Here is a 144,179-nt window from a genome sequence, read left to right on the forward strand (position 1 = left end):
GGGTGGTGGCTGGGGACACAGGGGCTTACGGGGGTGCCCAGCCTACAGATATCGCCCTGGCCTAGGGGGACCCACAGCCCTCCTCCCCCACCCAGACACCTCCACTGCGCGACAACAGAGTAGATAATGCTTGTACTCACCCCCTTGTGTCTGCTGTGCTGCCCTCACGCGCCCATCCAAATCAGGGTAGGCCACCGCCAGGATCCGGAACATCAGGGGGGTCAGTTGACGGCAGGCACCCCGCCTACGTTGGGAGGCCATCCCCAGCAGAGACTCGGCGGTCTTCTTGGTCCCGCGGCGGATGTCCTCCCACCTCTTGCGGCAGTGGGTGCCCCGTCGATGGTGGACCCCCAGGGTCCGGACTTCCTTGGCGATGGCACGCCAAATCCCGATCTTCTCATGGGCGCGGACCTATGTGACACGTACAGGGAGGGAGAAATACCACGTTCAAGTTTGTCTGCATTTTCGTTGCCAGTGGCGCAACGCCCCCCATCCCCGCCAGGCCCCTCTCCAGGCCCCCAGCCAGGCCCAACATGCCCCCCATCCCCGCCAGGCCCCCCGCCAGGCCCAACATGCCCCCCATCCCCGCCAGGCTCCCTGCCAGGCCCCCCTCCAGGCCCCCCGCCATGCCCAACATGCCCCCCATCCCCGCCAGGCCCCCCTCCAGGCCCCCCGCCAGGCCCAACATGCCCCCCATCCCCGCCAGGCCCCCCTCCAGGCCCCCCGCCATGCCCAACATGCCCCCCATCCCCGCCAGGCCCCCCTCCAGGACCCCCGCCAGGCCCAACATGCCCCCCATCCCCGCCAGGCCCCCGCCAGGCCCAACATGCCCCCCATCCCCACCAGGCCCCCCTCCAGGCCCCCCGCCATGCCCAACATGCCCCCCATCCCCGCCAGGCCCCCTCCAGGCCCCCCGCCAGGCCCAACATAACCCCCATCCCCGCCAGGCCCCCCTCCAGGCCCCCCGCCAGGCCCAACATGCCCCCCATCCCCGCCAGGCCCCCCGCCAGGCCCAACATGCCCCCCATCCCCGCCAGGCCCCCCTCCAGGCCCCCCGCCAGGCCCAACATGCCCCCCATCCCCGCCAGGCCCCCCGCCAGGCCCCCAAGCCAGCCAGTGGCCCCAAATCCATATTGAATTAAACTCACTTGTTGGTCTGGAGGACCGTAGAGTAGCGCATACTGGGGGAGGACCCCATCCACAAGTTTCTCCAACTCTACTCCAGTGAAGGCAGGGGCCCTTTCCCCAGGCGCAGCAGCCATTGTCCCTTCCAGACCGAGGTCACAGCAACACTTGCAGTATAGGTCCTCTCCTGTGAAAGTTCAAGTCGCAAGTGAATAAGTAGATAGAAAATGGCGGTCACGTCCGCGGCGGTGCGTACCGCGGCGGTGCGTACCGCCACCGCCGGCGCCCTTCACCATTGGCTCCTGAAACCCATAGGCTTCAATGTTAACCAATGCGGCTTCGCGCCGCGGTCTTCGACCGCCGACCGCCGCGGTGTGCCACGCCAGCGCATTGACCTCACATCCCATTGTCACACTTCACAGGTCAGGCAGCCGCCATTTCGAGGGTCCACATGGCTCAATTTCAACTGCGTCACACAGGCCTAGGCCTTGCATAGCCACTCAGACACGCCATTCACTGCATAGAGAATCGTTTACGGTGCAAGCTGTGAGTACGTACCTGTGGGTTGCTTGACTGTGTGCTCCATGTTGTCCTTCCTAGGCACCGTCCGCTGGGTTTGGCGAGGAGACGGATGAATCCTCCCGTGTACAGGCCGCTGGTGGACCTGTCGACAATGGAAGCACGCCACATTATCCTGACCTACCGGCTTGACCGTGCCACTATACAAGAACTGTGTGCCCAGCTGGAGCCCGACCTGATGTCCCCCATCCGCCAACCCACAGGGATTCCCCCTCTGGTGCAGGTCCTGTCAGTACTCCATTTCTTGGCAAGTGGGTCATTTCAGACAACAGTGGGAATTGCTTCTGGGATGTCTCAGCCCATGTTTTCGAAGGTGTTATCCAGAGTGTTGTCTGCCCTGATGAAATACGTGAGGAGCTACATCATTTTCCCTGAGGTGGGCGAATTGGCTACAGTGAAGGGTGATTTCTACGCCCTTGGACATATTCCCAACGTCATTGGTGCCATTGATGGGACCCATGTGGCTTTGGTTCCCCCAAGAGACAGGGAGCAGGTGTACAGGAACAGAAAAAGTTACCATTCCATGAACATCCAGGTGGTGTGTTTGGCTGACCAGTACATCTCGCATGTAAATGCCAAATTCCCTGGGTCAGTGCATGACGCCTACATCCTAAGGAATAGCAGCATCCCTTACGTGATGGAACAGCTAGAGAGACACCGTGTATGGCTATTGGGGGACTCTGGGTACCCCAACCTGTCGTGGCTACTGACCCCAGTAAGGAATCCCCGGACCAGGGCAGAGGAACGGTACAATGAGGCCCATGGGCGTACTAGGAGGGTGATCGAACGCACCTTCGGCCTCCTAAAGGCCAGGTTTCGGTGCCTGCATATGACAGGTGGATCCCTAATGTACTCACCTAAGAAGGTGTGTCACATCATCGTGGCCTGCTGCATGCTTCACAACCTGGCTTTGCGCCGCCAGGTGCCTTTCCTGCAGGAGGATGGTCGAGACGGTGGTGTTGTGGCAGCTGTGGAACCTGTGGAGAGTGACGAGGAGGAAGACGACGGGCTGAAACAGACAACAGGGACAGAATCATTGAACAGTACTTCCAATAGGACACAGGTAACAATTCAAACATAATTTAGTAAATGTGAACTACTCTCCTGCATCTCTGCTGCCTGTCTATTTGCCCCAGTGTATGATGACCGAGTTGTGGCTTTTCCCTCCCTATTTCAGATCTGGGGTCCCCACTACGAGTCCTGTGCTTCGTTTCCCCATGGACTACAGCTTTGTGGCAGCTGTTTGTTGACTTCACTATGTACAAGGACATATGTGCACTGTCATGTCAATTACAATATTTTGAAATCACAGCCAGACTCCAGATAGTTTTGTGCAAAATAGGTGTTTATTTCAGTGCTCAAAATGGGATGGGTTGTTTCAAGTGGGTGGGGGCTATGGTGAAGGAATGTCCATGGCAGAGTCCAGAGTAACAGTCACACAGGTGCATTGTCCATAGGCCTGTGGAGAGATGGAGCATGGGCAGTTCAAGGATGGACAGGGTGACAATGTGGGACAGTGGGATGACATCAGGTGGTATCCTTTGCTGGCGGGGGTCTTGACATCCTACTCTGTCTTCTTGCGAGATCTCAGGGCCCTCTTGCAGGGTGGTTCTTCTCCTGCAGGAGGTGGGGGTCTGGTGGGCTGCTGTTGTGCGGGGGCCTCCTGTCCACTAGCGCCGGCGGAGGTGGTTGGCTGTTCTTGGTCCAGGCTAGTGGCAGGGGCCCTTTGTTGTTGTTGAGTGTCCGTCCTGGTGTTGATGAGGTCCTGCAGCAGCCCTACCATGGTAACCAGGGTGGAGGTGAGGGCTCTGATGTCCTCCCTGTACCCCCGATAGTGTTCCTCCTGCAGTACCTGGATCTCCTGGAACCGGGCCAGTACCGTCGCCATCGTCTCCTGGGAGCGGTTGTATGCTCCCATGATGGTGGTGAGGGCCTCGTGGAGAGTGGGTTCCCTGGGCCCGTCCCCCACCTGTCGCACAGCTGCCCTCCGAGTTGCCCTGTTTCCCTGGGCCTCTGCCCCCTGGCCGGTGTGCCCACTACCACTGGCCCCAGGTCCCTGTTGTTGTTGGGGTGGTGGGTTATCCTGGCTGCCCTGTAGTGGTAGACACACCGCAGATTGACGCGCCATGGAGACAGAGGCATGGGCCCGCTGGGTGGGAGCTGTGCTGGTGTTCCCAGAGGGGTTTGGGTCTGTAGTGGCCTGTGCCTCTGTGAGGGGAACCGACTGTCCAGAGGTCCCCGATGGTCCGGGCTGGTCATCAGTGTCCAGGTCGACAGAGCTGCTGTCATCGCTGACGGCCTCTTGGGTGGGGGGGGGTGGAGAATTCTGGGCCCTCCGTGGCGGGGTGTTGGCGGTCGGGTCCTGCAGGGGTATAGAGGTATGGTTATAGTTTCAATGTGTGGCATATGGGTGTATCTGTGGGTTCCCGTGTCCCCAAGTGCTGGCATTCGTGTGTGGGGGCTTCGGTGAGGGTGGCTTGAGGGGGGTATGTGTATATGCATTGGGCATGCTTTGGTGATGGGTGTCCATGCTTAGTGGACGCATGCAGGCCTAGGTTTTGGGATGTGTGGGTTGTGATGGTGAGACATTGGCAGGGAATAGGTGTGCTGGGGGTGGGGGTGAGGATGGTGGTGGGGGTGAGGGTGGGGGTGAGGGTTGGGGTATGATTTGGCATGCAGGTGGGGGGGAAGCAGTATTGAAGCTTCAACTTACCAGTATCCATTCCTCCGCCGACTCCTGCGAGGCCGTCAGGATGCAGGATGTTCAAGACTTCCTCCTCCCATGTTGTAAATTGTGGGGGTTGAGGTGGGGTTCCTCCGCCAGTCTTCTGCACGGCGATGTTGTGCCTGGATACCATGGAACACACCTTCCCCCGTAGGTCGTTCCATCGCTTCCTGATGTCTTCCCGATTTCTGGGGTGCTGTCCCACAGCGTTGACCCTGTCGACAATCCTCTGCCATAGCTCCGTCCTCCGGGCAATGCTGGTGTATTGGACCGGTGTGCCGAAGAGCTGGGGCTCTACCCGAACGATTTCCTCCACCATGACCCTGAGTTCTTCGTCTGAGAAGCGGGGGTGTCTTTGGGGTGCCATGGAGTGGTGTGTATGATGTGTGGGGTGGAGTATGTGGAGTTAAGTGTGTTGAGTGTGGTGGTGTGTGTTGTTTTGTGTGTGGATATTGTGTGGGTGATGGTGTAGTGTGCGTCTGTGTGATGGTATTCTGTGATCGCTGATGTGTCTCTCGGTGCTTCTTTTCGGATTTTGGTCGAAGGGGTTTGTGGGTGATGTGGGTGTGTGTTTTATATTGTATTGTGTGTGTGGGAGTGGTGTGTGTATGTGTATCAGGTGTGTGGAATTCAAATCGTCCAATGTGGCTGAGTTTTGTTCGTTTGTGTGTATTCTGACCGCGGCGGTGTGTACCGCCAATGGAAAACCGCGTTTGAAAGACCGCCGCGTGGATTCGTGGGTCGTAATGGCATGGGCGTATTTCTGTTGGCGTGACGGTGGAGGTTTGGTCACCTCCACTTTTCCGCCGACCGCTGGTCTGGCGGTCTGTTGTGGCTGTCGGATTTTCGGAGGTTTGGCTGCTGCGGGTCAGAATGACCGTGGCGGGTTACCGCGACCGCGGCGGAATTATGGAGGATTTCTGACCGGCGGTAGGCGCCTTTTACCGCCGAGGTCAGAATGACCCCCTACGTATCTACACAGTGACCCTTAGATGTGTCTACAGGGTGTTCACTTGGTCCATTATCAGCTAAGTGGTTCAGTAACGGTATCCTGTTTGCAAGCTTCTCAAGTATTCAACGCTACCATCAGGTCGTCAATACACTGGATCAAGACTGAATTACAAGGCATAACCAAAGATTTTGGATTTTTCTTTAGAATCTGATTAATATGATCGATGGTGGCTCAGTATACCCCTGTGGGATACAGCACCATGTTAAAACCCTGTTTCCAAGCTGGAATATAAAAAGTAATTGACTGTCCTCAGTTTTGTTTTTTGTCCTCATTCACCCAAGGCTCCAGGTCTTTCCTCACTCTTTGTGAACAACCTGCTGCCTAAACCAGGAGGGCCTTCCTCTCTCTCATCATACCCCACATGGAGGGTTGATATACCGAACTGGATTAGACAGCTTTGAGAGACACAGGTGGAGAGTAATCATAGGACAAGATATTATATTGTCACCATGTGTTTTCTCATCCAAGCTTTAAATGGTAACCAAAATCTGTGGGATACAGCACCATGTTAAAACCCTGCTTCCAAGCTGGAATGGAAAAAGGAACTGACTGCCCTAGTTTTTTTTTTTGTCCTCATTCACCCTAGGCTCCAGGTCATTCCTCACTCTTTGTGAACAACCTCTGCCTAAACCAGGATGGCCTTCCTCTCTCTCATCACACCCCACTGGGAGGGTTAATATACCCAACTGGATTAGACAGCTTCGAGAGACACAGAAGGAGAGTAATCATAGGACAAGATTTTATATCGTCACCAAGTGTTTTCCCATCCAAGCTTTAAATGGTAACCAAAATCTCTTCTTCTTAGTGCTCCCCATTGTCGTGTCCATTCTAAATGCAAGTGCCAGTTGGTCCAGCCACTCTATATAAGAAGGGGGTTCCTTGCATACCCATTTCATACAAATTTCTCGCCTAGCTAACAATATGGCATAAAACAACAATTTCTATGAGTCGCTTTTAACCCCTACGGTGCCTTGGACGAGGTGATCTCGTCCTGCACCTGGGAACTGGGGGGAGCGCTAGCGCTCCCCCATGTGCCCCCCCACCCTTCCACCCCTGACCTCCCACCCCCGTGACGTCAGCGCGCATCGCATGCTGATTGTCGTAGAGGCCTCCTCCTACGCGCTGGAGGCACCGGAGATTTTTTTTGTTGTTGTTGTTTTACAGATGGTGAGCGACCCCTTAGGCAAAGGTCGCTCCCCTGGAGGGGCAAATTGCATTTAGGCCATTTCTGCCGCCTTTGGGGGCAGATCGGCCGATTTTAGGTCAATCTCTAGGCACCGGGGATTTTTTTTGCGCCGATGTCATGCAAGGGGAGCGACCCCGTAGGCAAGGGTCGCTCCCGGGGGGGTTGGGGGAGCAAATTTATTTTAGGCCATTTCTGCCCTCAGGGGGAGCAGAAACCTCTAGGCGCCAGGGCTAAAAATAAATTGTGTTTTTTTTTGTTTGTTAGTTTTTTTTAGAGATGGGGAGCGAAAATTGTATTTAGACCATTTCGGCCAATTTGAGGTCAATCTGCCCCCAAGAGGGGCAGAAACTACTAGGCACCGGGGATTTTTTATTTGCGCCAATGTCACGCAAGGGGAGCTACCCCGTAGGCAAGGGTCGCTCCCCAGGGGGATTGGGGGGCATATTTATTTTAGGCCATTTCTGACCCCCCTGGGGCCGGCTGAGCTAGAGGCCAAAATCCACAGGTAGGCACTTTCTGTTTTCTGTGAAAAAATGTGATGTGTCCACGTTGTGTTTTGGGGCATTTCCTCTCGTGGGCGCTAGGCCTACCCACACAAGTGAGGTATAATTTTTAATCGGGAGACTTGGGGGAACACTGGGTGGAAGCAAATTTGTGGCTCCTCTCAGATTCCAGAACTTTCTGTCACCGAAATGTGAGGCAAATGTGTTTTTAGTCACATTTTGAGGTTTGCAAAGGATTCTGGGTAACAGAACATGGTCAGAGCCCCACAAGTCACCCCATCTTGGATTCCCCTAGGTCTCTTGTTTTAAAAAATGCACAGGTTTGGTAGGTTTCCCTAGGTGCAGCTGAGTTAGAGGCCAAAATCTACAGGTAGGCACTTTGCAAAAAACCCCTCTGTTTTCTGTAGAAAAATGGGATGTGTCCACGTTGTGTTTTGGGGCATTTCCTGTTGCGGGCACTAGGCCTACCCACACAAGTGAGGTATCATTTTTATCGGGAGATTTGGGGGAACATAGAATAGCAAAACAAGTGTTATTGCCCCTTGTCTTTCTCTACATTTTTTCCTTCCAAATATAAGAGAGTGTGTAAAAAAGACGTCTATTTGAGAAATGCCCTGTAATTCACATGCTAGTATGGGCACCCCGTACTTCAGAGATGTGCAAATAACCACTGCTCCTCAACACCTTATCTTGTGCCCATTTTGGAAATACAAAGGTTTTCTTGATAGCTATTTTTCACTCTTTATATTTCAGCAAATGAATTGCTGTATACCCGGTATAGAATGAAAACCCACTGCAGGGTGCAGCTCATTTATTGGCTCTGGGTACCTAGGGTTCTTGATGAACCTACAAGCCTTATATATCCCCGCAACCAGAAGAGTTCAGCAGACGTAACGGTATATTGCTTTAAAACAATCTGGCATAGCAGGAAAAAGTTAGAGTAAAACTTAGAGAAAAATTGCTATTTTTTTCACCTCAATTTCAATATTTTTTTTTCCAGTTGTTATTTTCTGTAGGAAACCCTTGTAGAATCTACACAAATTACCCCTTTTCTGATTCAAGTCTGCCTGTTCCTGAAATCTGGCAAGCTGGTGATTTTAGCACTGCAAACCCTTAGTTGATGCCATTTTCAGGGGGAAAAAAAGCCTTCTTCTGCAGCCCCCTTTTCCCATTTTTTTGAAAAAACGAAATTTTCACTGTATTTTGGCTAATTTCTTGGCCTCTTTCAGGTGAACCCACATAGTCTGGGTACCTCTAGAATCCCTAGGATGTTGGAAAAAAAGGACGCAAATTTGGCTTGGCTAGCTTATGTGGACAAAAAGTTATGAGGGCCCAAGCGCGAACTGCCCCAAATAGCCAAAAAAAGGCCTGACACAGGAGGGGGAAGAGGTGTGGCAGCGAAGGGGTTAAGGTTTCCTGCATGCCCTAATCTACCAAAGATAACTAAAAGAAGGCTAATTTTAATCTCAATTCCCAAAGCATTTAATCATTTAAAAGGTTGTATTTCCGGGCATTCCATGAACATGTGGACATCTGTGTCCTTTTCCATTCCACAAATTCCACATTTTGCCACCCCTCCCTTCCTCATTTGTGACAGTTTACAAGGTGACAAATATGTCCTTTGCATTGAATACAGATGTTTTCTTCTGTAAGAGGCCAGTTTGATCACAGAGTACAAGGTATGCATAGATGCCTGCCACACATCCTGCAACTGTACTCCCGGGAAGAGGTTTATCCACAGATCGTTGGCTAACTTAAATTCACCATCCGCTACATCAATCATCTCCCAATACCAAATGGCCATTTCTTTTGTTTGGTGGGGGGTGCCATTATCTTATCCTCAATCTGATGCTTCAGGCCAAAACACATACATCCCTTCTGTGCCCACTCCTTCAGCTGGGGGTACTTTAGTCTTAAATCCCCACCTGCCTCTACCCATATTTCCTACCATGGGAGTATCCTGCCTTCCTTGACTAAATCACCCCGGTTGTTAAACCCTGCGTTCTTGATTGGGTAGCCAAGATGTCCTTGAGGCACTCTGGCGTGCCTGATGAATCCCAAATAGGTGCCCAATAACTACAGTATTCCACCTTGCACATGCATCTTACACTATACCATAATTTGCTGCATCTTTCAATACTTTTAATTAAAAAAATAAATAATTTAGGATCCCCGAATTTAAACAAGAAATGATTTGAACCCCCTTCACTTCCCATAACTTGGCCTTAAACATGCATCCCACATCTGTGATGTCAGGGGTGGAAAAGAGCATCTTCACATGTTTAAGTTGGAAGGCCCAACCATACAGATGCAAATCTACCTTCTTCTGCGTAACATCTTCCATGAAATTCTTACTCCCTTATATGCCCATATAAATGAGTTCATGTCCTGTTTAATCGTAGCTACCAGCATTTTATCAAATTGCAACGGAAGTGAATTAAATAAAAAAAAAACTGACCCTAGGCAGAATTACCATCTTTACCAAATTCACTCTACCCAGAATTGACAGAGGTAAATACATCCTGCCTTTCATCAAATTGCAACAGTCTGTACGCAGTTTTTTGAGGTTAACAACTGGAATCTGCTCAATGTCTTGTACAATCTTAACACCTAAGAATCTCATTTTGGTTTTTGTTAGCGGGCTCTCCGTCCTCTGATTCAACACAATTATTTCTGTCTTCTCAGCGTTAACCTGATAACCAGACACTTTTCCATACTCCTCAACTATATCAAGAACTGCCAGCAATGCTGTTCATAGAACTGGCGTACACAGAAGTAAATCATCGGCATATAGAGAAATCTTTTTCTCCCATCCACCGTTTAAAAAAGGTAAAATCCTTTGGTCCTGCCTTATTTTTCTGGCTAAAGGTTCAATGTATAAATTAAACCGTATCAGAGAGAGTGGACAACCCTGTCTCGTACCTCTAGTTATTTTAAAAGAGGAAGTCAAACTCCCATTTACCATCACCCTCGCTGAGAGGCTCAAGTAGATTTGGCCCATCATCCGATAGAATTTATCCCCAAATCCGTACTTCTTTAAGATAGTAACTAAATAGACCCAACTCACTCTATCAAAGCTTTCAAGGCATCCAATGTTACAACTGCTAGAGGGAGACTAAACATTGTTGCCAAATCAATAGTCCCTATTAAGCTGGATGTTAACTCATGAAGGTGTCTACCCTTTGTGAAGCCCTTCTGATCCTTATGAAGACCACCTACCACACTATTCAACCTCTCCTCCAACACCTTAGCAAAGATCTTATAATCTGCATTCAACAGTGAAATCGGTCTGTAGGACTCACATCTAGACAGATTTTTGCCTGGCTTCAAAACCAAAGTTATTATTGCATAATTCCAAGATTCAGGAAGTCTCCCCTCCTTTCTCATAGCTCTCTTTAAACAGAGCTGACACAACTGGCATAATCGCTACCCCCAATACTTTATACAATTATATTGGGATACCATCCGGGCGTGCCGCTTTTCCTCCCTCACCTAGACTGAGCGCAGACCTAATCTCTCCCAGAGTAATTTTTTTATTCATAGATTCCTTCTTTATGGCTGTAATTTTGGGAAATATAGCTGCACCTGGCCAACTTCTTACCCCTTCCATCGTTACCACTATATCATCCTTATGTAACTCTGAAAGGAAGAGTTGGAAGGCCTTCCTTATATCATTACTATTTGTCCACCTCACTCCCATTCAGTTGGAAAACTCTCTAATATTGTTTTTGGTCATTTCTGCCTTAGCTGTCCATCGTACCAATTTCCCCGTATTCTCTCCATATTCAAAATGGGCTAATTTGCTGGCATCCTTTTTTTTGGCTCTTTCCACCAGCCTCATCTGTAATAACTCCTCCAATTGCGTTTTCAAATGTCTCCCCCTACCTTCCAACTTGTCCAAAGATTCCACCCCATCCCGTCCGGGCAATTCTGCTTCTAACATATTCATTTCCATCTTATACTTCCTATTCCTGACAATGGTAAGGCACGGTATTTTACCTCTTATAAAAATGCCTTAAATGCATCCAATACCACACTTATTAGGGCGGAACCTATATTAAGTTTTGAAAACCTCTTCCTTCATGAAAATCAATTGTGTCACAACATTGTTCTCCTGCAACAAAGATCGATCTAGTGTCCACCTCCTCATCTCTCTTCTTGTGACAAGTTTAATTGTTAAAACCACAGCCGAATGGTCTGATAAATGCGCAGCCATGTATTCTATGATATCAACCGCCTCCCCTAGTCCTTGATCTAACAAAAAATGGTCTATCCTAGAAGCATGGCAGTATTTCTTGTTCCTAAATGAGAAAACTTGTTGCTCTCCTGCTCTTACTCTCCAGACATCACACAAGCCAAATTCTCTCATTTTTGTCTTGAGGAAACACTGAGATTTTGGCATGGCTATAAACCTCGCTTTCAATGATCTATCCAGACTATTGTCCATCATGACATTAAAATCCCCTGCCATAATAATCGGGTTAGAAAAATCCAAAAGGTGAGAAAACATCTTCCTCATCGGTTCTAAATCATCGGAGTTTGGACCATAAAACACAACCACTGTTAATAACATGTCAATACCTGAAGTTTGGCAATAGACCAATATCCTGTATTATCTGAAACTGCATTCAACACTACTGCATTAATCTGCTGCTTAAGCACTATGGCCACCCCCCCTAATATTAGAGTCATTTTCCGTGCACACCAAATGTTGGACCCACTTTTGAGTTTTATACAATTTTAAACATTCCCTTTCCGTCAAATGGGTCTCCTGCAAAATTATAATATGTGCCGGAGTATCCCTCAAGTCCTGCAGAATTCTGTTTCTTCTTCCTCTATTTCTCAACCAGTTCACATTCCATGTCATGACTCGCAACAGACTACTATCCCCCTCCCTGTTTCATATCATCAATACCCATTTTTCCTCCTTTTTCCAAACAATGTTGCCATTTAGTATGCCTGAGGTGAATGAGGTTTTTTATTTTTCTCCCTGATGCTCCCCACCCTGTGCTCCCCCTCCACTCAGTGACCCCCCCCCCGAACCCCACCCATGGGGAACCCATCCCTGTCTCCTTATGGGCTGGATGATATGCCCTGGTTTTAGAGCGCCTCCGGGATACCTGGCCAGAGGATTGTGAGAAAGTGAACCTAAACTTCTCATCTAGGATTTTCCATTCCTAATAGTCTATAATAGTTCAGCCGCTATATTTTGATCTCTCACGTTATGCATCTTGTTATTATACATCCCACGCAAGAAGGCTGGAAATTTGAGTTGCGTCGTATCACCTAATTTCTTGAAGTCCTCAAAACGTTTCCCTAGTTCTCACAGTGTTCTTTTAGCCAACAAATCCATTTTTTGCCCAATATTTTGCAGGCCTCTCTTATACTGGCTTTGGTTGCTTCAGACACCGAGAACCCCTTTTTAATCTCCTCTGATAACTTTGCAATCACTGCTTCTATAAGAGAGCTCTTTTGAGTGTACGCCACTTCCTCCACCATCGTAGTCTGTGATTGACCAAGTGCATTGTTTTCTTTCTGTGCCTCAACTCTGCTTGAGGGGTTCTCTACAGAGGGGGTCTCCCCGGTCCGCTCATTTTGAACCTCCAAGTTTGCCCCCAGGACTGGGAACTTTCCTTTAGATTTTTCACCCTTATCCACCACCACTGCCGTCTCCACTTCTTGTACCTCAGTCTCCTTCTTATCCAACACTGTTTCAGCAGGAGACTCCATTTCCTCACATCTCCCCACCTCCATAAGACAGCAGGAATCACCTAACATCACTGAATGGAGGATTTTGAAATAGGACGTTAACAAGGGGGTGATCCTTTGCCTCCCAAAAATAGGGGACTTCACTTTCCCTTTCTTCCTCAACTTTACTCCCAATTTATACTTCTTCAGCTTGCACCCTTCCTCCTTTGAGATCCCTAGTTGTGCTCTTTCCACCAGGGTCTCTTCTTCAGACTCTCCAGACACCCCCCTACAGTCCCTACTCTTACCTTTAGCTCTGTTCTCTTCTCCGGTTGCACAAACAACTTTTTTCCCCAGCGGGCTTTTCTCGCCACGCCTCCTCCTACCTCCAGATGAGCACACTACAATCTCCTCCTAATACCCGCGAGGCTTAGTTGGGAAAACCTTCTCATCTCGCCCCAACTACAGTCCATCCATCGACTACACCTTCCTTCCAAGTCAGCAACCTGCTTGTGGTGACTCTGCCGCTGCTTCGACCTCCTCAGAGAGGGAAGCGCACAACAGCTGAACAGCTTTTTAAAAGCTCCAGGACTGTGTGGGCCCAGACCGCAGTAACTCTGTGGCTGGCCGCACTCTCCTCTGTGCCCCAGGTAAGCTGCCACATCCAAGCGCCTCGCTCTCCTTCCCACAACCTCTGGTCAGGCCCCTCCACTTGCATGCTCCCCAACCTGCCACCTCGCCAGCCACCAAGTTCCAAACACCACCCCGCCCCGACTGTCCTGGTGCAGCAGTATCGAAAAGGTGACCCGACACAAATCAGTGACAGTGAACCACTCAGCCTCGCACAGAATATAAAACAGTATTACATCTGGATGTGAGACCACAGGGTAACAAGGAACAAACAAGTTTATTTATCTATGGTCTTGTACAATTCTGTATTTCCCACTTGGTTTCCGGAGACCCATAACGGGAAACTTACAAGGACTTCCCATTATTTATTTCAGAATTCCCTGCTGTATCATGGACTCGATTATTACAGGAGTTAATTCAGCAATTGTTTTACGTGTCAAATTATGTTGTGGCATCCTCAGGAATTCAACATCAGATTTAATCGTGATTCGGACAGGTGCTACACCTCCAATCAGTCTGATCGCTTATTCCCAAAAATTTTACACTTTATGCCTGACAGTCTTTCTCAGATCTGGGGGCAAATCATCCACTGTTAGCAATACCAACATGCTGTGTGATTCAGGTTTCACCCACTTAAAAGCAGCATCTTCATCTCGGGTTTGCATCTCTGTTCCATCTGAAGTACAGAAAATAACAGTTCATTTTAGAGAGCAATTCTCTTCTTAAGAGATTCACTGGACAACGGTCACATACGATGAACTAGTGTTTATCCTCAAAAGATCCTATTTTCACTAACACTGGGGCAGTTTCTTGGGCTGACATTTGTTCATTCTCCACACCAACCAGTTGGATTGTTTGCCCCCGAGAGGGGTAGGTTTGGGACTTCTACTATTCTCAGAGTAGAATGGGTAGTACGAGTATCAACCAGAAATGATTTAGGAAGGCCATCCATTCACTATCTATGAATAAACCACTCTGATTAGAGTAATTTCTCTCAATGTAATCAGACAAGGGATATTGATGAAGCACATTATCTCATTCCTGATTCACATTCATTCTCAAACCCAGATTCATATTTTGACGAAACCCACCAGCATTTTGCTGTGCCATCCGAAGTTGAGGTACTTGCATTACTGGTGCTTGAGGTGCGTTAACATTTTGACTCCTAGGTTTTTGCACATCATGCATCTGGTTGGGGGTTATTATTCTGTGAAGGTACAATTCCTGCATTTTGAACCTGATTAGCTGGATTTAAATGGCATTGCCGCTTCCACTGCCCCATCTCATTGCACAGGTGACAAGGAGTTCATCTTTTCAGGCTATTTACATCCAATTCTGTACCAGAATCTATTCGGGCTCTTCAGCGTCTACCTTGCATTGTATTCTGTGGGCGCTGATTATAGACCCTGCATTATACCTGCATTGTTTGCAGTTATGGGCATCTGGCTTGGTTCTTTTAACTGCTTTCCTCTTAGCAAGCATCAGCTTTTCCTTTAACTTTTTCTGCTTCATCTCTATTTAGTCGTGGCAGTACTTTGCATAATGTAAAAATTCAGTCGATTTATTCTGCCAACAAATCAAAATCTACTAAATCCTCAGGCTAATTACTGGCCTTAATCCTGTCACAAACCTTGACACAAAATGTTGCATATCCTTTGCTTCCAAGATCTCCATACCAACGTACTGTTGGAAAGCATGCAACAATCTCTCATAGCAAACACGTATCAATTATTTTGGTTCTTAAGTCGTTCTACCAATCTTCACCCAATTAACATGCTGAGGAGGCTCTTTCCCCTTCAGGAATGTCATGACCGCCTGATATTTCCTCATAACAAGTGGTGAAGGACCCTTGGTTGTAGCATTTCTAGTCGGTTCCACCTCAGGCCAACAAACAGCTATCTTACATTCCGTTCAGAAGTCACTTGGAATGACAGTGTAAAACGTGCCCAAATCAATCCATAGCACCTGTGAGATTTTCACAACTCGTTCAACCTGTTTGTACCATTCCACTGGCTTTTCTTATAATTTTGGAAAATCATTGGTTAATGATGCATGATCAATCAATTGACTACGTCAGAACCAGAGTTTGCAAGGGCGAGACCGCCGCACTCACACTCCTGGACCTCTCCGCAGCCTTCGACACTGTCTGCCACCAAATCCTCCGAACACGCCTCTTCAACGCAGAAATCCGACACATGGCCCTGGACTGGCTCACCTCCTTCCTCGCCGAAAGAACCCAGAAAGTTCGCCTCCCCCCCTTCCAGTCCCCAGCAACCAAGATCATCTGTGGGGTCCCCCAAGGGTCCTCCCTCTGCTCTACCGTCTTCAACATTTACATGGCCCGCTCGCCAACATCTTCCGCCCCCACGGAATCACCATCATATCCTACACAGACGACACCCAGCTCGTCATCTCCCTCACCAGGAACCCCACCACCGCCAAGACAAATCTCCACGCCGGACTCCTCGCCACCGCCAAATGGATGACAGCAAGCCACCTCAAACTCAACTCCAACAAAACCGAAATCATCATCTTCGGCCCCAACAGGACAGTATGGGATGACTCCTGGTGGCCCACCTCCGTAGGACCATCCCCAACACTCTCCATCCACGCATGCAATCTCGGCATCATCTTACACTCCTCTCTCTCCATGACCCAGCAAATCAACTCTATAACTTCCTCATGTTTCAACACCCTTGGCATGCTGCCTAAGACCTTCAAATGGATTCCCATGGAAACCAGGAAAACCGTCACCCATGCACTCATCAGCAGGCTAGACTATGGAAACGCCCTTTACGCTGGTACCACAGTCAAGCTTCAACAAAAACGCCGGCAGATCCAGAACGCAGCAGCACGTCTCATCCTGAACCTCCCACACCACGAACACATCTCCGCCCACCTCAGACTCCTTCACTGGCTACCCAAACAGCAAAAGGATCTCTTTCAAAATCCTCATCCACGCCCACAAATCCCTCCACAACACCGGACCAGTCTACCTCAACGAAACAGTGAACTTCCACACACCCACTCCTCTCCTCCGATCGGCTGACCTCGCCCTCGCCACAGTCCCACACATCCTTTGCACCACCTCCGGAGGTAGATCCTTCACCTACCTTGCCTCCAAGACCTGGAAATCCCTCCCCACCAGCCTACGCAAGACCCAGGACCTCCTGACCTTCAGAAAACACCTCAAAACACGGCTTTTTGAACAGTAACTCGGCACCCCCCCTTTTTCCCTCCCCCCCCCCACAGCACCTTGAGACCCTACCGGGTGAGTAGTGTGCTTCATAAATTTGTTGATTAATTGATCAATCAGGGATTTATAAAGCACACTGCTCAAGGTGCTGAGGAGGGGGCTGAGGAAGGGGATGGGGAAGGGGATGGGGAAGGGGAGGGGGTGCTGCTACTGCCAGAACAGCCAGATCTTATAAAATTTCCTGAAGGTAAGGAGGTCTTTGGTCTGGCGAAGGTAGGTGGGAAGAGTGTTCCACCTTTTGGCGGTGAGGTGCGAGAATGATCTACCGCCGGTTGTAGTCGGCAGAGTGGAGATGCCGGATCGGGGTGTAGAAGAAGAGTCGTCTGTTGAGGTATTCTGCTCCGGTGTTGTGCAGTGTTTTATGAGCAAGGATGAGGAGTTTGAAGGCGATTCTCTTTTTGACTGGGAGCCAGTGCAGGTTCTTCAGGTGGTCTGTGATGTGGCAGTGGTGGGGGATGTCCAGGATGAGGCATGCGGAGGCGTTCTGGATGCATTGCAGCCTCTTCTGGAGTTTAGCCATGGTTTCTGCATAGAGGGCCTTGCCGTTTGCTGCTTACAAGGGCTGGAGTGACTGTTCTTCTGGTTTTGGTGGGTATCCATTTGTAGATCTTTCAGAGCATGCAGATGGTGTTGAAGCAGGAGGAGGAGATGACGATGACTTGCTGGGTCACAGATAGTGAGGGGTCCAGGATGAATCGTAGGTTGCGTGCGTGGTCGGTGAGAGTCAGAGCCGTTCTGAGAGTGGCAGGCCACCAGGAGTCATCCCACACAGAGGAGGTGGAGCCGAAGATGAGGACTTCCATCTTGTCGGAATTGAGTTTGAGGCATCCATTCGGCCATGGCCTTCATTCCTTCGTAGAGGTAGGTCTTGGCGGAGTCCTTGGTGAGGGAGAGGATCAGCTGGGAGTCGTCGGCATATGAGATGATGTTGAGGTTGTGGGATCGGGCGATGTTAGCGAGCGGGCCCATGTAGACGTTGAAGAGGGTCAGACTAAGGGACGAACCCTGGGGTCGCCGAGGATGATTTCGGTGGCCTCCGAAAGGAATGGGGGAAGGCGGAGTCTCTGGGTTCTGCCGGTGAGAAATTACATAACCCAGTCCTGGGCTCTATCGCGGATTCCAGCACTGCTGAGGTGTGAGCGTAGGGTGTGGTGGCAGACGGTGTCGAACGCAGCCGAGAGGTCTAGGAGAATGAGGGCCGTGGTTTTGCCGGTGTCCAGTATGGTTCCGATGTCATCGGTGGCGGTGATGAGGGCGGTTTCGGTGCTGTGGTTGCTGCGGATTCTAGATTGGGAAGGGTCCAGAGTGAGGTTCTCCTCTAGGAAGCGGGTTAGTTGTCTGTTGACAGCCTTCTCAATGACTTTTGCCTGGAAGGGGAGCAGGGAGATAGGCCGGAAGTTCTTGAGGTCCTTAGGGCCAGCCTTGTTTTTTTTTCAGGAGGGCGTTGATTTCAGCGTGTTTCCAGCTCTCCGGGAAGGTGGCAGACGCGAAGGAGCTGTTGATGATCTTCCGTAGTTGGCGGTGCGATGACGGAGCTTGCTTTGTTGAGGATGTGGTGAGGCAGGGGTCAGATGGACAGCCGGAGTGGATGGTGTTCATGATTTCGATAGTGTCGTTAAGGGGGGGGTCCAGGAGAGCAGGAGGTTGGTCAGAGGTGAATATGTGGTGTTGGTGGTTGCCGGGGGGTCTCGGTGCTGAAGCTGTCATGGATGTCTGCAATCTTGTGGTGGAAGTAGGAGGCTAGGGAGTCGCAGAGGTCTTGGGATGGCGGGATGTCGGCATTGGGGCTGGGGTTGGAGAGCTCCTTCAATATGTTGGAGAGCTCCTTGTATCTGTGTGCGTTGTTGTTGATTCGGTCTTTGAAAGTGGTTCTTTTGGCGGCTCGGATGAGTTGGTGGTGTCTGCGGATGGCATTTTTGAAGGCTGTGTGGTTGTCCAGAGTCTGATCTTGGCACCACTTTCCTTTGAGTCTTCGGCAGCTTTGCTTAGATTCGTGGAGGTCGGCAGTAAACCAGAAGGCCGTTCTGTTGGTGGATCTATTGGAGGGATTCTTGGTTGGGGCGAGAGTATTGGCACATTGCGTGAAGTTGCGAGCAGCTGCATCAGTGTCGGTGGTGCCAATGGGTGGGTTCTGGGAGACGGTCACGATAAGTTGGTCTTGGGTGACCTTGTTCCAACTGTGGTGGGGGATCCGTTGTGGGTGGTGGTGTGTTGTGGGTCTCTTTAAGGAGAAGTGGATGCAGCGGTGGACTGTCCAGTGGAGTTCATGGTGTGGCTGAAAGAGACGTGATTGCTACTGGAGAAAATAGGGTCGAGTGTGTGTCCTGCGGAGTGGGTTGGTGTCGTGACGAACTGTTTGAGGCCGAGTTCGGAGAGGTTGTCGAGCAGGGTGGTGGTGTTGTGGTCGTTGGTGTTCTTGAGGTGGAAGTTTAAGTCTCCGAGGAGTATGTACTCGGTGAATGCGAGAGCGTACGTGCTGATGTTGGTAATGGAGTCGCTGCACTGCTGTCGTGGGCCAGGGGGCCTGTAGACGAGGGTGCCTCGGAGGGTGGTGTTTGGGTCAGTGTGGATTTGGAAGTGCAGGAGTTCACCGGTGCTGAGGGTGTCTTCGGTCTTGGTCGTGATCCTGAGGGTGTTTTTGTGGATGATGGTGATGCCTCCTCCTGGCTTGTTGGAGCGGTCCCTGCGGGTGATCTTGTAACTATCCGGGATGGCTATGGCGATGTCAGGCGCTGAGGAGGGGTTCATCCAGGTCTCAGTCAGAAAGGCGATGTCTGGGGAGGCTAAGTCGAGTAGTTTCCATAGCTATACTGCGTGCTTGTGGATGGAGCGGGTGTTGAGGAGGATACATCTGAGATGGTTGCATCCTGCCTTGGTGGGTGGGTTGATGGCGTAGAGGCTGGTGAAGGTGCAGTTCCGTCAGGAGAAGGGTCCGCGGGTGGTCTGTGGGGAGGCTTGAAGGCAGGCGGGAGAGTGGTCAGTGTTGAGGGCCCGGAGGGTGGCGGCATTGTAGTGAAGACGTGCGTGGAGGCGGTGAGGAGGAATGCAGGCAAGGGTTCTGACGCAGACGGGCTTGCCTTTGGCGCGCCAGCGGCACACCCGCTGCACGGTCATGCAGCAGACGCCATTAAGTAGGGAGGTGAGGGTAGGAGAGCTGGGAGGAGGGAGAGGGATGAAAAACTGAGCCAAAAAGGGGATGGAGACAAAAAAAGGGGGTGGGGGCAGCAACGGCGGGGGAGAGAGAGAGAGAGAGAGGGGGAGAGCGAAAGTGAAAAAGAGAGAGAGACAGAGAGGAGTGAGAGAGAAACGAGGAAAAGGAGCACTAAGGAACACTAGTGGAGCAGAGAGCAAAGCAGAGAAAAAGGAGGAGAGAGGCAGAAGGTAGCCTTGTAGGAGAGCAGAGCTCTCCCACTAGACACCAGGGATGAGGTGCAGGCAGAAGCCTGCGGGTGGACGACAGGGATCAGGAGTTCAGAGGAGCCAGGGAAAGTGAAAGGGGTCTACTTAGAGGGTGGAGCCTGGAGGCAGAGCAATGCACTGACCAGGTCAGTGGTATTGCTCGGCCTACCACACAGTGGCCACCATTAAGTAGGGAGGTGGGGGGGAGGAGGAGAAGACAGTTTGGAGAGGGATGAAAAATGGCGTGAAAAAGGGGGTGGGCCGCAGGGGCAGCAGCAGGGGAGAGAGAGAGAGAGAGAGAGAGAAGGAAAAGGAGCACTAAGGGACACTAGTGGAGCATAGAGCAAAGCAGAGAAAAGGAGGAGAGAGGCAGAAGGTAGCCTAGTAGGAGAGCAGGGCTCTCCCACTAGACACCAGGGATAAGGCGCAGGCAGAAGCCTGCAGGTGGAGGAGGGCCTTGAACTCCTGACAGGAGTACAGAGGAGCTAGGGAAAGGAAAAGGGCTCTACTTAGATGGTGGAGCCATGGGAGGCAGAGCAATGCACTGACCATGATCACTTCTACTCCACGGCACACATTCATAACCTCCACCAAACACTTCTCTCAGGGAGAAGTTTGAAACACCTCACTCTGGTCTACTTGTAGGCGGGTCACCTGAAGATTTCTTTACTTCCTTTATCTTCGCCCATTTAAACTTCTACTTATGTAACTCATTCCATTGCCTAATATTCCGAATTAATTTCTTAATCTAAGTGTTCAATCTTTGTGTCCTCGTGTCAGCAATGTCCTTTTCACTAAATCACACTTGATACCTCCTCTGCAGAGCTTTAATCTTATTTAGATCACCATCATATTTCTGAGTTAATTCAGCCAGTGTAGGAAGTTGGCTCTGTATGTACTGTTTCAAAGTAAGAAATAGCATGCACAGAGTCCAAAGGTTCCCCTTGGAGGTAAGATAGTGGCAAAAAGAGATCATTCTAATGCTCTATTTTGTGGTAGTGTGGTCGAGCAGTAGGCTTATCAGAGGGTAGTGTTAAGCATTTGTTGTACACACACAGGCAGTAAATGAGGAACACACACTCAAAGACAATTCCAGGCCAATAAGGTTTTATATAGAAAAATATATTTTCTTAGTTTAGTTTAAGAACCACGGGTTCAAGATTTACAAACAATACTTTAAATGAAAGGTATTTCACTCAGGTATCCTAGGAACTTTGGGCCATATGTACGAACACTTTTTCCCAAAGACACAGAATGGGTAAAAACCTTTGCTACATCTGGCCCTTGGAATCATCACAATAGCATGTACAGTTTTGGCAAAAATGGCAATAAGCTATTTTAAAATTGGACACTGTGCAAAATTCAACAGTTCCTGGGGAGGTAAGTAAATGTTAAGTTCACAGGTAAGTACAACACTTACAGGCTTCAAAGCTGGGTCCAAGGTAGCCCACCGTTGGGCGGTTCAGGGCAACCCCAAAGTTACCACACCAGCAGCTCAGGGCCGGTCAGGTGCAGAGGTCAAAGTGGTGCCCAAAACGCATAGGCTTCAATGGAGAAGGGGGTGCCCCGGTTCCAGTCTGCCAGCAGGTAAGTACCCGCGACTTCGGAGGGCAGACCAGTGGGGTTTTGTAGGGCTTCTCTGCAGGGCTTCAGGTCAGCAGTCCTTCTTCGTCTTCAGGATGCAGGAATCTATCTTGCTTGGTTCTGGGGGCCCCTAAATACTCAATTTAAGGGGGTGTTTAGGTCTGGGAGGTTAGTAGCCAATGGCTACTAACCCCGAGGATGGCTACACCCTCTTTGTGCCTCCTCCTTGAGGGGAGGAGGGCACATCCCTAATCTTATTGGGGGAATCCTCCATCTGCAAGATGGAGGATTTCTAAAAGTCATAGTCACCTCAGCTCAGGATACCTTAGGGGTTGTCCTGACTGGCCAGTGACTCCTCCTTGTTTTTCTCATCATCTCCTCTGGCCTTGCCGCCAAAAGTGGGGCCGTGGCCGGAGGGGGCGGGCATTTCCACTAGCTGGGATGCCCTGTTGCGCTGTAACAAAGGGGGTGAGTCTTTGAGGCTCACCGCCAGGTGTTACAGTTCCTGCAGGGGGAGGTGAGAAGCACCTCCACTCAGTACAGGCTTTGTTACTAGCCACAGAGTGACAAAGGCACTCTCTCCATGTGGCCAGCAACATGTCTGGTGTTTGGCAGGCTGGCAAAACTAGTCAGCCCACACTGGAAGTCGGGTATGTTTTCAGGGGGCATCTCTAAGATGCTCTCTGGGGTGTATTTCACAATAAAATGTACACTGGCATCAGTGTGCATTCATTGTGCTGAGAAGTTTGATACCAAACTTCCCAGTTTTCAGTGTAGCCATTATGGTGCTGTGGAGTTCGTGTATGACAGACTCTCAGACCATATACTCTTATGGCTACCCTGCACTTACAATGTCTAAGGTTTTGCTTAGACACTGTAGGGGCATAGTGCTCATGCACCTATGCCCTCACCTGTGGTATAGTGCACCCTGCCTTAGGGCTGTAAGGCCTGCTAGAGGGGTGACTTATCTATGCCATAGGCAGTGTGAGGTTGGCATGGCACCCTGAGGGGAGTGCCATGTCGACTTAGTCGTTTTCTCCACACCAGCACACACAATCTGGCAAGCAGTGTGTCTGTGCTGAGTGAGGGGTCCCCAGGGTGGCATAAGACATGCTGCATCCCTTAGAGACCTTCCCTGGCATCAGGGCCCTTGGTACCAGTTGCAAGGGACTTACCTGGATGCCAGGGTGTGCCAATTGTGGAGACAAAGGTACAGTTTTAGGGAAAGAACACAGGTGCTGGGGCCTGGTTAGCAGTCCTCAGTACACTTTCAAATCATATCTTGGCATCAGCAAAGGCAAAAAGTCAGGGGGTAACCATGCCAAGGAGGCATTTCCTTACAGCCAGCCTATCATGAACTTGGCCCACTTGCTTAGTGACATCCCTACCCACAAGTGAGAGCTCATTTTCTTGGTAAGTCTCTGACTTTTCTAGACCAAGGTTTCCAACAATCACTGCATCTAACTCTACTACCAGCCCCACTACATCCAGAGTCCTTTCTTTTGGCGTCGATGGAATCATTCCCTGCCTCACTTTTGTGCTGGTACTTTTTGGATAGAGTGCTTCCATTAAAAAATTGCACCCCCTTCATCTAGTTCCTTCGCTCTAATAGGTCTAGCTCCAACAGGAACCTTAGGCATGAAATTGCTTCCCTGTACACCATTTTCCAAATTTAGGGGTGTTTCCCAAATAGGAGTAGAATAGGTGGGTATTTCTGATAAGTACCTATTGAAGTGCATCCAGACATATTCAGTGTCATATCTGCACTTCCTCTGCATGGAGTACTTGAATGTGTTGGAATTAAAGGAACAAACTCCCTCATATCTGGACTGTTTGGGACTCTGGTCGGTCCTCCAACATTGCTGGGTACAGCCAAATTGTATCCATTTCTCACAGAACCTTCCGATTTATACGTGGGAACTACCGGACAGATAGTTACTGGCACAGTAAAGGCCTCAACAGTACTCACAGTGGGATCAAATGGAACACATCCGTTCAAGCTCATGCTCCTTGGTTCAGAGAACACACTATTGAGACCAGGTCCCACAGAACTGGAAGCCTTTCTTGCCTGTGCAGTAGGAAAAGAAATTACACCACTGCTTCAAGCACCATTGTCCCCACTCTCAATTCTAGCTCCATTGTACGTGGTGGATGTTCAGAGAGTAACACATATAGAAGACTATGCCCAGAATCGAACTGTCCACAGTCAGGCTCTTTTAGTTTCTTCTCTTTCTGTTTCCAAATTGTTTTTTGCTTCCCTTCTCCCCAGTATGTGGTTAGAGCCAGCCAGATACAGCTTAATCCCTTCTATCATGTCTGTTCTTCACCTTTTCAGCTTAGCATCCTATCTAGCATCTGCATAAGTACATATAACTTTCTTTGTTCTACCCTAATATTGCTCTTTATCCCTTGCATGTTCAGCTCATTCCCAAGCATTAAGTGCTTCGTATTGTGCAGGTCTAGGAGGCGGTTTCATTTCATACAGTATCCTCCTCAAATTTTCAATATTTTGAAAATTGAATGCGCCATATTGTGGGAATTTCAAAGCACGTCAAAGACAGTTGTTTCAATAGTGATAATGCAGAAAACCAGAAGAAAAGACTGATCCTTAAATTCTGAAATCAAGTTCTCCTGCCTGACCATTTAATCCAAGTTTAAATATTTTAATACTAAATATTTCTAAGTAGAGAGTCAGCAAACAGAATCTTCAGTAGAAGTTTCTTTTGAGAGAGATGCAGTGGCATGAAGCCAAAGAGAATCTATCTATAAGGATGTATCTCAATAGGGTCCACTCTCTACTAAGGACAAGGGAAAATTACATCTTTCACTGACTAGACCACACATTTAAGTCCCTGTCCTTAAAACTTAGATCATTTCGAAATCATCTTCTCTGAAAATTAGAATGACAAATTATTTTGAATTAGTAGGTTAACTTCAGAAACTCCATTCAACCTTGTGCCCCCTCATGTTCCCAGGAACCTCAGAAGAGTTACGGCCAATGTTCCAATGGACTCGCCTCATGATAATGGCACTTCTTCCAAATCTTATCTCTCGAACACAATGGAGTCTTCATTAGTTTAGCCTCTGATCCTGGCATCTGCTGCTGGAAGAAAAACATACAAAAAAAGTGTCACATTGAGGTTGGGCAAGAAACATATTTGTGGCCTTTACTGCAGCCAATCTAAAGAAACATGGATATACTCTGCAGGGTAAATGAATTATGTTATTTATAGTTGAAATAGAAAATGATTATATTGAATAATACTTCTGAAAAATTATAACATAACATTTCAAATGATTATATGCAGCTTCTTTAAAACGTTATATTCAACTGTGCCCTTTGTTCATGTGCACTGCAATGCACCATTTAAATAAAATAAATCTGTATTATAAAGAAATGTGGTCACCAAAGATGTGACCACCCTTTTGCATTCATGTTTAAGAGGCACAGCCAACTACAGTCTCTTAAAGGCATGGCCAGCTAGGCGGAGGTTAGCAAAGAGCTGCCAGTCCTTACGAACAGAAAAATATCCAATGTATTGATCAGAAATGGGGCTGGGGGTTTAGAAGACTATTTGGAGTAGCTTTCCTTTTGACACACACTCCCAGCTAGGATATAAGTGACAAAAGATGTTAGTGATGGTCCGTGACAGTGACTTACTGCAGCTCATATTTTCCACGTAAAACAAAGAACGGTCATCAGCCAGGATGACCAGAATTTTAAAGCCAAAAACCAGCACATTTCACAAACATGTGAAGGACAATTGTATTTCAAGGAAGAGCACAGAATTACAGAAAAGGCACTAAGAACCTAGATAAAAAGCAACTTTTAAAATCAGTGTGGTTTCTGTTGACACCTGATAAGTATCCCTGCTTTGCAAAAATCGCCCCCCCCCCCCCCCCCCCAAGTTTCAGGCGACTCTCTTTAGAATCGGGACATGAGCTAAATTTCCTCAAATCTGCCGGGACAGCTGGTGAAAATCGGGACTGTCCCGCAAAACCGGGACGCCTGGTCACTCTATCAGCATAATACTTCTTTCGACCAGAGGTTGGAACCCCGAACGTCCCCCACCTATCCCGGTCGCTTAGAATGCAACTGGGGCCCTCCCCCGAGTTTGAAGACCCCTGCTGGCTAAGGGTTTATGTCACAGGAACAGTGCACTTGCCTTATCGGGTGAAATCCCATCAAAGCATAACATTTGCGGGAAATCCCATCAAAGCTCAACATTTGCGGGAAATCCCATCAAAGTTCAACATTTGCGGGAAATCCCATCAAAGTTCAACATTTTCGCGATTTAAGCCTCGCACGCCTACAACACTACACCAGTCTTATGTAACCCAGCCACAGGCGATTCTTTCCTAGAAAGTTTCCGAACACTTGCTCCGACCAATCCTTACACCCCACTCCGTCCCCTGGGGGCGTTTAATTATCAACACCTGGTGGCCGGAAGGTCTAATAATATCAGCTGCTGCAGGCCATCGGCCGAGCTAAAACAACACTTTTGCAGCAAATGTTTACGCTTCTTCTAGTTTGGGCCACTGCGAGATCACTTACTAAGAATAAGGTGTTCTGTTTACAAGGCGAGGTAACATTTTATCGCAAATTTCTCAATTTATTTCACAAATGTGAATTATTGCTGTCTTTAATTTTATACGCTATTAAGCCTCTCGTCACTCTTTTGTTGCCCAGCAGTGATGTGTAGCAGTCTTCGCTGACTCTGCTTTAAATGACCATTCAACCATTTAGTGCTAGGTTAAGGAGATCTGGGGATTCTCGTCTGCTTTTAGTGCATTGCGTACTTGTCATCTTCGTTGTCGTCACAAACGATGATACTGAGGTCCTGGTATATCAATAGCATGCTCCCAGTCCCGCTCTTTTATTCGAGTACCGAATGCATTTGGGGCCCTAAAGTCTCGGATCAGTTCGTTAACAGTGATTCTTTGTTACACGGTTAGCCGTGCTCCGGTTAATTGTCTGATGAATTCGGAGTTGAGTTTGGTTTAACATTGACACCCCGTGGCACTTGTAGCCATATAGACTGATCTCTCGGTTGTCGATTGAACCCATCTCATGTGTAACGCCTTAAACCAATCCTGGCTTTTTAGGCGCTCCGGCATTTGTTATATAATTCATTTATAAAAACACCGGGCTTGAATTCGGATACTCATGGTGCTTCAGAATAAAAAAAAATAAGATTGGCGGGTCTGATCTCACACACGAAAGGCCCCCACCTGGCAGCCACACTTCTTGTAAACATAATTATATCGAATACATTTGTTTTTATTCACAATACCTCTCTGAAGGCTGACAAATTATGTTTGGCCGGTCAATATGAGAAGTTCAGAATGATTATTCTCTTGTATAGTGTTTGCATTCTGGATCTTGTAGTAGTATGTGTTTACCCAATATAAACCCAGAACTACAAGTCCCAGGATTCAAAAGCAGTGCAGAAAAGTAGGGCCACACATTCACACAGCAGGAATGGCCTATTAAGACACACCTCAAAGACACATTAAATATCAAGGATCGACCGGATATTGCTGCAGTAAAGGTAATTCCTTCAGAGGGGATTCTCCTACAAGGAGGAATATAAGAATGCAACTCGCTATATGTACTTTTGAATTCTCTGGAATTGGACCAACAGATGGCTGTGTAGTCCCTGCTCAAATTGAAATATAAAAAGGGGTAAAGAAGCACGAGGGAAGAAGCAGTGATATAGGCTCACCGCCTAAGACCCAATTACAGTTGGTCCAGTATCCCTATGCAGGAAGCCAAGTTAGGACGTGAAAACACTATCTTCACAGCTCCCTCAAGTATTTTTCTTCTGCAAAAAGCAACTGGAATTTCTGGATGGGAAATAGATTGAAAATGCTCAATTGCCAACTTTACAGAGTGACAAAAATATTCCCGATTCCTAGACTAATTCCCTATTTCCCCGTTGTAAATTGAGAAGGTCATACCTCATTCTGAAATTTATAAAACCTGTGATATTTGTAATTTCGGCACCAAATGTGCTGTAACCCCTGGTTTGTTGGTACTGGAGTAATGGAAACTCGCACTACAAAGGTTCTCCATTAATGGCCACTCTCTGTTTGATGCCACTGCAGAGAGGTCGGGTTTTAGTCATCACTGTAAAAGAGAAGGTGCCCTGCGGGATGACTTGCAGAATGCGAGGCTCCCGTAGTGAAGAAATAAGATATGCAATTCCCTGTTTGATGTACCTTTAAAACACAGATCCCAGTTTTAAGAGAATTGTATTTATGTATCGCTTACTGCCCTTGACAAGGCTTTGAAGCCCATTAGGACAAGTAGGCACACTACTCCAAAACCCAAAGTTAGTGTTTAATCTGGTGGTTATTGTGTGCCCTCAAGAAAAATTTGCAAGCATTTACTCCAATTACTTTGTGATATATTGTATTAAATGCCACTTAGGTGTGATCATTAGTGGGGCTATGTTGCTTCATGTTAATGATTGATTGGATAGATAGGCTTGTAGAGATTGGGTGATGTTAGGTTACAGGGTTAGGGTTTTAGGTTGTGATCTATGAAATGAGATGTCAGCCAATTGCAGATTTACAATAAGGGAGATTAAGGTAGACAGGCATGAGACTGAGAGGCAACTATACTCCGAAACAGAAGACTGAAGGTAAGAAGAGGGTTACTCTGGAAAAAAAAGAAAGGATTGGAATTAAATGGAAGTAAAGCAAGGTCAATTTTAACAACATTATACATGGGGCACCATACAGACAGGGTCAACATGCAATTCAAAGTGTACACTGTAAACATTATGAGCCTAGCCTTAGTGTGCCAAGCCTAGAACAGCCCTTTTAAACATATTCTGGTGTATCCCAGCTGTGGCACAGGGTCTGTTCCTGACAAACGGGAGTTTGCACCAAAACACAGAAAAGGACTTATTTAAAGATCTTCTCTCCCAATTCTGTTATCAATGGCTTTTTTCACTCACTCACACAAAAGAGTTTGCACTGTCCAAGAGCATCAAGCCAATGTGCAGTCAGATTTATACCCTGTCACCGAATCCCATCAAACTGTATACTGTGTGTGTTTGTGGCCATTGCAGTATATGCATTATTATATTTATAAGTGAAGCAGAGTTATGGAGGCCTGTGGGTTTCATTTTGAAAGCCCTAGGCCTGTTCCTGTGCACAAGATCGGGTTAATGTTATTTTACCAGACAATGTAAAGTTGCCAGGAGAGATGCAGGAACGAGGAGACCTGGGCAGTGAAGTGGGGACAAAGGAAACTAGGCTCCTATACAAATACGAATAGGTCTTATTGCTAAGAGTGCCTCCTGGCTAGTCTTCCTGTAGCATTGCCACTTAATGGATGGTGGGGCTTAAGGGGGCTGCAGTCTCGGTTTTTCAAAGTGAGAAGTGTCTTTTAGGTAAAAACACCCTTTTGTCTTATTCTTGGTCCCTTTTTTGTGTGGCTGTTCATAGCCAGATGTAGATAGTTCACGCTTTTTGTGCATTTGTTGTGGGTGCTCCAGGCTGGAGAGTTCCCTGCTGTGCGGAGCATCACCCACACAAAAGCTATGTTTGCAGTCCACAGTAGAGGCAATTGAAACAGAAGCCACCACAAACCAGTTCTCCTCCCCCAAGATTTCAGAAAAAAATTGCACATTCAACAACTCTGGTAAATAGGCCACTCGCCTGAGAGCATGCTTTGCTTCCATGTTTTTCGTGTTACTACAATCTGTCTGTCGTTTGAGCTTTTACAGAAATACATCTGAGGTATGACATCAACCCTTCATAATGCAATGTGCAATAAAAAATGAAGGTAATTCCTGCTAACCCTCAACTCCTTCCACTCTCCTCCTTGCCCACTGCGCTCCAACTAACATGCAATTCACATCTATGGACGTTAAATGGTTGTATTGATGGAAGGAATCAGAAAACACTCTGCAGCAGATAAGAGGTCAGTGTGCTCGCACTACCTCTGCAGTCGCACAGTCTGACATGCCATCTCCAGCCATAGAGTACCCCAGCTGTGGTGTAATGAAGTAAAGAGCACAGCCACCTGCCAAACACATTGTCCAGACTAGGCTTATTTAAAGTGTGTTGAGAATCGTGTGTGTCAGGTGGGAGCGCGTATCTGCTAAAATATACGCATGCACTTTGAAGTGTAAAGCTCACAAACACATGCTAAATTATGTTTAGACCAGTGGGCTAACAACTTATTGAGCAGTGACCTAATATGGAAATTAATCTTTATCGTAGGCAATAAGGAAAACAAATATATGTTTGATCTTTTTCCTTTTTACAGTCCATTCTATGTTAGCGTTTAGTGTATTTGTTCATTATGTGTTCATTAGGTGTTGCTGTTGTGTACAAATTGGCATATGCTTTGTAAGTTAAAGTATTTAATTTTATAATCTAAAGAACCTCGATTACAGCAGCGCACCCAGTCGGCTAGTCCATCCGTCTCCTTCTCCCTCGTTCCACAGGCTTGAACCCCATTGCTTATCCCCATATCCCATAAAAAAAATTCTACACTACTTAACTCACAACACATCTCCTTTCTTGATTTACAAAACAAAGAAAATAAACAACATAACAAGTATTCCTACAATGGACTAATATATATTAAGTAACATCAAGCAAAATAACACAATCTACATATTGTATTAAATGTAATCCCATAACCATGGAGGTAGTCTCCTGTTATTCCTCGTAGAGTCCACACCAATAGCATTAATTTTTGCACCAGAACTTGACTTTCTGGAAGATTCCAAAGACAGTTCTGAAGACAAACCACAGATGGGTTTGGATATTCATGTCACCTCTCAAGCTGTATCCAACACCACTGGAGTTGGAGCCAAAGGACGCCTTTCCTGGAGTGAAGTTGAAGGCAAGTCAGGAGTGAAAACAGAAACGGGAGCCCCGGTCTCCTCCTCACAAACTAGAGTCATCAACTGAATCATAAAGATCTGTACCTGATTCCCATTCCCATTCCCATTCCCTTGAGAATAACTCTCATTCTCCTTCTACTCATTCTGTAGTCATCCACACTCCTTTTATCACTCAAAGTTTCCCAAACCTCCCCAGAACGTTTGGCAACTCTATTCAAATTCCATAGCTTTCCATTGCTCAGCATCACCGATTTTGTAACCCACTCGCCACTTCCTCAGAATGATAAAATTCTGATTCGCCTTTACAGTGGTTTCCTAGTTTTTTTAAATGCACACCCAATCACCTACTTTGATATCAAAAGGCTTCACATTATGTTTAGTATGATCCTATTCTTTATTTATGTCTTGTTCTACCAACATTCTATTATGAACATTCTCCAAAGAACATTGTTCAACGTTACTATGAAACAACCTACACGGGGAAGCAAGATGGTGTCCACATAGTTGAAGGACGTTAGGCCCCGCCCACAACAGACGCCGGCAGTCACGGAGCAGCAGCTGGTGTAGACGCGATGGAGAATTAATGCGAGTCAGATGATTTTTTTTTCTTTTTCCCTTTTTGCTGTAGCAGTGAGCCTCTGGATGAGTGCTCCCCCCTTACTGAGGAGTATATCGTCGCTACCGGCCACAGCACGCACAGAAAGCCAAGAAACAATGCAAGCAGACTAGCGCTCTTCTTCTGCCCTGACCTCTCCTCCATGTCAGAGCGAGGCGCGGAAGTCAGCAGGCAGTGGAGAAGCATTGGGGGAGACGCCTGCAGTAATGGAGTCGCAGCATGCAACGTCGAATCAAGATCTGTGGCCCCTTCCCTCCCGCTTTTGTCTGCAGTGCTGTGCCTGATTGCTTAATAGGTCCTGGAGCGTGGCCCTTCCTGTGAGGCACAGTGGATCGAGGTGCCTTACTTGCCAATTTGACACTTTTGAGAGCGGTAAGGTGTTTATCTAATGGATGATGTAAGGTCTTAATGGTGAATACATTGTGAATATATACAGAACTTGATCAAGGACAAGATTAATTGAATATGTATGGCCAGGCTTTTCTGAAGATAGTGAACTCTCATCTTACAAGTACTTTTAGATTGATTGTGTGGAGTACGGAATTTTGGTTAACGAGATTTGGCAAATTTTGCGCTATATTTCCCTGCAATTTTAGAACCATTATGGCACCAAAAAATAGTCAATCTTGGTGAGAAGGGGGAGGGAACCCGAGCTGTGCGGATTAAGAAACCTAACTGGGGATTTATCCCCGGAAGTAGACGTCCTGCTTCAACATCAGGGAAATTGAGTGGGAAATTCTCAGCAGGGGCTATTAAGGATGTCAAGAGCAGTATTCCCCCATCACCTTCCCCTGTGGAGGATAAGACACAACCCACGATTACATGCTATTTGAAGGGGGCCCACAAGAAAATAACCCTGAGCATATTGTGCCCCTTCTAGCAGACGCCCAATTGGGGCTAAAAGGAAATCATGTGGTGGCCAATGGGGAGAAGGTATATTGTGAAGGTGCAAGAGAAATATTCAATGAAAAGGACTCTTCCCCTAACCATGATGCAAGGCCCTGAAGTTCCTGAAGTCAAATTGTTAAACTTCGAGGGCGGCAAGGATCATCCAGAACTGTTAAACAATAAGGGAATCTATACTCCCATTGGTAAAAATATGCAACCAGGCTTTGTTGAGCAAGAATCTTATGACACTTTTCAGGTCAGCCAAGGGGAAGCCACCAGCTTGCCGGTGGGTGATGTGGGGGACCCAAACCATATGGCCCAAGTTTCTGAGGCAGGAGTGGAAGAGATTGGGACAAGGAAGAAAGCGCCTGACTGGTCTAAAGATGGAGGCGATAAATTCTATTCTTTGACTGAGGATTCAGATACCAGCATCAGTGACCATAACTCGAGTGAAACAGGAGCTAGTATATCCTCTGAATCAGGGAGCATATCTTCAACTGTGGAGTCCACTGTGCGAAAGCAACGACGAGAACATAAGGGTTTAAATTTGCGGGCTCCCTTCAGAGACGGAGTGGAACTCTCTGCACAGAGCAGAAAGACACTTAAATGGGACTATTCAGGAACTAGTCTGACGAGTACAGCGGAGGTGTATATCTCTGAGGCTCAGGCCAAGGCTGATGTACGGGTATGCAGCCCGGACCTCTGTATTGGTACCAGGAATACAGATTCAGCAATGCTACAGTCTATATACAACTCAATCAAGGAGCTGCAAACCGAGACAAGGGTGGAGAGCCGTCGGGCTAGGATGGCTACGAAACGCCTGCAAGGAACTGTTCGCAAGGTGGTGAAGTCATGTATAGAAATTGAAGAGAAACTAAGTAAAATGGAGGAGAGAATGAAGGCGGTGGAGGCAGACGTTGAGGCTCTGAGAGCACAAAGCGCAGCACATGATGGACAATTGATTGATATTATGTGGAAACTGGAAGATCCGGAGAATAGGCAGAGGAGGAATAATCTGTTTTTTAGGCATTGGAGAAGGGGCGGAGGGCAATGACATCAGGGCATACATGATTAAAATGCTGCAAGATGCTTTCCCAGAGCTTACCAACTGGGACTTGGAGACTGAGGTCCAAAGGATGCATAGATTTCCAGCAGTACTACTGCCATGTCACTGTAGTGCGAAGATGGAGGCTACGACAGCTGATCAAACCTTTTCAGGACAAAGGTGGAGAGGCGTACTTGCTTGCTTAAAGACAGTGGTTAATGGGAAAGTTAGACTGTTTAATTCAGAGGTTCAGGCAAAAGAATATTTACTGGGGCTCAAAGCGGCATAATGAATAAGAAGTTAGGTCTTTGACATCTGGAGGGAATGCTGATTAACATCTTAGCTGCTGGGCCTTTCCCCCTCGTGCTGAGCCCTTTTTTGGCTATTTGGGGTAGTTCGCGCTTAGGCCTTCATACCTTTTTGTCCACATAAGCTATCCATGCCAAATTTGCGTCCTTTTTTTCCAACATCTTAGGGATTCTAATGGTACCCAGAGTTTGTGGTTTCCCCTGGAGGAGACCAAGAAAAAAATACAGTGAAAATTTTGTTTTTTCCCAAAAAATGGGAAAAAAGGGCTGCCGAAGAAGGCTTGTGGTTTTTTTCCCTGAAAATGCCATCAACAAAGGGTTTCTGGTGCTGAAATCACCATCTTCCCACCTTTCAGGAACGGGCAGACTTGAATCAGAAAACCACATTTTTCAACACAAATTTGGCATTTTACTGGGACATCCCCCATTTTTACTATTTTTGGTGCTTTCAGCCTCCTTCCAGTTAGTGACAGGAATGGGTGTGAAACCAAAGCTGGATCCCGGACAGCTAAACATTTCTGAAAACTAGACAAAATTCTGAATTCAGCAAGGGGTCATTTGTGTAGATCCTACAAGGTTTTCCTACAGAAAATAACAGCTGAAATAAAAAAATATTGAAATAGAGCTGAAAACAGCAATTTTTCTTCATGTTTTACTCTGTAACGTTTTCCTGCGATGTCTGCTTTTTTTAAAGCAATATACCGTTATTTCTGCTGGACTCTTCTGGTTGCGGAGATATAAAGGGCTTGTAGGTTCATCAAGAACCCTAGGTACCCAGAGCCAATAAATGAGCTGCACCCTGCAGTTGGTTTTCATTCTATACTGGGTATACAGCAATTCATTTGCTGAAATATGAAGAATGAAAAATAGGTATCAAGAAAACCTTTGCATTTCCAAAATGGGCTCAAGATAAGGTTTTGAGGAGCAGTGGTTATTTGCACATCTCTGAATTCCGGGGTGCCCATACTAGCATGTGAATTGCAGGGCATTTCTCAAATAGACGTCTTTTTTACACACCCTCTTATATTTGGAAGGAAAAAATGTAGAGAAAGATAAAGGGCAATAACACTTGTTTTTGCGATTCTATGTTCCCCCAAGTCTCCCGATTAAAAATGATACCTCACTTGTGTGGGTAGGCCTAGCTCCCGCGACAGGAAATGCCCCAAAACACAACGTGGACACATACCATTTTTTTGACAGAAAACAGAGCTGTTTTTTGCCACGTGCCTACCTGTAGATTTTGGCCTCTAGCTCAGCCGGCACATAGGAAAACCTACCAAACATGTGCATTTTTTAAACTAGAGACCTAGGGAAATCCAAGATGGGGTGACTTGTGGGGCTCTGACCAGGTTCTGTTACCCAGAATCCTTTGCAAACCTCAAAACGTGGCTAAAAAAACAAGTTTCCCTCACATTTCGGTGCCAGAAAGTTCTGGAATCTGAGAGGAGCCACAAATTTCCTTCCACCCAGCATTCCCCCAAGTCTCCCGATAATAATGATACCTCACTTGTGTGGGTAGGCCTAGCTCCCGCGACAGGAAATGCCCCAAAACACAACATGGACACATCACATTTTTTCATAGAAAACAGTGCCTACCTGTGGATTTTGGCCTCTAGCTCAGCCGGCACCTGGGGAAACCTAGCAAACGAGCACATTTTTGAAAACTAGAAACCCAGGGGAATGCAAGATGAGGTGACTTGTGGGGCTCTGACCAGGTTCTGTTACCCAGAATCCTTTGCAAACCTCAAAATGTGGCTAAAATAACACGTTTTCCTCACATTTCGGTGACAGAAAGTTCTGGAATCTGAGAGGAGCCACAAATTTCCTTCCACCCAGCGTTCCCCCAAGTATCCCGATAAAATTGGTACCTCACTTGTGTGGGCAGGCCTGGTGCCCGCGGCAGGAATAGATCACACAACGGTCAATGTTGGTCCTTAAATGAGGCAGCTGTTGACCCTGGGGTGATCCATTCCTGACGCAGGCACTAGGTGTAGGCACTCAAGTGGGGTAGTGTTTTTATCAGGACAGGTGAGGAATCACTGGGTGGTAGGAATTTTGTGGATCCCAGCATATTCCTGTAGTTTGTGTGACAGAAATGCAAGAAAAATAGTTTTTATTCATCATTTCAACTTTGCAGGGTATTCTGGGTAAGAAAACTTTGGGGAATCCACACAAGTCACACCTCTGTGGACTCCCCCGATTGTCTAGTTTCCATAAATGTTTGGGTTTAGTGTGTTTCTCTATATGGCCGCCGAACCCAGGACCAAAAACACAGGTGCCTGCCTTACAAAACCAGTTTGTTTTGCAATAGATAATTTTGATGTCTCCACAATACGATTTGGGCGGTGGAATTTGGGGCTGAACTAAATTGGGGAGCTCCCAAGAGAGCTCTCCCTCTCTCCCTCCCCTTGCCGCCGCATTCACCTGCTCTCTGGGTTGGGCTAACCCACTATTACCCAGTTGCACAGACTGCTTGCGAAGGGACAGCAGGACTGTCCTCATCACCTCCCTCATAATGTACTGGAAGAGGAGTTATCGAATGGGACTCCTCCAACTGAAAAATCACTCCCAGAGTCTGCGCCATTGCATTGTCCTATCCCTCCGATGCTGTCTCAGTATCTGATGTCTCAGTCTCTGATCCTATGTCAGAGCTGTCCTCTATAACCCGAGTGCCGGCAGCAGTCATCCATCAAGATGCCATCTCTGCTATTGGCTAAACTGTTGCTCTAAAACACTAGCCTACGTAGACAGTCACAAAATCGATGGTGTGTGTGTGAGATACGTGCAACAGAAGAGGCCACCTTACCTGCGCTTCTTCCCTCAATCAGCACGTTCTTTCAAGACACTCAAAAAACACCTTGTCACATACCATTCGTCACAGTCTTTAGCACCTCCTGCGCCCAGTCCAACAATCATTATTGGTGCTCCCACTCCCTCCTCCTTGGATTCCCTCATTACCACCCAGCAAAAGTGCCCTTCATCTCTCCATAGCCGCCCGCACATACATTTCATTTGTATTATAGCGCAGGTAATGGCTGACTTTATTAATGTAGTCAGCTATTGACATAAAATACAGATTTGCTCTTTGCAGTAGGCATATAAACCTTCTGCGCTTCTTTATTGCACTAAAACTGCCACTAGACAAAAGTCTGATCCTTTTGTAGCAGAAACATATTCACAATACTTACTTGACTTTTTTATTGCTGCCTAAAAGCTACAGGTGAAATGCGTCATTTGAAGTATGTGCATTGCTTTGAAGACGCAAGCTGCAACTGCAAGACAACTGGTGACAAATCTATTTATTTATATATATATATCTCTCACTTATATATCACTTTTATATGTGGCTCTGGTTTTCCTGGGGGCCGATCGCAGCCCCCAGGGAAAACCACACACATATTGACAAAAGTTATTTATATCTATATCTATAGATATATCCATGTACATAGATATATCTACATATATAGATCTCTCTCTCTCTCTCTCTCTCTATATATATATATATATATATATATATATTTTTTTTTTTTTTTGTTGTATGGTTTCCTTGGGGGCCAAAATGGCCCGCAGGGAAACCCTACAACAACAAAAAAAAAATTGCCTCCACAGGGGGTACCCACGGGCGACCCCCTGTCCATTTATTTTATTTTTATTTTTTTGGAAAAAAAATAAATTTTGCTCGGGGGTGAGGGGGGATGGGGGGCCTGGGCGTGATTGAGGGGACCGACCCCCCAAGTGAAATCTCTGGCGTCTAGTGGTGTTTCCTGGCCCCCGATCGCAGAAACACTTTCAGAAGGCCTCATAAGAAAGGGGAGACTCTCCCCTTTCTTACGAGGCCTTCCCGAACGTGGGGAAGGCCGTTTCCCCCATCGGAGCAGGAAGCGGCCGCAAGGCTGCTTCCTGCTCCGATGGGTAAATCAACTTTGTTACGTCAGCGTGCCATGAGGCGCGCTGATGTCACAAAGGGGGGGTGGGGGGAGACACGGAAGCTTCCGTGTCTCCCTGGGGCACAAAAATAAATAAAAATAATCCTCGGGTGCGACGCACCCGAGGATTTATTAACCCCCTCCCTGGTGTCGGCCACTGGTCGTGACCCGCACCAGTGAGGTAGTGCGGGCGTCGGCCGATGCCAGCATTGAAGGGGTTAAAAAGTTGGGAGGTTTTTGAAGGAGAAAAGTCGGGCAGTCTGGGGTGGGTCTGCGGTCTGCAACTGGGTGATACCAACATTCAGGCCAACGCTGGTCTGATTGCTTCAAAGGGGGGAAATGGGGGTGGGGGAGGGAGTGCTCAACGAGGAGTGGGGGTGAGAGTGGGAACGAGGGGGGTCAAGATGTGGGATGGATGGGGATGAGGGGGGGTGAGGGTGGGAAGGGGAGGAGGGGGGCTAGGAGGGGGAGGGGGCAAGACTCCATCGGGGGGAGTAAAAGGAAAACTTTGTACCCAAGCAAATGCAACCAAAGATATGATCAGCAGGTACAAACTGGCTTGTTGCTAGGAGCATTTGATATGAAAATGGAAACAAAGGGGTAGAGATGGAGAACTAAGTATCATTGTATAAGTTGCAAGCTGATTATTGATAATGGTGATTTAGACATGCAAATCAATTGGAGTTATTTATATGTCAGTACTCCAGATAGTATCTATAAATATATGTGGATTAAATAATCCCTGCAAGAGGAGGAAAACGACAGGGGATTTGAGGATGTTAAAAGCGGACATTTATTGTCTGCAAGAAACTCACATAGAAAAGACAGATAGAAATCTGTTGGAGACTTTGGGTTTGCGTCTGTTTCGGTGTACTGAGCAAATGTCTAAAACAAAGGGGGTTGCTATCCTAACAAGTAATACCAAGTGTGTTGTCACTCGGAGGAAAACGGATCCGATTGGAAGATGGGTGCTTATTGAGTGTCTATTGGGTAATGTTAGATTCACGTTATGCTCATTATATGGCCCAGTGGACAATGATCCGACCTTATTTGATTTCATATCTGCAGAATTAGCAGTATGGCCCGCCCCATACATCGTATGTGGTGATTTTAATTTCAATGGGCCATGAGATGGAGCGCAGAATCTAAGAGATGTTAGGAAGGAAAGATACCCGGGCGTAAGCCTAGAGTGTTTCAGGCATTCAAGAATATGCAAAGAGAAACCGGATTGATAGACGTATGGCCAATTCTGAAAAGGGCAAACCCGGGATACACCTTTCTCTGCTCCTCATAGGAAGTTTGCATGACTAGATTATTTTCTTGTTTCATCCATATTTTTAGATGAATTGGAGATTAAGTTATACCCCCGTTTTATGGCAGATCATAATCCATTGGTGCTGGAGGTTAAGATAAGACTGGCAGACATTTATGAAGGGTTGGACATTCGAGAGAGCTCTGCTGAATGATCCCTTGTGTATACAGTATATGAGCATGCTGTTGAAGGAATTTCTGGATTTTAACATGGTAACGGCCCCAACAGAGATAGTGTGGGACACATTAAAGGCTGTGATAAGGGGGGAAACTCTTGGGTTTAGCGTAAGGCAACAAAAACAAGCAGCAGCCCAACTTCAGGTACACATGGGAAAATTCCCTGCAGCAGAAGAGCAACCTATCGGGGCGATCAAGAATGATGTAGGGGTCGAGCACGCTTTATACCAGGTGGCAATAGCTAAAATGTTTTTAGATAAATATTAAACGGAAAGGGCAGCTGAAAAATATCTAACAAGGCGAATGGAATGCTATGAATTTAGTGAGAAAGCGGGGCATATTTTAGCAATGCGGACCCTTCAAAGGGCTTCTGTAGGCTCAGTTATGAAAGTACAGAACAAGGCAGGGTTGATAGTTACCGGACCCGATACAATCAGGGAAGCCTTCCAGGAGTATTACGCAGAATTATATAGTGCTGCTAATATTGGTCAGGAGCATACTGATAGTAGCTGGCTGAGTGAGACTTTGGGTGGTCGGATTACCATAGAGGATCAAACAACATTAGGACAGGAGGTTACAATGGAAGAGTTGGCGGACGCGCTTGAAGAGCTTCCGAATGGGAAGGCTGTAGGGCCGGATGGCATTCCTATAGAGTTATACAAACATTTTAAGAATATGCTTTCACCAGTGTTGTTGAAAGTGGTGATTCAAGTACAGCAAGGGGGTAATCCCCCACTGTCTTGGGGCTCTGCTAATATAGTAGTGTTTTTAAAAAAAGGCAAGGATCCGCTTAGTTTAAGTTCGTACCGTCCAATCACCCTTATAAATAGTGATGCGAAAGTTTATTCTAAAATATTCGCGACTCGGCTGTCTGTTTGTATTAGTAAGTTGGTTAGCCATAATCAGCATGGGTTTGTCCCCGGTAGGGACACAACTGATCATATTAGAAGGGTGATAGCGTTGTTTGATGCTACACATATAGCAGAAGAGCCCATGGCTATGATTCTGCTGGATGCTGAGAAAGCATTCGACAGAGTCAATTGGGAATATTTGTGGGATACTTTGCAGGTGTATGGTTTAGGGGGAAGATTTATCACAGCTGTCAAAGCCCTGTATAAACATCCAAGTGCTAGAATACAGGTAGGCGGAGACTATTCGAAGGAGTTCAGGAGTGAGCGGGGTACACGGCAAGGATTTCTGTGTTCACCCCTATTATTCACATTATATTTAGATCCCTTTCTGCGCTTCCTGGAAGTAAATGTTAGTGTTCAGCCAGTTGTCCGCTATGGATGGGGCACAAAAATGTTGGCGTACGCAGATGATGTTGCAGTTATTACCGCCAACCAGGTTTTGGCCCTCAAGGAAATCGAGAGGGCTGCAGAAAGCTTTGGGGCAGTCTCTGGCTATCCTCTTAATAAAGATAATACTCAGATAGTTTTAAAAGAATTTTGTAGCTCGTCGGACGCACGAAGGGTAGACTATGCGGTTTATTTAGGGATTGATATTCGACCTCAGGTAGAGAAGATCGTCCGGGTTAACCTTCAGCCTATTGTGAATAATGCTAGATATAATCTTGGTAGATGGAATAATCTACATATGACAATTGTGGGGTGGTGCAATATGATAAAGATGATGCTTCTCCCTAAGGTGTTATATCTATTCCGGGCTATTCCATTAGAATTAGAGAAATCTTGGTTTAGTATGCTGTATCAACTTATAATGCACTTCGTTTGGTCATTTGGCAAGATTCGTAGAGCCAGCAAATACACAACACTACCAAGGGAAAAGGGCGGGTGGTCTCGTCCTAACTTTAAATTGTACCAGATGGCAGCTGCAATGCATTATATGCAACTTTTGTTTAAAAAGTCGCCTGGTAAGTGATGGGGAGTATGTCCCGAATATTTGAGGAATTAATCGGCCCTGCCGCAAATGGAGCTTTGCTTACATTCTTGGAGCCCAGCTACTTCAAGAAGGTTCGGTTTAAAGTTCTAAATGCTGCATTTAAATGCTGGGGTCCTTGGCAGAAGAGAATCGGGCTCTGTAGATATAATTACTATACTTTGATCATGAATAATACTCTCCTCCCCAAGATTTTTAGAGATAATATCATGGCAAGTTGGAATCAACAGGGGATACAAAGATTAGGTGATTTTATTGAGGGATCTACAATCACTACATTTGAGAACCTTCATGGTAAATTTGGTCTAGCCCAAAGGGGCTTTTTTAAATACCTACAAGTAAGGGATTTTATATGTCGGAAAACTTTTTGGGCAGCAGCCTTTACAAAGAACCTTTTGCTAGAGATGACGATCTCCTGTGATAAGATCATGATAAGGTCAATATCTGCTAGATTGACTGACGATTTACCTGAGGATTTGGCTAAGCATAGTAAAAAAGTGGTGTGACAAGTTGAATGTGGAAGAGATGGATTTTTATGAATCCCTTGGGGTAAGGTGTAGCACCCTGATTTCAGCATCCCTTCAGGCACAACATTACAAAACAATTTTTGACTTTTATATTATGCCAGGGAAATAAGTGAAGTGGGGTCGGGTAGAGGGGGTGCACTGCCCAAGATGTCAGCTACATGGCTCGGATGTAATCCATATGTTTGCCACCTGTACAAAGTTGGCGAATTTGCATGAGAAAGTTGACCAGTTTATTAAAGAGGTTGCTAGACTAGAAATTGAATTAACACCTGGAGTGGTGATACTTGGGGTTTCGGAGTTAATTGAGCCAACCGTCTCTAAATTTATCTTTGTAGTTATGTCAGTGTATCAACTGTGTATTTCCTATGCATGGTTGGATCAACAATCCCCTACATATCAAAGTTGGCTAAACCGCCTGATTGCAATATACCAGCTGGAACATGCACTCTATGACCGAAAAGGGAAGAGAGGGAGACGTAAGGGGCAAGACATGTAGGGAGTATTGGGTGAACGGTTAGCTAATAGGAAATGACTGTATAGCGGCACTGTAGAGTAGTGTGAATGCTTCTTTGCACATTGTGATATATTAAGAATGTCTAATTTGATGAACTGTATTTGTATCTCCTTGGGTACTGAGAATAAAAAAAAAAACAACCAACCCGGGTTATATTTTGATCTAGGATTTCATCCTTTCATGACAACAAAAGCAACATTCCTCTAAAAGAATTCCTAGTAACATTATAAGACCAAACTATTTTTTTGAGTTTTGTTATCTAATCCTTATTACTATTGATTGCAGACTGAATAGACCATTTTATCATACAATTAAATCTTTCTACCGTTGCATTACCACTAGGGTTGTACAGAGGTGATTCTATGACTTATACCCAGTCTTTAAAGGCAAATTCAATAATAGAATGTCCTTGATAAACTTTACCTTTTGCCATGGGGCATGTCCCTGCTGTATGGACATATTCCAGTGTTAAGCCATAACGCTGATTGTACCCCTATTCTGATATCAAGGAAAGAAAAAAAGCAGATTCCGATGTGGTAATAATGCAGTAGCCTCACCCTTCACAGTGGTGTTCCATTAGATCCAAGTTTGATAGCATTACTGTTAAAGCAAGCGTACTAGAAAATTTTCCAGCTTAAGGCTTTTCTTTAGTAACATAGTGCATTCTGTGAGTTGTAGCCTTGGGGCACTTCAACTGAACAATTTGTATTAACACACCTGAAAACAAAGATCTGCAGACGGAAAGTGCAGGACTCTAATCTGGTGCTCTGATGGCATGGAGTCAGATGGAAATTTGAGTGAGGGTAGGCCTCTTTGTCACAGTAGGAGTATCCTCTAGTATAATGATATTCTAATGGGACGACACTTCTAGTGTGTTATTACTGCAACAAGGGCAGGCCAACGTGGTGTAATTACAGCAATGGAACAGTCCTTTTAATCCCCAATGGCTTACTCACAGTATTACTGACGTGACGTTGGCTGTGAATCACTATCTGACGGAGCAGCCAGGTTTTTCCCCTTACATGCCCTGAATTCATCCCCTCCGCCCCCCCCAAACAATCTTCAGCGCCTTGATACCCTAACGGGTGCTTTACAAATGATTGATTGAATGGAGAAATGTAATCAACTCAGCATTGGATGGATAACATTTAGACAGGACCTATGATTATGTCTTAAAAAAAAAACAAAACGATATATATATATATATATATATTTTGGCAGAGGAATTGAAATTGTTGAATTCTTCCAGTGGAACATGGAGAGAAGACACTGTTCTAAGCAGCTGAGAAACATGATAAAATTGGTAGCATTGAACTGAGAGAACGTAGGCCAAGCAGATTTGCCAAGGACCATTCCTAAATGTCGTTACAAAGTCGCTTGAATGAAGAATGTTCACCCCTATGAGGCCTGCTGGTATATAAATTGGGATCCAACTGGTCAAATGGATCACCGCACAACAAAAGTGCGGTTTAATCTGTAGCGGTGAGGGGTTACGCCTAATCTGAAGGCAGGTGAGTTCCTGGTACTGCTCCATGCATTGCTTGATCTATTTGTATTTTCAGTTTCAGGTGAAGCCATGGCCAGTACCCATCACACAGCATTCCTGCTTGCCATTATGATTGGCATACTTCTACTGCTATTTGGGGCCTGTGTGTTTTTCATCTGCTACTGCAGGTAAGGACAGCTTGAAGGTGCAACGAGGTATTTTTGGGGTGGAAAGATGTAGTGATTTGCTAGGTGTATCTCCACGAGTACAGATGTGGTTAAGGGGCTTAGGTTGTTAGATGTGATGAATTGACAAATGGCTATTGAGAGTAAATCATTTTACCCTCCTATGTAAATAACAAATAACTCTTTTATTAGTCTATGTGCATCAATTAGAAGCAGTGCTTAAATTGAGCCGGTGGTTACGGGTACTCTGCACCGGCACTTATGGTAGCACTGTTTATCTAATATAGTGAAGATAACAACTGTGGTTTCTTAATTCATTGTACATTAAACTGACTCGTACCTTCTGCCAAAGCCATTCTTATAGCTTTGGGGGCACGGGATAGTCAGAATTGTCACAATTGTAGGAGTGTGATGGTTAGTAGCTATGTTACTGTAATTGGCAGCTCTGGCAATGGCAATGGGAGGTGCAAGCAAACGTGGCCTTCTGATGAGGGTCCTGACACTTCCATTTTTACAAATTAAGCACTGATTGGAAGTATTTTGAAAGCAATTAAACCAGCATAATAAAAAAAGATTGATTATATATATATATATATATATATATATATATATATATATATATATATATATATATATATATATATATAGAGAGAGAGGTGTAGATAGGTAGGTAGGTAGTGGTTTATTGTAGTGAAATTTACTCTGGCCAGCACAAAATCAGACCTTGTTTTATTTTGAATTGATTGCATTTTTTTAGTGAGTGTAGAGGTACTGGACACAGTGCACTAACTTTCTTCACAAGAGAGGTGCCCAGTAGCTAACGCTCTTGCTTATCACATTGTGTGATTTGTCCCTGTCCTGGAAACCCTTTTTTTGCAGGAAATATTTTAATAGCCCTTGTCATTTTTGTGAATAATACACAACCTTCCCATCTACCATCAGTTTTAAGTCAACAATGAGTTGGTGCTTGCATTGTGTAGGGGAAACTCGTCAAATCCCAACATTTTGGGAGATTTTAAACATTTTGGTTGCTGCATTGTTTGAAGCAACCCGTCTCTGGCCACTCCCTTTAAGGTTCGTAGACACAAGACTGCGCAAGAGCCTAAAGAACTAGCCCCCCCCTCCCCCCTTCCCCACAATGTAATGCATCAGCTCGTGGTCCAATACTTCAGCCTGATGTGTGGTGGAACTGGAGGGACTACATTCTGTTACATAAAGGTTTCCCTGATCTAGAGCATTTGGAGGATTTAATCCTGAGACTTTAGCCTCCTTCCCAAGGGCTAACAATTCTGTAGTGTCCTTTATGTACCACAGAGGTGGCCATCCAGTGTTAATAAAGATAAGCTGAAGGCAGCTTAAATCACACTTAATGTAACCATTGTCAAATAATCCGTTGATTTTTAGATAATTTCCTTAATAATCTGTTCATAACATGCTGATCGAAGATGATTCGCTTGGTGGGAAATAGCAAGCTTTGTATAGACTCGTAATATAGCAGGTGTGAGATACACATTCTGAACACTCCATAAAATGACTGTTTTGATACGATAAGATCCCTTTTTAAAAAAACGTGATCATTTAGGTAAAATCTCATTCATTGCCCTTACTGTCAGGGGAGCATAGGCTGCGGATTGCTCATGTTTCTCACATGGTACACCACCAATTGGAAGTTGAGATGTTAGGGTTGCCACCAATGATAAGAATATGTCTCGTCATTCTGAGGTTTAAGACGCATTTTGGTTCATCCACTTGACTACCTCTAAGAGACGAATTGGCCTGAGCACATGAAAAGTCTTCATCCAAATGCATTTTCTGCATATGACATGAATTCCAAGGAAAGGGCTTGACAAGTTTAGCTAAAGGAGCTACATAAAGATTAAATAGTAGCGGGACAAAGGAGCAGTCCTCCGGTAATAAGGTGTAAGGTAAGTCAAAAAGGTGGGAGAGTCCATGACGAGAGCCATTCTGAGGATTTACTTCTGATACCGGTCTGATGCAATGTAGTGATTAAGACCACCTGTTTTGCAGTATCAAAAACAGACTGTAGATCAAGTACTATTAATCACTGATCCTGAATTATGCGTAGTTGACTTATCACTGCTACTAATGCAACTTAAACTCAGAGAAATTATAAAAAATCTGCCTGAACGTCTTTTTGAAAAGATTCAGTTTGAATAAAATTCTGACAATAGTACCAAATGTGTGGCATTTCCTCTTCCAGATAACTCCTTATTCAGCCTGTCAGACTGATGGTTCCAGCCAGCAAAGAGTGTTAAATGTCTTCTTTATACTGCAGCTCACATCTGCCTTCGGTGAGAAGAGCCTTTGGCCTACATTGTTCATCGAATATAACTGAATTTGAGCTCTACAGCAACATTTTAGGTATAAATCCAGTTACCCAATACTTCTTTAAGGCTTGCCACAATATCTTGGGCTCGCCTTCTCAATTCCTTGGCTCTTGACCAAAGGCTGCTGACCCTTAGCAACCGAGCGAAATCACATGCTCCTTGCTTTTGTCAGCAGAAGAAGTATTAAGAGCCATAGCAACATTTATAGGAAAAACAACCTCCCCGACTACAGGTTTTCCCCAGTATTTCAGGTTAGCAATCATTAGGCCCATCCTTCTGACCCTTACAGTTGTGGAGATATCACCCACAACCTGCTGTTATTGGTATTGGAAGAAGCAAGGCCTCCCAACTAGGGAAAATCAAATGAAGCCCTCCTACTTCAAGGCTGGTAACAATATCTCTGCAATGGGATGGGTCAGTAGGATTAGACCAAATCACCAGGAATACTGGCCAGAGACTTCACCCACAACATGCTTTTATTACCCACCAAATTAGAAATTCCTCATGCCTTATCAAATTTTATAGAAAAAAAAATACAATTTAAAGGCTGGTCGTAGTCTGCTTCCTGATACGCAGCTGAAATGCGCCCCTTTCAGAAGTGGACGCTTTTACTTAAATGAAATACTATATTGTGAAAGTTTTATATAACACTTCATACCCTGTTATAGGGCACTGAAGCATATCTTACAACAGGTAGTATAGTACATCATGTGTAAGTGCTTTGACAGCCAAGTTACATGCGTTGTGATCCTAATTGGAAAGCGTTTTGGGTGTTGTGTGTGTAAGTGACCAGACAGTCACTCTTATGTCTTGCACTGCAGCGCCTTGCAGTGTGATGGGGAAGTGGTGTAAGAGATGCACACAAAATATGATTTCAATTAGCTGGCTACTATTATTGACTCTGCAGTTCTGGTGTTATGGTTCATAGTTTCTAATATGCTAGCGGCAGCCAAAAAGGCAGACTGGTTCATCTAATCGGTTGTGACTTTGTAGAGAAACAAAAACATACAGGTAACTACACAGTCAACCTAACCAGAGGTGCCACAGAGTGCACGAGCACTGAAAAGGGGGTTGATTGGAGAAGGACTCGAAAAACAATAGCCAACAAGCCAAAGTCACAGATGCTATCAAATAACTGATCTACAAATGTATCTCAGAAGTGGGGCAAAAAGTGAAGAAAAAACAAGTTTGGCAACCTAAGCAGAAACTATCCAACCTTTAAAAGTCCCAGATTCCTCTTAATACTGTTAGTCCAAAGAAGGCCAACACTTTGAGCAAGGGTTTCTGCCCTAAGCCGTTCTGATTCACCTGAAAGCTCCCAAAGGATGATGAGCACAAGTTGGGCGATGGGTAGTCTGTTGATGGCTCGGACCCTAAGCAGACTGCCACTCTGCACATGCAAAGGTGAAAAACAAAGCACTGTGGAGGGTGCTGCCCTGAAAGCACAAGAACATGTTACCCAGTCCCTTCTTACCTTTCTGTCCTCCTCCTTTTTATGTGAGCCCAATGCATTTTCTTAGATTTCACTGACCCTTTCTGTTTTGTAGTTTCCTAGAGGAGGCATCCTCCTGTCCTTTGAGAGAATCCTTCCAAAATTTCAGTATCACTATTAGTAGACAAAGAAAATTCAGATGTAAAAAGTGTTCATCTGATGAAACAAGATGTTTCTTGCTTCCATTGTTTCATCTAAGACCAGCAGCATTTTGTTTATTCTTAGACTAGCTCTTCTCTGACCTGCAAGCCTTGTGTAATGTCTCCATTAATAACTTGAATTCTAGTTTCCTCTCCTACTGGTCCCTTCCCATTTTGTACCCTACCACTGCTCTGGTCTCATGTCTGTCAATAGGCCTTAGTTTCAAACACTAGCCAAATATGTGCCCTATCCTAAACAATCCCGAATTCATCCTTTCTGAAGGATGGCACCAGTGTGTTGTATGACGTTGTTGGACACTGCAGCTCACATCTGGACTGGTACAGCCAAACCATAGCCTTTACCATTCTTGTTAATCCAATAATTTTGATTTTGGATTACTCTATGAATTTTATTTAGAAAATAGTCCTACTACTCAGGCAGGTTGTAATGTTGCAGACTAGTCTGCCTTATTCCTGGATACTTGGTACCTTCCAAATTCCCCCTTACCACTGCAGAAAAATCACCTGCACCCTGCCGTCCTGGGATTTGAAGTTGAAGTATGTTGAGCCCAGGAATCTAGTGATTTTACACACCCTTAACTTTGACTAGAAATTTGTACTGCACTTTGCCGTTTGCCTTTAGGAGAGAAGTATTTTGCTCACATACTGTACTGTAGAATTTATATAGGATTCTGTTCCTGATTATGGAGCGTCAAATTGCATTTTTGGTAGGGTAGCGTCCTACAATGTGGAGGGAGTGCATTGTTGGTCAAGGGTCTACTTACTGTGATCAGGCCCCTCCAAACGTAAATCACTTCAGTAAGTTCTACAGATATTTTAAAATAGGTAATTACTTGTGGTAGGGTGATTTAACACATGCATAGTATATGAAAAAGCAACACGGATGCTCACTGTTAAAATAAAAAATATCCTATTGAAATGAAGGCAGCGCACTCCATACAGGTACATAGAAAGAATCATCAAGAAAGACAATGTGCCTCTCCTGTGTGAGAGATATTGGCTTTGCCAGTGTCTTTTAATCATGTTATAGCACTGCATGTCTGTTGTGCAGTATGGCTAAAAGTTAACGAGCTATTGAAGTTAAAAAAAATAATAATAATAAAGTAGTGTGGGGTGCCATATAGAGCCCATCAATAAAATGGGCGCCGCATAGCAAGGCTCTGCTTGCTGACCACATACTAGAGTATTAGTCCGCAGTGTTTGGATGCCTATTGACATGGCGTGAACCTGAGACTGAACCCCGTCACCACAGGATAAGGCTTTGAACACTAGTTTTGAATTTTGTGACCTGCAGTGGTTGAACGTCCCAGTCTCCCTGGCCTCAGCAGCGAGCCAGGAGCAGATCTGCAGCTTGCCACGTCTGGCTGCTGCGGCCTTCTCCAGCATACAGATCTGGAGGGCCTCTGTCCTACGGGGCCACCTGGAGACTGCACTAACACCTGTCAAAGCTCTCCTAGGGCTGCCTCTACTAACTGCATCTTGAACATTGATTTTGCCTACTATATCACTGGGGGAGTCCACCCTTCTGCAATTGCTGGGGCCTGTGGCATCACGCATAATCAAAGGAAGATCACCCCCACCACCACCACTGGGGTCTGGGCCTGCTCATGCCCTCCACTCTTGTTCGGGTAAAGAGGAGCACTAGGGAGAGCTCATTGAGTGACTTAGGGGGACCCCCTGTCAGTGATTGCTGGATCCAGGTATGCTACTCGGCCCCTTGAGACCTGTGGATACACCTATTGAAGCTCACCTGCTGCTATTTTTGCTGTTGACTTCTCACATTGATCATCATCTGCTTGTGCTCCTCACCCCTGGGGAACAAGGGTCGTGGGGCGTGGCAGGACCTAGTAACCCATCCTCCCCTACATCACTGCATCATGGGGAAGCTGGATGCCCAACAGTTCAAGCTGACCTTTGAGGGCAAGGGGCAAATGCGCCATGCAGAGCAGGATCTGAGCTCTGGACCTCCCACCGAACACGCCCTGAGTGCCAGTATGCACAATCTGGGCATAAAAGAAATGCTAGTAGATGTAAAAAAACAGTCTATCTACTATTGATGCCAAAACCGGCCTCCTGGCAAGCCTCATCGACCACAAAAGACGATAGACAAACACAATGGCCGCCAAGATCACGTAGAAAGTCATATTTCGGACATGGAAATAAAGTAGATTGCCACGGGCAAGCACCTTCCACACATGGCTAAATTCTTAGATGTCATCAAGCTTAAAAATAAAGGCTTAGAATTATTATGCTCCAGGCGTGTCGACCTTCTCATAATTGGTGTTCCTGAATCCACTGCTATTGACAAGATGGACTATGTTGAGCGCATTCTGTGTTCACTGTTTGACGCTCTCCGTGGTCTTTAATGTGGAATGAGCCCACCAAGCACTTGGCCCGCAACCTCCTCCTGGCGCTATCATTGCTCGCCTCCTCAATTTTAGGGAACGGAACACTATCCTACTCCTCGACCGAACTTCCCATTATCCAATAACAATCCAACAGTCTCTCATTCTACCGTGACCTCACCCATGTGCTTCAGGCTGCCCGCCCAGCATTCCAGCATGTCAACCACTTGCTATAAACAACCCAGATTACCTATTCCTTATTCTACCCAGCAAAGCTAGGGATTCAGATAGATAGCAAACTGCAATGAAATTCTCTCGAAATTGGTAAGCAACCAAAGGAACTGCATGGGCTGAACCCGTACCGAAATGAAGATGGCAGACTCCGTAACAACAATAAGCTACTTGACTGACGCCACTTGTGCGGGGACACCCATCCCTTTATAGCCGTGGGAGCAATTGCTCTGCTAATGACCTACAGCTACAAAGGAGTCACAAGTCTGCTCTGCCTGACAGGTGGATGTCGGGAACTCACTCAAACTGGTGAATCCACTGCAGATCGTCATGCTGCACCCGCATAGACCCTGTTTAGGGGTTCTTGTCCTGTATATTCGGCCACCTAGTTAGTCCATGACTGGGATGTTTGTCTAGGTCACTGTTGCCCTACTGGATGACTTCAATTGATCATGTTGAGGTACAGGAATGTGATTATTTGTGAGGCATGTATGCTACTGATCCAGCTTTGGACTCTGTTTCTAAATCTGACATCTGATGAATCTTTACTTTCTCTGTTCCAAGGGGTGAGGAGACCTGTTAAGTTTCCCCTTACAAAATACAGTGCAACCTGTGGACATGTAGTAAATCTCAGAAACCAAATAAAGGGCTTTATTTTAGAATCAGTCAACCTTACATATGAGTCTCAAAATTATAATATAGATGTACAGACTAACCAAAGGAAAATTAAAGTATCGCACAGCATTGAATTTAATCCGCATATATGTAATGCCACCAATTCAATAGTGATACTGCAGAAAATAAGAAAACATTTGATGCATCAAGTCCAAATCTCAATTTTGCTGTCTACCCATTAATTATATATTCCTAGCTATTCTAATACTAGAGGGTTTCAAAGAAAAGATCAGCACACCAGAACGTCTGTAGAAGTTTCTGTCAAAAGAGGTGAGGTGGCATGAAGCCACAAAGAAATTAAAGTTTGAGGTCTATACCTTCAAAAGGTCCACTCTTGACAAAGGACAAGGTGAATCTGAATAATACCACAAACTAAACCACACTTCAATCTTGCTTCTTCCAAAGATGACATAAGTATCAAAAACCTCCAACTGAAAAACAAGATCGCAAATCGCAATTTTTAAATTGACACTTTAGCCTTCTGAAGTATTCAGTATTCGACCCTGGTGCACCCTAGCGCCTTGGAATTTCAGAACCGTTACAGCTGCCAGCTCTGGATACTCCTTCTGTTCTTGTTAAAACATTTCTCCAGGCCTTCTTATCTTCCCTCATAATAGGTTCACTATTAATCCCGGACTTGTATCCTGACAACAGCAGTTTTAGGAAAATATGTAATAAACAAGCTTCCGCATCGAAGGTTAAAACACAAAGAACTTGGGGCCTTCACTCTTGCTAAGCTTAAAATGCACATTACTATACTTCAGTTTAAATGATTTTTCATGTGTTTCTCATAAATGCCATAAGTATGAAATGACATTTCTAAAATACTTGCAGTACGATGAATAAATGTAATTACATAGTTATATTCATTGTGCACTTTACTCGTATACATTTCAGTGCTTCACATTATTATGAAAATCACTTCACATGTTTACATAGGGAAAATAACCACTCCTTTTAATACACGTTAGGAAATCATAGTGGCACAACTGAGTTATGCTTTCTCAACCCTCCCTCTGATGACTTTTAAAGTCCATCATAAACACATTTCCTTTACGAATAAGACTTCTCTAAAACCTGGTCGTTTTTAAATAATTTTCGTCTGGACTCATCCAAATGCTTTATATCATTATAATATGTACACTGGGTATCTTCCAACTCAACCTCTGCTCTCTTTCTACATCTCTAAATCCTCCTTTTCTGAAAAACCTTGTATCTGAGCAACAGAACTATTCCCACTACTGAAATGATCAACAATGGTGTTAACACAAAACTTACAATTCCACTTCCCAAACCATCTGCATATACCAGATATTCCATTTCTAATTGCTTCCCATGCACCCGTTGCTTCCAACTCCTTCAAATCTTTAGTCAACCCTGAAATGTTCTGTATATTCTTATGCAAATTATTGCTCTTCTCCAAAATAAAGGCACAACATTGTTGGACCTTCAGCATCCAACAGACTCTACCCTGTTTTGCGAGCAAAAAAATCTAACAGTCTATTTTGTAAAATCATAGATCTGATAGCTATCATCTCAATATTTACTACCAATAAAGCTCTAGCAGTACTAGTGGCTAGTTTATCCAACATGGTAGACAACCTTCTGATCTTTAAATCATCAAAACTCACTGCCACAGATGGAATTAAAGTGCCAAAGATGTCATCCGCCACTTCTTCTAAACTCTCACCTCGCTTGGGTCTAAAACCTCTAGTCCAAACAGAATCATTGAGATATTCAACATGATAAATCTTGGAAAAAAATAATCCCTAAATAACATGCACCAAACCATCCCTTTGACAATTTAAAATAAGCACGCTCTCCACAATTAAAATAAACTCCAGGAATAACATCATCTTCTCCATCCAAACAAACTTGTGATTCCCTCGAACTTCAAAACAATGTTCACATTCACTCTTTCCCACAAATATATTGTCAGAATCGGATCTTTTTAATCCAAATGCACAATTTTTCTTGGTTTCCAATCTAGATCAAAAGCAGCTAGTTTTCCAGCTAGCAGTTGTTCAATTTCTTCTTTAGTCCACTTATTTTGACTGACCATGCTCATCTCATTTTGAACTAGCTTCCAATTCCCTTCTTCTTTCCTCAACCAACTTTAAGAATTCCTTTGCAACTCCTGATAAGATACAGGTTAAATTGTCTATGTGCATAAACTGGCAACAGGTTAAACAAATTGTGCAATTATCTTTCCAAGGGATATGGATGTCTGTTCAAACAATCAATGGTAGAGATTTCTGAAAGAACTAAATCATAATTTGAAAAATAATACCGATAATGTCTTGTCCTGCAAAGCAAACTCAACAAAAGACTACATGAAATCCCATAAGTCACGGAAATATGATGATGGGTAATACTTTCTGAAACAGAAGCAGGCATTTGAGTGCACACAACAATCCCTTGATTTCATGGTATCAACCTATTTGTATAATAAGCGGAAATATACATTTGTAGATCAATCGCCCCTAGATGTACCCAAGTGTAATGTACTGTCATCTTACTTATTGCTTTCCTTAGGGTTAATAGTTTGAGGGGATACACTAGGAGATGTCTCCCTTTTTTTTATTATTTTATTTTATTTATTACAAGGTGTGTAGGGGAAATTGCTGGTATTAGCAGCACTACTAATATTACAAGGGAAATAAGCAATAGAGCACCTAATATAATTCTACATCTATTTTTCTGATTTGGCCCAATTTCATCTTTAAAATCACAGCAATCATCAAATAAGTACAGCTGTAGCAAAATATTTCTTCATTGGTTTCACCAAGGCAAACAGCAAAAGAAAATGTAAAGTTTAATTATCAACAATATGCAAATCTTTGTGAGACTTCCCTTGCCCTACTCGTACATGTTCTTCTAAATGACTATTCTGTTTCTTCTAATAGGGCCTTGGACAACTGAATTATCCATGCCAATCAATGTAAAGGACTCTGATATCTACACAAGCCAAGTTCTTTGACAACAAAAATTCAAGATGCAATTCGAGCACAATATTCAATTCATGAAGGTTAAGCTGAACTTGTATGTCAATTCCAATATTCCCAAAACTCTTTGTCTGTGACTTTGTCATTGCAAATTAGGTCCACTCTGGTGAAGAATACCTACAATTAGGCACTTTTTACATTTTTAGTGCCACACTTTCGTTTTCACTTTTGCTCAAGTTGGAGCTTTCAATCTCTTCAGCGATCATCTGTGGTACACATTCTTTAGGCAGATTTGCTTTCCCTTTTTTTCTTCCTTCTGGGCCAACAGTCTTCAGCTTTCCTTCAGCACTAGTTTCTTCTTCAGAGTCTGTTTCTGAGTCTGTCTCATTCACCACAGGGCAAGGCTCAGTTGTTTCGGTCTTAGATGTGCCTTGCTCAAGACCCCGTTCAGCATGATCAGGTGCTGTTTTAAGCTCAGTTTGGTTACCAACAGCTTGTCTGACCTGCCCCAGTCATCTCTCTCGCACCACTGGTTCCTCTGGAACAGGCCTGTCTTATCAAGGGACACTCAACTCTGCAGGTATGGGAAGTGTGTATCCACTTGGGGAGACCGCCACACTTTACAGCAGTTGTCATAACTAGTATCACCTGGTAAGGACCATGTAAACTGGGTTCTAAACATGTCTTTATTAAATGTTTCTTCACCAAGAACCAATGGCCAGGATTAGGGTTCTGGCATGTTCGGGATGCAGAGGGGCTATGGCTGCTCTGACCTGATGAGACACAGAATGCACCACATCAGCTAGCACTTTGCAATAGTCTAGGACCAAATCATCCGTAATATTAACAAGTGCATTCACAGGAATCACTGGCAGTCTCACCGCCCTCCCTGTTATGATCTCATGGTGAGACAGTCCAGTCTTTCAATTAGATACTCTGCAGACTCATTAACATGAGAGGCAGAGCATCAGGCCATTTGAATGATGTCAAAGCACACAGTTTTGCCAGTTTGGATTTCAGTGTGCCATTCACCTGCTCCACAAGACCCGAAGACTCCGGTCTATAACTGCAATGCAAACAATGTTCCATTTTCAGTGCTGCACACAACAATTTTCAGGACCTCATTGTTGAAATTAGTTCCTTGATCTGATTCCAAAGAGGTTGGAAAACCAAACCTCAATGACAGTTTAGCTACAGCGAGACTATCACTTCCTCAAGGTGGATAACCTTCGAGCCAAACGAGAAGAGATACATACCACAACCAAAGCATATTTCAATCCATTCCACACAGGTATTTCAATGAAATCCATTTATATCCTGGTAAAAGGTCCTCCTGATCTTTCTATGTGACTCATCATCATTTGAGCTTTTTTTCAGCAGCAAGTACCATAAAAGCAATAGAAATACAGACATAAAACCATAATTCACAGCATATAGAAATGGAATACTAAAATCCTTAGAATTAAAACATTTCACATTGCCAAAGGCCAGAGTGTGCAGATCAAACACAAAATTACTCTATTTGAGGATGCATGTGGCTTGATTTTCCTTAAGATTCATAAGCCTATAACATTAAATGGTTAACCAAGCTTGTGTTTTAAATCAAACAACAACACAATCGGTCTTAGTAAATAACTTTAGGTTCCCAAAACTTAGAAATGCTCCTCCCCAAATTGAGAGGAATTCTAGTATAATGGAAATATATATTTGCATTTTTAAAAATAACTATATTAAATCAGTTAAAACAGTCTCTACCCTTAAATAAATATTATATCAGTATAAAAAACTAGCTCTAATGCACCATATAGCTGCTAAAAACATTTCCAATGCACACACCACTGGCCCGTGGGTACTGGTACTACAAATCCTGAGAGCCAGATGGCAATCCCTAATGCCCATGGTGTTACAAATAGGTCTTATCCAACGAGCCCTTTACTTTTTATATGCGGGGCAATGGAATAAAAGATGGCTGATTGTTTCCCTGGTGTTACACCCCATCGGGCAGAGGTCTGGCAGGCTGGCAGTTTGCTTCCATCTTGATGTGAGATCGCGCACTGATAAAGATCCCAATCTAAATCTTAAATAAAGTGCACGTGCCACAGGATGTAAATAATATTTAAAAAGTGCTCAAACTCGTAATGACACTTAAGAGACAAAAACTGTCCGTCATACTACCCAACGGAACAGCTGCTAGGGTTGATGTTTGTACACTTACCCAATACGCATCCTTCAAATTCTGTGAAGCGTTCTTGGGAAGATGCAAAGGGTCCACCCAGTAGGAGCCCATTACAAGTTTAAAAAAACCCTCTTTTTATGTACTGAAACCATGGGATTTTTTCAACCTGGGAATCTCTTAGGAGCGCTCCTAGCCATATCCTATAACGGTCTAACACTGCTGAGGACCAAATCGAATCCAGTATTGCAGCGGTCTCAAGGCAGCAATATCAGCAATAGAGTACAAATTTAAATCCATTCGGATAGGCAAGGTAGGGGAACTTGATGGAACCTTTAGCAGGGCCTTGATAAAATAATTCTCTGATCTTTCCATATCGTGGAGTTTGCCATGACCCCCCCAAACTCAGCGTTGTACAAAGCACCCGCTCTGGCCTGCACTTTGTAAATATCCACTACCGGTGTAATGGGAAAGGCAAACGTTCTGGCAGCGAATCTCAAAATGCCCCCTGTCTTTTGTTTAAGGGACATAATACACTTTGTCAGATGTGATGTCCATTTATGGGAATTTTCTAATCTAGTTCCCAGATAATCGAAACCGCTAACCCGTTCAAGAGCCTCACCATCCAGCACTGTTTTTCTTTGCTCTAAGTTTTGGGTCACCAAATACCATACACTTGGTTTTGGTGCTATTTATTTGTAAGCCGTGATCCCTGCAAAACCCTGAAAATGTCACCAAGAGCCTAGATAATCCTGAGGCAGTTTGGGATAAAAGCAGGGTATCATCGCCAAACAACAAACATGGGTGGTCATTACGACCCTGGCGGATTACTTCCGCCAGGGCCGCGGGACGCGGTGGCACCGCCGACAGGCCGGCGGTGCCCTGCGGGGCATTCTGACCGCGGCGGCTTAGCCGCGGTCAGAGAAGGGAAACCGGCGGTCTCCCGCCGGTTTCCCGCTGCCCCCAAGGAATCCTCCAAGCCGGCGCAGCTTGCTGCGCCGGCTTGGGGATTCCGACTCCCCCCCCCCGCCATCCAGTTCCTGGCGGTTCTCCCGCCGGGAACCGGATGGCGGGAGGGGGAGTCGTGGGGCCCCTGGGGGCCCCAAAATGTATTTCACTGTCTGCCTTGCAGACAGTGAAATACGCGACGGGTGCAACAGCACCCGTCGCACCTTCCCACTCCGCCGGCTCTATTACGAGCCGGCATCCTCGTGGGAAGGGAGTTTTTCCCTGGGCTGGCGGGCGGTCTTTTGGAGACTTCCCGCCAGCCCAGGGAAAAACTCATAATACCCTCCGCGGTCTTCTGACCGCGGAGCGGTATTATGGAGGGCGGAATTCTGGCGGGCGGCCTCCGCCGCCCGCCGGAATCGTAATCAGGCCCATGGTGTCTTGATACCACCCAATTTCGGGGCGTCATTTAAACTATCGAATAAATACGGAATACAGGCGTTTATGAAGAGTAAAAAAAGAGTTGGAGCCAAAACACATCCCTGTTTAACACCCTTCTGAATGGGAAACTCTTCAGATAATTCTCCATCCTTCCCCCACCTTACTCTAGCAAAACTCTCTGGGTATAATTCCCTGATCAAATTTAAGAGGGAACCCGGGACTCCAATTTTTGCCAAAATCTCCCATAACTTCAAACGAGGGACCAGATCAAAGGAGGATCATAGATCAACAAAGGTGACAAACAGCCTACCACCGTTCAGGTCCACCACCTTCCATTTGATTGTAAGAAAGCGGAAGACCTAGTACACCATGACTGTCCCTCGCCTAAAGCCTGCCTGCAAATGGCTTAAGGCCCCACTTTCTTCCATCCAGGCTCTGAGCCTACCCAAAACCTGGAAGGAAAAGATTTTCAGAAGATTATCTAAGAGGCTGATCGGTCTGTAGTTTTCCGGAGCCAACTTGTCCCACTTTTTATAGATAGGGACAATTATAGCACCCATCCATGAGTGAGGGAGCATGTTAGTCTCCAAAATAGCATTTGAGACTTGGTTAATATAAGGGCCCCATAGTGACAAGTCAAACTTGTACAGGTCTGATGGAATCCCGTCCAGCCCAGGAGCCTTCCCTGGTTTTTGGGCCATAATGGCTATCTCTGTTTCTTTCCTAGTGAACGGTGCAATAACACCTGCCCCATCAATCTCCTTCATATATGCAGCCACTATGTCTACTGGGAGGGCAGGGTCCTGGCTATAGACTTTAGTAAAGTAAGAGATCCAGGTTTTGGGAGGGATGTGACAGTCAGGCCTAGAACTCAAGTTTTTTTTTCCTTCTTGGGAGACCAGGGACCAGAATCGCTTTGTGTCCCGATCCTTGGCTGCTACCAACAAGCCTTGACATACATCCTCCACCCACTGTGCTTTGCTAGACTTGATTACGACAGCATAGTCACACCTTGCCATCCTTGTAGCAGATCTATCCTGTAGTTTAACTGCTTCCAAAAGACCATGCTTTGCCCTCCTGCAGGCATTATTAAACCATGGATTTAGTTTAGACGTCCTACGCTTCCTGCTTCCCCTATTTCCCCTAATGAAAAGGGCCTTTAGGGAAGCAAAAAGCTCAATGTGATTCGCCATGATTTGGTCAGCGGAAGAAGGATTAGGTACAAGGGCAGCAGCATGCATAGAGACCAAATTAGACATTTGAGCTACTAGAGCACCCTTGTGCATAAAAGCCTCCCATCTTAACACATGCTGATTACTGGCAACCTCCAAAGGGGGTGTAGATCTCTGGTCTTGCTTTTTTTAACCCAGGAACAGAAACCCACCTGTCCAACTCTATCAAAAGGGGAAAGTGGTCACTATAGCATTGATCTCCCACTTTAAGATCTTTAATCTCATGCCAGATCCTAACCTCGATTAGCAGATCGTCAATCAGACTACTATAGGTCTCTCTGGAAAAATGGGACATGCTGGGATATCTGAGTGGAAACGTCCATTTCCTGGCCGTAGGCTGTGTAGCAGCATTAACTCAGTAACCTGCAGCACCCTTGGGCTAGGTTTGGGCTGGTTTCTCAGCGTGGAAAAAGGTGGAATTCCCCATATTGCATCCTCTTCCTGGGTTAACTCTGCAAAAATGTAATTAGGCTCCAGGAAAACATTGAAATCGCCAGCTATGAAAACAAAATGCGAGGAAAGTAAATCAGCCATGAATGTATTTAACAAAGATATTGTTTCTGAGGTTTTACCTGAGGGACCTGGTCTGTTATAGAGATTGACACACAAAACCAGGGGACCCAATTTCGGTTTGATTGAAACCGTCAATATAGCAGGTGAGATCACATAGATTTCATTCACTTTCCCTACCTGAGAAATCTTTACCCACGTAATAAGGTCCCCTACTGCCCTTCCCGCAGGTCACGGGATGGCCTCTTTACAGAATGAAATATACCCTTGTCAATGTACATAAGTACTAGCCCATGGTTCCTGGAAAATACAAATACTGCAGGAATCAATAAGGGAACCCCAATCCGGATCACCAATCTTGTTCCATAAGCCCGCTATATTCCAGGAAATTAAAGAAGGAAAAAAAGGCCTGAATCTAGGATGAAGGTCATTCACAATCTTATGGCAGGGCGCTGAAAGTAATGTTGCTAAGTCATCTGATGTCCGTGGACTCTCATCCCGAGAGACACTCCCCAGAATGGACCCCTTGGAACTACCATCCAAGTTCTTACACGAGTTCCCACCCTCATGCAATGAACTAATGTTCAGGTGGACTATTACTTCTTTTAGTCAATAAATATCTGATAAGTCAGAACTAGGTGTTTTTATTTGGGGATTTCAGCCTCTTGTCCTGAGTCTAAATGGCGTTTGGCAAAAGTAATATCTGAATGGATGATAGAGCCACATTTCCTGACATGCCTTATCCAATGTGTGGCCTTATGTCTTAGTGACAAACTATTTTCGTGCATATTTGCTGCTAATTTCGGAACATTGCACACATAAATTGAATGGTCTTTTTTTATGGTTGATCCCTGAGGGTTGCCAAGCGGGGGTATTCTGTGGCACTCCTATACAGGAGCTAGGCTGCGAGGCATGGATGCTACCACTAGATGCTCCATGGGCTTTTGTGCTTCCCAGTGATGGTCCTATTCTGGTCAGTAGCTTATCAGGCCCCACGCCGGATTCCTTACTCCAATCTTTAACAGTATGTAGGTTTGGGTTGGGTCTTTTCCCATGTGTAGTCTCCCCCTCCCTCTTCTTAACCTCCGGACTAAGTAAGGTGAGAGCCTCAGTCAGCATCCGTTTTAGGTCCGTTACCTCTTTGTTTTAAGTCCATGATTATGTTAACTACTTTTGCCTGAAAACTTCCATCCATAGCCTGTCTACTGGGCATTCGCAAAATAGAATCCGGACAACCCTTCTCTGTGTTTTGATCAAAATCTCCTAATACAGAAAAGCGATTCGAACAGGTTATGTCATGAACTACTACGGTTCCATCAACAACACCCTGGTCTGCTGTTTTTGCGGGACTTTGTGTAAGACTTTGGCTTTTGGCCCGTGAATCAACTGCATCGTCCGTCCCTGCTATAGTTATCAAATTTATGGCAGGATCCATGCAGCTAGCTGAATTGGCCCTTTTGGGTGTTTTAGGCCTAAAAAAAGGATGTGAGGGGGGCACTGGTTGTCCCTTTTGTGGCTCAACTCTCTTTCCCATTTAACATAGACTCCACCTCTTCAACTAAGGTGTCAATTTAATTGGTGGCACAATTGGAAAATCTCTTTGAGTTTTTATGAGATTTAGGGATTTTAGATGATGTGACTGCCGCCACAGGACTCCCTTGTGCTTTGTGCTTCCCCATTCTATAGTTGGTATCAAAGAGCCAAAGGATGTAACCAAAAGCAAGGAGAATGACAAACTAAAAGTGTCTACCTTTGAATCAAGATATGTGGCGCAGCCTGGCCTCTTCCGGGATCGGATGGGCCTGTCCTTGGCCCGCATTGTGGAACCGGCGAAATGCGCTATAAGTGATTGAGGGCCTGGGCCTGCCCCCCTCGTGCTGCTGGCCTCCTGGGACAGGTAGTCCCCCCGCTAAAGTGCTTCTAACCCCTTCTATGTGACTCCGTGTAACTGCAGTTCTCTTCCCAACATTGTTCTGTTGACGCAACACACCTGTGACTCTATGCTTCACCCATAAATCTAAACTTAGGTTTGAACCAATTCTGTCTAAACAACCTTACCATAACATTCCTACCAATATGAGCTGGACCATGAAATTGTCGAGCCGTGGGAGGTAACAAACTATTTGGCAACACTGGTCATCTATACATTGAACCTCAAATGTCATCTCTTTTGACACAACATGCTGTAACCCAACACTGTTGTTCCTCCTCAGACTCTTCTTCCTGAAGCATTTTTTCTTCATCCCAGGTATCACCTTTTGTCAATAAGAGGTTATATTTTTAGTCTCATACATTTCCTCATTTGTGAATTCACCATTAAATGTACAAACATTGTGCGTGCAGTACTTGGCAACAACATCAGCGTATCTATTGACCAAAGTCACATGATAATCTCCAGAACGATGTGCAAGGCGCTTAACTACTGCGACTTGTTCCGGCAGTTGTATCGCGTCAAAAAGGTTTCTCCCTTTCTTTATCAGAGATCCAGAGGATGTCATAAATCCCCTCTGGGACCATAGTGGTCCAGAGTCATGAACTACACCAAACATGGCACACTGTGATGTAGACCTCGCTCCTTGCAGCACTTCCTTTCCTTTACAATCTACATGCACACCTGCTCTGCAAGATCACACATACATACAAAATACAAAACCTTTGTGTGTTCAGCTAAAGAATGAATAGCTTCAAAAACAGTTTCCCATCACTCCTGATTAAACCCCAACCTGTGGGGTGTCCTCTAGATCAGTACCGCTTCACTCTGAATATTAAGATCCACTATACCAATTGTGTCACAATCCCACAAAGTAAGTCCCCATCTGAAATGTGCCGTTGATGACCTCTCACAATGAAGACAACCTCTTAGTAGGCAAAATAATATGGTGTCTTGTACACCTTTTAGACTATCCCAGGATCTTAGGCCATGCCAAACCCGATAGCCTCTTCAACTTCTTCATAAATCGGCGCACTCTCACAACATGCAAACACATTTCTGCAAGACACCACTTAGATTCAAACAATCACCGCAAATTAGGTGCAAACTGCTGCAGTCCCCAACCCTATTGGTACTCACTTGTCTGCCGCTAGTATGACTCTCTTCCAAGTCACTGCAATTTTGCCAATCTTGCAAGTCTGGATAGGGCTTCTAAGGTTTGGCTCTGGGGAGTAACAACTCTAGAATATGGTTCCAGTTCTCCCCATTTCGAAAAGAGAACCATACTCTACTACCATCTGACCCAGCTCTGGACTCTATTTCTAAATCGGAGGTATGATGAATCTTTACTTTCTCTGTTCTGAGGGGTGAGGAGACATGCATTAAATTTCCCCTTACATATTACAGTGCAAGCTGTGGCCACACATGAAATCTCAAACCAAATAAAGTTCAAAGGGCTTTATTTCAGACTCTGTCAAACCTACTTTTATGAGTCTCAAAATCCTAGTAGAGATGTACAGATTAACCAAAGGAGAATTAAAGTGTCACACAATATTGAATTTAACCACCATATATAATACCACCAATTCAATAGCGATAATGCAGAAAATAAGGAAAAACATTTGATGCATCAAGTCCAAATCCAAGTTTTCCTGTCTAACCATTAATTGTAGATTCCCAGCTATTCTAATATCTATGAAATTCAGGAAAAGAAGTCAGCACAACTGAACTTCTCTAGATGTTTCTGTCAAGAGGTGAAGCGGCATAAAGCCACATAGAAATGAAAGCCTTAGGTCTGTACCTCCTATGTCTACTCTCTGCAAAGGACAGGGAGAATATGAATAATACCACTAGCTAAACCACACTTAAATCTTGATTCTTCCAAAGGGGATATCGTTGCTAAAAATGTCCAACTGAGAAAAAAAGATTGCAAATCACAAGTTTTAATTGACACTTTAGCCTTCTAAAGTTTTCAGCATCCAACCTTGGTGCACCCTTGCTCTTTGGAATTTTAGAAGAATTACAGCTGCCTACTCTGGCTACTCCTTCCATCCTTTTATAAAACGTTTCTCCAGGCCTCCACATCAAAATTTAAAACACAAAGAACTAGGGCTTTCACTCTGGCCAGGTTTAATACAAACATTAATATACTAGGGGTGAATGGTAAGCTCCACTTCTCTGGTGGAGTTCAAAGTTATGGGCACTCCACTTGGAGTGCGGAGTTTGTCAAGGAGCAGAGTTTACTGGTGCGTTCACCCCTACTCTTAACTCTGCAATGGCCACCACCAACCCTGCAAGGGCCAGGACCAGCAGCACTGGGGCTGGCATGTTCAGGATTTTAGATCTCAGCCCGTGCACGTGTAGTGATATTTGTGTTATGACCACTGACTCAGTGTTGCACCACTTTACACTTGGCTTAGCTGTCCACCGTCACATTAGCATTCACAAGTTACAGACTCCATTTTGTATTCAGCTTAGCCTTAGCTTCACCGCTAAGTTAAAGGTGCAAGTACTTTTTGGTACAAAACATGCTATGCAACGTGTTTTCTATTCTGTGTATTCTTTCTCACCAAAGGGCTGGGATATAACGTGGAGGAGTCAGTCAGCAAGACAAGATTGTGCTACAATGATGTTTATGGTACAGCAAGGAACAGTTTAGTTTTGAGAGAGACACCTTGGGAAACTGGCCAGTTCCAAAGTGTTTCTTTCAAAGCTGACCTAAAGTAGCCAGTATTTTTTAACACTTTTCGCAAAGTGGGAGCGGTTTTCTAGAAATCTCCTTCATAGCTTGTTTAAGGAATATAAGAGAACCAGATCGACAGTGGGGGATTCAGAGACCTCAATCAGGATTGAGACATTGAATGCCTGATATATTTCCCATGAGGCTAGATCTCTTTCTAGTTGCAGTCGATCCGGGGTCAACGACTTGCTGACATGAGAAGGATGAAGCACCAGATAGGCCCCATTGTGATGAATTTTTACTAATTACTTTGCATTCTGTATGAATATATATGTCAATATAAGTATGTGTATCTTTGCATATATATATTTGCTGTTTATAGATTGAAGATTCTTTGTACATGTTCTCACTTTATTGTTGCACATTTTGAAGGTACACTTTCCGTTGTACTGACCTTCCTTCACGAGCCTTGCGAAGTAATTTAATCAATCTTTGGTAGACTAAGAAGCGCATTCCAGAGATTATTTTTGACTTAAGTATGTGTATTTTAAGGCAAAACAGCGCACCACTGTAACTGTCTTCAAAGACACCACATAAGCAGCTTGTCTTCCTATAGGGGTGCATGCACAGATCAGAAGCTGTGTATGCTCCTCCTTTCTGTCATCACGTCAGGCATCACATTTCATTCATTCCTCCTGCATATGTGACCTGGCTCAGGAGCGGGTAGCAGGTTCTTGGGCTGATTTGCCCTCTAATTTAGGCCTTCCCATGCTTGAAGTTAATAAATCGCCTGTATATATCATATGGCACAACGATCTGCCAGTATTGGTGGCATGGCACCACAGACAGCGGAATGGGGGTAGGAGCAGCAGCTCCTCCCCGTGGCACAGAGGAGTGCAGGGTCTGGAGTGGGTGCAGCGCTCACACACTGGCTGGATTTGCTTCTCACCACCAGAGCGGAGGCTGCAGGATTGGCAGCAGGTCATCCAGAACACAGGAAGAGCAGAGATGGTCACAGAGCTACTGTACTGCGCCCTGGGGCTCGCTCTCAACCTCAATACCCTGGGAGCAGACTTCTGCCATTATGAGGAACTTAAGTGGTTGCAGCTTCCTCCTTTTTCCTCTCTGCTTGCTGCAGTCACCCACAGCTCTGTGCCCTGCTCTGTTTGTAGGATGACCAGCTACCTCTGAGGACTACACTCCATCTGCAGCAGATCCCATGCCACCAGCGTTCCTAACGAGTGCAAGAACCTTGGGGCCCCCATGGGCCAGACACAGTAGCGTAGTAACTGTGAGTACTACTGTTGGGCATAGCAGTAGAGAAAACTATTTGTGTAGTAATAATAACTTGTTTATACAGCGTTTGGTATTGCATAAATAATGTGATTTGCTTAACACCCGGGAGTATGGATGGGGTGAGATAACTTAATTCACAAGCTCAGGGCTGAGAGGCCAGATAATCCTCTATTGTCATATGGTGTTTAAATAAGGCTCAGTTCCGCCGTGGGGTGAAAACTGACTACTGTTGAAGCGGTAATTGATTCCCACAGGACTTAATTTGAATTAGGATGTTGCCTTAAGTAACCGAGGGCTGCGCCAGTCTGTAATCTCACCCGAATGGGCTCCTCTGCGTGACGGAAAGGGAGGCGAGTGAGAGAAAAAAAACCTGGACAAATGGGTGGCCGAGTAATACTCCACCTGCTAGCGGAACTTCACGGAATTTGATGGAGTTTTTGAGTAACTCCATGGAATTCCGCAGAGTTAAACTCTGCAAGCTCCGCCCAGCCCTAGAATATACTTCAGTTTAACCCCTTAGCTGCTGGGCCGTTTCCTCCCCCAGTGCTGAGCCCTTTTTTGGCTATTTGGGGAAGTTCGCGCTTAGGCCTTCATAACTTTTTGTCCACATAAGCTATCCACGCCAAATTTGCATCCTTTTTCCAACATCCTAGGGATTCTAATGGTACCCAGAGTTTGTGGTTTCCCCTGGAGGAGACCAAGAAATTAGCCAAAATACAGTGAAAATTTCGTTTTTTCCCAAAAAATGGGAAAAAAGGGCTGCCGAAGGAGGCTTGTGGTTTTTTCCCTGAAAATGGCATCAACAAAGGGTTTCTGGTGCTAAAATCACCATCTTCCCACCTTTCAGGAACGGGCAGACTTGAATCAGAAAACCACATTTTTCAACACAAATTTGACATTTCACTGGGACATACCCCATTTTTACTATTTTTGGTGCTTTCAGCCTCCTTCCAGTTAGTGACAGGAATGGGTGTGAAACCAATGCTGGATCCCGGAAAGCTAAACATTTCTGAAAACTAGACAAAATTCTGAATTCAGCAAGGGATCATTTGTGTAGATCCTACAAGGTTTTCCTACAGAAAATAACAGCTGAAATAAAAAAATATTGAAATTGAGCTGAAAACAACAGCCATTTTTCTTTGTTTTACTCTGTAACTTTTTCCTGCGATGTCAGATTTTTGAAAGCAATATACCGTTATGTCTGCTGGACTCTTCTGGTTGCGGGGATATAAAGGGCTTGTAGGTTCTTCAAGAACCCTAGGTACCCAGAGACAATAAATGAGCTGCACCCTGCAGTTGGTTTTCATTCTATACTCGGTATACAGCAATTCATTTGCTGAAATATGAAGAATGAAAAATAGGTATCAAGAAAACCTTTGCATTTCCAAAATGGGCTCAAGATAAGGTTTTGAGGAGCAGTGGTTATTTGCACATCTCTGAATTCCGGGGTGGCCATACTAGCATGGGAATTGCAGGGCATTTCTCAAATAGACGTCTTTTTTACACACCCTCTTTTGTATTTGGAAGGAAAAAATGTAGAGAAACTTAAGGGGCAATAACACTTGTTTTGCTATTCTATGTTCCCCCAAGTCTCCAGATTAAAAATGATACCTCACTTGTGTGGGTAGGCCTAGCGCCCGCGACAGGAATTGCCCCAAAACACAACGTGGACACATCCCGTTTTTTGACAGAAAACAGAGCTGTTTTTTGCAAAGTGCCTACCTGTAGATTTTGGCCTCTAGCTCAGCCGGCACCTAGGGAAACCTACCAATCCTGTGCATTTTTTAAAACTAGAGACCTAGGGGAATCCAAGATGGGGTGACTTGTGGGGCTCTGACCAGGTTCTGTTAACCAGAATCCTTTGCAAACCTCAATGTGGCTAAAAAAACACATTTTCCTCACATTTCGGTGACAGAAAGTTCTGGAATCTGAGAGGAGCCACAAATTTCCTTCCACCCAGCATTCCCCCAAGTCTCCCGATAAAAATGGTACCTCACTTGTGTGGGTAGGCCTGGTGCCCGCGACAGGAATAGATCACACAACGGTCAATGTTGGTCCTTACATGAGGCAGCTGTTGACCCTGGGGTTATCCATTCCTGATGCAGGCACTAGGTGTAGGCACTCAAGTGGGGTAGTGTTTTTATCAGGACAGTTGAGGAATCACTGTGTGGTAGGAATTTTGTGGATCCCAGCATATTCCTGTAGTTTGTGTGACAGAAATGCGGGAAAAATAGTTTTTATTCATCATTTCAACTTTGCAGGGTATTCTGGGTAAGAAAACTTTGGGGAATCCACACAAGTCACACCTCTGTGGACTCCCCCGAATGTCTAGTTTCCAGAAATGTTTGGGTTTAGTGTGTTTCTCTATATGGCCGCCGAACCCAGTACCAAAAACACAGATGCCTGCCTTACAAAACCAGTTTGTTTTGCGATAGATAATTTTGATGTCTCCACAATACGATTTGGGCGGTGGAATTTGGGGCCGAACTGAATTGGGAAGCTCCCAAGAGATAGATTTCTCTTTCTCTTTCTCTTTCTCTCTCTCCCCTTGCCGCATTCACCTGCTCTCTGGGTTGGGCTAACCCAGTTGCACAGACTGCTTTCGAAGGGACAGCAGGACTGTCCTCATCACCTCCCTCATAATGTACTGGAAGAGGAGTTATCGAATGGGACTCCTCCGACTGAAAAATCACTCCCAGAGTCTGCGCCATTGTCCTATCCCTCAGATGCTGTATCAGTATCTGATGTCTCAGTCTCTGATCCTATGTCAGAGCTGTCCTCCATAACCCGAGTGACTGCAGCGGTCATCCATCAAGATGCCATCTCTGCTATTGGCTAAACTGTTGCTCTAAAACACTAGCCTACGTAGACGGTCACAAAATCGATGGTGTATGTAAGATACGTGCAACAGTAGAGGCCGCCTTACCTGTGCATCTTCCCTCAATCAGCACGGTCTTTCAAGACACTCAAAAAAACACCTTGTCACATACCATTCGTCAGTCTTTTAGCACCTCCTGCGCCCAGTCCAACAATCATTATTGGTGCTCCCACTCCCTCCTCCTCGGATTCCCTCATTACCACCCAGCAAAAGTGCCCTTCATCTCTCCATAGCCACCCTCCACCCCGCACATACATTTTATTTGTATTATAGCACAGGTAATGGCTGACTTTACTAATGTACTCAGCTATTTACATAAAATACAGATTTGCTCTTTGCAGTAGGCATATAAACCTTCTGCGCTTCTTTATGGCACTAAAACTGCCACTAGATAAGTCTGACCCTTTTGTAGCAGAAACATAATCACAATACTTACTTGACTCTTTTTATTGCTGCCTAAAAGCTACAGTTGAAAAGCGTCAGTTGAAGTATGTGCATTGCTTTGAAGACGCAAGCTGCAACTGCAAGACAACTGGTGGCATATCTATCTATCTATCTATCTATCTATCTATCTATCTATCTCACTTTTATATGTGGGTCTGGTTTTCCTGGGGGCCACACACGTATTGACAAAAGTGATATATATATATATATATCTCTATATATCTATAGATATATGTATATCTATAGATATCTATAGATATATGTATATCTATAGATATATCCATGTAGATAGATTTTATATATATATATATATATATATATATATATATATATATATATATATATATATTTTTAGTTGTTGTATGGTTGCCTTGGGAAATGGCCCCCAGGGAAATCCTACAACAACGTAAAAAAAAATATGTTGCCCCCACAGGGGGTAGCCCTGCCCACGGGCTACCCCCTGTCCATTTTTTTTCTTTTTTAAAAAAATATGCCGGGGGGGTGGGCGTCCCGTTTTCCGAGGGGGCCGACCCCCCCCAAGTGAAATCCCTGGCGTCTAGTGGTGTTTCCTGGCACCCGGGGGCCAGGAAACACTTTCAGGAAGGCCTCATAAGAAAGGGGAGACTCTCCCCTTTCTTACGAGGCCTTCCCGAACGTGGGGAAGGCTGTTTTCCCCATTGGAGCAGGAAGCGGCCGCAAGATGGGGAAATCAACATTGTAACGTCCTCGCGGCGCGCTGACGTCACAAAGGGGCCAGTGGGGGACGGGGGGAGACACGGAAGAGCTTCCGTGTCGCCCAGGGACAAAAAATAAATAAATAAATCCTCGGGTGCGATGCACCCGAGGATTTATTAACCCTGTCCCTGGTGTCGGCCACTGGTCGTGACCCGCACCAGGGAGGTAGTGTGGGCGTCGGCCACACGGTTAAATGATTTTTCACAGGATTCCCATAAATGCCATGAATATAAAATAACAAAATAGCATTTCTAAAATACTAAAGCATAAACCTACTTGCAGAACAATAATAAATGCAAATATATAAAGTTATATTTTGTTCTTTACTCGTTTACATTTCAGTGAATCACATTATCATGAAAATCACTTCACACCTTTACATAGGGAAAATAACACTCCTTTATTTCACATTAAAAATCATGGTGGCACAACTGAGTTACTCTCTCTACCCTGTCCCCTTTTCCCTCCCCCACCATAGAGGCAGGGTGGGGGCATGGGCGCAACACAGACAATGGTGGAGTGGGAGGGATGAGGCAACACTGACAACAGGATAAGGAAGTGGCAACAGAAACCGTGGGGTTGGAGGGTTGGAGGGAAGATGGGGTTTGGGGTGCGAGGGAAGAAGCAACATTAAGCATACCATAAGAAGAAGTAAGTTTATAAAAAAATTAAAAAAAGGAAGTGACACTGGCATGTGCTGCCCAATTAGGAGTCAGAAAATAAGGGTGATAATGAAGCCAACGAGTGGGAGTGGTGCGCAGTGAGTGGGCTCTTAGCCTTTTGTTCGATGCACTTTCTTTCACAAGCAAACCCATGCAGTGCATGTGCTGTTGTTGCGGGCAAGGCCTGAAACGGTCCTTCAGGTAAAAAGAATACAGCAGTTCCAACATCAGAAACCCTATCGTATGACCTTGTTTAGATGCCACATCAATAATTGCCAGGAAGGCTTGTTTTTAAATCTAATTTTGACCCTGAATAACTGAGGAACCTTCTGCCCTCTCCTTGTTGTGACTGTCCTCTTTGACTCCATGAACGTGAACAAGTTAACACCTTTTTGATATGTAACACTTGTAGGCTTTCTTTTTTCACACTCTGTATTTATGTGCATAAACCAGTGCTTAATTTGAGTCCGTGATTGCAGACAGCCAATTGGAAATATATTTTATTTTACAGCAAGAAAACACTCTTTTCCAGAGAAACCAGATTGCTTCAAGAGTTAGTTACTAATGATGCTAGGGAGACAGCCTGCATAGTTTCTGAAAGTGAGATGAAGTACGACTTTGTTCGCTAGAGTGTCCCCAGTACTTCGAGAATGCATGAAATGAATTTGAAAGGTCGATGCCGATTATACGATGTAACTTGGGAGCCTGTCTGTGGACAGATGTCTTTGTGATAGCACTATAGTGAATTAACTCGCTTTATTCTGCCTGTCTCCCACCTGAAATTGTATTTCCCTCATTGCCTTGTATTGATACAAATGCATTCTCCCCATTATTTCTTTTAAATCTCCACCTTTGCTCTCCTAAAATGGTGGCGAGCGACCAGCAAAATGAAACAAGCTGCAAAACAAATAAATGAGGGTGACGAGGAAGTCAGCCATTGGTGACAATGGTGCTAAGGGTATATTTTATTTGTTTTCTTATAAAAAGAACATTGGATCTCGGGGACAGCACATTCACTGTCCGAGGCAATACCTGAAAAGATGGGGAGTCAGTTCTTCATTTGGCATCAGGGTCCAGTATCTGAACAACCGAATTCAAGTTAGTATGTTGACGAACTGATCAAGGGTATGCTAAATAACCTACAAAGATTCTGAAGGCAGACAGCAAAGAGCAGTGCTTAAGTAAGCAGGTGGTTCAGCTGATAACACGTCCCACCTTTAATAATCTAGTTTACAGGGGGACTTGTTTTAGGTCAATGAACCTTTTGACCCTGATTGGGGACTCCTTAAGATGAAGTATCTATTCAGCATCACAATCAATAGATCAATAGCCTCACCAATATTCACAATTGAGATCAATCAAATTAATTAATACGAATCGAAACACACCATGACCCTTCAGCCATGAATAATCCACACAAATTTAGTAATATTGATGATATTTATTCCCTATTGGTTACACTCTACTAGCAACTTTATTGGTCTCAGTACCAGATTACAATTCATCATCATATAGTTACCCTCCGTAATGGGTCAGCATACAGAGTCAGTCTTCGTCCTCAGGACATCAGTTGATTTGCCATCAGCCGGGGTTAGCAGCAAAGTCTCAGAAAGACGGGGCAATAAGGAACACTTCCCTCATAAGGAGGAGAAGTAAGTATCGGGCAAGGCAAGAAAGGTGAGGTTGGTTTGAAGAATCAAACAGCACATTCTAAGACAGAATGTCAAAAAGTAACAGAATGAATGGCTCAGTAAAAGGCTTAGTGTGGCTCGCAATTGGCATAGAATGGCTCGCAATGGCCATGGCAATGGCTGATTTCTTCTTGTGACATGTCATTATATCAACTCCGGCTAACAAGCTTCTAATTTCCAATTGGGCAATATTTGGTGCATCATTATCTCTGTCCAATGATCCATCGATCACCTTACTAAAATTTTCACTTAAGATAGTTCTAACGTAGTTTATTGGTTCCTGTAATTGACATCTTCAATGGGTAGAATGTCAGCTAGGAAAAGTTACACCCCTCGTTTTAGTCAGTAGTTCCATTGTCTTTACCAGTTTAGGTGACCTTGCACCTGTTGCGAATTACACTGTTGCATTCGGCAAGAATGTCTCCTTGAGCAAGTCGGGTCTTATGAGAAAGAATTTACTACGGTTACACACACATCTCTAGCTCCTGGAAAAGTACAGTTTCATGTCCTTCAGCAAGACAGCACATTGCACGTTAGTAAAACACATTTAATATAAGACCAGGCTGATAGGCCCAGACCCTTGCTAACTAAGGCCTAGTGATTAATTTAGCAAAACCCTAAACATATACCTCTTATTGCTAATATAGAATCATACATTAGTACTTTAATAATCCATTATTAATCAATTTCTTTCATTGTATACATTGATGGCCACTCCCCGTGGGCACATTTCAAATGCATATGTTAATATTAGTCTGTCACGTTTTCTATGCAACTTCATTACACATTATTTTGCAAGCATTTTATGTTAATATTAATTATAAAAGCTACACTCCAACACAGCTTAACTGTGACATTCTAAAGAGGAACTGGAAATAAGGTTCACTTTGGCAGTAAGCTAGAACCAAGTTATTTGTTTTACTATGTACACAAACCTGGAGTAAAAAAGTAACCGCACTGACCAAAAACAAAAAAATGCTAACACAAATTAGAGGGCTAAGTTAAAAGTGAAATTTTATGTCATAACGGGAGGGTTCTATTATGCTTTTCTTTCCCTGTTTAATTTAATGACCGCAGTCAAGAGAAATGAAAACTACATCTCCGAAGTGGCAAAGGAAATAAGCCAATGGGAAGAAAAACATAGTACAAGAACATTAACCAATCCGTATAACACACTCTGTTATGAAGTGACTTGACTGCGAACAGGCTTCTCGTTTCTTGCTGCTCGCAGTCAAGTACTTTTCTCGTTGTTGCTCTTCAATATATTAATGTTTTATAATATTTACTGAATTTCCATTATCCTATTTGGTTTGGCGGCACAATGTGTTAGCGTTTTCATAGACTGCATGTTGCTGCATGCTTCGCAAGCGTTTTTTCTCTTGCTCGCTTTGAAACGGTTGCAACCCTCTCCTGAAGTTGCGGTCGCCATTTTAGCCCGCATCTGATGAGCGTTGGTGCTGTGTTTCTGCTGCCTGAACTGCTGTTTGTTGTGCCTCTGAGATTCTTTCAGATGGAGGGGCACAGCTTTAGTCTTCTCTGAGCCTCGCTACTTCTTTCTCCGCAGTGAGGTCTCGGACACGCCCAGTCTGGCACTTCCATGCCCTCAGGCTCTGGCTTCATCGCCCTTAGGTGGGGTTTTGTATCTTAAAAGCCTTCCCATTCAATTTAACCCTTTCCCTACAGAGTTTCATCACAATTTATTTCTGGTTTCATTCTCACATAATCTTGGCGATTGACAGCTCTCCTTTGCTACAGGATGGTCGTGAGGAGGTGAATACAATTAAGGAGGAGTTAAGTGCTTTTATTCAAACCGCTGTACAGCAGGCAGTTTCTACATCCATGCAAAAATTGTCAAAAAATGTGGGAGCCTCTGTTTTTGATATGACTAAGACGATTTCGGCCCAGTCTGCGGGGGAAAGCAGAAAGCGCCTACTGAAGCAGATGTCTTAATTAGAAATTTATTAATGAGTGTTTGTGTTTCGAATAATGAATTATGCAGAAAATGAAATAACGTAGAAAATGCACACGTTTGAAATTGTGACTTCAGAGAATGGCCACCAGTGTTCACAAATTGTACTAATTAATGATTAATACTTAGGAAATATTGAAAATGTATTAGGTTAATGTAGTAATACGTCATATTAAGGATTATGAAGTATCCTCTAGCCTATTAATTATAGGCCTTAACTTAGCGATTGTCTTGGCCTAGATTTGCCAGGCCTCATGCAGAAGCTGTATTTCTTAATGTTTAAAAGAAAATGCTGACAGAGTGAAACAAACTGTGAAATGTTCATTGTTTTAATAAAATGTTTAGCAGAAGCTTTTCATGAGAACCAACTAACAGGAGAAAGTGTCCTTAAAAGTGTAACAACTGCGTGTAATGTGTTTGAGAGGTTCTTCCTCCAGTACGCGAAAAATGAAGACGCTGACTGGAGACGAAGATGCAACAAATTCGATACCGGACGAGCCGGGTGATGACATCGTAAAACAGACCAATCAACGTTGTGCGAAGGGTGAAATATTAGAATTCATAGATTTGGTATAGAATTATTATTGAGTAGAGTAATAACTTGCGATAAATTGACCAATAGGGAATTAGGGGATAGTTTGGGTGACTTTGCTATAACAATGCGACAGAGGGAACATGGGACAGATGATGAGACTAGAGATCTAGAGTGACTTTGGGAGGAGAAGAGATTTGAGATTCTGTCATTGGGCTCATACTCTGACTGAGAGCCTAATGTTTTGCTGATCGATTGATGACTTGAGGACGAAGACTGATTCTGCTTGCTGACCCATACCGTGGATAGGTAGATATGACAATGTGACTGAATGCATTTTTATGCCTTTTCTTTCTAGGTACCAACTGCGCTGTCTTTAATAGTTTTCTTTTGCTAGATGTTTTCTAAATTTGTATTCTAAATTGTTAGCATGAAGCCCGACATGCTGATGCTTATCTGGGTTAGCTGAGGCTCTCTAAATGACGACTGACACATTTGCAGGGACAGATGTTTGATGACTTATCTTGCTGAGTTCTATGTATGCCATATCCCTATTGCAGCTGACTTCGCTATTGATTTGCACCGTGCCTTAGAATGCATTATGATTCAAGCCTTGGTTAGATTGCGTTTCTTCTGTCGCTTTGGTCAACCAGTACTGTTCCTACATGTGTTTCATTTGATTTTGAGATTAATCTAAATGACTTTAGCATTGTTAATACAAGGGAAATAAACTTACTAAACTTTTACTAAAGGTGTGGTTATTCATGGCTGAAAAGTCATGGCGTGTGATAATTACTGACTCCATTGATTATTGATTTGACTAATGATTATTGTGCATTGACTATTGTTTCCATTCTGGAGATATGGTAAGAACATCTGATGTGATTTTTTTTTTTAGAGCTGATGGACGGTAGGATGAAGGTTTGCCATAAACTCCCCCACCGTCTCTGGCCAGGAGTTTCACTTGGCTCCACCAGCCTGCCCCCGTGCCCCTGACACTTAGACTGCCGTCTGGACAGCAGTTCGAGGCCCTCTTCCACCCGCAGGTACCCACCTGCGCCTCATCCCTGGTGCCTTATGTTAGGCTTTTCCTGCTGTCCTTGCGGGAGTAATTCCTTCTGTGTTTGCCGTAATCTGTTGCCGTGATTTATATTGCTGTTAATTTTGCCATGTTTCCCTTCCCCGAGTAATTCCTTCTGTATTTGCCATAATCTGTTTCTGTGATTTATATTGCCGTTAGTTTTTGCTGTGTTGTTTCAGCGCGCCTCTGCCCCCGTTTAACTCTAGTTTTTCTCCTGGTTCTCACCGCACGTTTTCTCTGCACCGGCTCTGGCTGGTCACTGTTCCCCTGCCGCTGCCTCCCCTGCGACCCGCCCCCGTGCACAACCATTGGCCCTCCCTCCTCCCAGCTGCTCCACCCTCTTAATGGCGGCTGCACCGCTGGCCCGCAAAAGCCAAGCCCGTCTGCGCCTGGACAGCGCCCAGCGCCAGTCCCCCTAACCCAGGCCCCCCCCCCCCGACAACACTACTCTACAACCTCACTCCACTCCCTCAAACCAGGACTAATCCCCGCCTGCACCCAAGCCAACCCCAAACACACGCAGGGACCATTAATCTGCTATGCCTGCCGGTTCTCCTGCTCCCCCACTAACACCAGAAACACCCACACGCCCCACACCAACCCCAACGCTCCCCACAACAAACACCAATTCAATGAAGCAGACTCCCACACAGCCCCTGCCCATCCCAACAGACCCTACGCCAACAAGCCCCACAACCCTCACGCACTCCACGACAACACCACCAAAACCCACAGCAACACCAAAACCCCTCACACCAGCACCATAGCGCACCACTACAACAGCCCCCACAACCACCTTAACTGCATGCTCCTTACACAAGCATGCCATAGAACTCTGGGACCTTATCACATCACACTCGCCAGACATCGTCTTCCTCATGGAAACTTGGACAAACCACTCATCTGAGCCAGACATAGCCACAGACACCCCTGAGGGATACAATTCCATCGCAGAGACTGCTTAAACAAACCAGGAGGTGGCCTCACCATTATGCACAAAGACACCATTAAGGTCAGCACCAACACACATAACACCCTAGACAGCGCTGAACACATGCACTTCCTAATTCACATCAACAACACCACCACCCTCAGAGGAACACTCATATACAGACCATCAGGGCCTCGCCCCCCCCATTCTATGACGCCATCGCTGACACCATCTGCCCTCACGCCCTCACCTCCACAGACTATATCCTCCTCTGTGACTTTAACTTTCACCTGGAGAACCCGCACGAGCACAACTCCTCATCCCTTCTAGATAACATCACAAACCTTGGACTCAAACAACTGGTCACAGCACCCACCCACTCAGCAGGACACACACTAGACGCAATCTTCACCTCGAGCAACCACATAACCTACACTCACACCACCGAACTCCACTGGACTGACCACCACTGCATCCACTTCTCCTTCTCCAAACCTCCCACAAACCACCACCAACACACCACACCCTACCGCATGTGGGACAAGATCCCCACGGAACACCTGAACTCCCAACTTGCGCAGAACCCCCCCATACCAACGACCCCAAAATTGCTGCTCATAACCTCGCGAAATGGATCACAACCTGCGCAGACTCACTCGCCCCTCTCAGAAGAAACATCACCACCCGCAACATCAAGAACCCCCCCTGGTTCACCACTGAACTCCAGCCTCCAAGCGTGAATGCCGCAAAGCAGAGAAAGCTTGGTGACAGGAACAGTCAACCACCAACTTCTCCACCCTCAAAACCTCCACTCGCAAACACCACCAACTCATATGCACCACCAAAAGAGCTTACTACAAGGAACACATAGACAGTAACTCTCACAACAGCAAGGAACTCTTTACCATCATCAAAGAGCTCTCCAAACCCAAAGCCAGCAACATAGACCCCATGCAGAAACAACTCCTCTGCGACTCCCTCTCCAACCATTTTCACTGCAAAATCTTAGACATAAACAACAGTTTCAAACCACACACACCCGCCACACACACCTCCGACTCGACCAACAAAGACCCTCCACCCCCCCCCCCCCCAAACCTACTTCTCACCTGGGCCCCTACCAATGACGAAGAAACTGAAAAAACAATGAATTTCATCCACTCAGGCTCCCCCTCTGCCCCCTGCCCCATTGCATTTACAACAAAGCCAGCCCAACCATCGCCCCTATGCTTCACGACATAATCAACAGCTCTTTCGACGATGCCACCTTCCCAGACCCCTGGAAGCACGCAGAAGTCACCGCACTCATGAAAAAGCCCAAAGCTGACCCTGATGACCTCACCAACTACCGCCTTATTTCACTCCTCCCATTCCCCGCCAAGGTCACTGAGAAACTAGTGAACACCCACCTGTCCCACTTCCTTGAGGAAAACACACTCGACCCCCTCCCAGTCTGGGTTCCGCAAGAACCACAGCACTAAGACCGCCCTCCTCACATGTACCGATGACATCAGAACCAGAGTCGACAAGGGCGAGACCGTCGCACTCATCCTCCTGGACCTCTCCGCTGCCTTTGACACCGTTTGCCATCAAACACTCCGCACACGCCTCCACAACGCAGGGATTCAACACAAATCCCTAGACTGGCTCACCTCCTTCCTCACCGAAAGAACCCAGAAAGTCCACCTCCCTTCCACCCCACAGCCACCAAAATCATCTGCGGAGTCCCCCAAGGGTCCTCCCTCAGCCCTACCCTTTTCAACATTTACATGACCCCGCTTGCCAACATCCTCTGACCACACGGAATCACCATCATATCCTTTGCAGACGACACCCAGATAATCATCTCTCTCACCCGTAACCCTACCACCACCAAAACCAACCTCCACGCTGCACTCCTTGACACCGCCACATGGATGACAGCAAACCATCTTAAGCTCAACTCCAACCAAACCGAAATCATCATTTTTGGCCCCAACAAAACCATATGGGACGACTCCTGGTGGCCCACCGCCCTAGGCCCCCCACCAACCCCTGCAAACCACGTACACAACCTCGGCATCATCCTAGACCCCTCCCTCTCCATGACCCAGCAAGTTAACGCCGTCACCTCCTCCTGTTTCAACACACTCCGCATGCTGCGAAAAACCTTCAAATGGATTCCCATAGAGACCAGAAAGACCGTCACCCACGCACTCAGCAGCAGGCTGGACTACGGGAATGCTCTCTACGCTGGCACCACACTCAAACTCAAACTCCTAGAGAATCCAGAATGCAGCCGCCCGCCTCATCCTGGACCTCCTACGCCATGAACACATCTCGTCACACCTCAGATCCCTTCACTGGCTTCCTATCGACAAGAGGATCACCTTCAATATCCTCATCCACGCACCCAAATCCCTCCACAACACCGGACCAACCTACCTCAACAAAAGAGTGACCTTCCACACTCCCCTTCTTTGTAAGTTAGGATCGACGCGCTAACAGCTATGGTAGCAGACTGATGGTTTGTCTCTTTAAGAGCTTGCCATAAGTGTCTGGTATAGGGTGTTAACAATTCTGGTAAAGAGATTGATGGTTCGTCTCTTTAAATGACAGGTCTTGACAGTCATTGAGAATTCACTAGTTTTGAGATTTGGATTTTGTTTTTCAAAATGATAATTGGAGAGAAAATGATGTTCCCCCTAAACCTAAAAATGACTTTCCTAGATCCTGCTAGTAGTGTTGGGTATGTTCCTGGCGTTTTAGTGATAGTGAAAGAATAGGTTGCGCTTGCACGGCTTCTGCAAATCGCAGGTAAATTGTGATGCATGGGAGAATTTAGGGCATTTGCGTGCTCCAAATGAAGTTTTAGTAGGAGTGTGCGTACTCTGCAGTATGAGAGTAGGGAAGTCATCGAACTTCATATGTGTGTGGCGCTTTGTGCTCTAAAATTGTCCACGTGGTTGTTGATGCCCGGACCCTGTGTGGTCTAAGACTCAGGAGTCTTTTGAAAAAGTGTATGAGACACTTGGTTATATGTTGTAATCTGTCTGGTTTAGTAGGTTGATCGGCCGCGGTCAACGAGTCAGTGTGTGAGTTAAAGTGGGCGAGAGAATTTCGACTGAGATTTGGCGAGTCCTATGTGAACCAGGACAGACCCATTGATCAGTTTAGAGTAAAATGTGCGGGTTGCATTTTGCTTGCGAATCTGGGAGACCGAGAAAGAGGAATAGCTGCATGAACGAAAGGGCCATCAGTGAAAATCCGTAAGGTTTCAGAAGCGATTGGGTTACCTTCCTGTAGTAAACCAGCAGATTTGTTTGTTTTTTTGATTAGTGATCTCAATATTTTGCATTTAGTTTTGAGTGGATTGGAGTTTAGGAGGACAAGCTGCAAGACTTTGTCAGCCGCAGTACGTGTGAGTGTGACGTCATTGAAGCCGCGCTGGGATAGGTTGGTTAGTGAGAAGGGTCGTGCATGGATTGGCCACCGTCCGTGAGTGGCAATTGGTTGAGAACCTGGGTAAAAGGAATCTTGGGAGCAAAAGTCATTTCCTGATTTGATTTTTGAATAAACAAAAGTAGAAAAGATAGTTTTTCAAGGCATTGGAGAGTGACCTAAGGGGAGAGACTTATATTAGAGTGAATGTAGGGGAGCCTACACCGCCAGAAAATACACCGGCTTATATTGTAGTGGAGGAGCTAGGTTTCGCGCCATGTCTTTGGTTAAAAAGTTAACAGAGAAAATTGGGAGCTTAGTGTTTCATGAGAATGGGACGTTCAATTTGGGAATTTTGGCACAATTGCGGATAGAGCTATATGAATCAAAGCCCATACCGAGATCAGCACAGTTTGAGGCATTCGTAGTATGGGAGCTGGTAGCTCGACAGCAACAGCAAATGAAATTCGAGAAAAGAATAAGAAGAGTAGAAAAGACTTTAGCAGAGGCTAAATGGAATTGGAAGCAGAAAAGGTGGAGAGCAGAGACTTTGCACGAAGTCAAGTTGTTTCCTGCTATTACACGGGAGGATGAGCCGGAAGGAAAGCGACGAGAAAGACTAATAAAAGTATTCCCCAGTAAAGAAGCAAGAAAGTCTTCCATAGTAGAGGAGGAATCCTTTGCTGAGGATCTTGGTTCTCAGATACTGAGAGACGGACCACCACTGTATGCGGTGAATGAGAGTGGTCCGAGTACTAATGCTGATCCAACAGCCCCGGCACAGGCAGTGGGGACAGTGAATCTGGTAAGGGTTAATGATAGCCAGACACAGGGTGTGGTGCAAGGTAGTCCTAATGGACTGACTACTCCAGTAGTTCAAGCACAAACGCATCTGCCAACGATACAGAGAATTTATCCTGATGTGCCTATTTTGGAGACAACTTCTAACTTAGTGGTGCATCGACGTACGGAGCAAGTGGTTCCAAGGCCACTGTTGATCCAGACTGAGCCAACTCCAATGTTGTTGCCCCAGGTGCAGCTACAGGGGATGGCGAGGTTTACGACAATGACTGGGTCACAGTCAAATTTGACTCCAATAATGAATCAGAGTATGGGAGTTACTCTCCCACAGAGTACGGGTGCTAGAGCAGCCCCAGATGCAATATCGCTGCGGATTACTGTTGGTCCAGCGGTACCATTATTTGCTCAGAAGAAACCAATTGAGTGACCAGGGAACGATGTCCCAGACTCTAATGGAGGGGACCAACAGAACAAATTCAGGTAGTCTCTTCCGTGGGTTAGACTTTTGATGGATCGAGATCATTGTTAGATCTCAGTCCACTCGTTGCACTTCCCGATGCTGTAAATGGACCTAGTGCAGGTCAGAGCTTGAAGCTATTGACACCGAATGCAGTGGTACAGCAGGTACCACCAGTTCAAGCGATTAACATTTAGTTACAGGGATTAACAGCTCAGCAGTTGACTGAATGGTTGGATAAGCGGAATACCCCACAGAATGCCTCTAAAGGTGAGGAACAAATAAATTGTGTCAGATTGAGCATGGAAGCAGGGGGATTAGTTGAGGAAACAATGGGGGGGGGGGTGAATAGGATAGAGACCTACACAGAAGCCGCTTTGAGATACTTATGCCCCAGGATTACCAGAGAGGTGGGCAAGGTACACCATAGTTTGGCAGATTTGGCAGAGAAGCATGGCATAGAAATTGAGAAAACGAAGCATTTGAAGAGGAGTTACAGATTAGATTTTGATGCAAAGGATTTTGAGCACGTGAGGTCTGCCTCGATGAAGGTGCAGCTTTAAAAAAAATAAATAAATAATAAATTATTGCAGAGTGCTCAGGTTTGGGGAGCATTGGAGAAGTGGGAAGGCAGATGGGTAAAGAACAGAGATTCTCTAGAAGTGACCGAAAATGTACAACAGGACAATGATCCGGTGAAGATTTTACCTATGAGGGAAACTTTGTTCATGTTCTGTGGAGTAGGAGTGACATTCTATCACTTACGAATGATTACCTAAAATTGAGAGAGAAACCAGTAGAGTGGTATCAGCGGACAGACCGGTTCGTGAAGCTCACAAAGTGTTTGTGAAAGGACTTGAACACATTACTGGATATAGTGGTTCCAGATGACTTATGGGTCGAGTGTAAACGAGCTGTAGATTGGCCAACAAGTGAACCGGAGAGAGATAAGAGTACAGGTGCACCATCTCCTTGGGTAATGAAATATTAATATAAGTGATAGTTCCTGAAGACAAGGATTTTGCCCCAAAACATTGCGTGGCACATGATTGATAAGACATTGCAAGAAGTAAAGGAGCCAATACATGTGTATTATGAGAGATTGTTGAAGGCGTTCAAGGAGTACAGTGGCAAGGAAGCAATTGAGCCGAAAGACATGCTACATTTTGTGTTCAGGATTGAGACCTGAAATGGGTCAGATGATTAAGTGTCATTTGATTTGCTGGCAAGCAAAGTAGATCGATGAGGTGTTGCAGTATACAAAATACCGTAGTGATGAGATTGAGTTGAAGCAGAAAAAGTTGAAGGAGAAGGCAATGGTGATGCAGATTAAGGCAGCTCCAACGGGAGTGCAGGGAAGTTTTGTGCAGCAGATGCCACAACAGCAGGGAAATGTCATGCTTCAGCCACTGGGACACTGAAAGCAGGAGTGTCCAATGATGGTATAGGAGGGTGTTGTTCAGCAAGGTAATGACATCAATACATTTCAGAATGTGAGAGGACCAAGACTAAGGCGTCCTAATCCAAATTTCCAGAATAATGTGAATCAAATGCAAAATTTCCAGCCCATGCAGCAGGTGCAAATGCCCCATGCACAGGTCTCGCAGTTGCAGCTGATGCAGCAGTAGGTTCCCATGTTACCTAGACAGCAAATGCAGATACCTCAAGCCCTGATGGAGCAGCAAGAGATGATGCTTTCTCAACCGGTCACAGGTCATAGACAAGACAGAAGTAGTAACACAGTGAGAATGAAATAAAAGGTGAATGTATGAGTGACAGTTCATACGAGGAGCCATGTGTGCTTACAACTTCCTTGGAGGTGGATCAGAGGGGACCCTATGTGAGGGGAAGGGTAATGGGTCACTGAGTCTCATTTTTGGTTGACACAGGAGCTACGTGCTCTACTGTAATAAGTGCAGAGGTCCCGAATCTGCCCCTTTCAGGACGAACAGTTCAGGTTGTGGGAGTAGCAAATCAGTATTTGACAAACCTGATTACAGATCCAGTGCAAGTTGAGATTGGCAACTTCCCGGAACTGCATACGCTTGTAGTTTGTGATTCGAGTCTGTTATCCCTACTGGTAAGGGACTTGCTCAAATTATGGAATTGAGATTCAGACAAATAGCAATGATGAAGACCCAGCCCCAGAAACTGAGTGTGAAGCTACAAATGAGGAGTACCCCTTGATTGAGTTTTTCCCAATGTTCACAGTGAGAGAGATTCATTCTGATTTGCAGGGAACAGTGCAAGAGAAAGTGTGGGATTTGACCGGGAAAGAAGTGGGTTTGATCAAGGGAGTGGAGCCGATTAAGGTTTCTTTGAAGCCAAATGCTTTAACAGTACAACATGCCACAAGATGTCCTGCTAAAGGTAGCTCAGATAATTGCAGATTTTGTGAAGCAGGGAGTCCTAAAAGAGGTGTTGAGCAGCCCATGTAATTCACCAATAATGGGTTTGAAGAAGCCATGTGGGAAGGTTCGAATTGTTCAGGATTTGAGAACAATAAATGACCTTGTGGTCAAGTGTTGCCCCGTAGTGCCCAATCCAGCTGTAATAATGTTCCAGATTCCATGCGATGCACAATGGTCCATGGTGGTTGATTTGTCACAAGCGTTCTTTTCTGTGGCTCTTCATGAGGATAGTCAATTTCTCTTTGGTTTCAAATTCCTGGATTGCGTCTACTGCTGGTGTCAACTGCTAAGGGGTACACAGTCACCTTCCATGTTTAACCAGATCTTGAAAAAGAATTTGAAGTTGTTAGGATTGCCTTTCCAATCGAGACTGGTACAGTACATTGATGACTTATTGATTGCGTCCAAGACTAGGGACGAGTGTAAGTATGACTCGATTGCCTTGTTGAATCATTTAGGAAAGTATGGTCATAAAGTGTCTCCACTGAAACTGCAGTACTGTCAGAAGGTAGTGAAGTATTTGGGTCACCAAATTGGGAAAGGATCAAGGAAAATATCCAGGGAGAGGATTACAATGATACTGCAGATAAGTCCCCCAACCACACAGAGATGTCAGGATGTTTCTGGGTCTGGTGGGCTATTGTCTCCAATGGATCATGAATTTTTCAGCAATTTCAAAACCATTGCAGGAGTTTACTCATAAGGATGTCACAGATACCATAGTGCTAGATCAGGATGAGATGAAAGCGTTCACTGAGTTGAGAGAGATTGCTCAACCCGGCAACTTTACTTTCAAGTGATACTACTGAAATTGAAAAAGAAGATGTCAAACATGATTGTCTCGAGGTAACTGAGTTGTGCACAAAACAGAGGCCTGACATTAGAGATACCCGATTGGAAGAAAATGACCAAATTGTTTTTGTTGATGGTTCTTGCCTGAGAGACAGCACAGGGACACTGAGAGCAGGATATGTTGTGTACACAATTACAGGTACCTTGGAAGCTTCCTGGCTTCGAGGAGTGTATTCTGCTCAGGTTACTATGCAGAGTTCGTCACTCTTACTAGAGCATGTCATGTTTCTGCTTGATTGAGAGTCACTATCTATATTGATAGTCAATATGGATTTGGAATAGTTCATGATTTTGGCCAATTGTGGTCGCAGAAAGGTTTTCTGACCTCTACTGGATCACCAGTAAGAAATGGCGGGAGAATAAAGGAGTTGTTATATGCAATTCAACTGCCTGAAGAAATTGACCTGGTGAAATGCAGTGAACATCTAAAGTTGCAGGACTACGTGTCATTGGGGAATGGATATGCGGATCAAGTCGCAAGGTTTTGCGCATTGAAGTGTATATATCGTTCAAGGACAAGTGGGAATTGTTGCCTGAAGAAGACCTATCATGTACAAGTTTTGCATTAAAAGTAAATGACACTTTAGAAGAGTTAAAATCTTTACAGAGTAACGTTGACAAAGAGGAGAAGAGTTCATGGATCAAAATCAAATGTGTGCAAAGACCAGATGAGTTGTGGGTATCTGTGCAGGGTCAACTGGTTTTGTCAAATAGCCTGTTGTCCCAAATGGCGAGTTACTATCATGGTCAGGCACACATTGGGAGGGATGCCATGGTTAGTCTGTTCAAAATTGATTGGTTTAACCCCAAGTTTAGATAAGCAGTGCCACATTGGAAGAGCAGGAGGTCCATTCAGCAGAATGCAATTGGATTTCATTGAGATAGCTGCGTTTGGAGGTTTGAGATGTGTTGGTGATTGTGTGCATCTTTAGTCACTGGATTGAAGTGTACCCTACACGGAGAAATGATAGCCTCACAGTAGCGAAACTGCTGCTCAGGGAACTGATACCGCGCATCAGATTTCTGTTCTTTTTAGAATCAGATAGGGGAACACACTTCAATAATGAGGTGATAAAACTATTGTGTGCAGCATTGAACATTGAGCAGAAGTTGCATTGGAGTTGCCGCCCTGAACCATCAGGACCAGTGGAGCAAATGAATGGTACTCTGAAATCAAGAATTGCAAAAAATGTGTGCAGCTACGAATCTGAAATGACCGATGCGTTGCCTTTGGTATTTATGTCAATGAGAAACACCCACAGGAAGACAGGATTGCCGCCCCAAGAGATCCTCATGAGCAGAGCAATGAGGTTGCCAGCAGTTCCAGCCAATGCACTTGTCAACATTACAGATGATAAGGTGTTGGATTACTGCAAGGGTCTGGCTGATGTAGTCTGCTTTTTTTTTTTTTTTTCTTCTCAGCTGGTGGAGGCCATCACACTGCCACCGAGCCAGGGCACAACAGGAGAGCCGATGACTGGGTTGTTGTCCGGAAGCATGTGAGCAAGACGTATTTGGAGCCACGTTGGAGGGGAATGTACTAGGTGGTCCTAACGACTACGACAGCTGTGAAGTGTGCTGGGATCACAAACTGGATTCACGCAAGTCACACGAAGAAAGTGGCACGTCCACTGGACCATGAAGCGTTGTTGAGACTACCAACAACTGTGTGACAAATTACAGAACTGGAAAAGGAGCAAGGAGGAACTGAGGCTGAACCCGAGCTCATTGAAGACTGTTCCATCACTCCAGTGAGACGAAGGTGGAGACATCCAGGAAGGTGCTGGAGAACCTACCTCAACTGAACCAGCAGGAGAGCCTAGTACAGAGGGGGTTCTCCTAGAAGCAGACTAATCCGAGATGCAAACAGAGCAATTGCCAGACCCAGAAGGGGACGGAGTTGGTGGATCAAAGTCAAAGTGATGTAACTCCTCCTGAGCCAGTTGCAGGTCCGTCAAGAGAAAACACCACAGAGCAAGAAAAGGATTCAAGTTCAGTCCTGAAGAGAATACCAACAGAAGGTTCACGTAAAGGAGATAAGTGGCTGAATTCACAAGTGGAGAAAAGAAAAGAGATGATTGTCAAACCAACAAAAGAAGAAGAAGTAGATACTACGAGAAAGGAAGAACTAAGTGAAGGAGAGTTGAATGGTGATCGAAAGTTGAAAAGAAAGAGAATAGCAAGTCGAAGATACGTGGGTCCTGAATGGGCGTATGCAACTACAAACGAATGGCAACAAGAGTTTGTCTGTTTTTGGAGGTTACATGAAAGAGGTCAAGGAACTGAACTGTTGAAACAATCTGAGAAATATTTTTGAGAAAGACTGTTGAAAGTAACCGAAAAACGACATTGATAACCTGATTTGACTTTTGAAACCTGATTTTGACACGGAAGAAGGGTCCCTGGAAGTGAAATTGAACAGTTGAAAAAAAGAGTTGTCCTATTTTTGATTTTTTTGCTGCAAGTTTTCAAAGTTACTTCTGCTTTCTGTTCATTCACAGATCATGGCTGTTTTAGATAAACAGGTTAGGGATGCCAGGCGCTGTAAAAATGAGCATTGGTTTGGCAATTGTGTGGGATTTTGTTTATGGTATTAATTGTAGGAATGTCTGTTCTTGATGCGGAAGGAGCCAACCATACTTCTGCTTTTGAGACTACTACACTAACAGCCTTGGAGAGGTGTAAGTTAGATGAGAAGTATTTGCATGATTGTACAGGGAGAACTTTCTTCTAATGTCTTCTATCGCTTATTGAGTGAGTATGTTGAGACGATGGATGCAAAGGATTGTCTTGTGTGTACACAAATTCCTTCATCAGTCAAGGAAGGAGTCACTTGGCATAGTCTTCCACTAACGTACGGGATAAGTTGTAGTCTGTTGCTAACAAGGTCCTATAACCAGGAGTATATTCAGTATTTTTATTCTAACCAGATGTTGTGTTTTCGTTTGTTCCTATGTTTAGGTATTTGAGTAGAGTAGCTAAGGATAATGACATAGTACTAGTTCGAGGATTCTTTGAACGTCCACTAATGTTTGGCACAGCATATGCGCACAAAAATAACCTAACATGCTTCCTTACACCTTTAGAAAAAAGCTTCTTAGATCATACTGATGACAGAAGAAAGGCGCTGAAGGTGAAATTAGAAAAAGGCTTAGAGAAAAGGACTTGCAAGAATGATTATGCTTACACTGCAATTAAAACGCAGAGGAAATTAGCTTTAGATACATTACACGTAAGGAAGCTTTGTATCTATAGGCCTAAGTCACGCTCTGACTCTGTGGGTACGAGTGAAAGTAGGCATGTGTTTCTGTTTTGGAGTAAATGGACCTTTATGTTGAATTGGCAGGACCCTGCGATTCCAGGGATATATTAAATTTGTGGACTTAATGCTTATTACCGTCTTCCAAGAGGATGGTATGGGACATATTAAATGGGGATAGTTTTCCCAAAGATTTACCAGATGGAGGATTTGAAAAAGATTCCGAAAATAACTGATTTACATTATAAAAGACAGAGGGAGTCCTCTTTTGCGATAGTGGGAGATATATTTGGTGCAGTGATTTCTTCAGTGGGAGTCATCCTAAATTCTATCAAGATTCGAAAGTTGTCTCTTATTGTGGATAACATGCTGACACATTTTTCAGGGGCTATACTCCTGATAGATACTGAATTGGCTGCTGATCGAGCTATGACTCTTCGAAATCATCTTGCTTTAGACATTCTTTAAGCGAAGAACAGCAGAGTCTGTAAAATGATTAACTCTAGGCATTGTTGCTCGTACATACCTAACAATAGTAAAGAGATAAAAGACTTACTTACTAATCTGACTAACGCAAGAGGTGATTTGAAGGAATTGAAAGAACCAGGTGTTTGGGAAAAGGTTGGTAAGGGGTTTGCTTCGGTGGGAAATTGGCTTAGTAATATTTGGAATGGGGTGCTGTTGAAAATTATACAGGGAATATTAATTGCTGTGGGTTGTCTATTAGGAAATGGTGATTATGCAAAAGAATTAGATTAAAGAGGTCTAAGAAGAATCAGAGGAGGGAAGAAAAGGGGAAGAATTTATAGGGAAAATTCAAGGAGGAGACAAAATATTGAAGAAATAGAGCTATAAAATTGTGGGTGATAAAATGGTGTGACACTTTTAGTCATCAGAGGTGTGATTGCTGAAGCACATGTCTTAATTAGAAATGTATTAATGAGTGTTTCGAATAATGAATTGTGTAGAAAATGAAAACGTAGAAAAATAATGTACACGTTTGAAATTGTGACCTCGAAGAATGGCCACCAGTGTTCACAAATTGTACTAACTAACACTTACAAAATATTGAAAATGTATTTGGTTAATGTAGTAATATGTCATATTAAGGGTATGAAGTATGCTCTAGCTTATTAATTGTAGGCCTTAACTTAGCAAGTGTCTTGGCCTAGATTTGCCAGGCCTCATGCAGAAGCTGTATTTCTTCGCTTTTATAAGAAAATGCTGACACTGAACTAAACTGTGAAATGTTCATTATTTTAATAAAATGCTTGGAAGAAGCTTTTCATGAGAAACGTGTCCTTAAAAGTGTAACAACTGTGTGTAATGTGTGCTAGAGGTTCTTTTCCAGGATGTGAACAATGAAGACCCTGACTGGAGACAAAAATGCAACAAATTCGATACCTGACGAGCCGGATGATAACATCGTAAAACAGACTAATCAACGTTGTGTGAAGGGTGAAATATTAGAATTCACAGACTTGTTATAGAATTATTATTGGGTAGAGTAATAACATACGATTAATTGACCAATAGGGAATTAGGGGATAGTTTGTGTGGCTTTGATATAACAACGTGACAGAGGGAACTTGGGACAGACGACGAGACCAGATATCTAGAGTGACTTTGGGAGAAGAAGAGATTTGAGATTCTGTCATTGGGCTCATACTCTCTGACTGAGAGCCTGATGTGTTGCTGATCGATTGATGACCTGAGGACGAAGATTGATTCTGCTTGCTGACCCATACCGTGGATAGGTAGATATGACAATGTGACTGAATACAATTTTACGTCTTTTCTTTCTAGGTACCAACTGCGCTGTCTTTAATAGTTTTCTTTAGCTAGATGTTTTCTAAATTTGTATTCTAAATTGTTCGCTGAAGCCCAACATGCTGATGCCAATCTGGGTTGGTTGAGGCTATCTAAATGACGACTGACATAATTGCAGGGACGGATGTTTGACGACTTATCTTGCTGAGTTCTATGTATGCCATTTCACTATTGCAGCTGACTTTACTATTGATTTGCACCATTGTCTTAGAATGTATTGTGATTCAAGCCTTGGTTAGATTGTGTTTCTTCCGTTGCTTTGGTCAACCAGTACTGTTCCTATATGTGTTTCATTTGATTTTGAGATTAATCTACATTACTTTAGCATTGTTAATATAAGGGAAATAAACTTACACTGAAGGTGTGGTTATTCATGTCTTAAGGTCACGGCGTGTGATAATTACTGACTCCATCGATTATTGATTTGACTAATGATTATTGACTATTGTGTATTGACTATTGATCCTATTTTGGAGCTATGGTAAGAACATCCTAAACTAGTCAAAAGGTTCATCGACCTATACGCGTGCCCTTGTAATTTTATTTATTTAGGTTTGACGCACTAACACGCCCTTCAGCAATTAATCAGCCCAAAAAAAACAGCACATGGTGGCACTAGCGGTTGGTGATGTTTCCTCACCTAAGGCAGAGGACGTGGCTCCTCACGGTTCCTGCAAAGGAAAATAAAGCTTAGGAGAAACAAAAATATTCTTCAAAATGCAAAACAAAATCAAAACATATCATGTCTTCCGTCCCTGATACGGATGACAAGCTGTCTGATATGGATTCAGATAATGATCTATCTGACCAGGATAATGGAGATTCAGTATCTCTTCCTCCTGTTAAGAAACCCAAATTATCCCCACTAGATGCTTCTAGACCTAAGACACTCATGGATTCTGAAGGCGTACCGATGTTTGTTTGATTCAAGCCATATTCCCCACCCAAATTCCACAGAGTGGGTACCTGTGAATCATTTGGGGGGTGGGGGTTGTTTATGTAACTTCCAGACTAAGTTGTGACCTTGACAAACAGACTAGGGCCAAGTTACGATCGGAATGCCCTAGGCCCTCTCTTCCCCAAAAGGTCACGATTACCCCTTCTATTGATCCAGCTCTCCTAACCATTTGTTTACCAAATTTGAGAAGGATACTCGTAAAGGGGTAGATAAAGCATGGTCCTCTTGACAGGACAAACTTTTAGGTGTGGTTGGCCCCCTTACGTGCATTTTTGATCTCGCAGAGTCTGCCAGATTAGATGGCAGTATAATTGACCTGGAAGAACTTTTGCTATGGGATTAGCAGGTATTTTGCCTTCTTGGCAATGCTAACTCGGCATTAACTCATGAACGGAGAAAAGGTATTTTGCTTAAATTGGATCCCAAATTGGTGAACTTGGCAACAGTGGATCTGGCTGTCATAACAGAGGGTTTGCTCTTGTGGGATTCGTTCACTAAAGAGCTGTCTTATCCAGGTGACTGGTTGACACCTGTTCGGTATAAGTCAATAAGGATAAATAAATACAATTTAGCTTTAGTAGAATTTCAGGTAAATGTAGGCATTTAGCACATTAACAATAGTAGAATAAGAATAGCAATGAAAAGCATCTATTTATATACAAGTACACTACAAAGAGCATCTATGCATATATATATATATATATATATATATATATATATATATATATATATAAGCAAAGAGTTAATTGACAGATATAAGCTTTGATTAACGGTATACCAAAATGCATCACACTACGATGTTCAGGAAGCAAAATATAAACGAGCTGAATATTTCAGATAAGCTTTGATTTACTGCACACCAAAATGCATGTTTCAGTTACTGCAGCAGGCTCACACTACGATGTTTAGAAGGCAAAATACGAGCTGAATACTTCAGGTTATAAACACAGTGCAAGCATAAATAATCAATCATAATAATAAAGCAAAGAAACAAAGGCCTTTCATCCCTGTGTGGAACTTAACTTAGTCCACGAAATGCTGGGAAGCCCTCTACCGCCTGCTTGGACCTCTCTCCCCCTCAAGCAGCACGGTCAGCAAAACAGGGAGACAGCGCTGGGCCATGGCAGCTTTCACAACTCCATCTGCGAGCTTCAAATCCCTCACCCACACTTCAGTGCTTAAATAACTCGAAGCTTGGATTCTATCTCTTTCTGGCATTTTCTAACTATGTTATCAGCACTTGGCTGCTCTGCCCTTCCCCAGCCTTTGTTTTCATTCCATCTTCTCCCTGTACTCTCGTTCTCAAGGTTGGGACGGAGTCTTCTACACAAACAAGCTTGAAAATAATATCATGAACGTTTCCACGTTGTTTGGGGGGGGTTTCAGTAGGCATCAGGCTCATCTACACTGCTCAAGCTAATTAACCCTTTGCGTCACAATGTCTTCCGCACATTTCCCTATACTGATCACTCCACCCCTTAGATGAGCGTGATGCATGCGAAACGGATATCATTTACTTTGACATTCCGCTAGCTAGGTTGCTACTAATACTGGTCAGCGTCATTCTAAGTGCCTGCATCTTAGTATAAAGCTGTTTTGTGCATACATATAGTCTACATAGTATAGTCATTAGCGTAACACAAACAATCAATAACCAAATTAGCTGTTGTAACACTATATTTAGCGTCTTCATAGCTCCTAGTGCCCAGCCTAAGAAGATGTCATACCAATGATGCTCAATTATTTGCTGGATGCATGAAGCAGTGTGCATGAGCTGTTTAGCGTTTATGGTCATCCGTATGGCTGCATCCTTAGTGTATTTAGCTGCCATATCAAATTTAGCAAAGGTAACTTGTGCATAGTGCCTGATTGCCTGTAGTCTGGGTAGCTTAACAACAAGCGAGATGTTCCACTCTAACTGCGCACGCATTTGCGTCTGTAATGTGGTTATGGTACAAGATGTGAGTGCTTATGTCACTAATGCTGGTAATATTGCGCATACACATTACTTGCTCTCCGGTGGTTTGTATAAATCCGTTAATAAGTAAGGGATGATTAATGACATAACATATACTCTCTGTCCCTATCTGATATAAGTCTGTGCCATTTAATAGGATAAGGTAACCATTCACATTCTCCCGGTATTGTGTGAAGACATGGATCTAGCACCCGTCCAGTGTGAGTACATACCCACCCCTTAGACCAATCTGCACATCTAGTGGGATCTACAGTGTGATTTGTTTAATCAATCCACTTTTTGTCAGTGTGAGGTATCCACCATTCTTTTACTTATCACTACGGGGAGCAATATAAAGGGGCACCATACGTCAGGAGGAAGATCACTTCTTACTATATCAAAAAGAGCATAACATTTCTTCCTCACAGTGAAACTGTATGGGCTTTACCCATATTTCTTCAGGCAAATGCAATTGTTGTCTCCAATATTCACCCTGAAGCTGTCCCCATTCTGCGTTAAAGTCTGCATACTGTAGATTAACAATGCTTTCCCATAGTATGCACTGGATGCCCTTAGACACTGCTTGTGTGTTTTAAAAGCTTTTTTTTTTCAAATTGTTCATAAGTGAAATTATGCCATTGCCAATCGCGATGCAACCAACGCAGGACTTTCCATACTTCTTGTGAATGTGTGGGCCCCCAATGAGAAATTACTTTTATGGCCTCTCTTGTACTATATCCTGTAGAAGATAGCTTATTCCTAATGGGTTCAACATCAAAAGAATTCAGGGCCCCTACCCCGATTCCGGTGGCCCCAGCTATCAAGGACCCTAGATCTCTTCTAATGCGTAACTTTGGCTAGGGCCATAACTCTGGTGTCCATGGTGCACATAATGGATCATACTTTGAGACATTCCCCTTGGCAATATTTATCTGTAACACAATACGATTAATTATGCTTGCATGCAGAGCTTGCTTACATCCTATTCTATATCGAACTATAGAAACGTTGCTTAAGTTGCTAACCATGCATCTTTCAGTTACATAAAACATGAAGGCTGGTGGTTTGGAGTATTGAACTCCTTTGGTTCTATTGTTCATTGTAACAACCACCATGTGTCCTGGTATCACAATATTTACATATCATGTTTACCATATAACTCAAAGCCTGTACTGTTGCTGGCGTCCCCTGCACCTCATTCAGTCCGTTGGCATGTCGGATTTGCTGTCCAGTTACCTTGCAGGTCACAGCTTTGGCAGCCATCCATTTGCCTCCAGGTACCTCCACGTTGCAAAGTGAAACATTTCCCTGGTCATCAGTTACGTTAGCGGCTTGAGGTGCACAAGTGACATGAAGGTCCGTAACGACATTAACTGCTACCATCAACGCAGATGTCATCGTTTATGACCATGGGGTAAGTCTCACTGCAGGTACAAATACAGGTACATTAGAGTTCTTTAAAAGTACAATATACGTACTCCCCACCCCTTGACTCAATAGCTCTCCTGCCTCTGGCTTTTTCCCTGGATGGTTCACCCATACTTTTCTTCCTGTGCTTCCAAATCCTCCCTCACCTTTCTGGGTGTTATTGGGGGGGGGGCAGATCTTTCTTCAATGTGGGGGGTGTAAGCTTGTTCACAAATCACTTGTGCAAGTCTGTAATGTGCTGATAACTTTTTTTTAGCTGTTCTTTCACCAATCGGTTATATTTCCGAATCATGCCTGCAGCTTTTGGATAATAACTATGGTCCACAATCCATCCAAATTCCCTGTTCCTGCGCCCAGCCCTGCATTGTTTTCCCTGAAAAGTGTGTGCCCCTATCTGTTTGGATCTCATCAGGTGCCCCATAATGTTTGATCAGGTAGTTTAGCCCTCGCAAAGTGGACTTTTGATCTGCAGACTTACAGGGCATACCCAACATAAGGCCAGAGTAGGTGTCCACCATGGTCAATACGTAGCTTTTTCCTCCTTCTTTTGGTAGCGGCCCGATATAGTCCAATTGCCACACCATAGCAGCTGCAGTTCCTCTTCTGATATGGCTGCTAGGCTTCTTTTGCAGGGGCATTTGTCTAATCTGGTTGCATGTGGGGCCCTCATTTACTGCTTGTTGCACTTGTTCTTTAGTAACTGGAATTTGTCGTTGCTGTACCCATGCATAAGTGCTATTCTCTCCTAAATGTCTGGATGTTGCATGGGCCCTGTTTGCTAAAGCAGCTTCAGCTTCCTCCTTGATGACCACCATTCGCGTTTTGGCCATTTGATCTGCAGTGTTGTTGAATAGAGATGCAAGTGAGGTATCCGATGGGCAATGGGCATCCACATGTCCCACATAGATTTTACATTTTTGCCCTTTCTCCCACATCTCTTCCCATAGCTGCTCGCCTCCCCAAATGGGGGTGCCTTTGATTTTCCATCCATCCTTGCACCAAGTCGGGGCCCAGTTTACTTTTCCTTGGTAAGTGGCCCGACTGTACACAATGTTTTCTCTCTGATGGGGGCTTGTTCGATCACTGCTGCTACCCCCTGCGGTTCTGCAAGCTGGCTTGATTCATTATCCCCTTCTCGCAGCAACATTGTTTCTGTAGCAGGCTGGAATGCAACTGTTTGCCATTGTCTTTTTCCTTGATAGTACCGGGCGGTACCATCTGTGAACCATGCATTTTGCTGTTCTTCTTTGGTGAGTCGTTCAAAAGGCGGGGCTGTCTTAAATGGTGAGGATTCCATTTCAGAGGGCTCTGGCGCAGGGGCCATTGCCTGCAAGTCCACTGCCCCTAGCTTATCTTCTTGTAACTTCGACACTCCTGCTGGTCCCGGTTTTGCCCTCTGCTGCAGATACCATTTCCACTTCACGATGGCAAACTCCTGCGCTCTGCCTACTTTATTGCCAACCCCTCCTTCTCTTGTCCAACCTAGTAAGGGGACCCGTGTTTTTAGGGTGACCGGCCGATCATCAGTTATGCGTTCTGTTAGAAATGGGTTTTTTGGTTGGCAGTCAGGTTACCCCCTGTCCAAGCAAGAACCCTCACTCTAGTCAGGGTAAGTCACACACAATCCAAAATTATCCTGTGCCCACCCTCTGGTAGCTTGGCACGAGCAGTCAGGCTTAACTTAGAAGGCAATGTGTAAAGTATTTGTGCAATAAATCATACAATAACACAATATAGCACCACAAAAATACACCACACAGTGTTTAGAAAAATATATAATATTTATCTGGATAATTGCAGGTCAAAATGAATAAAGATGCAATGTGAAATTGTAGAGATATCACTGAAAAGTGATATAAAGTGTCGTAAGTCTTTAAAAAGCAAACAAAGTCTATTTCAAGCGCAAAGTACCTGGTTTAAAGTGGAAAATCTCTGAAAAAGGCCACAGAAGAAGTGATACGTGGAAAAATCGTGTGTGCGTCGATTTCTTCCCTGCACACACGGACTTGCGTCGTCATTTTTCATGCGGGGAAGTCATGTGTCATTTTCTGGCGCGCGGACAGTCTCTCTCTGTGGTTCGCGGGATTACCAGATGTCCTGGGGTCTGTGCGTGGAATCCTAGGCTTGTTTTCCGGCTGCGCGTCGTTCCGGTGGGCTGTGCGTGGAATCTTCTCCCTCACGGCAGGCGTTGCGTCGATTTCCTTTCTTGAGTCGGGCGGCGTTGTCCAGGCGAGGCCGTGCGTCGAAGTTCCGGTCGCACTGCAGGCATCACGTTGAGCGGCGTCTTTCCGCATCGGTGTGCAGTGAATTTTTCACCACGGAGCGAGCTGTGCGTCGAATTGTTTGGCACACAAGGCGTCCAAATGAAAAAGAGAAGTCTTTTGGTCCTGAGACTTCAGGGAACAGGAGGCAAGCTCTATCCAAGCCCTTGGAGAGCACTTCAGCAAAGGCAAGAGTTCAGCAAGGCAGCAGGGCAACAGCAAGGCAGCAGTCCTTTGTAGAAAGCAGTCAGATGAGTCCTTTAGGCAGCCAGGCTTTTCTTCTTGGCAGGATGCAGGTTCTGGTTCAGGTTTCTTCTCCAGCAAGTGTCTGATGAGGTAGGGCAGAGGCCCTGTTTTATACCCAAATGTGCCTTTGAAGTGGGGGAGACTTCAAAGAGTGGCTAAGATGTGCACCAGGTCCCCTTTCAGTTCAATCCTGTCTGCCAGGGTCCACGTAGGGGGTGTGGTAGTCCTTTGTGTGAGAGCAGGCCCTGCACCCTCCCAGCCCAGGAAGACCCATTCAAAATGCAGATGTATGCAAGTGAGGCTGAGTACCATGTGTTTGGGGTCTGTCTAAGTGAATGCACAAGGAGCTTTCCACTAAGCCCAGCCAGACGTGGATTGTAAGGCACAGAAAGATTTAAGTGCAAAGAAATGCTCACTTTCTAAAAGTGGCATTTCTAGAATAGTAATATTAAATCCAACTTCACCAGTCAGCAGGATTTGGTATTACCATTCTGGCCATACTAAATATGACCTTCCTACTCCTTTCAGATCAGCAGCTACCACTTCAATACTGTATGAGGGCATCCCCAATGTTAGCCTATGAAGGGAGCAGGCCTCACAGTAGTGCAAAAATGAATTTAGGAGTTTAACACTACCAGGACATGTAAACTACACAGGTACGTGTCCTGCCTTTCACCCACACAGCACCCTGCTCTAGGGGTTACCTAGGGCACACATTAGAGGTGACTTATATGTGGAGAAAGGGGAGGTTTAGGCTTGGCAAATACTTTTAAATGCCAAGTCGAGGTGACAGTGAAACTGCACACACAGCCCTTGCAATGGCAGGCCTGAGACTAGGTAAAGGGGCTACTTAAGTGGGTGGCACAACCAGTGCTGCAGGCCCACTAGTAGCATTTAATCTGCAGGCCCTAGGCACATATAGTGCACATTACTAAGGACTTTAAATTAAATAGTCCAATCAGGTATGATCCAAGATTACCATGTTTAAAGGGAGAGAGCATATGCACTTTAGCACTGGTTAGCAGTGATAAATTGCACAGGGTCTAAAACCCAGCAAAAACAGTGTCCAAAAAGTGGAGGGGGGCAGGCAAAACGTTAGGGGTGACCACCCTAAGGCTGTTGGGTCTAAGTGTCCCCCCCCCCCCCCCCCCCCCCAGCTGAAAGTGGGGAGAGCTACCCGACCTCCGGGGAGCTCTCATCGCTAAGGCGGAAGTATCTGGAGAGACCACCAGCATTGGCGTGGTCAACCCCTGGGCGATGCTCCACCGTAAAGTCCATCCCCTGTAGGGAAATGGCCCACCTCAAGAGTTTTGGATTTTCACCCCTCATCTGCATGAGCCATCTGAGGGGCCTGTGGTCTGTCTGAACCCGGAAGTGAGTTCCAAACAGGTATGGCCTCAGCTTCTTCAGTGCCCAGACCACAGCAAAAGCTTCTCTCTCAATAGCACTCCACCTCTGTTCCCGTGGTAATAGCCTTCTGCTAATAAAGACTACTGGTTGGTCTAGGCCCTCCTCATTTAGCTGTGCTAGGACCGCCCCTATGCCATGCTCTGAAGCGTCTGTCTGCACAATAAATTCCTTGGAGTAGTCAGGGGCCTTGAGCACGGGGGCCGTGCACATGGCTTCCTTCAGAGAGTCAAAGGCTTTCTGACAATTCTCTTTCCAATTCACAAACCTAGGTTGTTTCTTGGAAGTGAGTTCTGTCAAGGGTGACACAATGGTACCATAGCCCTTGACAAATCTGCGGTAGTATCCAGTGAGGCCTAAAAAGGCTCTCACCTCAGTCTGTGTTCTAGGTGGTTGCCAGGCCTTGATAGTTTCAATCTTGGCCTGGAGTGGCTGCACCTTGCCACCACCCACTAGGTGTCCCAAGTACACCATGGAACCCTGCCCAATCTGGCACTTACTAGCCTTGATGGTCAGGCCTGCCTGTTGCAGGGCCTGAAGCACCTCCTTGAGGTGGAGCAGGTGTTCCTCCCAGCTGGAACTGTAGACAGCTATGTCGTCCAGGTAGGCTGCACAGAAGGCATCCTTGCCAGCTAGGACCCCGTTAACCAACCATTGGAAGGTAGCGGGGGCATTTTTCAACCCAAATGGCATCACCCGGAACTGGTAATGGCCATCCAGTGTGGAAAATGCCGATCTCTCTTTAGCCCCCTCAGTCAGGGCGATCTACCAGTACTCTGAAGTAAGATCAACCGTACTCAGGAACTTGGCAGCGCCTAGTCTGTCAACGAGCTCATCAGCTCGGGGGATGGGGTGAGCATCAGTCCGTGTGACTGAGTTGAGACCCCGGTAGTCCACACAGAACCTGAGTTCTTGCTTCGCACCTGGGGCAGTAGCCTTAGGGACCAACACCACAGGGCTGGCCCAGGGACTACTGGATTTCTCAATAACCCTTAAAGCTAACATCTTGGAGACCTCCTCCTTGATGCTGGCCTTCACCTTATCCGATAACCTGTAAATTTTGTTCTTCACAGGGAGGCTGTCACCTGTGTCAATTTTATGAACACAGAGGTGGGTCAGTCCAGGAGTAAGGGAGAACAGGGGGGAGAACTGCTACAACAGCTCATAGCAGGCTCCTCTCTGGTTTAGAGGCAGGGAGTCAGAGAATGACACCTCTCACTGACCCATCACCTTCTTGGGCAGAGAGGAGGTCGGGGAGAGGTTCACTCTCCTCTTCCATTCCTTCATCTGTGACCAGAAGAATGTTGACTTCAGACCTCTCAAAATGAGGCTTCAGTCGGTTGACATGGAGCACCCTTAGGGGGTTCCTAGGGGTTTGGAGCTCCACTAGGTAAGTGGCCTCCCCTTTCCACTCCTCTGCTTCAAATGGGCCAGACCAGCGGTCCTGGAGAACTCTAGGCTCTACTGGCTCCATTACCCACACTTTGTCTCCAGGTTGAAACTCTACCAGGGTGGCCTTCTGGTCATACCAGCGTTTCATTACCTCTTGACTGGCCTCAAGGTTACTCATGGCCTCTTTCCAGAAGCGGTTCATCTGGTTGCGGAGGGCCAACATGTAGCTGACCACATCCTGAGGGGGTGCCTTTGGAGGTTTCTCCAACCCCTCCTTGACAATGCTTAAGGGTCCTCTGACAGGGTACCCATAGAGAAGCTCAAAGGGACTGAACCCTAACCCCTTCTGGGGTACCTCTCTGTAAGCAAAGAGAAGGCATGGTAAGAGGACGTCTCACTTACGCCTCAGGGAGGCCCCCAATCATGCCTTTCAAGGTCTTGTTGAATCTCTCCACAAGACCATTAGATTGGGGGTGATAGGGTGTGGTGAACTTGTAGGTTACACCACACGCACACCACATAGACTTCATGTATGCAGACATGAAGTTAGTGCCTCTGTCTGACACTATCTCCTTTGGGAATCCCACACAGGTAAATATCCCCATCAGAGTTCTGGTCACCACCGGTGCAGTTACGTTCCTCAGAGGGATGGCCTCTGGGTAATGGGTGGCATGGTCCACCAAAACCAGGGTGAACCTGTTGCCTAGGGCAGTTTTGGGGTCCAATGGACCAACAATGTCAATGCCCACCCTTTCAAAGGGTGCCAACGACAGAAAGTGGGATCAGGGGGGCCTTAACCCTTTTTCCTGTTTTACCACTGGCCTGGCAGGTGTGACAAGATCTACAGAATGTATCTGAGTTTGTCCTTATTCTGGGCCAATAAAAGTGGGTGACAAGCCTGTCAAAGGTCTTGTCTTGCCTCAAATGTCCTGCCAGGGGAATGTCGTGAGCCAGACCCAGTAGGAAGGTTCGGTAACACTGGGGGACCACCAGTGCATGCGCTGCCCCAATGGCCGGAACCTTAGGCTCACTGTAGAGGAGATCATTCTCCCAATATATGTGGTGATCGCCAGAGGCTTCACCTGCTGCCTGGGCTGAGGCTTGCTTCCTCATACCCTCTAGAGTGGGACATTCTTTTTGCGCCTTGCAGAATTCCTCCCTGGTGGGTCCACCCTCAACCTGCCAGCCAGCAAGCTCAGGTAGATCACCTAGGGTGACAATGTCTTCCCCAGTTGGCTCGGGGGGGCTCCTCCTTCTCGGGAACCCCGTCAACCACTGCGGGAACTTCTGGGACCGGTTTCCCACGCCCCTTGCCCCTCCTCTTGGCAGTTGTCTGTGCCATTGTTCCAGGCTCCAGACACCCTTGACTTCCCTCTCGGTCAGCCATGGACCGTGTGGTCATGCAGACCCACTCAGGCAATCCTAACATTTCCAAGTGAGACCTTAGCTCTACCTCCTTCCAGGTAGTGTGCTCAAGGTCGTTGCCTAACAGACAATCTACAGGCATGGCAGGACTCGCAGCTACTTTCAGAGTACCAGAACCCCCCCCCCCCCCCCCACTCAAAGGGAACCAGAGCTACCGGTAGGTGGCTCTCACGATTGTCAGCGACTATGACCTGGTGAAATGTAGTGGGGATGACCTGCTCTGCTGACACCAGCTGACCCTTGACAGTAGTCATGCTGGATCCTGTGTCACGCAGAGCTTCCACCCTTTGCCCATTGATGGTGACCCACTGTCTATACTTGGAAGTATTGGCAGGCATGTGGGCTTTTGGCACCATCTCTGCATCCCCCAGGGACACTAGGGTTACCTCTGTCTGTACCCCAAAACTGTCTGGGACCATCTCCTCTCCGAGCGCTATGCTAGCCAACCCAGGTGTCTGCCCTCCTTGGGGGGGGGGGGGCTGTGCCCTCTTGGGACACTTGGAGTCGCCCTCAGAGTGCCCATACTTATTGCACTCTGAACAGTGGTGTACATACCTCCCTGTCTTATGGTCAGTGAAACCTTTCTTTTGAGAATCAGACCGGGACTGGTTACAATTACTCCCTTGGGAGCTATTTTGGGGGCCTTTTGAGAACTCCTTGTTTTTAAGTTTTTCTCCCCCCTCTTTCTTCTGATGGGAACCCTGACCACCTTTGTGGGTGTGTTTCCCCCGCCCCCGATACCTTCTTGGTCACTCTGGTACTAGTCCAGAGGTCCGCCTCCTCAGCAAGCTTCCTGGGATCAGTCAGCTTACTGTCTACTAGGTGCTGGCGCACCTCTGTAAAACAAATACCAAGCATGTGCTCTCTCAGAATCAAATTATATAATCCTGGGTTATCCTCTACTTTGCAGCCCCGCACCCATCCATTCAGTGCCTTACTGGAAAAGTCAAAGAAATCTACTCATGTTTGTGTGGATAGTTTGGTGCTGTCCCTGAACCTCTGACGGTATCTCTCAGGGGTCAGCCCAAACTTGGCAAGTAAAATGGCTTTCTGAAGTGGGTATGTTTTGATCCGGTTTGTCCAATGTGAGAAGTGTGTCCCTCCCCAAAAGCGGCACATAACCCCACATAGCTACCCCCCATTGCTCTTCAGGAACCTCATGAGCTCTTAGTGCAACTTCATAAGCAGCTAACCATTTATCTACGTCCTCTCCCACCACAAAACTGGGCACCACATTTTTGGGTATACGAACCTTCTTTTCTCCAGCAGGTCCTGTCTGTATGCTGCCACCATTACTGCTGGATTCAGACTGCTTTGCCTTGAGATCCAGCTCCTTGAGACTCAGTTCATGAGCCAAAAAAAGTTTCTTTTCAGCCAAGGCTCTCTCAGCTGCAGCTTCAGCTCTTTCAGCTTCAATCTGTTTGGCTGCTCTTTTAGCCTCAGCTTGCTTGGCTTATCTCTCTGCCCTTCTTTCCCCCTGTTGAGCCTCAATTTTCACTTTTGCCATTTGCAATTGGAACTCCCTTTCCTCTCTCCTTTCCTCTGCGGTCAGGCTTTGCACAGAGACACTGCTCCCTGGTCTGGAAGGGGGCACAATTGCAGTGGTAACATCACCCACTGATAGCAACAAATCCTCTGAGGGGCCATTTTCAGGCTCCTCTTCATCCTCCTCTAAATGGGCTTCTGCCCAGGCCCTCAGGGCCACTTGAAAGTCCTCCTTTTTGGAGGCCCCTTGGGTGGGTACTCTCATCACCCTGCAGAACCCTCTTAGCTGTTTGACAGTATATGTATCCAACAGGGCTAGGTCAAAGTCTCCTACTTGAGACCCAGCCAGAGACATGTTGAGTGAGGATTTAGTTTTTGAAAATTGTCAGGAAAAAACGAATTTGCAAAAAAGAGATAAAAATCAAGTTGACCTTCAACTGTGGGTAGGTAGTGAAATACTTAGCTACTGTATGTCACTGCACAAATACAAGTCCTATCCTCACCGCTGATCACCAATGTTAGAAATGGGGTTTTTGGTTGGCAGTCAGGTTACCCCCTGTCCAAGCCAGAACCCTCACTCTAGTCAGGGTAAGTCACACACAATCCAAAATTATCCTGTGCACACCCTCTGGTAGCTTGGCACGAGCAGTCAGGCTTAACTTAGAAGGCAATGTGTAAAGTATTTGTGCAATAAATCATACAATAACACAATATAGCACAACAAAAATACACCACACAGTGTTTAGAAAAATATATAATATTTATCTGGATAATTGCAGGTCAAAACGAATAAAGATGCAATGTGAAATTGTAGAGATATCACTGAAAAGTGATATAAAGTGTCTTAAGTCTTTAAAAAGCAAACAAAGTCTCTTTCAAGCACAAAGTACCTGGTTTAAAGTGGAAAATCTCCGCAAAGGGCCGCAGAAGAAGAGATACGTGGAAAAATGGTGTGTGCGTCGATTTCTCCCCTGCACACACGGACTTGCGTCGTTATTTTTCACGCGGGGAAGTCGTGTGTCGTTTTCCGGCGCGCGGGCAGTCTCTCTCTGTGGTTCGTGGGATTACCAGATGTCCTGGGGTCTGTGCGTGGAATCCTAGGCTTGTTTTCCAGCTGCCCGTCGTTCCGGTGGGCTGTGCGTGGAATCTTCTCCCTCACGGCAGGCGTCGTGTCGATTTCCTTTCTGGAGTCGGGCGGCGTTGTCCAGGCGAGGCTGTGCGTCGAAGTTCCGGTCGCTCCGCAGGCCTCGCGTTGAGCAGCATCTTTCCGGATCGGCGTGCGCTGAATTTTTCACAGCGGAGCAAGCTGTACGTCAAATTTTTCAGCGCACAAGGCGTCCAAATGAAAAAGAAGTCTTTTTGGCCCTGAGACTTCAGGGAACAGGAGGCAAGCTCTATCCAAGCCCTTAGAGAGCACTTCAGCAAGGCAAGAGTTCAGCAAGGCAGCAGGGCAACAGCAAGGCAGCAGTCCTTTGTAGAAAGCAGTCAGGTGAGTCCTTTAGGCAGCCAGGCAGTTCTTCTTGGCAGGATGCAGGTTCTGGTTCAGGTTTCTTCTCCAGCAAGTGTCTGATGAGGTAGGGCAGAGGCCCTGTTTTATACCCAAATGTGCCTTTGAAGTGGGGGAGACTTCAAAGAGTGGCTAAGAAGTGCACCAGGTCCCCTTTCAGTTCAATCCTGTCTGCCAGGGTCCCAGTAGGGGGTGTGGCAGTCCTTTGTGTGAGAGCAGGCCCTCCACCCTCCCAGCCCAGGAAGACCCATTCAAAATGCAGATGTATGCAAGTGAGGCCGAGTACCATGTGTTTGGGGAGTGTCTTAGTGAATGCACAAGGAGCGGTCAACTAAGCCCAGCCAGACGCGGATTGTAAGGCACAGAAAGATTTAAGTGCAAAGAAATGCTCACTTTCTAAAAGTGGCATTTCTAGAATAGTCCTAGTAAATCCAACTTCACCAATCAGCAGGATTTGGTATTACCATTCTGGCCATACTAAATATGACCTTCCTACTCCTTTCAGATCAGCAGCTACCACTTCAATACTGTATGAGGGCAGCCCCAATGTTAGCCTATGAAGGGAGTAGGCCTCACAGTAGTGCAAAAATGAATTTAGGAGTTTTACACTACCAGGACATGTAAACTACACAGGTACATGTCCTGCCTTTCACCCACACAGCACCCTGCTCTAGGGGCTACCTAGGGCACACATTAAAGGTGACTTATATGTGGAGAAAGGGGAGGTTTAGGCTTGGCAAGTACTTTTAAATGCCAAGTAGAGGTGACAGTGAAACTGCACACACAGGCCTTGCAATGGCAGGCCTGAGACAAGATAAAGGGGCTACTTAAGTGGGCGGCACAACCAGTGCTGCAGGCCCACTAGTAGCATTTAATCTACAGGCCCTAGGCACATATAGTGCACATTACTAGGGACTTAAAAGTAAATTAAATAGTCCAATCAGGTATGATCCAAGATTACCATGTTTAAAGGGAGAGAGCATATGTACTTTAGCACTGGTTAGCAGTGATAAAGTGCGCAGAGTCTAAAAGCCAGCAAAAACAGTGTCCAAAAAGTGGAGGGAGGCAGGCAAAAAGTTAGGGGTGACCACCCTAAGGCTGTCGGGTCTAACACGTTCTATTTCCACTAAGCCCAATCTTGTGGCACCCTCTTTTTTTCCCCTCCCTCTGCCATAGGCTCCACATCACTAGATCATCTACATCATCCTGTACTATCATTTCCAGCTCAAACGGGTCTCCTTCTGTGATGGTATCTAACGTAAAAGGATTCTGTAATGCATCTTTTACTCCAGTGTCCCACAATCTCGCCAACCATTTAAACAAAGGCTCTGCAGGCATCTGCCTAAACATACGGGTTATCTCCAACAACTCACTCTGCGTATAATCTCTTACCAAACGAGAATTCTGTATTTGCCCACCATTCACTCCCTTTTCACCTTCAATTTCACCTACACGTCCTTCTCCACTTTCAACACCACCTAGTTCTGTTACACGTACTTCCACCTCATCCTCCCAAGTATATGGATCCCAATTTTATTTGCATACCAATGCCCTCACTTGCACAGTTGAGGGTATTTTAGGCTTCTGCCTACTCTTCTGTTTGCGTACCAGTGCCCTCACTTGCACAGCTAAGGGCATTTTAGGCTTCTGCCTACTCTTCTGTTTGCGTACCAGTGCCCTCACTTGCACAGTTGAGGGCATTTTAGGCTTCTGCCTACTCTTCTGTTTTGCTACTCGTACTGCTAATGCGGTGCACCTTGCCTCCATTTGATCACCCCGAGTCACCGCACTTTCTATGGTCTTTCATAAGTAACTGACTTTCCTGCAAGGCTGCAACCTCATCCCGCAGTTTTCTTATCTCTGCATCTTGTGTTAATGTTTTCCTGTATACCGTACGGAGCGCAGACAGGAGAAGCCATTCCACTTGCCCTGCTGCTTTCAGCTCCAGCTTCGCCCCTCTTAGCTTCACACTCTCAACCGCATCTTCCACTAAGAGAGGAGTTACTTTCTCATCTAATGCCTCCCATAACACCAGCGCTGCCCACCGTTTCAGGAGTCCTGCCACACCGGAGAACGGGTCAGTTGCTAACCACCCGGGAATGGACCTGGCTTCTGCCCCGTGCTGCCTTCCGCTCTCTGCCTCACTTTTCTTACGTCCCCAAAGAGGCATTATTGACTTATACCCCACTCCTGGTACCAAAATGTCTTATCCAGGTGACTGGTTGACACCTGTTCGGTATAAGTCAATAAGGACGCTCAATGAAGGCCCACACGCCAATTATAAATACAATTTAGCTTTACTAGAATTTCAAGTAAATGTAGGCATTTAGCACATTAACAATAGTAGAATAAGAATAGCAATGAAAAGCATCCATTTATATATATATATATATAAGTACACTACAAAGAGCATCTATGCATAAATATAAGCAAAGAGTTAATTGACAGATATAAGCTTTGATTAACTGTATCCCAAAATGCATCACACTACGATGTTCAGGAAGCAAAATATAAATGAGTTGAATACTTCAGATAAGCTTTGATTTACTGCACACCAAAATGCATGTTTCGGTTACTGCAGCAGGCTCACATTACGATGTTTAGAATGCAAAATATAAACGAGCTGAATACTTCAGGTTATAAACACAGTGCAAGCATAAATAATCAATCATAATAATAGAACAGAGAAACAAAGGCCTTTCATCCCTGTGTGGAACTTAACTTAGTCCACGAAATGCTGGGAAGCCCTCTACCGCCTGCTTGGACCTCTCTCCCCCTCAAGCATCACGGTCCGCAAAACAGGGAGGCAGCGCTGGGCCATGGCAGCTTTCACAACTCCATCTGCGAGCTTCAAATCCCTCACCCACACTTCAGTGCTTAAATAACTCGAAGCTTGGATTATATCTCTTTCTGGCATTTTCTAACTATGTTATCAGCACTTGGCTGCTTTGCCCTTCCCCAGCCTTTGTTTTCATTCCATCTCCTCCCTGTACTCTCATTCTCAAGGTTGCGACGGAGTCTTCTACACAAACAAGCTTGAAAATAATATCATTAACTTTTCCACGTTGTTGGGGGGGGGGGGGGTTCCAGCAGGCATCACGCTCATCTACACTGCTCAAGCTAATTAAGTCTTCGCGTCACAATGTCTTCTGCACCTTTCCCTATACTGATCAACAGCTAAGCAAATATGTTTCCACTTTTGCTTCTTGGACAAGGCTCAACGGTCCTTGAAGAAAATTTTCTCCTAACAGGTATTTGCCAGAGCTGGCAGAGGAAGAAACTGCTTTGCCGGCTGCGGTCATTCCAACCAAGGTTCCCCAGGATCCTAACATGCATCCCATCTGGAATACAAGCCTCAGTTTTACCCGCAAAGAGGCAGAGGTTTCCGTAACAGAGGTCTTAAGAGCTCCAGGCTCTCCAATCAAACAGGTTAGCCTAACTTCTGGCCTTCCTCCTGTAGGGGGGCTTCTTTGTGGGTGTGTGTTTTTTTTTTTTTTTGTTTTTTTTTTGTTCTCCCAAAATATTGTCAGTCACCTCAGACCCTTGGGTATTCAATACAGTACAGGGTTATGCTATCAAACTTTATTCAAACACTGTCCAGTCCTGTCTACCTCTGCTTCCACGATTTTCAACAGAAATGTCCAGTCTTATTGCTTTGGAGGTACAGTCTCTCCTACAGAAATTAGCAATTGCTATTACTCAGCCCAACCCATCAGGATTCACCAGCTCCATTTTTATTTTTTATTTTTAGTTCAAAAGAAGAACAAAAAATGCGTCCAGTAATCAGTTAAGTGTTTCAGCCATTTTTTAGTCTATCGACAATTGAAAATGGAAACAATTCTTCATCTCAGAGATACTCTGCTTCAACACAATTGGATGGTTAGTTTTGACCTACAAGGTGCATACCTTGTCATTCTGATTCATCCAGATTTCGGGAAATTTCTACAATTTCAGTGGTTAGACCAACACTTTTACTTTACCTCCCTGCCCTTCGGTCTCTCGTCAGCTCTGTGGTGCTTCACCAAGTTAATGAAACCGGTGGTAGCTTTCCTCAGAGCTCAAGGAGTAAGGCTCATAATTTATCTAGACGACATTCTTATAATGAGCGAGTCTCCTCAATCCCTTCTTTCTCACATAAGGCTGACATGCTCTCTAACATCCGACCTGGGTTTTATTCTCAACAAAGTGAAATCCTCTCTATCTTCAACTCAACTAATAGACTTCTTGGATTCCAAAATAAATTCGGTTTCTGTCACCCTTCATCTTCCTTCGCCAAAAGTAAAATCTGAAATTCTTCAGATCCTACGCAGCTCTGTGATTTCTCTCAGATCTATAGCTTGATTAGTAGGTCTCCTCTTCCTCTATCCAAGCTATAGTTCCAGGCCCTCTTTATTACTGGGTGTTACAAAGGCTAAAAATCCAACATTTAAGAACGGGCCTATCGTAATCAGAAACTATTGCTCTAGATCTCGATTCTTGTATGGAACTCCAGTGGTGGATAGACCATTTAGATGCCTGGAACAGCAGAACTATCTTCGCATCAGCCCCAGATCTTGTATTAGAATCTGATACAAGCAGCAAAGGTTGGGGGGACCATTGTGGTCCAATGTGGACTGGAGGTACATGGTCTTTAGAGGAGTCCACTTGCATTTCAGTTGTTTGGAGATGCTTGCTGGCTCCTTTTCAATCAGAAGCCTTGTAAAAAACAAGGTTTGTTTTGCTATCCTGCTCAGGATGGACAGCATTTCCGTTGTTCAGTACATAAATCATCTGGAGGGACAAAATCCAAGCCCTTAGCGAAACTAGCAAAAGTTTTTTTTTTTTTTTTTTTTTTTTTTTTTTTTTTTTTTGTTGGTAATTTTCCCTTTCAAACCAAATTTCACCTCATGCAGAAATTCTTCCAGTAGCTCTCACTCCATAGCAGATTGACACTCGCGCCATCTTCGGGATTAAAGCGACTGGAAACTTCATTCCTCGGTCTCCCAGTCAATTCAGGACAAGTGGAGTCCTTTAGTAATAGATTTATTTGCCTTCCACCTCAATTCCCAGCTTGCTCAATTCTACAGCTGGCGGCCAGATCCGTTGGCCTTGGCCTTAGATGCCTTCTTCCAGGATCGGTCAATGTCTCTAAATTACACCCGCCCACTTCCGCATGATCAGCAGGGTACTTGCGTAAGTGAGGCGGCAACAGGCCACCATCGTGCTTTATAGCTCTGTTCTGGCAATCCTAGGTATGGTTCCCAACCCTTTTGAAATTATTGAAAGACTTTCCCATTCTTCTTCCTTCATTTCCGAACCTCTTGTTAGACCCTCTGAACCATCCTCACAATCTCATCTTAGACAACCTTCTGACCCTTTCGGCTTGGAAAATTTCAGGAATCCTCAACTTCTCCCTCATCTCGTCAGAGGCTTCAGAGTATATCAAACAATCCTGGGTTCCAGGGACTAAGAAGGCTTACAACTCAGCTTGATCTTTATGGCATAGCTGGTGCTTGGGAAAGGACATCAATTCCCTTTCAGCAGATGTAACATTCATTGTTACTTTCCTAGCAGCAGAGGCTAGCAAAGACCAATCTTATCGCAACATCAGTCTTTACAGATCAGCTATATCATCCAACCATGCTTGTGTTCACAGAAAACCAATGGGAGAACATCCACTCGTTTTGTGAGCTTTGGAAGGGAGTACAATTCTCTAATCATCCGCTTCCCAAATATAGTCTGTTATGGGATGGGAATGTGGTCTTAAATCTTTTTGTCATGGCCTGATAATTCCATGCTTTCTCTGAAATAGTTATCTGCTAAGTTAGCGATGTGGTTTTGCCTCATTTCTATTAAACGACTATCAGACGTTAAAGCTTTAGACATTGCTTCTCGACAGTTTACTCCATCAGATGTTTTGTGCACAGTGGTTCGATGAACCAAAACCAACCTAACATCAGTATTTTATCCTTATTTTCCTGATCATCCCAAGCTATGTGTTGGATCATGTTTTAAGATTTATGAAAAGAAGACTGTAGATCTAAGAATGTCCTCTGTATCACAACTCCTTATCTCGTTTAGGAAAGCCTATAATCCAGTATCTTCTGCCTACTCTGGCTCGTATTGATACTTCCACATTTGGGACCTATTCTTCTAGAGGAGCAATGGCATCCAAAGCATTTTGGGCGGGTAACCCCCTTGGAAACTGCAGATTGGTCTAAATACTGTGTTTAAAGTTTTCTATTGTAAGTCTGTTAACTTTTCTACTAATGTGATTAATAGGCTTTGAACAAGCATAATAGGAGCCTCCGGTCTTGGCATAAAATGTAGATTTTGCTAGTATTTATGACGGAAAGTCTTAATTTTATTAGAGACACCGAGGTTAGTATTATCCCATTACACGGTTTAAGTGTGGTTTTTCTCCCTGAATACAATCTGATAATTGAACTCACGCATTTAGCTCAGTAGGACCTCCGTTACTTGGTGCTTTACCTGATGCGGCCCATCCACTAGTATGAGGAGGGTAAGCATTTATTTCATCATTATTTTCACATTGATTTACACGTTGATCCACAGTGGGCATACTTCACCTATGTGTGGATTTGCACAGAGCACATTGCTGTTGATATTGTGCATGTGAATAATGTGTTATTCTTTTTGTTTGTTATTCTTCTCATTTCAGGTCCCTGCATTGTACTAATATTCCTTATTATAGGTTATATTTACACATAGGATTAGGTAGTTTAGGTCCTGAAGAATCGCGTTAGATCCATAGGACATCAATAGCGAGAAACATGTTGACCTTCTGGTGAATCGTACAGGGGATCCTGTGCGTACAATTCCTAACCTCAAATTGAGTGAGGAAGTGAATAATATTTTGGGGAGCGTAGACCTTGTTCTTTTCTCTCCCCGCTCTTTGGTTTTAATCATGACAGTGGTTGGATTATTTAATAAAATTTGCCTAACCTCTAGTTATTTTTAAATAGAATTTTTCCAATCCTATACCCTATTCTTTCTAAACCGGGCATATATCTCAAAAGATCTCCGGCAAAGAGCCCCCCTTGAGGGGCCCGTCAGGCATTGCAGCGCCGGCCTGACGTGGAGCAAAGCCCGAGGATGAAGCATGTCACCTTTGGTGAGTGAGGGCTCTTGTTCCAAAATAATTAATTTTCCAGGGACCTGGCTTTCTTTCTTCTTTCTTCTCTCTTTTTTACGATCTTTTCCTTAGATCAGGACCCAATGTGGTTTTCCTGATTATACTTACGTTGTGGAACTGTGTATACCTTGTTTTTGTACATGTATTGGGAGCTCTATACACAGGACCAGGATTTTTCTATCCAAATCTCCCTTTTTCCAAACCCCTCTTTTAGTTGGTTTTTGATGGTTTTTCTCCTAACCTGACAGTGACCACAACTACTACTCAAGCTTCCTCGTAACTCGACTGCAGACCTTTTGGCATCCAAATACACAGATACTTTGTCTTCAAGAAGTATTCGGAATCCTGCTGGTCCTTTTGGTGCAGATCTCAGCCCGTATCCTGGATTCATGAACTTTTGTTAGGAACTTTTTGCTTTCATCATGGCTATACTTATTTTATTTTCTATTTTACCTCTATTGTGTTCTGTTTGACTTCTCGAGCAAGAAAAGAGGGCTGTTTGCAGTCAAGTGACATCATAAAAGAGTGTATGTCATACTGATTGGTTAATGTTTGTGCACTATTTTTCTTCCCATTGGCTTATTTCCTTCGCCACTTGGGAGTTGTAGTTTTCGTTTATCTTGACTGCTGGTATTAAATTTAAGGAAGGAGAGAAAAGCATAATACTTGCCTCTGTATCTTTAATAAAATGAAAACTTTCCATCATAAATACAAGGAAAATCACAGTTGGACTGAAGACTTCATGTGTTGTACATGGAACTGAAAGGAGAGTCTCCAGGGAAAAAGTTTAAAGAAGACCGAGTGAAGGAAGATCAAGAAGTTGGCAGTGAGGCAGCTGCAATGCTACAAAGTAGAAGAGCAATGGCGCCCGGAGGATGGCTCAGCAAATAAGTGAAGTGAGTACATCAAGCACACAGGCAACAGAATCTCATATTAAATGCACAATCATAGAGTATTATATCCTTCAAGCTTATCAATCCTTCCAGCAACCTGACCACTGTTGCGGTTAAATGAATTGACTGCATAAAGCCAGTTGCTAGTGCTTTACTTCTCGCCTTCTAAAATATCTTCGAAAGGAGCAAATTCCCTGTATATCCGGGAGTTCTAGCATGAGAAGACACACCCACAGTCCTTGCCTCTCTATTCTAGCTTGGGCACTATAGTTTTAGTAACCAGATCTGATTTTGCAGTTTCCTGATGGATTGTAGGAATGTGAACTTGTATATCACAGAGGTATTCTAAATCGGTTTTGAGAATGACATCTCATTGAGTAAAAGGGGAGTGTGGTGCAAATGCTATTAAGGCATCGAGTTGTTGCAGGAAAAACACTTGGTTGGCAGATGATGGCACTACTTTTGGGGGGGGGGGGGAAAGAGTTCAGCCTGGTAGCCCTTGTAGGGTTAACTACAGGGTCTAGATCAATGACTGCACACACCAGAGAATTGGCTGCTTCTCTGGGGCAGAAGACATGGTTTGATACACAGGGGTATTATGCAGCGATGGTGGGGGTGAGAGATGGAAAACTGATAGCAGTTCTATCTGTATATTTACAAACTAGACTCCAAAAGACGACTATAGGCTCGCAACAGTTCTGAGAGGCGCACCAGAGGCAGTCCTAACTATAGGAAGAGAGTTGAACCTGAATGTTGTCAAATCAATGGGAGAAGGGGTGAACTGAAAAAGCATCACCTAGTTGGGTTTGTGGAAGCTTTGGGCTGGGGGGGAGTTCAGAGAGAGAAAACACTCCGATTATTTGAGCGTTTACAGTTAGTTTTTTAGATTGGATTATTTACTTACCCTCAGATTATATTGTTCATGGCTTAGAGATTCAGAGCATAAAGCAAGAAGCACATCGAACCACTCACCTCTTGTGGTGGGAATGGAAGCTAGGTACAAAAGTCCAAGATTGGACAGAAAGTAGGCACCTGGGAAATGAGGGACAAAGATATTCAAGGGGTTGATGGCTGATACAGGGAAATATACTGTACAGTAAAAATTGAGTGTTTCAGTCTGTCATTTCAATATGAGAAGTATTGTATTGAGAGGTCAGGCCTTGTGAAGAATAGTGGGGGTGGGAATAAAGAAAAGACATGTAAAATATGGAAAGGCACAACTTATACAATTGGAAAGGGATTTCCCAATTGATCAGGATTCAAGAACCTGGAGACTGATGAGCTCCTTAGAGAGGAAAATCTTAATACCTAGGACATAGTTTCATAATGTCTAGCATTGTCAGTATGAGGTGGGCAATTAAATTAGCAAATTACTGGCTTGGCTAAGTAGGACAGAGGAAAGAAAGAGGTGGATAGCACAGGTTAATCTACCCCGACTGGGAAATGGGGAGTGAAATGGAAAATTATCATTCCCTATATAGCTTGAAAGCACAGGGTATGGAGAAAGGGAGAGATGAGATTGTACAGGACCCATTAACTACAGAAGAGAGGGAAACTTTGGATGGAAACGTGACCGAAATGCCACAAGCAATCTCCCAGCAGAAGAGAAAGTAGGTCTCAAACCTGCATGGATTGCTAACTGAATTCTATAAATGCTTCTCTAGCGAAGTAGCAGAACATATCCTCCATATTTGTGAGGAGGCTAGATGAGCAGAATGTATGCCCTAAGACTTGTGTGGCTAAGATAACACTAATGAATTTAGAGACAAGCCACCAAAGCAACATTCTTTATGAGTCTATCTCCATCTCACCAGAAGAGACCGCAGCAACAAACCAGGAGGAGGAATCTCCATAGTCCACAAAAACACCATAAGAGTCTCCACCAACTCCGACAACACCATCAAATCTGCCGAGCACCTCCACTTCAGAATCCACATCAACAACACACTCAGAGGAACACTGGTTTACAGACCCCCTGGCCCTAGACCGCAGTTCTGCAACAACATCGCCGACACCATCAGCTCCCAAGCCCTCGCCTCAACAGACTACATCCTCCACGGTGACCTGAACTTCCACCTAGAAAATAACAACGATACCAACACCACCAACCTAATCGACAACCTCGGCCTTGAGCAACTCGTCACTTCACCCACCCACTACGCAGGCCACACACTCGATTCCATCTTTTAAGCCAGCAACCACGTCTCCTTCAGCCAAACCACTGAACTCAGCTGGACAGACCACTGTTGCATCCACTTCTCCTACCAGGAAACAGTCACTCACCACCACCACACACAACCCCCCCGACGCAACTGGAGCAAAATACCAATGGATCAACTGATCTCCACCCTCGCCCGGGACCCCGGACCCCAACACAGCCGCCACCAACCTGCATTGCTGGATAGAAGACTGCGCCAACACCCTCACACTGCTCAAAAAAAAAAAAACAGCCCCCCACAGAATCAAGGCCCGCTGGTTCACCCCAGAACTACAGGAATCCAAATGGTTATGTCGCAGAATGGAAAAAACCTGGCACCTTGAACCTACCAACTCCAACCACATTGCCTTCAAGGATGCCGTACGCAAACATCACCAACTGATCCGCACCACCAAAAGGACCCACTTCAAAAACCGCATTGACACCAATGCTCACAACAGCAAAGAGCTATTCGGCATCATCAATGAGCTCTCCACACCCAGGACCTGCTCCAACGAACCCCCGCCATCACAGGACTTCTGCAACTCACTCGCAACCCACTTCCGTCGAAAAGATAGAAGAAATCCACAACAGCTTCAACCCACAGACCCACCAGCTAACTACAACCACCCACGAGCCCAACGCTTCAAGCAATGCCCACTTCCTCCACACCTGGACCCCCGTCAGCATAGAAGACACCACCAACGCCATGGCCTCCATCCACTCCGGATCACCATCGGGCCCCTGCCCACACCATATCTTCAACAAAGCTAACACCATCATCGCTCCCCATCTCTGCAACACCATCAACAGCTCCTTCGAGTCAGCCACCTTCCCAGAGAGATAGAAGCACGCAGAAATCGACGCCCTGCTGAAGAAACCAAAGGCAGACCATGATTACCCCAGGAACTACCGACCGATCTCCCTCCTCCCCTTCCCAGCCAAGGTCATCGAAAAAATCGTGAACAGTCAACTATCCTGGTTCTTGGAAGACAGCAAGATACTCGACACCTCCCAATCCGGATTCCGCAAAAACCACAGCACCGAGACCGCTCTCATTGCTGCCACAGACGACATCAGGACCATGCTCAACGAAGGAGAAACAGCAGCACTCATCCTCCTGGACCTCTCTGTAGCTTTCGACACAGTACGTCATCACACTCTACGCACACGCCTCCACAACGCTGGACTCCATAACCAGGCACTGGATTGGATCTCGTCCTTTCTCACGGGCAGAACCCAGAGAGTCCGCCTCCCACCGTTCCAGTCAGAAGCCTCCGTAATCACCTGTGGCATCCCCCAAGGATCTTCGCTCAGCCCCACACTCTTCAACGTTTACATGGCCCCCCTCGCCAACATCACACGAGCCTACCACATCAACATAGTCTCCTACGCAGATGACACTCGGCTCATCCTCTCCCTCACGAAAGACCCTACAACTGCAAGGAACAACCTCCACAACGGACTTCACGCCAGCTCCAGCTGGATGGAATCAAGCCACCTCAAGTTAAACACAGACACGACAGAAATACTCATCCTTGGCAGCAACCCCTCAGCTTGGAACGACTCCTGGTGGCCCACCTCCCAAGGATCCGCACCCCCACCCACCACCAATGCACGCAACCTGGGCTTTATCTTTCAATCCACACTCAGCATGACTCAGCAAGTCAACGCCATCTCCTCTTGCTCTGCAAAATATTCAAGTGGATTCACCTCGAAACCAGGAAAACTGTCACCCACACCCTGGTCAGCAGCCGATTGGACTACGGAAACGCCCTATATGCAGGAATAACTAACAAACTCCAATCAATGCTGCAAAGAATCCAGAACGCGTCCGCCCACCTCATCCTAGACGTCCCATGCTGCGACCATATCTCACCCCACCTCAGAGACCTACATTGGCTACCAGTATCAAAGAGGATCAACTTCAAAGTCCTTGTCCACGCACAAAAAGCCCTCCACAACACAGGCCCTGCCTACCTCAATGACAGACTCACCTTCCACACCCCCCACCCGCAACCTCATGAGCGTGCATGTGATTTCTAACTCTCTGCCAAATGCCTGCGTAAAGTGCTCTGTGTTGCTGCCACCCTTCCGCATGTTCTGCTCTCTCTCATTTGCTTCTCCTCCCTAAATTCCCCTACCCCTGCACTCGGTATTGCTCTATCGCTTGTGTACTTCCCTTCACCCCTATGTTGCTTGCCCTCACGTGCTGCTCGCTAACTCAGGTATGTTTCTCCCACTGTCAAGCTCCCCTCCGATTCCTCCTTTACTTTCAATTGTATGCTTCTCACAACCCCGTTTAGCTCCCTCCATCATGTTATGGTTTTCCTCTCACACACTACTCCATTATCCCTCACACCTACTTTCCTTTTTTTTTTACTTTCATAATTGAAACAAAAAATGTTTTGTTCCAAGTGGAGCCCATCATCTTGAATCTATAAAATAAATAAAAGGAAAATGTCATCAATGTCATCACGCTTTTTTAACTTCCCGAATAGCAAACAAAAAGGTAACACCTCTTGACTTTGACCGTGCTTATTTCTGCAGACCTCTACAAAGCAGGGTGCACATGAAAAAGGTACCACTAATTGACTATGGATTTTCCTGGAATTGTTACTCATTTTTCAAGTTAATGATAAGTGGATAATGCATATTCCTTTTTATGAGTCAACATGGATTAATTATGTGTGTGTTTTGTATATTTTCACACTTGATGACAATGTAATGCATTGGCATAATCTCTTTCATTAAAAATAAACTTTCCAAAATATTTAAGTACTACTTCTATGGTGCAGAACAATAAGATGTATTCAAGCAGTATTCTTGAAGTTTGCTGTATGGCTGGAAATCCATAAAGCATGTTTGAGGTTACAGTAACTGGTTATTAAACTGAACAGACTAATTTTTCAGGATTAATAACTTTGGGAAAGAAAATACAATGTTTGTGAATATTTAGTGTGTGTGTGTGTGTGTGTGTCTGGAATAAATTGGAGAATGCACAAAGTTCATGGGCCACGAGGTCTGCAACTGCCCTGATTTCGACTCTGAAGATGTACCGGGCTCAGTGATTTAAGTGTTGGTCAAACTGCAAGGTAATTGAAATAGCAGGATTAAGTCTTCGTTGAAGAAATCTAATATCTGCATTTTTTTTTTATATATATAAGGAAAATATGCTTACAAATGCGACGCCATGAAAGAAAAAGAGGAATGCTGAATGGGCTTACCAAGGAGCAGGCCACCTCGATGACCTGTGTCGGTGTGAATATCCTTGACCCTCCAGGCCTGTCGTTTTATGGACCACAGACCAGTCCGGCCTTTTCTTGTTCCTTGCCCAAGAGTGTTGTCAGCCAGCAAGAGGACCATGGAACATCTTGCACCACTTTGGAAAACTGGGATACTGTACAGAGCAAACGGGGAGCTCTGGGTCAACAAGCGAGCCTAGGTTCAGAGCTCCCTCCAGTGCAAAGGCAAGAATGTGAAAATAGTTTTCTCGCCTCTACTTCGTATTGCCTTTTCCGCTCATACCCTTCTGTTATGGGAAATAGCTTGAGGCATCATCAGGAACAAGAATGTTTGCAGGTTGAACAAGTTTCTTCTTCTAAAAGACGTAGCTCCTCAATGAAAAGCCAGTTGGACTCCGACCTTTTGCAAACTCCTCAAGAGTCTACTATTCCAGATGCTACATCTTTCACTGACATGAGGCCAGCAAGACCAGAGGGACACTGCTCTGTTCGGTCTCCAACAAGAAGTCCTGTGCAATTTTTGTGGCGTTCATCAACTAGTACCTTGAGTCGGAACTCCTTGCTGCAACTAAGTCAACAGAGTGGAATCTCTGATACTCCCAACCAAAATAGGTGTACAGAATCTGTGTCTGTACCCGGGACTCTAAGAGCATCATCAATGACTGCTGTGAATTTGGAGGGGAATAGCTTAACCGGACCGTCTCTTCTTCACGTGCCAAAAACATATGATATGCTTTCTCCAAAGGCCTGGTTTATCTTCCTAGGAAAGAGTAATTTTGCGGACAGTGCCAGAGTCTGCAAGAAAAACATCAACAATGTCACCAGTTTGGACTCTGGCGTAGATATCCTTGAGCTTCAGCTGCGGCAGGAACAAAATATAAACAAGGGCAGTGTTCGGAAAGCGGCCCCCCAGCAAGGAATCCTAGAACACTCCAGAACTCCAGAGGAAAGGTGCAGCGTTGAGGTTGAAGAACTACATTGCAGCGGCCCTATAGAAAATTCACATACCAAGATACTGGAAGAAAAGGAGCCAAGATTTGAAGTGCATATTTCACATACTGAGGCTGCTTTAAAGTTGAATGAAGTGCATTATGGGAACAAGAGAAGTCAGTGGCAAAAAAGGGAGGAGAGACCTTTAATAGGGATTTACTAAATTAATATCTTACATTTTCAGGTTAGATTTTCATATTTGACTTGAACATGTTAGAACTTCATTCAGGGGTATCATGCTCCCATCAAGTAGCCTGCATCAATGTCGGGGAAGCTAGGTTCTAAATCTGTTTTCATGTGCAGAGTTTGGCTTCACAAGTACAAATATCATGTCTGTACTGTATTAGGTATTCTGTCTTTACGTGTGGGGAGATCTGCTCAAACATTCATGTCTAAATGGCTATATGGGCAAGTGTGTGTTTTTTTTAAAACATTTTTTTTTTAAATTGTTTTTATTACCACTGAATACTCATTGAAGTCACCAACTTTATGAAACTCCGTAAGTGTCGCAAGCAAACGTTGTTAGCAAAATCATTACCATCGGCAAATGTTTATGCTGAGGGTGCCTCCACAGAAGCACTTGTTCTGAAATTAGTCTTGGAGAATGAAAGCTCTTGTACCAGAGTTGCTGACTTTTGAATTCCGATATATACTTGGTATTGATTAGGGATTTTGTTGGTACTATGCAAACTTGGACCTTTAGTGTAGCAGCAACTTATTTCAATTTTTGATCATTCTTCATATTTTAACTGTGGAGATAATTCATCTTACACATCTGTAAATATTAAGTTATGTTTTTAATAAACTAGTTCTAACTGAAAAATATTTTGTGGTTGAATAAATGATTTGAACGCGTGTATTAACACTGTGAACTTAATCCTTTCAAGGAACTTGAATTACTTTGGAATAGGATTGTTCAAATGTGGGTCGTGCTAGCATTTTTCCTGTGATGAGTATAGGTGGCTGACCTGGTTTGTAGTGGGTACCTTGGGTACTTACACCTTATACCAGGTCCAGTTATCCCTTACTAGTGAAATGTAGTAGTGTTCTAGCAGGTTAAGCTGCTAGAGGTAGCTATAGCAGAGCAGCTTAGGCTGAACTAGGAGACATGCAAAACCCATGCAATACCCCTTATAGTTACACAGTACGTATACACAAGTAAAGACAATACTCAGTGTTACCAAAAATAAAGGTAGTTTATTTGGGTGACACAGTACCAAAAATATCTTTAGAGGCAATATTCCTTCTGGAGATAAGTATTATACACAATATATACACTAGACACCAAAATAAGGCAAGTAAGTAGTGTATGCAGAATCGCTGAGAGAGCAAGAATACAGTAAAGGTAAGTAAATTACCCCACCCCAGAGCCTAGAAAAGCAGGAGTAAAGTACTGCAAGTTTCCTTAGGACACACTACACCTCGTGAAGGGGATTATTGCAAGATCCATCAAAGTCTACAGCCAACAAATGGTGGATTCCTGGACCTGAAGACCTGCAAAGGAAGGAGACCAAGTCCAGAAGTCAAAAGAAGTTCCAGGAAGGACAGGAGCCCCTGTCAACCCAGAAGAGGGTGCAAAAGAAGTGTCCCTGGTTGGACGAAGACTACAGAAATTCACTCTAGGAAGATGCCAGCGGGTTCCTGCATGATGCAAAGGATGTCCCCCGTCGTGAAGATGGGTTCAGGTGAGTATTGGCGCTGGATTCCTCCAACAAGCCTTGGTTCTGGAAAAGTCACGTTTTGTGTCAACTAGGTTCTATCTGGACCCAGGAGGGTCCTGAAGGCCTCAAATCTGTGTGAGGAGGAAGAAGGGGCTCTCAGCACATCAGTGAGCCCTCAGAGCACCAGATACCACCCACGGGTGTCCCAGGATACGGGGACAAAGGAGGTGCAAAAAGCAGTTGGTGCAGCAGTACAAAAGAAGGTCCCACGCCGCCGGAGATCAACTCAGCAAGATGAGCGTCGCAGGATAGAGTGCTGGGGACCTGGGCCAGGTTGTGCACGCAGTAATTTTGCAAATGGTGCACAGAGGCCTCAGGAGGTGAAGAAGACGCGGTGCACAGGGGTACTGTTGTTCTGGGGGAAGGCACGGAAGGTCTTACCTCCTCCAAATTGCAACAGCAGGATCTCAGGACAGTCTATTGATTGGGTCCACCCTCTGTGTTCCAAGGAGCATGCTCGTCACTGTGAGAGGTTCCAAGAGAACCAGTCGTCGACTTACAAGGTGCCTGCATGAGCAGGGTAGTGACTCCATCACCCCAAGGGAGATTTCTTTGGTACTTCTGGTGCAGGGTGAAGACTGGGAGTCCTCGGAGCATGCACACCATGGAAACTGTTGCAGTTGCTGGCTGGAGATGAAGATGCAGAAGAAAAGTATCCCTTGTGGATACTTTGTTGCTGTTACAGCAGTTCCTGGAGCAGGTTGCGGTTGATTCAAGGTCAGAGGATGAAGTAGTAGTTGCAGAGGATTCCTGCTGGAAACTTGCAAGTAGAATCTAAAGAGAACCCACAGGAGAGACCCTAAATAGCCCTGAGAAGGAGATTGCCTACCTTCTCAGGTAAGGACCCATCAGGAGGGGTTTCTGAAGTCACCTGCTGGCACTGGCCACTCAGAGTCCTCCAGAGTGCTACCCACACCTTGCAGAGCAAGATGGCTGAAGTCTGGGCCACACTGGAGGAGCTCTGGGCTCCACCCCTAGGGTGGTGATGGACAGGGGAGTGGTCACTCCCCTTTCCTTGGTCCAGCTTTGTGCCAGAGCAGGGGACAAGAGGTCACTGAACCAGTGTAGACTGGCTTATGCAAGGAGGGCACCATCTGTGCCCTTCAAAGCTTTTCCAGAGGCTGGGGGAGGCTAACCCTCCCCAGCATGTAACACCTATGGCCAAAGGGAGAGGCTGTAACACCCTGCTCCCAATGGAAATGCTTTGTTCTGCCTTCCTGGGAACGAGCTGCTCAGACCCCAGGAGGGCCGAACCCTGTATGTGTGGTGGCAGCAGCTGTATCTGCAGTGCAAACTTCACAGAGCTGGTTTGGCAGCACTGGTGATCTATAGTGGAGCCCCCAGGATGCATGGAATTGGCTCCCCAATACCAGATTTGGAATGGGGGGGACAAATCCATGATCTTAGACATGTTACATGGCCATATTCGGAGTTACGATTGTGAAGCTACATATAGGTATTGACTATATGTAGTGCACACATGTAATGGAGTCCCCGCACTCACAAAGTCCCGGAAAATGGCCCTGAACTATGTGGGGGCACCATTGCTAGTGCAAGGGTGTCCTCACACTTAGTAACTTTGCACCTAACCTTCAGCAAGTGAAGGTTAGACATATAGGTGACTTATAAGTTACTTAAGTGCAGTGAGAATGGCTGTGAAATAATGTGTGCGTTATTTCATGCAGCCTGCAGTGGCAGTCCTGTGAAAGGGTTTGTCTGAGCTCCTTGTGGGTTGCAAAAGAAATGCTGCAGCCCATAAGGATCCCCTGGAACCCCAATGCCCTGGATACCATATACCAGGGACTAAAAGGGGGGGGGGTCCAGTGTGCCAATTGTAATTGGTAAATGAAGTCACTAGCCTATAGTGACAAACTTAAAAGCAGAGAGAGCATAAGCACTGAGGTTCTGATTAGCAGAGCCTCATTGACACAGTTAAGCACTATACAGACACACATTAGGCCATAAACTATGAGCACTTGGGTCCTGACCAGCAGGATCCCAGTGAGACAGGCAAAAACATACAGGTACAAATGGGGGTAACATGCCAAGAAAGATGGTACTTTCCTACAATGAGGTTTGTTATCTAATGTTAAAAAGTAACCACCCTTTCCAAATCTGTTGGCCCTCCGACCGAGAATGTAGACCCTCTCATTAATAATTGGCTTCTTGATATGAACATATCTCTCTTTGTCATTGCCTTGGCAGGTCAAAGTTACAAGGCCTATGGGCCCATTTCCTTTCCAGGTATTACAGAGCCTCATGGTATGTATCTTTAATCATGCAGAATAATTCTTTCAAGACTATTTCCATGGCACATACAACAAGAAGCTCTTCCTGCACTGCTTAAAAGTTCTCATAATAGGGCCTGATTTAGATTTTGCCAAATGGGTTAGTCCATCACAAAGGTGACAGACATCCCATTCGCTGAAATATAAATCCCATCAGTTCCTATGGGATTTATATTTTGGTGGATGCGATATCCATCTTCCTTGTGACGGAGTAACCTGTCCGCCTAAATCGAAATCAGGCCCTTAGTCTTGTTGAATGGCCAACAGTCATATTATGAAGACTGTAGGAAAGTGAAATACTTAAGTGGTATTAGTTTGTCAATAAGGGACTCGATACCTGCTGAGTAGATTACCAGAAAACCGTTTCTTATCTTCAATGTGAAGGAAAGGAAGTATTTATACATAAGGCTTATAATTTGGCAGTATCATTATTTGACCAAATTGTGAATACTTTTATATCCTTAACAATGAAACACATTTTTGACAAGTGTTTGCAACTCTAGAAACGTGTGCTGACTGCATAAGAAAGCAGAGGAAGACCTACTGAAATATGAGGTATATAAAAGGCCTGATGTGTATTTTGAACAGTATACACTGAAATAAATTAGCACAGTTGAATTGCTGCTGGTCGTTCTAGGGGAATGAATCAAACCAAGTATAGGACCATGACTTGGACAGATTGCACTTCACACAAATGGATGTGGAGCCTTAAATGACCCGTAGAACCCTTTCTTGGGAAGGCATGGCATATGAAGGAAGCACAAAACGCCAAAAGTTGGTAAAGTTATCATGCACATCAGAGGGCTAGATTCCACAGCAGTAGTATTTCAGGCCATGTGTTAAATGCCCACATTTAATACACAGCTCGATCGAAGTCTAGCCACCAAGTATAAAACTGGTTAAGTGGCACTGGTGCCCAGAGGTAGGAGGGACTGCCAAGTGGCAGTACATAAACTGTGCTCATATATGATGCATTTACACTGCTGTTTTATTCTCCAAGGTAATGGTTGAATATAATCCTGGCACACGTTTTGTGCGCTCCTTTTTTCTTTCTTTGTCTTTATTGGATCATGCTTTGTGCGGATGTCATGGCCTTTGCATGTCATCAGCAAGTGACATCTACCCCCTTCCTTTACAAAAAACAAAACTCAGAGGGAAAGAACACAAAGGCTAGCATGAGACAACTACAACTTTCTAAGTATGGGAACCATTCTCACAGCCACTGACCCACACTGAAAAGATAGATAACGTGCTCAATGAATCGGACCTTAACAGTTATGGTCGAATGACCACATTTCACAGCTCCCCTCACCAACAGGCCGTTATGGGGGCTGATTGTCTCTGCACCTAATCTTGTAACCAACTCACCAACGTAGATCACTTTGAGTTTTCGTGGTATTCACATTTCTATTCCTTGAGGTTCTTTAGACCACAGTTCCTTTCAAAGCGCTTCTCATGTGAGCTTGCGTTCATGCTCCTCTTTTCAGCCATGTGTAATACCTACATATCGCATGGGTTTTGAAAATTAATTTTCACTAAATGTGTGGGGGGTGACTATTCTTGGACTTGGGCTAGATGAGATGCTTCATGCACAACTCGAGCAGGTAGCACCGAGACTGCCGAAATGAAGGACACTTGACACACTATTAGAAACTTGGAATACTCATCAATGAGAAAAAAAAAAATATTGGCCCGGTCTTAGGGCTTGTAGAAGTCAATGGTTACAATCAACCACAAAATGTTTGGTGATTTGGACAAAATCAGTTTTTCAGATCAGATGCTCTTTCCAGGGCTTTAGCATACGAGTCAAGAATGGAAGGCTGCATCAGTCAGAGCAGTCCGCCCAACAAACACCTTACCCCCTTAAGAACTTTTTCATGTTCTGAAGTCCTGTGGCACTATTATTGTCCTACACATGTGCAAGGCACACGGAATGAAGACCTGGGATCACTTAGCAGCAGTCCCTCAAAATTTGGCGTTGATTCACTCTAAACGTCTTTGCAGGCTGGCAACCACTCCTTTCGAATGTCCATGTGTTACTTGCTGGAATTAGTGACACGTCACCAGTCTTTAAGAAGATTACCTCAACTTCCTGTAGCGGTGAGTTCTCGTGAGAGGCGTTGAGTAGTTCCTCTTCAGACAGCCTCTCAAGCGTACACTGCCAAATGATGAAATTGCTGAATTTCTCAGTGGGAGGGGGTAGAAGAGTAGCGCAAGCCATGGTGGTCTGTGTGCAGACATCCCTATACTTGAGAGGGTCCTGAGCTTCCTCTGTAGCGCGAGTGCCACTGTAATAACAGCATGGCAGGTCATACCAATAATTAGCTCTTATGGTCTAGTTGTAGTCTGGTGTTTTAGTAGTGCCAGCACAGTAACTTTTTCCCAGACAGAAACAAAGTAGCAAAGTGTCAAATATGTTGTTACTAGCAGGGTCAGATGGCACTCGTGTCTGTCTGTGAAAGCATAGGTTCTGGAAGTAGGAGTGCTGAGGTCCTTCAGCAACCCTCAGAACAACCATGCCAGAGTTCAGAAGGTGAATGAGCAAAGATGCCTTTAACTTTTGGTTTTATCTTGATACACTTTCTGTGCATTTAAAGACCAAGGTCAAAGGTAAGGCCAGTGGCAACTCTGAGGTTGGTAGGGCGGGAAAATGAGTGGTGGGTGGGTGCATGCACGCACTACATAATAAAAAGACACTTACCTCGAATGCAGCAGATGGCACATCCTCCTCGTTCCAGTCCTCTTCTCTCGTCAACACTCCAGCCCAGGCCCCAGCCAACACCCTTAACCAATCATGGTGATGCTCCAATGCTGTTAATAGGAGGACGCTCCTCTGCTAAGGTGGAGAAGTGTCACCCCGTTGGATTTAAAAAAAAAGGAAAAACAAATTATAACGTATGCTACGTTATCATTTTTTATTTTTTTCTGCGAATAAAGGGTGGGCGGGGTTGGGCTGGAGGAAGGGGGTCGGAGGAGGGGGTTTTGCAGCACAATGTGCCCATGTTTTCTATCCGGGTGTACATCAGAGTGAAGAACATGCCAGGCTCCCTCTACTTGTCTGAGCAGCGAAGCAGGCCACTCGAACCAATCACGATGTTGCTATCAAGCTGGTGACAGCAGCGTTGTGATTGGCTGGGAGCCTGTGTGCAGTGCAGCCGGGAAGAGGGCAGAAGGGGAGTTAAATGCGTCTCCCCCTAGAAAGTAAGTTTTTTTTTTGTTTGTTTGTTTTTTTTTTTTATATATATATATAAAGGGTTTATGTATATATAAGGGGTTCTGTTGCGCCCTGTCCTGCCAACCCCGTCCATTGGGAGCTGCCACTGTCTGTTAACCAGCATGAAAGAAGCACCAGTGTTGAAGGGAGTGGCCTCTCTCTGTGCTCCTGAGCACACTGGAGGACTGTGCTTGCTCTAAACCCAGCTGTCTGAGACAGCTGGGTTGAGAGGTTTAAAGTGTGCATGTCTAGCTGACCTTCACAAGACAGCCGGCCAAAGATACATGTACACTTTAAACTAGTGCACAGGCAGCCCACCACTCCTCCTTGCTGCTGCCACTCAGCAGGTCCCCTTCTGAGATTTGGTTTGGGATGGGTTGATGCAAAATAAAATGGTATTAAATTAACTTTATGACCATTTTATTTTTCATCTCTGGGGGCGTTTTAGTTAGTGGGTGACGCTCCTCTCCTCTTAATTGAGGAGTTGCCACTGTGTGAGGCTAGTCATCTGACTATTCGCTGCTTATTCTTAACCTAAATATTGGTGTTTAATTTTGAATCAAATATTTTAACAGGATCCAAACAAATCAAGACACTTTACTTAGTGATATGCAAATGATAACTATTTGCTTAAGCCACAGTTTGCGTGCTTCATAGTTTTATGAGTGTGTTTTGGGGGTAATTACAATGGAAACTGAGCTGTCTGTAAATGGCAGCGCACCTCCACATCATGCTTTAGCAATAGACCTTTTTTAATGTCAAGCTCCAGCTACCTAAACTGCAAGTGGCAGGCTTTGTGACAAACAATAATGCCTCCTTGAGGCAGGTGGTAAAAAAGAAAAATCTGTTAATTTATTCTAGCATTTCAAACAACTCATGTGTACTGCACTGTACAGCACACATCCAGGGTGTGAAAAGTTTGTCTCAGTATAGTATTTTGTGCTACAGGAGTACTGTTCCAGTACAAAACCTATGCTAGACATCATACTCACACATTTGCAGTATGGTGCAAATGTCTGTGCTTGACACTAGGCAGCCTTTTATGCACCAGGTTTGGGGGAGAGCAGCAGCGCCATAATCTGGCTATTAATGACTGTGTTAGCATGCCCTAATAAGTATACAAGGGGACGCGTCTAGGTCGACAAACCTTTGGACTGCGTTTGGAGACTTCCCATTACAAAGTATTTTCTTGCATCATCAACCAACAATATCAATAAATAATGACAATCACTAATCAATGAACAATCCATAAGAACCAAAATGTGAACACACCATGACCTTTCAGTCATGAATAACCACACCATTTTAATTTAGTGTTAGGATACTTTTGTTCCCTATTAGTTACAATCTAATTTCATGTCTATTACTCTCAATAGCAATAAACTCATCAGAAAACACTACTGATTAGCAATCAGGGCCCAACTTAATCAATGCATAGACTATATTCATTCAATATTTATGCACATCATTAATCTGAATCGACTTTAGCAGCGTCTCATTAGTACATGAATAAACAAAGCAAGATCTCAATCATTTGTCTTTTTGCACAAGGTATTAGTGACTGCCTTAACTAACCTCCAATTAGCATTAGCATGTTGGGCTTCATGCAAAACATTTAGTGAACACGAATTTGGAAAACATCTAAACTAAGGCCTCTATCAAAATAGCAGTTGGTACCTAGAAAGAAAAGGCAAACAGACAATCACAATTTGCATCAGATAGTTACCAATCCAACAGATCAGCAAGCAGCGTCAGTCTTCGTCCTCAGGACATCAGTCGATTCACCATCAGCAGAGATAGGACGGGACAAATTCTCAAGATAGCATAGCTAAGGAAAGGAATTTCCTCCCTCAGATGGAGGAGAAGTTAGCATCAGGCAAGAATGAGGTAGAGGATGGTTTAAGTGACAGGACAACTAAACTAAAATATGACCACTAGCAAAGTCACTCTAGCAAAAGTCTCATAGCAAAAGGAATGGCAAATGGTAAAAGTCCCCGTTTTTCCTTGGGTCACGCCGTTAAATCAAAACTGTCTATTCCCTAATTCCTCATTGGATAAAGTTTGGTGCATCATTATCTCTGACCAATAATTTGGTAAGCACCTTGCTAGAATTTTCCACAGTTCACAGTTCCCACATCACGGATTGGTCCACGTTATTGACGTCTTCAACGGTTGGAATGTCAGGTAGAAAATGTTACACTTTGCGCTCCAGTCAGTGTCTTCATTGTCTTCTCCTAGGAGAGTAACCTTGCACCTGTCACAAATTACACTGTTGCATCTAGCAAGAACCTCTCCTTGCGCAAGCCGGTTCTCATGAGAGAGAATTTACTACGGCTACACACATATAGCTCCTGGAAAAGTACAGCTTTGTGTCCTTCAGGAAAAACGGCACACTACACGTTAGAAAATGCAATTCAATATGAGGCCAAGCAGCTAGGCCCAAGCCCTCGCTAAGTTTAAGCCCTTTTTGTTTAATGAAGCAAATTCTTAACGCTTAACCCTAATTATGATATACTAATACAAATTCAAACATTATTGCATGCTAATTCAGAATTAGCAAGCTTTTTCATTAGTCTTCGTATACATTGGTGACCACTCCCAGTGGGCACATTTCAAACGTGTGCATTATTTTCTACATTAACACATTTTCTATGCAGCTTCATCACACTATATATTGCAAGATTTCATAGTAATATTGCTTTTAAAAGGTCACACTCCAACAATCCCTCGTCTGATGACTTGTCATCACACAAAACATTTCCCCACAAATTTTACATCAGTTAAAATTCTGTCATTTTAATCTCTTCACTTATTGGCTTCCCCTTTGATTTTTCCCTAAACAATTCTTCCCTTTCCTTTTCTTCCCTCCTCTTATTATTTTTTGCCTTATTCAATTTTATTCTTTTGCTAATTTTACATGCCACCCACAATCCAAATAGACAAGCTATAACAATCAATATCCCCTGTATTATTTTAGACAACATCCCATGCCAAATGTTGCTAAACCAATTCCTCACTGAAGCAAAACCCTTTCCAACCTTTTCCCAAACACCAGGTTCTTTCAATTCCTTCAAGTCTGTACTATCCTTAGTCAAGTTAGTAAGCATACTTCTAATCTCATTACTATTATCTGGTATATATGCACAACAATGATTCTCATTAAGCATCCTACAAACTCCGCCATTTTTCGCTAAAAGAATGTCTTCAAAACAGGCTTGCTTTAGAGTCATAGCCCTCTCCACAGCAAGTTCAGTATCCATTAGGAGTATAGCTCCTGAAACATTTGTCAGCATGTTATCCACAATAGTATACAACTTTTGAATCTTTGAGTTCAAAATAACTACCACTGAAGGAATTATCGCCCCAAATATGTCTCCCACTACACCAGCAGCGGTCTCTCTCTTCTGTCTAGTACGATGTAATTCAGATAATCTCGGAAACTTCTTTAAGTCATCTAGTTGGTATATCTTTGGGAAAACTATCCCCAAATAACATGTCCCATACCATCCCTTTGGAAGACGGTAATAAGCATTAAGCCCACATATATAGTAGATCCCTGGGATCGCCGGATCCTGTCCATTTAACATGAACATCCATTTACTCTGAAACAAAAACACATGTTTACATTCACTCATTCTCACAAACACATTGTCATAATATGATTACGGCCTCGATATACAAAGCTTCCCTATGTGCAATGCATCTAAAGCTAACTTCCCTTGCTCTCTAATTGCACCATAACCTTCATTACTAGCAAAAGCTCGCTGCTGTAATCCTTTTTCTAATTTACCCTTTAATGCTCTCCTTCTATCATCCGTGTGATCTAAAAAGCTTTTCTCTACAGATGTGAGCAAGCATGTCAAGTTATTGCGGTGAGCATAAGATGTACTAATTTCCAATGTCGGCTCAAAGAATTCTTTAACTAACTTTATACTATAGCATCTAGCTACATCACTCAAATCATCCATTATAGACACATAAGAAAACACAGTCATGAATAGAATTAAAGTACTGGATCTCCTCCTGGTTATAAAATCTTGTTAGTAACGGAGTACAGCTTATCCCATATGTTAGTGGCAAGCTATGATCGGTAACCCCTTCTTGTACCGAGATAGAAATCTGTGTACTCACAAAGCAATCCTTCGCATCCATTGTCTCGACATATTCACTCAGCAGGCGATAGAAAAAGTTAGTAGAAAGTTCCCCTTTTGCATTAGTTCCCTCATGTAAGTATCTCTCATCCAGCTCAAACCTCTCCAAAGCTGTTAGTGCAGTAGTAGTTTCAGGAACTGAAGCATTGTTAGTCCCACTCTTATCCATTAGTGTCATACCCACAATCACAACCACAATGAAAATCACACACACAATACCTAGACCAACACCCAAGTATTTACAACGCCTACTCCCTCTATTCTCCTGCCTAGTATTAGCCATGATCTGTAAAGAATCAGAAAGTGAAGAATGGTTATTTAAAACAACCACAGAGGATGGTTAATAATTCTCTCCCGCAGCAAGGTCAAAACAAGCAAAATCTTCTTTCAGCAATTATTTACAGCTTTCAATCTCACTCCGAGGATCCCTTGTCAATTCAGGTTAGCAGCTTGTCAAAATCTGTTTCAAAAGTCAAATCAAGTTCTCAAAGTCTCATCCGGTAAATTCCAAGTCTCTTTTTCTCAATTTCAATCTTATCTCAAATCTTTACACCAATTTCAGTTTCTTCAGCCAGACTCAGGTGCCAAAGTATTGACCTGGGACTTCTTGATCAAAACAAAACGCCAAGAACTCCTGTTGCCATTCGGCTGTAGTTGCATACGCCCATTCAGGACCTGCGTACTTTCTATTTGCTACTCTCTTCCTTTTCAACTTGTGATCGTCTTGCAACTCTCCTTCACTTAGATCTTCTCTCCTTGTTGTATCTACTTCTGCCTCTATGGCACCTTCGACAACCACCTCTCTCCCCTTTACTTGTATCTCTGGACACTTGTCTCCTTTCGGTGTCTCTTTAGTCTTTGGTCTTTCCTGTGGCACCCCTTCTTTCTCTCTTTGCTCTATGGTGTTTTCGCTTGATGTACCTGCAATCTGCTCAGGAGGAGTCTGGACACTCTGACTCTCCTCCGCCTCAACTCCTTTGCTTCCTGGGTCTGTCAAGTGCTCTGGCTCATTCTCATAATCATCTACTTCTGGGAGAACCTTCTAGGTTCCCCTGCTGCCTCAGTTAAGATAGGCTCACCATCACCCCTCTGGATGTCTTCTCCCTCATCTCTTACTGGAGTGACCAAGCCATCCTCAACTGGCTCTTCTGTTTCAGTTCCCCTTCGATCACTCTCCGGCCCTGAGACTTCTCTATCAGTTGTTGGTACTTTCAACAACTCAACTTCCTCATCAGTTGGACATGTCACCCTTTTCGTGTGACTGGCATGGATCCAGTTTGGAACTCCTGCACACTTCACAGCAGTGGTAGTCGTTAGTATCACTTGGTAAGGTCCCTTCCAACGTGGCTCCAAGCAAGTCTTCCTTATGTGTTTCTTGATGACAACCCAATCACCAGCTTTCAGGTTGTGTCTGGGATCATGAATCAGTGGCAGGGTGGTAGCTTCCACCTGGTGAGAAAAAGAGCGGACCACATCAGCCAGATCCTTGCAGTAGTCCAACACCATATCATCCGTGATATTCACAAGAGCATTCGCAGGCACTACGGGCAGTCTCATAGCTTGACCTACGAGAATCTCATGCGGAGACAGTCCTGTCTTCTTGTTAGGTGTATTTCTCATTGACATTAACACTAAAGGTAATGCGTCAGGCCATTTCCAATTCGTGGCTGCATACATTTTCGCCATTCTCGACTTCAGGGTACCAGTCATCTGTTCCACTAGTCCTGATGCTTCCAGGCAGTAGCTACAATGCAACTTCTGCTCAATGTTCAATGCTGCACACAGTAACTTAACCACCTCGTTGTTGAAGTGACTTCCCCTATCTGATTCTAAAGAGATCGGGAACCTGAAACGTGGTATCCGTTCCCTAAGCAACAATTTCGCTACTGTGAGGCTATCATTTCTACGTGTAGGGTAAGCTTCAATCCAATGGCTAAAGACACATGCAATCACCAACACATACCTCAGAACTCCACACACAGGCATTTCAATGAAATCCAATTGCATTCTGCTAAATGGACCTCCAGCTCTCCCAATGTGGCTCAAGTTCACCACTGTCCCTTTCCTCCACGTTCATCTGTTGGCAGATGATGCAACAATGGCAAATCACTTCTGCAGCTTGTCTAAACTTTGGGTTCAACCAGTCAATCCTGAACAACCTGATTATGGCATCCCTCCCAATGTGTGCTTGGCCATGATAAAACCTCGCAAACTGTGACAAAAGACTGTTCGGCAAAACCATTTTCCCTTCATCTGAAACCCACAAATCATCTGGTCTTTGTATGCATTGCATCCTAACCCAAGAACATTTCTCATCTTTGCTGGCACAGCCCTGCAACAATTTCAACTCTTCTAACGTGTCAATCACCATCAATGCATAACCTGTGCACGTCTCATTTTCTTTTTCAGGTAACAATTCCCATTGATCCTTGAACAATATACAGTTCAATGCGCAAAACCTTGCAACTTGATTTGCATATCTATTTCCCATTGAAACAAAGTCTTGTGACTTCAGGTGTGCACTGCATTTCACCACGGCAATTTCATGAGGTAACTGAATCGCATGCAATAACTCCTTAATTCTTTCACCATTTTTCACTGGCGAACCAGAAGAGGTCAAATAGCCCCTCTGTGACCATAGTTGGCCAAAATCATGAACAATTCCAAATCCATATCGACTATCCGTATAGATCGTGACTCTCATCTGAGCAGAGACATGGCAAGCCCTGGTAAGAGCTACCAACTCAGCTACTTGAGCGGAATACACTCCTTGAAGCCAGGACGCTTCCAGGATACCGGAAATCGTGCATACAGCATATCAGGCTCTCAGCACTCCTACTGAGTCTTTCAAACATGAGCCATCAACAAAGATAATTTGGCAATTTTCTTCCAATTGGGTATCTTTAATATCAGGTCTCGGTTTGGTGCACATTTCTGTTACCTCAAGACAATCATGTTCTACATCTTCCAGATTTTCAACCTCTGTATTTTCACTTGGGAGCAAAGTTGCTGGGTTCAACACTGTACATCTCTTTAACGTTACATTTGGTGACCCCAATATAATTGTCTCATATTTGGTCAATCTTGCATTAGTCATATGCTGTGTCTTCGTTCGGTTTAGAAGGATCTCAACTGAGTGAGGGACCATGACAGTTAAAAGATGTCCCATCACTATGCCTTCACACTGTGTGAGGCTTTGTCCAACTGCTGCTACTGCACGCAGACAACCCGGTAAGGCTGCTGCAACTGGATCCAAAGTAGCTGAAAAATATGCCACTGGTCGGTTTACACCTCCATGGACCTGTGTCAAGACAGACAAAGAACATGCATCTCGTTCATGACAAAACAGAACAAAAGACTTTGTGTAATCAGGCATACCTAAAGCTGGAGCCCTACACATGCTCTCCCTTAACTCAGTAAATGCTCTCATTTCCTTCTCTCCCAAAACTATAGCATTCTGACCCTCTTTGACCGTCAGCCTCTGCAATAACAGTAACCCACCATTCCTAGAAACATCCTAACATCTCTCCGGGTTGTCGGGGTATTCATCTGTAACACTGCAGTTATTCTTTCTCTGGATAACTTCCTTGACCCTTTCTTAATTTGATGACGCAAATACTTCATTTCTTTCTGACAATATTGCAATTTCTTTGGGGATACCTTGTATCCATTTTCCCCCAAGTGATTCAGTAAGGCAACCAAATCCTATTTGCACTTGTCCCTTGTTTTGGATGCAATCAACAAATCATCAATGTACTGTACTAGAGTTGATTGGAAAGGCAGCTCCAATGACTCCAAATTCTTCTTCAGTACCTGATTGAATATAGAAGGTGATTCCAAAAACCCTTGAGGAATTCGACACCAACTGTAGACCTTGTCCAAGAATTTAAAACAGAAGAGAAATTGGCTGTCCTCATGAAGAGGCACGGAAAAGAACGCTTGGGACAGATCAATTACTGTGAACCATTCTGCATCACATGGAATCTGAAACATAATCACAGCTGGATTTGGCACCACTGGACAACATTTCACCACTGGACAACATTTCACCACTATGTCATTGATCTTCCTCAAATCTTGGACAATCCGAACCTTCCCACAAGGCTTTCTCAGTTCCATTATTGGTGAGTTACATAGACTGCTCAACACCTCTTTCAAGACTCCCTGTTTCACAAATTCTGCAATGATTTGCACAACCTTTATAAGGAGATCTTGCGCCATATGATACTGCGGTATCTGGGGAAACACAGCGTTTGGCTTCACACCGACTTTGACTGGCTCTACTCCTTTTATCAGCCCTACTTCTTTCCTGTCAAATCCCACACCTTTTCTTGAACTGTTCCCTGTAAGTCTGCCGGGAGATCAGCCACTGTGAACATCGGAAATAAATTAATCAGAGGATATTCTATGTCCGGACCGGAGGCTCCGATTATGCTATTTCTTTCTTTACTGAATTAAAACGGCAGCCAGTCAAATAACTCCAAACAAAAAAACTACACATCCCATGATGCTATTAGTCAAGTGTCACATGCACCAATCACTGCACATGACCTTATTCCATATAAAGGCTGACCCCCAACGTCATATCCTCTTTCTTTGCTGCTTTGCAGCAGATAAGTGTATTTTTCCTTTTCTCTTCATATAATGCGTATTTTGTATGTTTATTGTGCATAATTTCATTTAGACGCTTAGCGACACGATTACGCTCGCTAGTCTTGCCATTTGCAGGTTATTTTTCGGCTTCGCCGATAGCGATGCCCTTATTTATTTAATTAGTGGAGCGGGAGTCTAGATGCGCATCGCGCGTTCAGTCCCATTTCTATTTTTGGCACGACAGGTTTCGGGCAGGCGCAACTTCACGAGCGGATCATTCCTTTTCCTGTGTTTTAGGAGATCGGCTCGTGAATTCAAGCAAGGTGTATTTCAGAAACGGGTTGCCAGTCTTTATTTTATACTTTTACTCCCTGACGCCCAGCTTATTGACTGTTGGGTTGTAAAATAAAAATAGGCATTGCCTAGAGTGTGCTTGCATGTTGCTCCCTCCACATCTTCTTGGGCCTCATAAAATTGGTGCCTGCAAGGGTTTTTTTACACTCCCCCTTATTAAATTATTTTTTCTGCCTAGGTTCTTAAAAATGGCTCAATGGAATGAGCAAGATGCAGGATATTATCCTGACGATTCTAATAACCAGTTAGAGGTTAACCCGGTTGAAGCATTGGACTCAAGGGTTCAACAGTCCGTTAATGATGTCCTAGTGAGAGCGTTAGGACCCTTCTCGGTCAGCTTTTTGAGTACGCTCAGTCACAGGGATGGTTGGCCAACCAACCCTTATCTTTACCCGTAGGGGAGAAACCTAAGGCAAAGAATAAATCTATGAACAAATCCAAGAATCTTGAAAGTTCTGATGCCCCGGCTGGGGATTTTCATGCTGATATTTTTGAGAAACTCTGCAAGAAACGAGTGGCGGAGCATAATTATAGTACTAAAGATACTTCTCCTTCCTCTTCGGATAAGAGCTCTTCAGATAGTGACTCTGATGATTCTAACACTCCTGGCCCTAGTAAAAAATCAAGAAGAAAACCCTCTACTTCTCAGTTTTTGGACTTCGACCCTTCTGAAATTGTTCACCCTAGATCTTCTAATTGGCTCCCGTCAGATGAGGTAGCTCAATATCTTCATGCTAATCTGAGACAGGGGTTTGATAAAGACGTGCGGTCTCGGCTGAGAGCTGAATGCCCTAGACCAGACTTAGATAATAAGATTTCGGATACTCCAGAAATTGATCCTACAATGGTGACCTTCATGAAAAAGTTTGGAAAGGATCCTAAAAAAGGTCTAGACAGATCAGGACAAGCTTTTAGATTTAATAGGCCCTCTAGCAAAATTTTTGGACATGGTCATTTTGGCTAAAGAGTCAGGTACCCCGGTAGACACTGAAGTTCTAATGGGTTGGGCTCAAAGAGCTGTTTGTCAGCTGGGTAACACCAATTGCGGTATTTCGGCAGAACGCAGGAAATCTGTGCTTATGAGAATTGACCCTAAATTAGTGGATTTAGCTTCTTCCAAACCCGGTCCAGCAGCAGAAGGTTTGCTTTTCGGTTCCTCATTCATCAAAGAATTGGTAAAATTCTGTTCCACTTTCTCTTCTTTGGATAAGGTGCAGATATCCCTTAAAGTTTTTAAAAGAGGCCTTTTTGTCACGTCTGGTCATTTTGGTGGACGAATGCCCGGCAGTGGTTCCTTTTCCAGTCCCCAAAACTACTATCCTAGAGGACGACGTAATTGGTACGGAGATCAATCCGACTCTACATTCTATCCCACGTGTCCCAGAGGAGGTAGACCCAGATTCCGCAGAGGACATCGCAGGGGCCAGCAAGGAGCAATCCAGGAAGCTGCCTATACAGGTAAACATTATTTCCCATTCACAAGTTATTCTTGGAGGAAGAGTAGGTCTGTTTTTGGACAACTGGAAAAAGATCTCAGGGGATTCCTGGATCCATCAGACGGTCTCAGGTTTTCATCTGGAGTTTCTCAGCACTCCAATCCAACTTTCTCCTCCAGCTCAAATGTATTTTTCCCTCGCAGATCAGAGTTACAGATTTCAGGCGTTATTAAACAAAGGTGCTGTAGAATTTTCAAGCCCACACCCCTCAGGGTTTTGCAACCCCATTTTTGTGGTAGACAAGAAAGGTGGGGGTCATGGCTTGGTCTTGAATCTAAAAGATTTAAACTCTTGGATTGTTTACAGACATTTCAAGGTGGAAGGGATACACATGTTGAGGGATATTCTATTAGAAGGAGACTGGATGGTCCGCCTAGACCTAAAGGATGCTTACCTATCGATACCGGTATTTCCCCCTCACAGGAGATTCCTACAGTTCCTTTGGAAGGGCCATTGCCAAAAATTCAAAGCCCTCCCATTCGGCCTGTCATCAGCACCATGGTGTTTCACAAAACTGCTGAGACCAGTGGTAGAGTGCTTGAGAACCAAAGGTGTATGTTTGATCACTTATTTGAACGACATCTTATTGATGGTGCAGGATCCATGTTCTCTTCAGATGCACTTGAATTGGACAATCAGTCTGTTACAGGATTTAGGTTTCCTGATCAATGTGCAGAAGTCGGTCTTGAATCCGACTTAAGTGATAGAGTTTTTGGGCTTCAAGATAGGACTCAGTCCTGTCTCAATTGATCCTTCCCTCGTTAAAGATTCGCAATATCAAGAGGGAATTGAGATCAGCCTTAACCAGTCCGACCATCTCCTTGAGGAATATTGCCAGAATAGTGGGTCTATTGGCCTCCTCTATTCAAGCGATCTTTCCAGCCCCCCTGTACTACCGTGCTTACAGAGGCTGAAATCAGACACCTACGTCAGGGTCTGAGCTATTCGGAGCTGATTCCGCTAACCTCAGAAGTCAAGGAGGAGATTCATTGGTGGCTGCAGCACATGGAAGCCTGGAATGGCAGAGCCATCTTTGGATTGCACCCGGAAGTAGTGATCGAATCAGACGCCAGTCAGTGGGGATGGGGAGCTTGCTGCGGTTCCATTGTGACTGGAGGTCGTTGGTCTCAGATGGAACAAAACCTGCAAATCAACTGGAATTCCTAGCAGAGACCTTTGCTATCAGGAGCCTTTCTCCCCTAAAGACAGATTGTGGCATTCTTTTGAGAATGGACAATATTTCAGCAGTCCGGTACGTCAACAAGCTAGGGGGAACAAAGTCCAGGATTCTAGCAGAGATTTCCAAGGAGTTCTGGCAATATTGCTTGAACCATCGACTAGTTGTGATGGCAGAATACCTTCTGGGAGTCGAGAACACTATTGGGGACTGGAACTCCAGATATTTGACGGATCCCAGCAACTGTGAATTGGATCCGTTAGTCTTTCAACAGATAGTCAAGGAGTGGGGTCCTTGCGAGGTGGCTCTTTTTGCGTCTCTGCTCAATGCCCAGATTCCGAAATTCTTCAGTTGGCGTCCAGACCCTCTAGCTCTGGCGACAGATGCTTTCCTGCAAGCCTGGTCCCCATTTCAGGGATATGCCTTCCCTCCTTTTCTGTTGATTCCTAGGGTACTGTTGCAAGTTCAGAGACAGAAGTCAGACCTGATTCTGGTGACACCATTTTGGAGGTCACAACCCTGGTTCCCAATTGCTCTTCAATTAGCTTGTGCTCTCCCGCTAATCAATACTCCTCGTCTGAATTTTTTTATTGAATCCGGAGGGCCTTCAACATCCACTGATTTTAACAGAGAAATTGACACTGATGGCATGGAAAGTTTCGGGTCAAGATGGATAAACCCCAGGCCTTTCGCAACAAGTTGGTAACTTCATCAAACAGGCTTGGGCCCCTGGCACCCACAAAAGATATTCTTCAGCATGGCGCAGATGGAATAGTTGGTGCAACGGAAGGGGTAGTAATCCCTTGGAGACAGGTATTGAAGTGATTGTTAATTTTCTTGCTGAATTAGCCTCTTCAGGTCTGGCTTATAGATCCATTAATAATTTCAGATCAGCCATCTCTGCTGGTCATGGACATATTGATGGCAAACCAGGGGGTGAGAATCCTCTAATTTGTAAATTTATTGAGAGGTATCCGCCTCCCCAACCCTCCTCAGCCTAAATATTCAGTCTTATGGGATGTGAACACTGTGTTAAAGTTTTTAGTTGCCTGGCCCAGTAACAGGTATCTTACTCGTAAACAGATCTCTGCCAAGTCAACTATGTTATTATGTTTACTTTCTTGTAAAAGGGTTTCAGATGTCAAGGCTTTGGATTTATCAGGTAGTTTACTCTCCTAATGGGGTTACTTTTACCATTACCAGAAGGACAAAGACTAATTGCAGGTCAGTAACCTATCCTATGTATCCAGATAACCCAAAATTCTGTGTTGTGCAATATTTAAAAGATTGACGTGGTTACAGTGGAATTTAGGCAGTCTGCTAATGGACAATTATTAATTTCTTTGCAGAAACCTTTTAAACCAGTTTCCTCAGCCAAGTTATCAATATGGATAAAATGGTTAATGAATGAAGCAGGCATAGATACTAGTCTTTTTGGAGCTCATTCTGTTAGAGGAGCTATGGCCTTTAAATCTTATGCTTTGGGGTCTAGACTGGAAGATAGTATGAAGGCAGAAGACTCGTCTTCTGAGTTTACGTTTAATAATTTTTACCATTTAGCCTGTGGTAGATGTTGCATCTGTTGTAATTAGTCAGCTTTGAACTAGCATAATCGGAGTCTCCGGTCCTGACATAGAATAAAAAAAATTCTAGCTTACGCAGCAAGAATTTTCAATTCTATTACGGACACGGAGGCGAGGATTATCCCTCCCTTAAATGTATTATGATGTTATACAGGTATATAACTGCATATTTCTTTAACATTTTGTATTATTAATGCCCGCCCTGGGTTAGTGAATAAGTTTGATCATTATTTTTTTTAGGTTCTGATCATAAGAATCCCTGATTACCTGATTCGGTGGACATCAGGGAAGATGTTATTTGTTTTCAATCTTTAGAAGGTTATCGACTTCCAGTTTCGGATGAAGTCCGTTCATGTCGGGATCGTCCAGGAGAAGTCTAGTTCTACTTTTCGGAAGGTCGTTTTGTGTCGGAAGTTTCAAGGTTATCTGTTTGGTCAAAGAAAGAGGATATGATGTTGGGGGTCAGCCTTTATATGGACTAAGGTCATGTGCAGTGATTGGTGCATGTGACACTTGACTAATAGCATCATGGGATGTGTAGTTTTTTTGTTTGGAGTTATTTGATTGGCTGCTGTTTTAATTCAGTAAAGAAAGAGATAGCATAATCCTCGTCTCCGTGTCCTTAATAGAATTGAAAATTCTTGATGCGTAAGCTAGAAAGATTTTTATTCCTCATCTGTGGCCTCAATTTCAGGCTCTGAAACCTGTTCTTCCCCTTCATCATCACTGTCTGTCTAGACCTCAATTCCCTCAGTGGAACATGTGATTGAACACCTCGTCTTGCACAAGAAGTCTCTTCCCAATAGGGATACAGGACTTGAATCGCAAACCACAAATCTGTGTAATCCTTAAAGTGCCAAGCTCAACCTGAACCGGATCTGTGATTGGGTTAGTCAGGAGTTGGTTTGCTACTCCTACTACCTTAACTGTCTGTCCCGAAAGGGGCAGTTTCGGAACCTCTGCACTTCTGACTGTGGAGCGTGTAGCTCCTGTGTCAACCAAGAATGAAACCTTATGACCCATAACCTTCCCCTGAACGTAGGGTCCTCTCTGATCTACCTCGAAGGATGCTGCAAGCCTGCACCCTTCTCCGTCTGAGCTCTCATCTGTCCATTCAATGTTTATTCCATTCTCACCACGCAACGGGTATTGTTGACTGTGTGATTCTGACTCATTCTTTGACCCGTGACCTGTTCAGGAAGCATCACCTGTTGCTGTTCCATTGGGGCTAAAGGCACTTGCATTTGCTGTCTAGGTACCATGGGGACTTGCTGTTTCATCTGTTGTAACTGCATTGGCTGTATACATGGCATCTGCATCTGCTGCATGGATTGAAAACCTTGCATTTGGTTCACATTATTCTGAAAATTTGGATTTGGACCTCTCGATCTTGGTCCTCTCATATTTTGGAATGAACTGACATCATTGCTTTGTTAAATTACACCATCCTGCACCATCATTGGGCACTCCTGCTTCCAGTGTCCAACGACCCCGCAAGCATGACAAGGTAACAGCTGCTTCATTCCCTGTGCATAGTTTTGAACTGCTACAAGTCTGGACCGCGGTTCACAATATCTCCTCGACCTCTACCTGTCACCTGTGCCTGAAACATCCCGTTTCCCTATGGCTGCTGTACCATCTGCTGTAGAAAACCTCCCTGCATCCCTGTCTGTGCCGCCTTAATTTGCATCACCATCGCTTTCTCCTTCAGCTTTCTCTGCTTCAACTCAATCTTATCGCTGCAGTACTTCACATACTGCAACACCTCATCAATCGGCTTTGCTTGCCAGTAAATCAAATGATTCTTAATCATCTGGCCAATCTCAGGTCTCAACCCTTCCACGAATCTGAACACAAGGTGGTTCATGTCCTTTGCCTCAATGACCTCTGTGCCGCTGTAATGTTTAAACGCCTTCAACAACCTCTCATAATAGGCATGTATCGACTCCTTGACTTCCTGAGCCGTTCGATCAATCCTTGGCCAATCAATATTCTTAGGCAAAACTCTCGTTTTCAGAAACTCAATCACCTTATTGCACCTTCATCACATCAGGGGACGGAGCACCTGTGCTTCTGTCCCTTGCTGGTTCCTCAGTCTGCCAATCTACGCTCCTTTTGCACTCAATCCACAAATCAGCTGGAACTCTGATCTCAAAAAGAGTATTCAGGTCTTCCCAAAGACACTTTGCAAGCTTCACAAACCTGTCTGTCTGCTGATACCACTCTATTGGTATCTCCCTCAGCCTGGGGAAATAATTTGTAAATGACAGAATATCATCTCTAGTCCACGGCACATGGACAAGAACCCCTCCGGCAGTCTCTCTCATTGGTAACATCTTTACCGTACTTGTATCCAGTAATGTTTTAGCTGACTGCTCTATGCAATCACTTTTCCTCTTATCTCTTTTCTTCACCCATCTGCCTTCCCACTTCTCTAAGGCTCCCCAAACTTGTACACTTTGCAGTATCTCCTTGAGGTGCGCTTTCATTCCAGTAGACCTCATGTGTTCAAATTCCTTTGGCTCATAATCTAATCTGTAACTTCTCTTCAAATGTTTGGTATTCTCTAAATCTATACCGTACTTGTCTGCCAAATTTGCCAACCTCTGGTGCACCTTGCTCACTTCTCTAGTTATCTTTGGGTTCAAGTACCTCAATTTTGCTTCCGTGTATGACTCTAGCCTCTTCACACCCGTGCTCCCTTCAACAAGTTCATTTGCTTCCATACCCAACCTCACATGGTTCAGGTACTCCTCTCCTTCCGCTCTTCCTGCTGCTACAGGAGCAGTCTGTGGAGTATTAAGCTTGTCTAACCAGTCTGTCAGCTGTTGTGCGGTTAAACCTTGCAATGAGATATTCCCAGCTTGCACTAAAGGTGTCTGTGGTACATTCGCATTCGAGATCTGCGGTGTCAGCAGATCGAGCCTGACTGTCTCATGGCATCTGGAGGAGCCCCAATCAGACTGAAATCTAACAAGGATCTAGATCCTTCAAATGTCGGTTCCACTGGAATCGTCCCTTGGGAGCTTCCTACGAACCCTCCTCTTGTCGCATCTTGTGTCATTACCCATTGATCGCATACTCTAGGCTTCGCCTGTGCATAATATGGTACTGGTGGACCATCTGTAATAGGCAAAGATATGGCATCTGGTGTCTGTCTATTTCCCAAAACCTGTGGAAGACTAACTCCCATATTCTGGCTCATCACTGGTGTCATGTCAGACTGCGGTCCTGTGACTGAAGTATATCTTGGGATCATTTGCAGCTGCACCTGGGGCAGTAAAAGTGGAGTTGGTTCAGTCTGAATCAACTTTGGCCTCGCATATACCGGCTCTGTTGGCACCATCAGATTAGTGGCAGTCTCCAAAATGGGTACATCAGGGTAAAGCCTCTGAACCTGTGGCGGTTGCAACTGAGGTTGCATGCCAAAACTACTCTGCATCGGGACTTGTGTCGAGACAGGACTAACCTATGTCGGATTCATTGTCACCTCTTGTATTGAACCTGTAGGACATGCACTGGTACTCTGGCCATTTTCGTCTGCCACATATGGTGGTGGATGATCATTTAGTAACGGATTAAGGAATTCATTATCATATGAGTCCTCTGTCCCTATCGAGGACTTTCTAGCCTCTTTGTCTCTGGAAGGATTTTTGTCAGTCTTACGAGTAGCTTTCCTCCCTTTGCCTTCACCCTCTTGGGCTATCGCTGGAAAAAGCTTAACCCCTTCTAAGGTCTCTCTCCTCCAAACTCTCTGTACACAATCCCATCTAGCCTCCACTAGTGTCTTTTCTGCTCTCCTCATTCTCCTCTCAAATTTCTGTTGCTGTTGCTGTCTTGCCATTAGCTCCCAGATTGCTAATGCTTCAAACTGTGCTGGTCTCGGAGGTGGCTTCAGATCATATAGCACCATCCGCAAATTTTCCAAAATCCTCAAATTGAACGTACTATTTGCAGGAAACGCTAGGCTCCCACTTTTCTCCGTCGCTTTGCACCATTGCTTTAGCCAAAGACCTGGCGCAACACCCTTTTCCTCCATTACAATATAAGCCGGTGTACCCTCGGGCGGTGTAACCTCCCTTACACTCGCGGTAATATATACGTCTCCCTTCAAAGTGCTCTTTAAAGCCTTGAAAAAGTTCATCTTTACGTCTTTTATTTTGTTTTACAATCCGATCAGGAAGTGACTTTAATTCCCAGAATTCTCTTCGCCTACCTTCTCAACCAATTGCCTCTCACAGATAGCTGCCAATCCGTGCGCGACCCTTCTCACTAACCAACCTATCCCAGCGCGGCTCCAATGACGTCACACTTACACGCACTGCGGCTGACAAAGTCTTGCAGCTTGTCTTCCCACTCTCGTTTCACACAAAACTAATGCAATATATTGCGAGAACCAACCAAAATAAAACTCAAATTTGCCGGTTTACTACAGGAAGGGTAACACAATCGCTTCAGAACTTTACAGAGATTTCCCTTAGCCTCGGCCGCTAGTCTCTCCTTCTCAGATCCCACACTCGCAAGCAAAATTTGACCCTCAAATTCTACTCTCCACTAGTCAATGGATTATTGTTCTAGTGCACTTTAGAACTCACCAAATCTCCATCGAAGTTTTCATTCACTCACTTTGACTCAAACTCGACTCGTCGACTTCACTATCGACCTATTAAACCGTGCAAATTACAACATAAACCAAGTGTCTCATACACTTATCAATATACTCCGGAGTCTTAGACCACGAAGGGTTTGTAAATCATCAACAACCACGAGGACAATTTTGAGCACAAAGCGCCACACTCACATGACGTTTGCCGACGTCCCTACTCTCATACTGCGGAGTACGCCCACTCCTACTAAAACATCATCATCTGGCCTAAAATCCTCACTTACATCACAATTCACCTGCGATATGCATAAGCTGTGAAAGCGCAAAACCTACTTCATTCACACCATCACTAGAACGCCGAGAACATACTCAAACTCCCTTCAGCAAGCTCAGAGATTCCGGGAAAGTCATTTGGTACTTAGGGACACATCATCCCTCCAAGTCGCATCATTGAAAAAAACCCACAAAACCCAATTTATTCGGTACACCTTGCCTACCACCAAATCCTCCGTACCAGGACCTCAAAGGACCAACCCCATCAATCTCTACCAAACTGTTGATCTATCGTACCGGGGCCGTACTGCTACAAAAACTGTTAATTATCACACCCCGTGATCCTTCGTACTAGGGCCCCAAAGGGCCTAACCATCACCTCTGCTATCAAAACTGTTAGCGCGTCAGAGCCTTAATAAGTAAACTCACAAGGAGACGCGTCTGGGTCGACAAACCTTTGGACCGCGTTTGGAGACTTCCCAGTACGAAGTATTTTCTTGCATCAACCAACAATATCAAAAAATAATTCATAATGACTCACTAATCAATGAACAATCCATAAGAATCAAAATTTGAACACACCATGACCTTTCAGTCATGAATAACCTAACCAGTTTAATTTAGTGTTAGGATATTTATTTCCCCATTAGTTACAATCTAATATCATGTCTATTAATCTCAATAGCAATAAACTCCTCAGAAAACACTACTGATTAGCAGTCAGGGCCCAACTTAATCAATGCATAGACTATATTCATTCAATATTTATGCACATCATTAATCTGAATCGAATTTAGCAGCGTCTCATTAGTACATGAATCAACACAGCAAGATCTCAATCATTTGTCTATTTGCACAAGGTATTAGTGACCACCTTAACTAACCTTGAATTAGCATTAGCATGTTGGGCTTCATGCAAAACATTCAGTGAACACGAATTTGGAAAACATCTAAACTAAGGCCTCTATCAAAATAGCAGTTGGTACCTAGAAAGAAAGGGCATACAGACAATCACAATTTGCATCAGATAGTTACCAATCCAACAGATCAGCAAGCAGCGTCAGTCTTCGTCCTCAGGAAATCAGTCGATTCACCATCAGCAGAGATAGGACGGGACAAATTCTCAAGATAGCATAGCTAAGGAAATGGATTACTTCCCTCAGATGGAGGAGAAGTTAGCATCAGGCAAGAATGGGGTAGAGGATGGTTTAAGTGACAGGACAACTAAACTAAAATATGGCAACTAGCAAAGTCACTCTAGCAAAAGTCTCATAGCAAAAGGAATGGCAAATGGTAAAAGTCCTAATTTTTCCTTGGGTTACGCCATTAATGGCAAATGGTAAAAATCCCTGTTTTTCCTTGGGTCACGCCATTAAATCAAAACTGTCTAACTATTTC

At 44.9% G+C, this 144,179-nt stretch overlaps 1 protein-coding gene and 1 long non-coding RNA gene across 4 annotated transcripts; one reads left to right on the forward strand and one right to left on the reverse strand.

The window, feature by feature from the left end:
* Positions 1-13,849: 13,849 nt before the first annotated feature.
* On the reverse strand, positions 13,850-26,531 carry LOC138294107 (uncharacterized). The gene is made up of 3 exons (XR_011203191.1): positions 26,488-26,531; positions 24,704-24,790; positions 13,850-14,124 (listed from the first exon to the last, which is right to left on the reverse strand). It is a non-coding gene; the product is annotated as an uncharacterized lncRNA (long non-coding RNA).
* LOC138294106 (protein FAM171A1-like) lies at positions 26,169-118,090 on the forward strand. Of its 3 annotated transcripts, none has more exons than XR_011203190.1 (3): positions 26,169-26,273; positions 43,331-43,442; positions 92,947-93,122. XR_011203190.1 is itself a non-coding variant. In XM_069233327.1 (3 exons), exons 2-3 carry the CDS (start codon positions 43,345-43,347, stop codon positions 117,486-117,488), a joined length of 1,329 nt encoding a protein of 442 aa, XP_069089428.1. In that variant the 5' UTR covers positions 26,169-26,273; positions 43,331-43,344; the 3' UTR covers positions 117,489-118,090. The 3 variants fall into 3 exon arrangements, 2 of the variants coding, with proteins under 2 accessions (XP_069089428.1, XP_069089429.1); XM_069233327.1 differs by lacking the exon at positions 92,947-93,122 and adding an exon at positions 116,258-118,090; XM_069233328.1 differs by lacking the exons at positions 26,169-26,273; positions 43,331-43,442; positions 92,947-93,122 and adding exons at positions 110,815-110,896; positions 116,258-118,090.
* The last annotated feature ends 26,089 nt before the right edge of the window (positions 118,091-144,179 follow it).

This window comes from Pleurodeles waltl, chromosome 4_2 (assembly GCF_031143425.1).
Source record: "Pleurodeles waltl isolate 20211129_DDA chromosome 4_2, aPleWal1.hap1.20221129, whole genome shotgun sequence".
NCBI classification, from domain to species: domain Eukaryota; kingdom Metazoa; phylum Chordata; class Amphibia; order Caudata; family Salamandridae; genus Pleurodeles; species Pleurodeles waltl.

Excerpts from the sequence above, each read along its gene's own strand:
- LOC138294106 (XM_069233327.1), top strand. The coding sequence starts at position 43,345 with ATGGCCAGTACCCATCACACAGCATTCCTGCTTGCCATTATGATTGGC. Across the intron at positions 43,443-116,257 it reads TTTTTCATCTGCTACTGCAG|GAAAATATGCTTACAAATGC; the intron begins GTAAGGACAGCT and ends TATATATATAAG.